This window comes from Neopelma chrysocephalum, unplaced genomic scaffold (assembly GCF_003984885.1).
Source record: "Neopelma chrysocephalum unplaced genomic scaffold, ASM398488v2 Primary Assembly neopelma1_62, whole genome shotgun sequence".
Classification (NCBI taxonomy): Eukaryota; Metazoa; Chordata; class Aves; order Passeriformes; family Pipridae; genus Neopelma; species Neopelma chrysocephalum.
Window position 1 is genome coordinate 3168630 of NW_020897719.1, and position 144179 is coordinate 3312808.

The window sequence follows — 144179 nt, forward strand, 5'->3', positions numbered from 1 at the left end:
TTCCCCCACAACTCCCTCCACTGCTGTGTGGAGCTTTACTATTCTATATGTGGCAAAGCACCTCCTTTCCATTTTTTTTTCCAATGGAGCTGGCAAAGGTGCAGGTCCACTGATAATTTTAATTCTCAGAAGAGGACTTTGGGGGTAACTTTTCTAGTCATTCAGTTGAGAGCTGCATGTGTTGTCCTTACAAAACAAACTCCTTTCCCTGCCTCTCATCCTCTCTCCTGTAAACACAAACCCCACCAACTAAAGACATTATTCTAAATGAAGCTGGGTCAGGAAAATGTCTTGTTTTTTGCTTACAGTGACCAACAATGGTGATCAAGAATAAAAAAGGAAAGAAAAACAAGGCAAAGCTATTGATTCTTTCTTGGGTGATGTTTGGCTTTAGCTAGGCTTTGGAAAACCTACAGAAGTTTCCTCAAGTTTATTATATTTTGTGTCTATCTAACTTGTTTCTCAGATTTGCATTTAAGCAGAAGTCTTGGCTGGCAGACACATATTTGCAGTTTGTGGAAGGACTGAACCAATGGGGAATTTTGTCATATACAGCCTCTGAATTTTCACTTTAAAGAGTCATACACTGTTTAACCTTTTTTTTCTATGTAGTATAGTAGAGTAAAGTTGGGGCTATTCAGCCTAGAGGGGAGAAGGTTGCATGGAGACCTCATAGTAACCTTCCAGTATATGAAGGGGATCTACAAGGAAGCTGGAGAGGGACTCTTCATCAGGAACTGTAGTGCTAGGACAAGGGAGAAAGGCTTCAAACTGAAAGAGAGTAGGTTTAGATTAGGTTAGGAAGAAATTCTTTACTGTAAGGATGGTGAGGCAGTGCAACAAGTTTCCCAGAGAAGCTGTGGATGCCCCATCTCTGGAAGTGTTCAAGACCAGGTTGGATGGGGCTTTGAACAGTCTGGTCTAGAGGGAGATGTCCCTGCCCATGGCAGTGGGGTTGGAACTAGGTAATCATTGAAGTCCTTCCAACTCAAACCAATCTATGATTCTAAATCAACACTCCAACACTCATGTTTTCTCTTCCACAAATAAAGCCTTTTGTTTTCTAGCACCTACTTTGCTGCAGCACACTGCACAGATGGATAGTTCCTTTTCTAACTATTTTCGCACCACAATAAAAGGAGCAACCTGAAGGTACTTAATGAAGTTGATGGGCTTCCTTTGGCAGTAGTGTCAATACTTTGAAGATCCTTCACTTTCTTTTGATTCAACCATTTAGTACATTGTTTTAGTTTTCTCTAATACCATTTTGTGCTAGACCTTTTCTTCTTATCTGTCCAGACTTCTCTGCTAATGGCCACAATCCTTAATTGTGTAAAGTTAAGAAGAGAAAAACATGATGCAATACTTTTGCCAGAGCAGATAGCATGCAGGAGATAACAACATTTACCTATGACTTACTCCAGCATAATCTCTTACAGGCAAAACTGAAAATACGAAGACAGGCAATCTGCTCAAGGTTTCTGTGAGTGTTCTGGACAATATTTCTGACTAGATGCTCAGCTAATTTAAGTTGGCATCAGTGTGTAGACCACACTTTTGAATGATTTCGGTTATGTGCACTGAACATGCTTATCTCAAATTAAAACAAAGTTTAAAAGTGGCCAAAAATCACAATCTCTATTAACCAAGAACCCATTTATTCCTGCTTGAGTGACAGAAATTTTAAAGCTAAAAGTTAAAACTACCATGCAGCCAGGCGCTTTTCACTGGGCAAACCGAAAAACCTGGTTCAGAAATGCTTCCAGTATATATTCAGTCTCTTTAATACTCTGTACAAAGAATTAATATGGTACGGAAAAGTTCCAGAAGTTTTCAGGAAAAAAATTCCCTATTTCTTCCAGGGAACTCATGTGATGAAAAAAAAGGAGAATTTGATTTAAAATAAATTTTCATATGAACCATTAAATTACAAATTTACTGGTGAAAGAAACTGACAAATATTTTAAATGTGCTTTCTGTAGGCAATGTTTCATATTATAATACCTTATTTCAAAATTTATTGGTGTGGAGTTACACTTCCTATGTACTGTTACTCTTTAATATTATTCTATTTTAACTACATGATGATGAATACTAATAGGAATACCATGGGTATTTTGAAAAATGTTCTCCATAAAGGTCTGTATTCCATGTTTGTATTATAACATCAGGTTAAATTCAGTGAAATCATATTTCAGAACTCTGCAGGCAATCTTATTTTAATTTATGTTTAAAAATTATTGATGGTTTCTGTTTTCAAATTTTTTCAAGAGATAAATCAAATTAATATACCTCAGTTCATAGTACATCTTCATCTCTAATATTAAATTTATAATTCATTAAATAGAAGTTAATAATGTACACATTTCTTTTACATACTATCTGATTGCATTTACTTTATGCTATCCAAATTACACATGCTAATTTTTTTCCTTTGAGATATACATAAAATTTAGTTTTAACTTTGGTTGGTTTTATTCAGCAAGTAACTATTACAGATTTTATTTCTTCACACCTCTGTTTTTTGGTGAGAGTATTTTCTTCTCAAAACTATACTCACTCACTTTTCCACGTGTAGCTGTAGATGGACCCGTACTGCTGGAGAGATCAGAAAAGTTGTGTTCTCCTTTGTTGATGACCTTGGTAGGCATACTTTATTTTTATAGGATTTGTAGAAAATGTGGATATAATTTTATAGGAAACAATCACTTTAGGATTTAGACTTTCAGTTAGACCTTGAAAATAGTTTGAGGAAACTACAGTACTTAATCAAGCTGCTTGAAAATTCTATTTTCTAAAGCATGAGGAAAAAAGAAATCAATATTTTATTAAACAAACTGTTAACCACAAAGGTTTAGATCATCCAGCATGAGTTTCTGAACATGGGAGAGGTAAAAAAATAAAAATGCAGAGACTTTGTGCTCTGTGTTCCCACGGAGGGGATGGGCAAATTCCTGGGATGTGCTGAACGTTTCAGTGTCAGCAGTGGCATGGTGGGATCCAGGGAGAAATAGAGCCACCACAGCCAATGCCACTACCGTTGTTGTCCCTGCCCAGCCTTTGCTCTCTCTACTTCTCTGGGAACAAGTACTACAAGGGTCCATAAAGAAAATTGAGCTTGTACCTCTTTCCATCAAGGATTATGTCTGCATTTCTGCAGTCTCTGCGAAGGTTGTGGTTTAAATATTATGTTTAATCCCACATTAGTACAGGTCTGTTGAATATTGAGTCAGCTCTATTATTTTCTTTCAAGTGGGACAGAATATAATGTTTTTCTAAGTGGTTGCAACATCTGGAAATACATCTACTTTCTTTCTTGCATGAAGCTGTTGCATACCCATTCTGAAGGGCTTGGAAGATGATTTCGATTTGGTTTTAATTTTTTCTGATATTTTTCATACTCTTACTGTGTTTGGAAAGTCTCCAACATGGAAATTGTTAATTCACAGTTTTTTTGTTGCATGTTGTTGGATTTGCAGTTTTGGCAGTTCTGAAGAATCTATCTTCAATCAACAGCTTAGACATTTTCCCAAATGCCTATATTCAGACTGTTAAAATATTCTATATTTATATATAAATATGTATTTATAAAACACAATCCAGTTTTGCAGGGTTTTTCTGGCGTCATTTGCTGTGGAAAGATCACAGTTCTGATCAGTCTGTTAGATCTACAGGTCTTTCAGTGTTTCCTACCCTTTGTCACAGTTTTCCAACTCAGTGTGCATTACTAGGAGCCTTTTAAGCTTTTCCCCTTAAATGATGCCCCAGGTGATGCCACACAGTGCCCTCAACTGGCCTTGTGTTAAAGGTATCTCTGGACACTCTACCTCCATCAAGGGAACATGCTTCCCTGGGATTCACACTAGGCAGCTGGGCAAGTATGCTGTCTTTCTACTTTGACACTGCTATTAGAGGATTAAGAAACCATGTTTATTTGATTTATCTTCCATTACACACAGATATTCTCTAAGGTCTATGTCTCCCTCAGCTCTCTGTCTAAATCCTTCGCTCTGCACAGCCTCTCTCAGCTGTCCCCTGCCTCTCCAGTTGCATGTTGTATGGTGAGTGACAACTCTTCTCCCTCTGTTTGCTCTCTCACCTCTAGTTTTCCCTGAAGGTGTTCCTTCTGATGTTCACACCCACACCCCACCCCTCCTGCTGGGAGCTGGCTGCAGTGCAGTAGTGTTTCATGGCTTTCACTGCTTTAGGTACCGACTGATGCTGTTGTCCACATGCCTGTGATGACAAGCCAGTTCTAGCATAGAATTGCAACAGAGTGAGTAAGCAAGCAACTTCTCCTGACCACTCCTGATTTTATTGACCTTAAATGTCTTTTCCCACATAATGAGTCCTGCTGATTTAATATTTCCCCATTTGGAAGGTGTTCCCACCTTTGGACCATCCCCATTGTCTTTGTCCTACACCTGTACCATTTCTTCAAGGATTTTTTAAATAACGGGAACTGTCACCAGTGAGGCAGGGTAATTTCACACCATCTACACAACACCATCATTACATTTCTGGTTTGATTTTTATTCCTTTCCTACATACTGGCACAATCTATAGACTGGGTCTCTGCAATCACTTGGCAGCACACAGGGGAGCAGAGAAAGCAATGCTGTCCAAATGTTTTTTCCCTATGATCAGTTAATAAAGCTCCCACCTGACCTGTCCTAAATTGTACTTGTGTTGTTAAGCACTCGATGTCCCCAGATATCTGACACTTGACAAAGCTGTGTGTCCTTCTGACCACTGTCAACAGTGAATTGAGAGCTTCCCACAGACCTACCAGCAGCAACTCCTAGTTCCCTTTTCTGTAAGGTAATAGCCAATTTAAAATCCATTAAGTTATATATGTCTAGTTAAAGTTGTTTCCCTCAATATTCATTACTTTACATTTTTTGACATTGAATTTTGTCTGTTATTTTACTGCCTGCATACTCAGAGATTGTTCATCAGACTAAATGTAGATAAACATCATCTGAGCCAGTCACCATGTGATCCCATTACAGGCAGCAGAGAGAAAGAGACATCTCCAGGGCTATGATTCCTCCAAACAGACCAGGTGAATCAAGCCTTAAAAGTGCCTATTTCTCTCACTGAGTATGAAATGAGCCTCAGGTCGTTCTTGGTTTCTCTAACAGCTATGCTTTGGTTAGGTAAGATAAATCCCATGTGTGTTGGATGGCGAGCTGTCTCTGTCACATTGCAGACACCCTTTGTTTATATTGCCCTAAACTATTTTGTATCATCCACAAACTCTGTCATGCTGCTATTCATTTTTTTCAGATGATTTATGAGTAAATGGAGCATACAGATTCATAGATGCTGGTGGGACTGCCCTGGAAATCACTTTTCTGAAAAAAAAAAAAATTAAAAAATGACCTTTTGTTCCTACTCTTCCTTTTTTACTACAAGAGCTTTATTTATCTAGGAATCTTTTGGGAGGGGCCTTGTCAAAACCTCTTTGGAAACACAAGCATGCTGCATTGACAGCACCACCACAATTTGTGGTCTCACTGGGTCTTTCCAAGGAGCTCAGTGGATATATGAGCTAAGATTTTCTCCCTACAGAAGTCATAGTACTTTTTCCAATTGTATCATGTTTGCCCTGTGTCTCTTAGTTCTAGGCTTTATCAAAAAGTTCCCCGTATCAGTGTTCCCAAGTCAGGTGGTCTATAGAACTCTGGACCTTTACTAATTTTCTTTTCCAAAACTGAGTTCACATCTACCTTTTTATCCCCTTAGCACCTTTTAAGGGGTAGGTTGTGCCCTGCAGTTAGCAGTTCTTTTGCAATTGTGGAGAAATACCATACAGTCCTGCTGATTCATTACTACCTATTTTATTGTTTTGTCCTAAATATTCCCCTACTACATTTGAGCTGCTCCTATTTGTTCTCGCGAGGAAAGCCCATGCAGGGGGAATGTCCCTGAGATCCTGTTTGTGGCTACCAAGCCCACCTAGCTTTCCTCTTTCTGTGGGCCTTGTTGAATCCCTGGCAAGCTGACAGCTCACAGTGTGTTTGAGAGAGGTTTGACTACGTCTTTTGGTTCTTTTAGCAAATAGTCTTTTAAAATGTTTAGCTGACCTGAATCCTTATGATTTGATGTTCTGCTAACAAGAACCTTATCTTTACCTGCCTTCTAGAGATTTGTTGTTGTTTGTATTGATTTGATGTTGTTGACACTGGTAAATTTTTTTTTTTGTAAAAGAACAGTATTCTGATCATAGAGGATTAGATTCAGTGAAGTGATGAGCTACATTAGGCACATATTCTTTTCCAATTATTATGGTGAATGTGTAGTTTGCCTATTTCTGCTCACAGTCTGTAGTTTCGGTAACAAGAAAGAGAATAATTTCCATTGGTCTGCAATGGCTGAATACAGGCAGCAGAGGTATTTGTGCTCTGGTACCCTTTCTTTTCACACCATTTTTAGGACGCTTTCTGCTTCATTAAAAATAGAGTAAACACCTTCCATTTTTAAATTAATTGAGTTACTACTGTTTTCACAAGAGAAAAGATTCCTCAGAGGAAGGTCAATAACATAATTAGCAAAGCATAATTAAGACAGTCATGCTGAAGAACCAAGTTGCTGTTCAGATGCTTCCCTCAATACAGCTGGTGGGCTGGGTCTGTCCTTTGGCTAGGCTTGTGAATATCTGGCACTTGAAATTCAGCACATACTATGATTTGGTTTTCTACAATTTTTTGCAACTTTACATCATGAGAATACACAAAAGGCATCATTTGTGTTCTTTGCTTCAAAAGTTAATTTTACATCACATATTAATTTGTAATATTAAATGCTTTCAATTTTCCCTTTGATATTTATTTGCAGATAAGAGCCTGACTAAAGCCTGAAACAACATATAGCCTACTAAGGCAGTCTATACTCTCAATTTTTTTATCTTAATGAATATTCTAATCTCTGGGATATTTTTATGGAGGAAATAAAATCTAATTTTGAATAATAGCCATATTTGAAAGTTTGAACTTTTGTCAGTGACAGTTCATAAAGATAAAAATCAACAGTTATCCAGCAGATTACTGGTAATGAATTATTGTCCTTGCTCTATTAGTAATCATAGGAACAGAAGAATTGCCATATTTTAACAGGCCTCTAGTCTGATGAAGCTGTTACCATTTCTTGCACAGTTAGCAACTCCCTAGGCTCCAAAGAAATATTATATAGTGGCCCACCCACAGGAACAGTTCTTAATCTCTGGAAACTAGTGCCTGATTTATGGCCTAAACATGTAATAAAGTGTTTTAACACATCTTTTTTCAAAATGACCCCTGTGAGTACCTGAAAGACCAACATCTGGGCTCCACCTGCACATTGTGGTTTTGGTTCTGTTTTTATTTTTTAAAGGAGAGTAAATGGCATTTCAGGTATTTACTTGGTTCTTTAGAAAAGGACATATGTATTTCTCTCTGTGACAGATATCGGAAAGGCAGTGGCAGAAGGAATTTTGCCACACTGTTCTATTGGGGAAGTTTAACAGAGGGAAGGAAATCTATCTTACCTCCTCACTTTGGCTTTTCAAACTTCAGCCCTTGTTCCATAAGAATACAAGAGTGTTTATTAATACAGCTCCTTCTCACTGCTGCTAACTGGATTAAGAGCAACAACTAATATTACATACAAGAATGTCATTTTCCAATTGCTAAGCACTGTTATCTTTCAGTCACTACTATGATCTTTCAGTCACTACTATTCAGAATTGTTTTTATTGAGAAGTGAAAATCTCTGAGTATTTTTTAATTGCTTGTGACCCTTTTTCTTCATATGATCCAATTCTCCTTTGGTATACAATACCAGAAAGACTGTAAACTCTAATGATTTGATCATATGGCGTGCATCTTTAGGTGTTTGAATGCTCTAAGCATGGTTTGTCTGAAGTTCATTGACTAACGCAGATTTTATTTGGTGGCCTATGACTGTTTCTATAAATACATGTTAGGGTATGGCTTTAATTCATTTGGAAACCCTATTGAGGCATGGCTGACTGATGGACCATGACAAGTCAATGACTATGGAGAAGGTTAATCAAATCTTCTCATTAACCTGAATCTGATCTCCTCCTTATTACTGAAAGCCAGATAATTTACATTTTCACAGTGAAGTTAAAGAATGAGTTATTATAAAATATGTTTATATGTTATGTGTGCAGCTTATGTGAGAGCTTTATAAAATAAAGAATATATTGCACAAAAGCATTTTGTAAAAGCTCTGTAATCAGAAAAAAACCCTAGTATGTGGGAAGGAATAGAAGACAGTTCTTTTCCAGTGCATTAAGATGCTTTTCAGAGACATCTTTGCCAGCTGGTGCCCTTGATGGCTCTTCTTCTTTTCTATATTTTTTCTGTTTTCTGTATTCCTGTATTGTCTTTTGTTTTCATCCAACCCACTTTTTCATTGTTTTATGTTGATATTTTATTTTCTTCAGGCTGCTTACTTGCTTAAATACATGATTTTCCACTCCCTTCAGTGTGATCCTCATATAATTTTGTCTAGTCTCTTCCCAGTCTTGAACATAACCCCAGTAATCTCATAGGTGGCACAATGTTGTCTTCCAATAGTATGTTTACATTTTTAAAACAGATCTGCCCATTGTGAGATTTATTTCTCAGACTAATAGGTAAACCCGTATTTATTTATCTTATTTGGCCAACATGCTATGCCAATATGCCATGGTGAGTGGTAGGTAGATAGCAGGCCAGCTCATTCCTCATGTCATTCAAAAATTACATACTTATTTATATAATTTTGAATTAAGAATGGCAGTATGCTACATGTGTGCCTCCATCTATATGTGGGACAGGGAACAAGACTAAATGAGTCCAGTGTATCCCCTTTCTTTGCAGTCGTTGGACTTCCCCCTGGGATTTGTGTCATAGAGAAAGCTGGAAGCAATAGTATCTCTAGCATATCCTACATACTTACAAGGGTATCAAATCATAATTAAATACTTAACATTTCTGTTGCTAGCTGACCCTTGCAGGATCATAAGTTTCTAGGCATCTACGTTTCTTCCGGAGAAGTCCTTAATTTTTTGAATGATAGGTTGGGAACATGACCAACACGATCTCCTTGCTGAGAGTAGGTAGGTATTTTCAGATATCCACTAAACAAGATCATTTCTTCTGTCAGATCAATGTTTTGATTTCTTCTCCAATCAATGTTTCATATCAAATAATCTTGAGAGCAGAATCTGTAATGAAGTCCTCTTCCATACCTACTCCAAGTGACTAGATTAGACAGGCACTTTCTGGTTTGCTAGCCCAACAGACATGCAATTTCATAAAAACTGGAAAAATTAACCTGGAGAAACTGGAGAGCAACATCTAATTGTATGCTGGTAGCTACAAAAAGATTTAGGTTAAAATTGCCTTGGGAAGAGAGTGGTGGCCAAGGTTCCCTCAGACGTGGATGGGTATCCTCACTGCTCCTAGAAAGCAAGGAAACTGAGAAGGTTGCATCAGCAGCTTCCTGGGACTGAGGGTGAAAAGGTTTTCACCCCCAGCTCTTTAGTGCCAGCTAGGTGAGATGGTTCCCCTTCCCTTCTGGTGGTTTTCCTAGATCCCATTCAGAGGCACGTGGATGTCTCCACATATTCAGTGGGGATCCTAGTATATAACCCATGGCTGGTTATTTCTCTGGGGGCCAAGATCTTGGATTTATCTCATGTAACATCCTGAATTATTGCCTGGAGTTCTCCATTAACTTCAGAGGAGCTCTGCAAGATTTTTGTTCCTGGCTAAGGTTCCCAAAGTTAGTAGCATCAAGCGGTTGAAAGTGTCAAAAGTTCAGAATTGCAACACTTGATATTGCAACTTCTAAAATCTTTTGTGGACTGATCTGATGGAGAAATTTTGGTTAGGAAAACGCAGTGCTGTTTTACAATTGACTTTAATAGCCCTGGAAGTAATTTAAAGAATTCTGTAAAAAACTTAATATTGCTGCTCTAAAAGTAGGTATTAACTGCCTTTGCTCCAATAATATTGAGGGATCAAAGCCATTCCTCCCAGGTCTTGCTGTAATGAAAGATGGGGTTTTAACCATTCTTTAAAAGCAGTGAATCTTTTCAATTCTTTTTCTCCTGAAAGCTCTTTCTATCAGATGTATTTTGATAGAGCTAGAATCATGTCCCTGTTTTCTTACTAAATGTTCCTATTTATATGTTAAAAAAGCTGGCAGGTTTGCAAGTACTGAAAAAAATCTCAAGGGGACAGCATTTTTTAAATGGAATGGGATTCAAAGTGAGAATTAATGAATATCCCTTTGGCTGGCTATGCCTGCAAATCTTACAGAGATCTGTGATACTCTTATTCAGCAGAGTCCGGCTGGGAACTGGCATGTTCTGTCTGTGTAGCCCTTTGCTCTCTGCATCAGTAGAGAAGGAAGTCATCCTTGGCCCCATGGAGGGGAAGGACACGGGTGCTCTGGTGCAGTTAGGGGAGAAGCTGTGATTACAGCTGGAGAGTAGGCTCTTAGTAGGGGTTCATAAAACGTGGACCACTTGCATGAAATTGGGCTACTGCCAGTGTTTTCATTGGTTCCTGATGAGGAAATTCAGGATTTGGGAAACCTTTCTGAGCTCAGCACTAATATAGACATCACAGAAATCTGTTTCGGCTTTTGCTGGTTTCTTCTTTTTTAACACTGACTTACAGAATACAAATCACCGTATTGCACTGTGCATCCTTAATACAGAAAGCAATTATAGGCACTGCCAAATCAAAAACATCTGCCTGAGGGAAGATCTTGCAGGTCCAGGCTGGGAAGGTATTGATGTGAGGTGGAGCAGTGATGGGTTATTCCAGTACTGTTCTGTTATGTGGCTCAGCTCAGTTCACTTCTTCTGATCATGCCTCCATCTTACATTTTTTCTACATTCCCCTAAATTCTTGGATGAAAAAGGCCTCAGAAGCTGAGAAGGTCTGGAAGAACTACTGTCAGCTGTCACAGATTAGATAAAGCACTGCAAGGGCTATAGGGTGTAGGAAGAATAGCACCACTCAAGATACTGATCCAAATTTTTTTACCTGACTGGAAGTCACTAAAACCTGAGAACATACACAAAGATAACTCATTATTATACTTAATGGGCAGTTGGTTTTGTATTGCTTCAGGTTTCCTTTATGTTACAGTGTAGTTGGACAAAGCAGAGTCTTGCCATACCAACAGGCATCATCTAAAAGCCTGGAAATATTTCTGTATAAAGGGAGATGGAGGGACCACAGCTGCTTGATTCAGAAAGCAAATAAAAAAAGTAAATGTATGAATAGAGTCAACAGGGAGTGGAAGATGCACAATATAATAAACATTTTAGAAAATCAAGGTCTCCTATTTATTCTTGAGCACAATGCCAAAACAAGGCAATTTGAAATGGAAGTGAAAAGCAGCATATCCTGAGTGGTATATTATTAATTTATGGTATTGATTGATGCCTCAAAATGAAGGATTTAGTAAAAATAAAAACAAGGAAAAGTCTGTGTATGGAGAACAAGAAGATCTAAAACCTGAAAGACAGCACAGGATGACATGGGAAGAGAAGGCAGGGCCCTAATTAATTGGCAGTGGGTTTCTTGTCCCTTCCTTTTGGTAGCAATCTGAACAGGAGTCTGAGATGGCCAGTTCATTTCTCTGGTCATGTGTTGCAATACTGTACAGACAGGCTTAGGCATGATTTTGCTAAAATGCTTAGTATGGCTTGTGTGTATCCACATTTCCAGCTAAAATATGTGTGATGTGACTTCAGTTGCATGCACTATGGACAAGTTGTTGTCAACAATAGGTGCTTTTCACAGCCTAAGCCGTACTAGGGAACATGAATTTGGCAAGAAACAACTGAAGAGGAGTATACTCATTCCTGAGGTAACTCCACTGACCTCGCTAGAGCTGATACAGAGTTCAGTCTAGCCTTGACCTGTTTTTCTGTAGTTCGCGAGTCATGTGGCTGGAGAACCGTTTCTGCTGTTCCAACCATCTTTGTTCAAGGTAATAACAAAACAAGTAAAAATAGCTCAGGGAAGGGTGACAAACATGATTGGAGCAGAGAAAAACTCTCACATCAAGCGAAATTAATAAGGTTGGAGTTGTTTCCCTTAGAGATAAGTAAAAAGGAGACATAAAAAAAGGAGAAAAAATAATAAGTAGTCTAGAAGGACTCATCCACATACCCCTTGTGATCCACTAAAGGGCCTTCAGAGGTCCACAACCGCATAATCAAAGTAAGTTGCTGCTACCTGCAGCTCCCTGCACAGCTGGGCTCCCTGCCCTGTGCCTTTTGGGGTATAAAGGCTGAAAATCATTAGTATAGGGAAGGCCAGGCAGGTGCAGCTGTTGTCCGTATTTCCCACCCATGAAAATAGGGGTAGTCACAGAAATTCTGAGAATATTCCAAGTCAGAGGAAAGGGAGATACTTTTCCACATAATTCACAAACATCCTTGGAACCAGGCAATAAATAACATTTGAGGAGATTGTGGTTTGCAACAACATTTTCCTGGGTTATAATAGTTGCTGGTAAAGCTGGGTGTAGCTGTGCAGGCTAGGGGAGGCTGCACCCTGGTTTCTCCATCCTGTGAGCCAGGCTGGGTACTCCAGGGGTGGTGATAATTAGAGGGCTACTACCCTCAGCCTGATGCTGTGAATCTGACCCTGGTTATGCTAACAGGCATGCTAGCATGTTTTCAACAGCTTACAGTAGTTAAGGCTTAGGAGTCCTAATGTGGCACATTCATTATGCCACCTCTGCTTAATGCAGGGATCTCATGTCTAATGCTGGCCATCTGTCTGCTGTTGGGGTGGGATGGACTATGGCTGCAGCTCCTGTGCTCCTGGGTCTGCATCTGCAAACACCAGGGCCCTATGACCACCCTGAATCAACAACAATTAATTTTTTTCCCCAACAGGGAAATAGCTCCTACCTTGACTCCAAAACCAACTATGTGTTATTCTGAAGAGAAGTTTTTGTGAATAATTTCATTTTAGAAAGGAATCAATGCTCTTAAAAGGGATCCTCCCATGCTGTTTTAAACTCCATTCTTTCTTAGTTACATCTCATTCCTGTGGCTGAGAAGACCACCTAGTAGCCTTTCATATCAATCAGGAACGAATGTAACACCAAAGTCATAGAAGTCTGAAAGCTAGAAATGGAAATAGACTAAAATTATATGACATGTATCGAACTTTTCTAGCAGTATTTTATTAAATGAGGGAGTGCTCCTCAACCTGACATTCTCACCTCCTGTCTGCCTGCCTACCCTACTATTTGCCTTGGGCTTGGCATAATTTAGAATCTTTTCTATATCTGTGTTTTACAACCACTTTGATAAGCAGGTAGGTGATATGGCATTGTGCGATGCAGCTTTCCCAACTAATCCAGTCTCCCTGTTTAAAATAAGCATCAGTCTCACAGGAACACATACAGCCTAGAGCAGGCTGACTGTAGCTGCTGGCTGGGGCACTTGGGCTCGTGGAGATCTAGGCTATTGTTTCTGTGTCAGTGTTTCAATATTATACAGTAAGTTGCTTTTATTCAGATGAGCAATTTGATAATTGATGAACTGAATAAGAATCTCCTGCTTTGTTGTTGCTGCTTGCTTTACAAGATTGAAGTTTGTAGTCACTCACTCTTTTACAGCTCTGAGTACCTTGTTTGACACTTACAGAGTTATAACACAAAGCTGGGAAGTGGGAGACCTGCCCTCCACTGCCTTCACTGCTGAAGGACAAGTTCATTTCCCTTAATCGGCTTTCACTGACGAAAAGCCTGAGCCAGCAGGTGGGAAGACGCCTGGCTGCTTCTGCAGGATGCACAGTTTCCTGGATGGGAAACTGGATACACAAAGACTGGCAGCAAGCATGCTTCCCAGGAAAAGGCAAGGCTAAGGTGACTGAGGCTTCAGCCATGCTGGGGAGTTAGCTGCCTGAGTCAAGCTGTTATCCTGCCATGAGAGTCAACCCAGCTTGTGTATGTAGCCTGTGGTCGGCGTGGAAAGCAGTATTCACAGAGGGGTGAAACTGGGTCAGAGTGAACACGGTTTCACATGGATTTGCAGTAGACAGGCAGCAGAAACAAGTAATAAGTTACCATGGTTCAGTTGGTGTTTAGTAACTCTGAGGGTGACAATGAGATATCATGAGACAAAGTCCTAAACACGTCACCTCATGCCTCTGTGTTTCACAGGCAACAACCATCGTAACAACCTCTGAGAACTCACCCAAACAAGTTCCCTAAGCAGTTGATAATAGTGGTGTACTTTCTCAGTTAATTAAATTTCATGTCAGTGTACCTCATTCAATGACTATTTCTTTTTTTGCTGCACAGCTTCAGCAGCGGGGATGGAGATGGCCACATCCTGACTTTTTGCTCAGTGGTTCGCTCACAGCACACAGCACACCTGTCCCTTACTGCCCAGCAAACACCCACAGACATGTCTGTCATTTGGGAAATGGGAAGGACCAAGGCAGTTGCTGAGGCATCTCAGGGGCCAAGCCCTGGCGATGGCAGTGGATCCCTGCTGCCAAGCCTGGTGGGAGATCTGAGTCTCTGGGCCTTTTTTTTTTTAACTTCTCTTTCTTCCTTATAGAGTATTTGAATTCCAGGAGTTTATTGTTCTCTTAATAAAAGGGGATCTACACAGACAATTCTTGTTAACAGCTGTTAATGGGAATTTTATTCTTAAATCTCCTGTGTTTGGAAGCACCATTTAGTTTTCAGAGCAAACTCAAATGTGTAAGCATTCATGGGGAGAAAAAGAAACAAGACCAGCCTCTGCACTTCCTAGCTGATATTATACAGCCTTCTCTGATTAGCTTTTAAGAACTATTTTTAGCTTAAGTATGTAGCATAGAGCCCTAGACACAAAACTTGATGTTGCTTATCACTTCAAATGCAGTATCAACAACCTTCTCCCCAAAAGAACAGACTGTGGGTATATATGGGACTCCCTTTTTTCCTCCTGCAGAGAGTCTTTACTTTTTATATCAAAGGGTTTGGCTGCAGCAAATCCCCCAGCTGCTTCAGCCTGACTCCAGAGATGGCTGAGGCTGCAGGTGAGTTCCCTGCAAAAACTGGGGCACCCCCCAAGTTCAAAGTGAAGCAGCTGGAGCTGGATGGAGTGTGCACAGCAAACACTTTTCCTTTCATTATTTTTTTGAAATTCCTTTTACTGTATTATATTACTATATTCCTGTTCTGTTTTACTTCTATTTTTTTCTGACCCAATTAATATCTTTTCACTTAAAATGGTTTGTACCGTTGTTAGAGAGGATTTAGGGAGAGAGATAGCAGCTGTAATGCTAAAAACGCTGGGACGCTTTATCTTGTAGCCTTCTGTGACTGCCGCTCTTTGTGTTCTCAGAGGCCTTTGTACATGCTAACCTTACTTAGGGGAGTTTATCTAAGGAATTTAGGCTGTCATACAGGTCTCAGTTATTAGGGGGGTTGGGTGGATTTGGGATAATTATGTGAAATTGAGTATATATGTGGGCAAAAATACTAGTAGAATAAAAGACTATGTAAAAGAATTGCTTTTCTAATGCCCAGACAAAAATAACAGGTTTGCTAAACCTAAAGCACGTAGGATGAACTTTCTGATGACTAAGGGTAGGAATGCTTACTTAGGCCCCAAATATCAGATTGCTTTTTCTTTTTTTTTTATTTTTAATGTATGTGAACATCATTTGCAAAGTCAAGTGTTAAAAATAATAGTATTGTGCAACAGTTGCAATATTTTTTCAGGTGAACTTTGAAATTTAGTGTTTGTGTATACAGTTAAGAACATATAAGTTTTTCCACCCCAGCCTCTGTCTCACATCTTTTGATCTCATGTCTTGCATAATCACTATTTCTAAATTAAAAGTTGCTTTTAGACTGAGAAAAATTTTCTCAAGGTGTCTTCAGTAGGAAAATGATAGAAAAGATGGCATAATCATTTTTGTATCTTGTGAGATTTTCCCAATTTGAAAAATTCTTAAGCCACACTTCAGAATATGGATGCAAAGGATAAATTATAGAGATATCTGGCAAATTATTTTTATAATAGCTTTAGAAAACTGCCCTGTGTTGCTGCAATTGAGGAGGAATGGCTATTTACCATTCCTGCCATACCAGCCAATCTCTAGAAAGGAGTCTGGCTATTCTGTCTTCCTTCTTCTGACAGAATAAGGAAGACAAGTGTAACAATCTGTATTTGTATTTTATTAACATTCAGAGTGGGTTGGCTTTTCGTATTAATAGCCTTTTAATTATATTCCATGGGAGAATGTCCTGTTTAAAGAAAGAGGGAACAGCTGATAAGTTCTAATATAGGAAAAATAATTTAATGTAACTCATGTAGCATGGCAGCATATTGAAATTTATAATGTAACTTGTGCTGCCTCAGTTGTGAAGTGCCCTCATCTTTATTCCATTCCATACAGTTTAGTACTCAGCTGAAAGACCGTTATTAATGACTATTTATCTTTAAAACCTTCACTAACAGTATTATTATGCAACCCGTTTTCAACATTGGCTGCATTTTAAAAATAGACTCTATATTAGATCCCATCATATTGGCCTCTATCCCAGAGGGCAGATATAAGCTGCTTAAATAACTTCATTATTGCCTGTGTGAATGCTTGTGCAGGCCACTTTGAGACCTATCAGATGATGGGACTGGATTGCTGGAGCATGGGCAGGTGGTTGTGTCTGTTCACTGCGAGCAGCCACAATGGAAACTCTGGTGGAGAGGGTTTCCTCATGACCCCCCCCATAGTCCCTAGCAAGGTGTGCCCCACTGCCCTTAGCTCTGCTTCACTTGGGAACATGTTTATGGATGACAGCACATTTACCCCTGATGTATAGGCAATTTACTAAAGCTGCCTGTCACTTGAGCGAAGGGGAGGAAGGATTGAGAGCTGCAGGGCCACTAAATTCACTAAAAAGGAAGCACCTAAAAGAATCACGATACATAAATGAGTACAGAAAAAATAATTCAGTTGCTGCCTTGCTCCTGTTCACCCTGTCTTTCAAAAGAACAATGAAACGTCACACTGCATCTTCACATGAAGAGCAAAGCTCTCTGTAACTTATGGGATTTACCTTACACGAGGAGAAATCTCTCCTAATCCATCAGACAGATGCATTTAGCCAATAAAAGGCGGATATTGGAGGAAATAGCCCATTAAATTACCATTACCGAGTCCTAGAGAGATGTTTCTGAAGAAACAAATCACAAAGGTGTGAGAGAGCAACCAAGTCTCTCATCAGCTCCTGGTTTTGAATTCGGAAAACAGACAAAAGCAGTTCCTGTCTCTGGGTGACTCACTCAGCTTAGAGTAAGAACTTTTAAAATCTTCTTATCCATTATTGCACAGACGAGAGACACGTGTGCTACACCTGTTGTGTGTTACGTGCAAGTGGTATATTGGATGCTGCAGGGGACTTTTCCACAACTGAACCCCCCAAATGCCTCCTGATAAGTGGGGTCCGACCCAAAGGCAGAGGAGAGGAGGCCTCTGCCCCAGGACAGCCTGAAGCATGTGCATCTGCCCTCAGCTGCCCCTTCTTCACACCTGGAAGTAAAGTGAGGTTATCCACTCTACTGCTTTAGAGTTTGTGGTGTTTCAAATCCCAGCACAGGCTGGGTGAGGTGGTGGGGCTGTTGTGTGGCTCATTGAAGGCTTTGGGTGAGGTGCTGTGGAAGGGCAGGAGCTGGGCTGGCAGCATGGGGCTGCCTTCCTACCCCAGAAGTTTTTTCATCCTGGAAGAGCCTGGCTCTCAGACCTGCTCAGCCTCACCTGGGCTCTCTCAGGAACCCCTTAACTCATTAACGTAGCAGAAGACTAATCAAGCAATTGCAATGCCTTCATATCCATCTGTAGGGAAAAAAAGCCCCAACAACGTAATTTGGATTCTGGTTTGGTGACTGGCTTTACAATGAAGAAAATAGGTTTTAAAATAAATCCAGTCTTTACAAAGAAACGAAAATCAGTACTTCATTTCACATAGTATTGTACATCTCATTTTATTTCGAAGCTAAACCATCACTAACAAATGTAAGCTATAGATCAGAAAATATTGCATACCTTTGTAACTGATGTAAATATCCAAGGTGTTGGGGTTTTGTTCTTTTTTAATTGCAAGATTTTTTGTGAATTGTGCCTTTTCCTAATTTAAAGTCACGAACACAACTAAATTTGAATTTGGTACATTCCTAGGATCCAGATCCAAAAGCACTCAGGTGTCTTAACTGAAAATTCCTCTAACACTGAAGTTTACAACTGTGAATCTTAAAAACCACCTAGCATCTATGTAGCTTTTTTACTAATCAATATAAAAGGGATGGAACTTTTCCGCTTCTACAAGTTATAATACACATACAGAGCTCTGATCAGGTTTTCATCAAACATCCCATCAAGGACAAAACAAAACACACTTTTGACAGATACAAAGCAGTGAAAACCAGCCTAAAAGCAAAATGAAAACAATCATAAAATCAACTCTGACAACTAAAATTTTCAGTCCTAGCCAATATCAGCTTTTGGATTGCAAATGGTCTCAATACATAAACTGATGTCACTAAGTGGAAAGGGTCACATAAAAACTGGATTTTTTTTTATTTCCATCAAATTGCATGACAAAGCTAGGAAAACCTAGGCATCGGGTGTTAGATGCATTTTAGCAGCTATACTTCGGTCTTAGGGCTTTGAAAAATTATGTTAATTTTCACAGAGTAGGATCTATAGATTGATATGAATTTTTTTTTTTGCTCATTCACACACTTTCTATGGATTGAATATCTTTCAATATTTTTCTTTTTTTTTTTGTCATCAATTAAACTGATTATTCTAAATTGAACCTGTTAAGGAAAAATATTCTTTTTTCTCTGAACACCTACAAATCCTTACAGAAAGGTTCTTGGCTAGAGTGTGGTGTTTCTGGTCCAAGCTAGGAGGAAGAAGGAGGAGGAGTGGGGAACATCTCTTCCTCCCACCATGGGGGAGTGTCTTGGGCCCATCCTGGGATGCTGAAAGCTTTGACTCAAGTCAGGCCTCCCTGGTTTCAGACTTGGCAGTAGTGCACCCAGATACTGGATGGTAGCTGGGATAAGACTTAGCTGGGAAGGACTCACTGAATTTCTTCTAATGAAATAATTTCATGCTGTCATTTTATGTAATTACACACTGGCATAGGGACCTCCATCTGCTTTCCCCAAACCCCTGGTGAAAAGGCTTTACTCCAGCCTTTTCTAGGCTTTTAAATATGTTAATGGAAAACTTCCCAAGGTTTTGAGGTTGCCTTTGGTTGCAAAATAGAAAAGTTTGGACTCTTAGAAACTACCTGGGGAGGAAAAACATTTCCCATTCGGCTCTTGTAACAAAACAAACCAATCAAAAAAACAAAAAAGTTTTCCTTTTTTAGTTAATTTTAAATGTTGTTAAGAGATAGATACTTCATTCCTTAAAATTGCTTTTTCATGGAACAATTGTTAGTAGACTAAGCAAGCTGGTCCTGCTGTATTGTAAGGTGCTGCAGAGGCCCATAAATAGATTGAAAAGAAAAAAATGCTGGGAAATGATTGTTATGAAATTAATTAGGTATTTAAATAGGAGGAGCTGATTTCTGTAAAATCAGGAGGATTTCTGTAAAACCAAGAGTGCTTTTTAATCTTTCAGAGATTCAGTCCTAGAGTGGAACAAGTTCAGCTCTCATGTGTTGATAAGCAAAAGACATGGAATAAGTGAATAAGGCAGCAATATCTGTTTTATAAATACATAGAGACAGCTTCATCTCTATTATGTATTCATCATGCAGCAGTAAAAGCAGTTTGGCCCCATGTCTTGAGGAACACTAAAGTTTTACTATTACTGCAGTGCATTGGCTGTCCTGCTTAGTGTTACTGTACACCCAATATATATTTTGGGCTTGTAATTGGGGTGTGTTGTATTTATTATATTTAAATAATTATAGGCCAGATTTTCAATACGTCTCGAGTGTCAATACGTCTGGCTGAAATGGAATCAATGGGGCCAAACTCATTTGTGTGAGCTAAGGATCTGGTCCTCTGTGCTTAAAAATAGCCTAATGAGAGAAGGACTCATCTACCTACTGAGAGGTTTTGTTACCTACTTCTGCAGCTCTTCTGCTCATTTGGGGAAGCTCTGCTGGGCTTCTGGTTCTTCATCTCCTTGGTCTCCCCCATTGCTCACAAAAGCAAATTTCACCAGAGAGAGAGCAAGCAGCTTCTGCATATATTAATAATACTCAGCTTAAATTGAGCACTGCATATATCAGACAGGATCATGCAGCTGATTGTGGCACACCAGAGAGACCTTGCCCACCACATGGGTGGTCAAAATCAGAATGATCGTTTTTTAAAATTGCTTCAAGATGTGTCTGTCTGTGGGAATGCTGTCAGCCACAGCCTGTGAGGGCTCCATCCTTTGACGTGCTGGGAATCTAGAGCTGGTCCAAAGAGGTGTTTAAACTTGGGATCATATTTAATTTAATAACATGTGCAGACAGTCTGGTGGATCCTAATGCCTAGTGCAGAGCAAAGTCCTACTGCTCCTCTGGTGATGGATGTGTTCACATTGTCTTTCTCCGGCTGTTCACTCCATGGAAAGTCACTGCACTCTCTGCTGTGCCTCTTCGAGTTCTCCCTGAAAAGGGTATAATTAATTTTTAAAAAGCTTTGCAAATATGTGATTGTATTTAAAAACAAACAAACAAAAAATCCCCCAAACTAAGAAGCTGGAGGGTTGCTGAGTAGCTGTGAGCTTAGTGAAAGAACTTGCCCATGGAAGAGAGAAAACAGAAGCAGAAATATTACCTTGCCTGGCTACCTACAAACAACTCAACCAGTTCTTGTTTATTTCCAGGTGATTCACCACATCCCAGTGTCAATCAAAATGGATCAGAAGGATCACAACTGAATAGTGCCAGTTTTTCTCAAAAGGATCTTGGGGTGCCTTGTTTGGGTATAGATGTCTATGCTCCAGAGCCCTAAAACCTGGGGAGGTGAGGTGTAGCTTTTAAATGCCCATATTCCCCATCTCTGTAGCATTCTGTTAGGCTGCCAGTACACAGAAGAGTGAAAGGCCACAGTCATCCCCACCATCCTGATAATCAAATAATATTCAGTGTTAAAATGGTGTTGTTGAGAAGTGACTCTGCTCATGTGGAGCTTGTAGGAGTGTAAAATCCCCACAGAAACCTTGTCTCTCATGATGGCTGCAAATGAGAGGTGGAAAATCTGGTTGAGTTATCGCAGATGGATGGATAAACACCAAAGTATTTAGATTCACAAGTGAGACCTCCCTCCTTTTCAGAGGAGAATATGGGGCTCCAGGAAGGAGTTTGGTGCCTTTGTGCTGGTTTCGGAGTTAAACCAACCTTTCAAGGGAAACAATGCTAATAGACTCATTGCTTTGGCACATGAGCCCTGCTGGAAAGAAAGTCTGTTAATCCCCTCTATAGTCTCTCTATTTATACCCTTAGGCTGCACATAAACTAGCCAAGTACAAGAACAAAAGCTGACTAGAAATATCTCCCCTGGTTGTTCTCATGAGTTATTATCCCTTTTATTAAGGAGCATGCTAAGAACAACCTCTGTTAAGGACAATGCTCTGCAAAGAAATGTGATTATCATGCTGATTTAGGTGAAACTTGGTCCTGTGGCTTGCCTCTCCCTATGCCTTGACTGCCCATTTTCCTTACTGTGCTTTTAAGTGGTGATGTCATCAGCCAGGCTGAAGGAATGCCCTATCCCTTGGTCCTCAGCAAGATCAGCATCAGCCTACAAGTGAAGTTTGTCTTCTCATCCATTACATTAAGGCACTTGGTACTTTAAGACATCTGGTAATATAATTTTTACAATAAAAAGGAAAAATTTCTTGGACTATGTATTTGTATGTCATCTTAGAGAAGGGATCTTCTAGAGAAGGGCAAGGTGTGGGACTGCTCACCAGATTACTAATGTCCTTTCTGGTGTTTCTTTACTTATGATAATTTTAGAAATTAATATATATGATATTTCTTTTGTTTCTTTAATATATCTGAAGCTCATTAATAATTGGGATTATCTTCTCTTCGGTTTTTATTTAATGAAAATAAAAATCCACACCAATGTCCTCTTTCACTGTGACTGAATGGAGATGTACCTTCTTGATCTGGAAGGCAATACAGCCAAGGTTCTTCTGTGTCAGTCAAATTAAAAGAGGAAAACAGACCAAAGATGACTTTTCTGATCTTTCTGCAAAGTACATTTCCAGATGCTCTTGGAGAACCTCATCCTTCACTGAAATGCAACATGCACTTGACTGAGAAGATGCTTTGAAAATGTAGAGTGCAAACAACTCCTCCAGTGATTTTGTTGGGGAAAAAGGAGCAGGGGGAATCCATCATACTTGGTTATACTGAGCATGAAATGTTCTCTTTGGAAAGCTGTTTGTCTGCATCAAGAATAACTGTGTTGTACCTTATGTTCCTGCATTTAGAATTGTTAAAAAGATCAGGCCAGACTTATCTGTAAGAGTTTTACAAATGCTGACCAAAGGTAACATTTCCATTCACATATTGCCAGTATGATTGAGAATAATTCATTAGATAACGTGGACTTAAGGGGTCTATTAGCAGAATCGTGGAGATTCTTGAAGTAAAGTAGTAAATTACTTTTTCAGACCATGTGTTTACAATTTTCCTACCTTTCCAGTGTTGGGCAATCAAAAATTTTATCTACAGTATACCCTGACCTTTCAAGTCACAATCCCATTTAAGGCCAGACAACAGCAATTAATGAAATCAATGCAAAGAGCCATACATTAATTTGTGGGATTTTTTTTCGTACTCCTAAAGCTATTTGTGAAAGGAGAGTAAGTTACTCTAATAATGGCTTAATTATAGGTAGGCCAGATGAGGCCATTGGTGTTTAAAGACACAGAATGTTTCTATTTGAAGAGATGAAACTCCTATCACACTGGAAAGATGAAAAAAAGGATGATGAGATGAAGAGTGGCAAGTGTTTAAGCTCATGTCTGAAGCTGACTGGGGCCAGATGTTAGACTTAGATGTGATGGTTGCTGGATTCTTATGAGCTTGCAGCTCCTGAGAGATCACACCATTGTGGGGCAGAGAACTGCTCTCATGCCATTTTGACCATAAGCTCCAAAGTACAAGAATAGGCAGTCCTCCTTCTTTGGAAGACCAAGTGAAAAACAGAAGTAGTGGGAGAAAGCAGAGATTTGGGAATTTTTGCACAAATGTGACTTATTATGAGATTTCAAAGTGGGTGTATTGGGTATTTCTAATTTTTGTAAAAGCAAGACAAACTAGAGTATGTTTATTAGGTGAGGTACACAAATTGGGCAATTCTGAAGCTGGAGGGGGGAAAGCTATCCACCTCAAAATCAAGGTTTGGGCATGCTTATATCTTATTCCTGGGTGAAGAAGAGGGAAGTTGGAGACCCTCTTGGCCACCACACTGAATATAGTCTCTTTGGGCTTGGCTGTCTGAACTCACAGATTATCTCCTGTGCATTAAATTAAATTGCACAGAGCCACTAACGCCCATGTACCTATGGTAGCAAATATGAGAGAAGAACCACTGGGAATGTCCTGACTAGTTATTGTAAGAATTTCTTTCTCTATTAAAATGTCTGTTTAAAAATTTAATAAATTTTTATTTTCCTGAGAATTTAGCTTTAATTGAAAAGGGATATCTGGAAAATGGAAACGGTATATTCCTCAGCCAGCTGTTTGCCAGCACTATTAGAAGCTTTTTGAGAAGCCACTTGTGAGAACAAGCTTTGCTCTGTCACAGGTCCTCCAAATTCCTCCTGGCCAAGCCTTGGTGAATGTTCAGCTTCCTCAAGGAGTTATAATTTGGCCCCTTTCCACTTTCCTCCTGGCTCTGCCTCTGCATTTAGAAGATGCATACTCACAAGTTAAGACATCATATATTGCTCACTCCTGCTCTAGCACAGGCAGGACTTAGTATTAATCTTTCTTTACTCAACAGTAGAAGTTGTATTTAATATAAGATCTGTTAAATTTAATACTGATAAATTGAGCACTTCCTTAATGTATGTTCACATTCTGTCTTAGCCTATTATATATGTGCTGTACAGATGTGATGCATTGGGTTTGTAAATACACAAATAAAGACAAGAATAAAAAAAGCATTTGCAAACCAAGTTACTGTTCTGTGAAGCAATGGAACTTAGAGAGCTGCAGTTCATTCCACGCGAGGCTGAGGATGGCTCAGTTGATCTAATACACCATTACCCCTGAGAAAACAGGTTTGATCCCCCAGCTTCTGGGACTGTGTGTTCCCTCACCCCTTGCTCTGGTTGTGGTGCTGTTTGGATCTGTAATGAGCCAGGTTGACTCAATGATCCAGAATAAAACAGAATAGATAAAAATGGGGTAATTTTCTGATGGGTTGGTGAGTTGAATTGTCTTCACAAAGGGACTGAGGAATGCTGTGCGTAGCGCAGATTGATGGAGAGGGAGAATGATGACCTTTTGTCAGCAGAGATCTGTTAGACCCACTCAACTGCCTCTTCCGCCCTCCCAGCCAGGATGCCAGGACACAGGTCCATGAGAGTTTGAAGCATTCCAAATGGGTCCTGCATTCTTACCCTGCTATGCCGTGACATGGTGCCCTGCTCTTTCTGTGCACCAACAACTTTGTTCACTGTCCCTGTGATGACCTGGTAGAAGACTATTCAGTATTTGTATGATTTTAGTTAGGTCTCTCCCAGTTTTGCATCTTGAGCTGGTTTTTCAGGATGTCAAGTGAACACAAGTGATAGTGGAAAAATGTGCAGGAAAGCTTGCTTGGGGACACAGGAGGTGATTGAGCTATGGCAGGGGTGGCTTAGCTAACTTCAAGCTGTAGGCTTCAGCGCTACAACACACCTCTTTTCTGCATTTTTGTTTCCCTTTTGTTTGGGTGAATTTGAGAGGCACAGTTACATTTTCTATCTGACAGATTTTTAATCTGTACAAAGCCATATGTGTACTATGGACCTAACTCTGATACCTAGGTTGCAAAAGTCTCTTCTTACCCACAAGATATTGAGAGAGGATGCTACAAGAAGAGGAATCTATCTAAAGAACAAAGGTACATCAATAATTTTAATAAGTTTATACATAGACACGACAACAAAACCCCAAATCACTAACTCATCTTTGTTCATCAAAAATGTCCACAGCTGGTCCAATTAATTTGATAAGGTGCAAAAATTAGCAAATAACTTGTCATACATTCTGATATGGCTAAACCAGCCTGTAAGAAATGGATGGACCTATATTTCAAGGTCCATCCATGTATCAAGTACAGTGTTCAGGAAAAATTCCAGTACTGTTCCCATATGTACCATAGATCATACTTTAACTGCTTGCTACTTTGGGCATACTTATTGTAGTAAGGTCCCCCTACTTGACTGAGTTTGTAGTGCGGGTGATACCTTGGTGAGCTATGCACAACTTCTGTGTGCCTGGGACTGCTAAAGGCTATTGGAGAACTAAAGCAGACATTATCTTTGATTCAGCATCAAAACCTGTTTTCATTACTTGGTCTCAACTGCTGAGGACAGCCCAAATCCTCCAGCACTGGAGCTTTCAATAAGACATTGTTTGTTCTGCTGCGCTGTCAATAAGATGTCATTACTTTAGCTGCAAGATAAGAAAGGATTTGTTAATGGCTCCTCTTGGGGGATGGTGACATTTTTTTTCCCCTTATAGATCAGGAAAAAGTATGGGAGCATGCTGACGAGGAAAGAAAATCAGTGTGGTTTATTTTTTTGTATTTGCACCTCTCAGTTAAAGCTTTAAGTTATGAAGAGCACAAATGCAGCCTTTTTATTTTATTTGTAGTCATGTGCAAAAACAGTGATATAATGATTGGCGTGCATAATGTATATACCTTTTTAAGACATAAAGAGATACTTTAGGATCTTTTAAAAAGAAAACTGCTGTGAGCTGTAACAGGTCTGTAACCTATTGTTAATCCAGAATTACAGTACTCAAGGAGAGGCAGATCAGTTTTTGCCTTTTCCAGATCTAACTAATTAGTTACTAATTAACAGCAGATATGGAAAAAATATTTCAACTCTTGCTTTGGCATAGCTGTCAGTGCTGTAACCTAGAGGCTACATGGGTGGGAATGGGGCTGCTGCTGCCATCATGCTGCGACCTCTGCCTCTGGCCAAAACCTCCTGCAAATACCCCTGTCTGGTGTCACCTCTGTCCCCAACTGCATGGCAGGCTCCTGCAGGCTGCTGTCATGAAAATCCCTGGTTATCCTGGGGGTTTTATTGGCAATCTCTGAAATAACAATGTGGTATTTGTTGCAAAACCACATTTAGGACAATGGTTAAGGGCCCGATTCTGCAAATTTTTAGCCATCCATGTAATCTTCTATATAGTTAAAGACATGAACACCCAGAGAGCATGTCTGAACTTGGAAAATTCACTTGGCTTCAGGTGAAGCATGAGCTCAAGGTACAATAGCTACCCCTGAATAGGGATATTCAGAGACCCAGACCAGGTGCCAAGACCAGCCCAACTTGTTTGCAGTTGTGCAGGGCATTGTTAAAGGCACAACCCTGCCACTTCAGCTGTGTAACCAGCTCCAGTAGGCAGGCAAGTCCTTTTTTAAACTCACTAAAATAGCTGTGGGATGAGGAGCACATTTGGTACATTTTGGTAGACTTTTTGGGGCAGAGGCTTCCCCATTGCTGGGCTGCCTCTCCCACTGCCTCATCCCTACTTCCCACCCTGCACGACCCTCTGTTGGGCTAGCTGTGTGGCCACAGCCATCCATGCCAGCACGGGCATGTGTGTGGCTGCACTGCCCCACCCAGCAGACAGCTGCACAAAGGGGTTGGCAAGAGGCAGTCCCAGGGTGGCAGGGAGAAGGCAGGGAGAAGGCTTATGCTGGCATGGCTGCCAAAATATTTTCACAGAACAAGTAACCTTAACCCCTGGCTCACCTCTTGGTAGCCAGGGTGCTCCGAGCTCTGTAAAACCCCAGAACATGACAAACCCCAAGCACCATCGATCCTCAGAGGAGGGGATGAACGTTCAGGGCTGAATGCTGGGCTGGGGGGTATTGGTCACAATTTCCATTTACTTGCCAGGCTCCAGCAAGTGAGGATCCTGCAGTGCCCTCACCACAGAGACTTACAAGATACTGCTCACTCTGAGCAGCCAGACCGGTTTAGAAAATGACTGCATGAATGAGCACAATATGGCTGTAACAGGAGACCAAACAGAATCCCAGAGAATGGGGAGGTAAGGTGATAGCCACAGGTGGCTGTGGCTCCAGCATAGCTTATTTAGCCACTTATTGTGAGAGGTCCATCCAAAAGCTGAGAAATTATGTGAGACGCTTACATGGATACTATGTGAATATCTAAAAACAACCACAAACCAAAAAACTGTTATGCTATCATGGTTGGCTGTAATTTCTCCTGTGTTGCACAATTTAGTATATGAGTTTCTTCCCCCCACCCTCCCTGGTGTTCCCCCCTCACTACAAATATGTTCTTCATATGCTAGAGGTGGCTTTTTGGTGTCCTGGCCTGCACCATGGAATGCAGTGGGATTTTCCCTGTGGTCTGTGATGTGTACTTTTTTTTATTTTTCTTCAGCATTTAGGATATTACCATATCCTACATATTTGTAGAGAATAGTGTATCTTGACATGATTGATGCAATTACTGATCAATAAACTGTAACTTTAATCCTAGCAATTACCATTGCTTTATCAGGATAGTTGTATGAGAGAATGCAATAGAAATTGTAGAAAGCAACTTTGAAAGGCTCTTGTTTTGATGCACTTCCCGCTTGCAAATAAAAACCACTTTCTTCAACTTTCCTAAAAAGAATTTTTTACTATTATCAGGCTACTAAGACACATTATTTTCTTATGAGGAAAGTATAGTCAAAGCCATGTGGAGGTTATTTATGACTAATTACATCCATATCTTTTCAGTATTTTTTGTACCTGCTACTGATCCATGGTTGAGGTCCATATAAATGCAAGTAAAAACAAAGCTTGTAGCCAACAGCGCTTGCTCCCCCGTATTGGAAAAGCAGCCTTATTTAGTAGACAGGAAATGATAGAGGGGTATACCAGAGAAAAATCTTGACTTGGCGTGAGTTGCTGATACCTTTGCTGACATCTCTGGTGATCTGCAGGCAGAGCACACTAATAAGGTAGAGTGAACTGGGTGGGGCAGAGCACAGCACACCTTCATCTGGCATATATTGACTATCCAAAATAAGTGCAATTCATCTTCTCTGTGACAGAAAGAATTAAATTCTAGTACCACTAGAAGTAATAGGCAACTTTGACTATTTTTGTATTAAATAGCAAAACAACTAAAGTCTATTCTTTGAATTATTTTAAATGTATCAGTCAACCTAAAACCACACCATCCTCATATAGATTCAGGCTGTGATGATACTGTATCCTTCTGCTTATAGAACAATAGTCCTTACTACGCTTCATTATGAAGTTTGTTTTGTTCTTTCTCTGACATAGCAAAAATCAGTGCAAGAGTGGTAGGACAGTGGGGGTACTGCCATGTGTAAGATATGCAGCCCTTAGTGAGGAAGAAACCAGGTTGGAAGTGGTAGTACTTCTGCTTCCAGAACTATCATGAAAGCAGATCCTGGGAATCCCTAAGCAAAATAAAACCAACTCAACTCACTGCAGAAGGTCTCTGCAGTGGTCTCTTAAAATTACACTCTAACTTTCCTGTTCGCTAAGTCTTATAAAAGGATTTCCTTGAAGCAGAGAGGAAGAGTTAGAGCAGAATCACAGTTGCCGAGTTGGAAAGGACCCACAACAATCATCGAGTCCAACTCCCAGCCCGGCACAGGACTATCCCAAGAGTCACACCTTGTACCTGAGAGTATTGTCCAAACGCTTCTTGAACTCTGTCAGGGTTTGTGCTGTGACCAGGAGCCTGTTCCAGTGCCCAACCACCTTCTAGGGGAGGGACCTCTTTCTAATGTCCAACCTAAACCTCCTCTGACACAACTTCAGGCCATTCCCTTGGGTTCTGTCACTGGTCACCACAGAGAAGAGATCAGTGTCTGCCCCTTCTCTTCCCCTCATGAGGAAGTTGTAGACTGTAATGAGGTCTCCCCTCAGCCTCCTCTTCTCCAGGCTGAACAGACCAAGTGACCTCAGCTGCTCCTCATACGGCTTCTCCTCAAGGCCTTTCACCATCTTTGTTGCCCTCCTTTGGACACTCTCTAGTGGCTTAATATCTTTCTTATACTGTGGTACCCAAAACTGCACCCAATGTTCAGGGTGAGGCCGCCCCAGTCCAAAGCAGAGCAGGACAATCACCTCCCTCAACTAGCTGGTGATGCTTTGCCTGATGCCCCCGAGGACACGATTGGCCCTCCTGGCTGCCAGGGCACTGCTGACTCATATTCAACTTGCCATCGACCAGGACCCCCAGGTCCCTTTCCACAGCACTGCTTTCCAGCATCTCATTCCCCAGTCTGTACGTATATCCAGGGTTGCCCCATCCCAGGTGCAGAATTTGGCACTTCCCCTTGTTGAACTTCATATGGTTGGTGATTCCCCAGTCCTATAGTTTGTTGAGGTCTCTCTGCAGGGCCTCCCTGCCTTCGAGAGAGTCAACAGCTCCTCTGAGTTTTGTGTTATCTGCAAACTTGCTTAGTATTCCTTCCTGTCCTGTATTCCAAGTCATTTATGAAGATGGTGAAGAGCACAGGGCCGAAAATGGAGCCCTGTGGAACCCCACTAGTGATAGGTCACCAGTTTGATGCTACCTCATTCACTATTACCTTCTGTGCTCAACCTGTGAGCCAGTTGCTCACCCACCACATGATGTGTTTATCCATCTGTGTGTTGGACATTTTGTCCAGAAGGATCCTGTGAGAGACAGTATGGAAAGCTTTACTGAAATCCAAAAGGATGACACCAAATGGCTTCCCTTGATCAACTAGGTGGGTTACTTTGTCATAAAAGTAAATCAGGTTTGATAAGCAGGACCTTCCTCTCATGAAGCCATGCTGGCTGTGACCAACCACTGCGTTGTCTTTCAGTTGTTTTTCAATACCTCCCAGAATAATCTTCTCCATAACTTCACCAGTCACTGAAGTGAGACTGACAGGCCTGTAGTTTCCAGGGTCCTGCTTTTTAGCCTTTTTGAAAATTGGGACAACATTTGCCAGCTTCCAGTCAGCTGGGACCTCTCTGGATTCCCAACACCACTCAAAAATCATTGAGTATAGGCTTTGCAATGACATCAGCCAGCAATTTGAGGATTCTTGGATGAATCCCATCAGGTCCCATAGATTTGTTGGGATCTAGCTGGAGTAGATCCTGCACAATTTCAGGGTCGACTGGGAGTTGATCAATCTTGCAGTCATGGTCCTCCAGCTCAGGGCACTGTGACCCCCTCGGTCCATCATCCATGTTGAAGACAGAGGCAAAGAAAGTGTTAAACATCTCTGCCTTGTCTCTGTCCCTTGTTTGTGAGATGACCATCCTCATCCTGTAACAGGCCAATGATATTTCTATACTGCCTATTGCCATTGATATATTAGAAAAAACTCTTTGTATTGTCCCCCACATTTCTGGCAGCTTCAACTCCACTTGAGCTTTGATCACACAAATTTTCTCCCTACAATGGCAAGCAGCATTTCTGTATTCTTCTCATGCCACTTGACCTTGATTCCACTGGTGATACACCTTCCCTTTTTGCCTTATTTCCAACAGAAAATCCCTGCTCAGCCAAGCTGACCTTCTGCCTCACCTGCTTGACTTCTGACATTTGGAATTGCCTGCTCCTGTGCCCTTCCTTAGGAGGTGATGTTTAAAAAGTGACCTCAGATGGATCCCAGCACCTGCAAAAACAGCAGAAGCAGAAGAGAACTGACAGCTGGCTGTATGGATGGCAAGGAGAGACAGAGTGGACTGCCTGGAGGTGGGAGCACCACAGACTCAATTAAGATGAAGAAATAAATGATGACTCTGAAACATAAGACAGGGTTTATCATGACATGAGTGAAAGGGTACAAAGACCTAAACTGTTTATTTGTATGAGAACATAATGGTCCTTGTCATCAACTTGGTGTTGGAAGGAATGACTTCCACCTAGGAAATGCATTAAAAAACAGGAGATAAATTTCAGCACTAGTAACAGTTTAATGGAAAAAGACTGAAAAAGAGGATGAATATGGAAATTAGACAGGGATGATATAGTTATAATTTAAATGTGGCATTTGGCAGCAGAAGTATCGTTCACAGAAAAACAAACAATGCTAACCAACATCAGATGTACTGTTATTTTAAAATAGACTTTAATGACAATAAATATAAAGAAATCTTAATATTCAGAAACTAATAGCAAACATTCTTAGAAAAATTACAAAACATACATTCTTACATTCTGAATTTTATCATCATATACACAGCCTAAAACAGTGACTTATGGTTCTTGTTAAGGCAGTGAAACTGTCACTGGTCCAAATTCACCCTGACTTCAACAGATCTGTACAAAGTAAGAGTCTGGCCTACATATCAAGTGTAAAAAAAAAAAAGGTAACACCAATTTAAAACAAATGTTAGTTTTCCCTTCAAGCAGATCTTTAATTAAAGTGACCCAGCCTAAAAAAAAAGTTACAAATACTCATTTTTTGGCAACTGCCTCCCCCAGCACTTTGTTCTGATGCCTCTGCAGAGCTTCCTGTGTACAAGCAAAGCACATTTCAGCAGTTGGAGGTAGAGGCTACAGAAATTGCACAGCTTAAATCAAGCTATTAAAATGCAATTATTACACACTCTGTTGGTTTTCTCTTCTCGCTTAGAAATCTGCTGTGGATAACACTGTGCACATGGCAAACTGAACAGAATTCCTGATGTAATGTCCTCTGAAATGAAATGTTACAGCTACATTAGCAAGGAGCATGGCATTTCAGAAGCAAATCACTAGAGCAAAAAGTTAATGTTGACTAGGTGATGCCCACGCAGCACTCACTGCTCTCTTCAGCCTAGCTCTGGTTTCAGCTCTGCAGACTGAGTGACAATTAAGTGCATATCTAAACCCTGCTTTCTGGTTCAGTTTAAACCAAGAGGAAGTCAGTCCATGTGCACTGAGACCAGTCTGTGACGGGGAGCACTGCCCAGAAAATGGGGACAACTGGAAGACCACTTTCAAAAGCACACTTGTCATTTGAACAAAAATGGTTATGTAGAAACACATTCAAAGCTGATTAGGATTTTATTATGGGAGGAGCCCAAGTCACAGATACACATGCTTTGCTGATGCAGCGTGGTTTTTTAAATTGCTATTTTAAAGGCAGGAATATAAACTCCCAATGACACTGAGGGCCAACTCCCCCTTAAGGAAATGGTGCCAACCGATGTAAAAAGGAACAACTTGGAGAGTCCACAGGAATCAAACAAGAAGCAAAAGACCAGGCACTTCTGAAAATCAGTCTTAAGCTCTGCCATTGCTCACAGTATGACCCCAGGCAAGACACTCAATTCCTTTTTTCCTAGTCTCTTTACCTCTCAAAGAAGGCTACAAATGCTATCAGAAGACCAAATAATTACCTGAAATGGTCCACTTTGCCCTGCATTTTTCCCTCCCTACCACAGGATGCCTTCTTCCCTGCCCCAGCCCTCTAACATAGCATCTGGAAAGGTATTTAAGGCACACTAGTGCTGTGATCACTGACGCAAGAACAAAAATGGCCTCTCTCATCTGAACACCACTGCAATGGGAAAGGGCCAGTTGAAAGCTAAAATCAAAAGCTCCAAGTACGAAAGGAGCTGACTGTCCTTTCTAACCCAACTCATTTTGCACAAGGAAGTCCTGAGTATTTCAATAAAATTGTTCCTTGAAACAGTTGAAACAGGTTTTTGGAAAGAAACACTGTTTTAATCAAAAATTTGGTAAGCCATGTGCAGTGACAGGACCAGAAGCAGTGGTCACAAACTGAAACACTTTTTCTCTGTGAGGATGACTGAACACTGGCACAGGTTGCCCAGGGAGGTTGTGGAGTCTCCATCCTTGGAAATACTAAAAAGAAGAAAAGAAGACTGACCTGGCTGAACAGAGAGCTTTGGCTGGTATCATGCAAGAAAGGAGAGTTTAAAACCTTTGGAAGAAGGGGCAGGCAGCTCAGGAGGACTACCAAAGATGTTGTGAGGTTATACAGGGAGAAAATTAGAAGGGCCAAAGCACAGCTAGAACTTCACCTGGGTACTGCTGTAAAAGACAATGAAAAATGTTTCTATAAATATATTAGTAACAAAAGGAGGACTAAGGAGACTCTTCATCTTTTATTGGATATGGGGGAGAAACAATGAAGGAGGAAAAGGCTGAGGTACTTAAAGCTACCTTTGGCTCAGTCTTTAGTAGTCAAACCAGTCGCTCCTTGAGTACCCAGCCCTCTGAGCTGGGAGACAGGGACAGGGAGCAGAATGAAGCCCCCATAATCCAAGGGGAAATGGTCAGTAACCTGCTGCACCACTTAGACACACACAAGCCTCTGGGGTCGGACAGGATCCATCCGAGGGTACTGAGCTGACACTCATGGTTTGGACAGACATACTGTTCACTGGGTAAAAAACTGGCTGGATGGCTGGGCCCAGAAAGTGATACTTAAAAGACATATAAATGTGGCACTCCAGGACATGGTTAAGTTATGGATTTGGCAGTCTTGGGTTGATGGTTGGATGATCTTCCAGGTCTTTTCCAACCTAAATGATCCCGTGGTTCTGTATGTTTCTCTTCAAAAGACAGGCTTGAGCTACACAGCACACAGTATTTGGAAGTTTTGCTACAAAATTCAAAGGTTTGATTCCTTCTGATTATTAATGGAATAATATTTATTTTATAAATGCTACATAGTTTCTGCAAATGAACTTCTTAATAAGTAAAAAGCTATATGTGCCTAATGTGCCTAAAAATTCTCCCTATCTATTGCATTTAAGAACAGTACAAAATTACAAACACAAAGTAATCACCTGGTTTATAGATTACAACCATACTTTTGCTTTCTTAACAAGATTTGGGTTTTTGTGATTTATAGACATTTATAGAAATTGGTCCATTAAAACTGCTAAAAGAGAAAGCAAGTTAATAATCTGGAATATCACTGCTGCAGACATATAGCAGCACTCTACTTCCCTATTTCCCAGTTTGCAGCTGGTCCGAAAATAGCCAAGCAGATCTGCAGCCTAATTTGAAGATGACTGACAGATGTAGCACATGCCTCCACACCTCTAATATCCTTCTGTGTTATTTAAAGCTTCATAGCATGGTTAAGGCCTACTGAATGGTTTATTCCAATCTCCAGTTTCAATAGATTCACAGTCTTGTCAGAATTCACTTTATCACACTATGTTGTATCATAACAGGTCCAGCTTCACATTTGTCCCATGTCAAAATCTCAGGGAAGAGCACAGTGCTCCTGGTGAGAGAGAAATGCAAAAGACAGCCCTCCACAAATATTGATTTAGTACGTGAAAAGACTTTTAACACTTATTGCTTTTACAGGTAGGAGACCTTCAAGGCTTTGGGCATTTAGTGTAGAATGGGCAAGTCAACTAATGAAAATATATTGACTGGGGAAAGATAAAATGCCTGAGTTTTTTACTCACTTGGAGTGCTGTAAAGTTAGTTTGTATGCATTGATTTCAAAGGCAATTCTCCTGTTTACACTGAGATTGATGAACAGGATGGGCTTACAGTCCTGTTGCTTCTTGTGATCCAAGTCCATGATTAATTGAAATATCTTGTTATCCATTTAAGTCTCAGTATGCATAGGTAATTCAGGGTAGCAAACAACTGCTCTTAGCATGTCAATTCCAATGGCTTAACAACATGATTTTGAGTTGTATTTTCTTTCTCTTTCCTTCATATTTTGGCTTTTCCTCTTCATTTTATAGTTGAAGTTTGCATTAGCAAGCAATCAAAACTCCTTCATTAGATGTGATGATATTCTTACATTCAAATCATTCCATTCAAACTAGTTATCTAGTAGCTGATGCCTAAAAAAAGTACAAAGCACTCTATGTATTTGGGAGTTAATCTGCATTGCCTTTAGATGATAAGTAATTTTTATCTTCACATGTTAAAAAAAAGTCCCACTAAAGCTGTTTAAAAAATTAGTAACTCTAATCTGAGTTGCAGTGGTTGCATTTGTCTAAGGGAAACTGGCAAATGAGTAGTTACAAGAAATAGTGTTTAGTAAAGGGAATTAATCCAAAGTGTTTTATTAGCTATAGGTAATATCTGGACAGGTAGTAGCTGGCTAAATACTGTTATTCTATATGAAAATTACTTATTCAGCTTTAGGTCGGAAAGTGCTGTCTGCTCCTTTGGTAACTTTGTCAGCTATTTTACCCATGTTTTTTTTCACAACTTTGAGATCATTCTCGTGCAAGAGTTTTTGTGTGAGGTACTTCTCTCGTTTGACCTTGCTCTTGGTCTTTTGTGATACATCCGGAATTGCATATGAAATAATAAACTTCACAAAATATATGACATGCTGGGAAAGATGAAAATGAAAAAATGTCAGTCAGGCTGAACAGGACATTATTATGATTATAAATGAAATGTCACATTATCTCTTAAGACTCTAAGCTGATTCAGTACCAGTATCTATCACAGCAGAACAGTATTTTAAGAAGAGATGACTAATCAATAGAATAATTATCTGATAAACAAGAATTTCTGATTTTCTAATTCTGATTTAAGCAAGGACTTCTCTGCCTGTTTTGGGGGAACCCTGGTACCCAGTGCTTCTGCCCTGCTTGAAAAAATTAGTTACAGTTTCTTATAAGATTTTTTAGGTTTGTTCAAATGACTCTGGGGCAACTACTTTGCTATGGGAACTCTGATCTAACCAGCTGCATGTTTCTGACGACTTCACTAGTCCTTGGATCAGACCCTAAGCACATTTTATAATTAAATAATACCTAATATTTCTCTCCCTTCATCTTGGACTGACTCTCATCTTTCATAAGCCAAGTAGAGGAAAGAGCAATTGTTTTTTGACGATCATCTAGAGACTCACCTCTTGCAGTGACTGTTTCTATAGACTTCAGTCTGCTAGTGCACATGTATTATGTATATACACCCATGAGGCTGTGTGCAAATTTCCTCTCAGTACATGTGAAAATATTTTTGGTGCAACTATCCCTTCTATTTCTGCTACTGAAAATAATTTCACAGTTCTTGAGAAAAGAAGCTGCAAACACGTGGAGCAATCCTCAGCTGATATCATGACTTCAGGGACTTTTTTTTCTAATGGTCCTACACTTAATTTACATCTCCCAAGCTCTTGCCCTTGATAGCACACATCACCAGCTCTGATAGCTGTGCTTGGACAGAATATCTCTGAAGGATTTTCTGCCAGGAGGGAAGAGACTAAATAAGTAATGCTCAAAACCCTGTACACTGACCTCCATAACAATGATGAAAGCCAGCTTGGCTGCAATGACATGCCAGTAATATATGTTGTGCTCATACTGGTGCTGGTGACCAGGAGGGTAGCGGAGATCCCGGTATCTGAAAGCAATGTAGGAAAGTCAGGAACTTGTCTCTGGCATCTCTGCAGTACAGCACTGTGGCCAGAGGATGGAGCAAGACGTTGCTGCTTAATGCATCCAGGAACAGTTAGCTCAGGAAACTACCGTAGTGGGTAAAATCATATCTACAGATGAGCTACATTTGGCTGAAATATCCTATTTTTGCCACTTTATTAAGAATTACTTATAAAAAATTAAAGGTGCTTTTTTGGAAGACTATCAACTATGAGAAAGCCAAATTAAAGTAAGAATTTTCTGAGTAGCACAAACTTATGGGTGAATACTTCAACTCAGTTCTGCCATTCAAAACACAATGGCTTTTCCTGTGTTTTAACATTTATTACTGGATATTGTTAATTGAATTACATGATTTGGATATAAAAAAAATTATTTTTGTCATTGGAAAATGACAAATACTTATTTGATACTTGCCTGCATGTCGTTTGGTTCCCAAACCAAGGGGAAAATGGCTTGCTTGCATTCTTGAAGTCTGATATATTGAAGACAGAAAGTGTGCTGTTTATATACCCTTTCATAGTGTGACTGCTGTGACTCCCATAAGGAGGGACCGAAAAGGACCAGTAATAAACCAGACGAGGAATCATGTCAGATGTAAAAGCAATGATCATAGCCTGCGTTTCAGAAAGACAAGACAAAAAAGCAGAACAGCATTAAAGAAATAAGCCTTAACATACATTCCTTTGCCATATATTTAGTATCTCAAAAGTTAGAGTATAAGCTAAAAATAGAAAATATGTGCTTTTCCAGTCAGTCATTGTTCATTCTGTTAATGAGCACATAGTCTCTTACAGGCACAAAACAATCTCTTTCTGGCATGTGCACTTAGTAGAGTTTTTAAATTACACTAGCTCTTCTGGATGCCTTAAAAAAGTTATACTATAATACACTTTTTTTCTCATGAGCATGCGAAGGACATTAGCAGCCAAACTCACCTTAAAGTACACTAGGGTAACCTTAAAAAGATGTGCTTGTTATCAAAAGTATTGATGAGATGCTTAAAGAAATCCTGCCTGATGAAACTCACGGAAACAACAGAGGAGTTCTTCAGTAATAGAACATTAAATTTCACCAGGATCCCTGATGTTTGAGTAAAGAAATTAAATAAATTATACATATACCTGATCCATCTCTCACCCTACAAACACCTCACTCTATCTGAGGGACTATCAAGCCCAAATTAATCTTGGTAGTTGTTGCCTCCTAAGTTTCAGTGTCATACATGTGGAAACTGCTCTTGATGCCAAGATAATTTTTTTAGCAGCAGCTGTATAGTGTTGTTTTATGTATGACGTGACCATTTGTTGCTCCCAAGAGAGTCCCTGTCCTACTCAGTCTGCTAGTCACAAACTGGGTAGGAAATTTGATCTGTGTGTTTGTTGTGGGAAGTGTTTTCTGAACTCATGAACTTCCCAAAACATCCTATTCTGGAGGACAGGTTAACTATGTTTAATCCAGTCTCCTCCCCTGCAACTGCAAGTTCAAAGGGTTTCCCTGTGAGGAAGACTTTCCACTGGCAAGATCTGCAGCTGAGTGCCTAGCAAGAGGCTGCCCAGCCAGCTCATGACAACAGGCATCTCTGATGCCCAGCACCTTGGAAGAAGTGACCAGCTGGACTCCAGGACTGAAAGAGAAGTGTTTTGCCCCATGCCAGGGTAAAAAAAATATTAGACAACATGGTTGAAAAGAACCAGGGCAGAGACAGGGAGGAGAAACGTGTGAAGTAGGGATCTAATGAGATCAGGGGAAGGGAGCTTTCGGCAGAGATGCGTAAAAGGTGTAGAAAAAACTACAGGAAAATCATGGGACGGAGGTAGGGGCAAAGCTAAGCAGTAATGGGTAACAGAGGAGCATAAAAGCTCCTGTGTATTTTATTCCTGGGTATTTTATTCCTTTTCATGCCAGTCCACAATTCATGAAGTCTATATTTCCTTATTTTCATGACATGGGGCAAAAATTGTCAACCTTTGTGCAGCACTCCCAGCCAGACAGCCGCAGCCTGAGGAGGTATTCGTAACAGTTGTCAAAAAAGGGAAGGGGAGAGAAGAGAAAGGGTGAAAAAAACCAATGCAGATACCTCTTCTACAGTTCCTTGAGCAATGCTTTGATGGCAGTGCTAGATAAAACAACCTCCTGCCTCTGCCTCTAGCAGTTCACTTGTGCCCTGTGCAGGCTTGGGCATTCCTGGCCCTGTGCAGCAGATCAGAATCATGGTGCTGATCTACAAACTACAAATTGGGAATCTCTGCTGGATCCTTTCCCTGATCTGGTTCATTCTGTGTTGATCAAAATGCTGGTGCCAGCACAACACAAGAGACAGCAACAAGGGGAAAAGACAGAAAAGGGAAGGGAAAGGGCAGGGAGTTGAAAAGGGTACAAGATCCACCCTACCTCAAGTAGCATCACTGCCAAATGACAAACACTATCCTACTGTCTTACCTTTTGAGTTGGCTCTGAAAAGCCTGAGAAGCTAAACTGTAGTTAAGATAAAAGTTGCAGAAACAATCTTTTTGAGACTGTGGTCCAAGATCAGTATTTGGTTCTCCAGAATATTGTTACAAGTGAGTTCAGCTGAGAGAAAGTTAATTTGGCTGATGGGAAAGAAAACGGAGGCATCCTAAGACTAAAATAAACTCACTGAAAATTTTCAAGGATAGGGTGTTTTTGTTGTACTGCATTTTGGCTTAAAGCAAATGTGGTTGGCATGTACTTTTAAATATTGTTTTTAAGCATTCCATGCCAGTATGAAATGAAGTGAAAATTACGTGTTGTTTATATTTACATGCTGAGTAGGTGTTTTTGACTGACAAGAAACATATTACTGTATCTTGCAGTTGCAGGGAGACGACCCCACAGCTAAATTATTGTTTTTATCTCTGAAGTAGAGTTAAAAGTAGGGTACAAGTAGAGTACTTGTACTCTGAGCTACAAGCATAGAAATTTTTTGTTAAATATATTTTCTTTCTGTTCATTAGTTCATCTAGTCAGACCATAAATGAACTATTAGCAACTTAACATTAAGGTAAAAAAATCCCTTCTCCCTTTCAGCAAAATGAGTTTGATGGTGCTTTTTGTATCCTTTAGAAAGATGCTGGAATATGGTATTTACACAGCTTAATACTTGATCTTACTGATTTTTTTTTTCTGCAAGGCCCCAGGTTTCTCATCATCCTACATCTGAACCCTGTCTCACTCTCCTCCCTCTCTTGAAATGATCTCCAGATGTGCTCTGGAGATCTTCAAGGACAGAAATACGAAAGCTAATCCTGCAGCATGCTCTCAAAGGAAAATTTTTTTCCTCTTGAATTATGGGCTGCATTTCAGAGTATTGCACTGGAGAACTACAAACAAGCAGCACATTCTCTGCTTCTCAAGCTTTACTGCACACAGTTTTCCATTTACACCATAACTAATTAAAAGCAGTCTTCAAATCAACAACAGATGCTTTGGTATCATGCAATAGCAAGTCCAGTGCCTGAGTGGCAACTCTCAAAACTGACAGCTTTGTGCAAAAGTTGCTTGCAAGTTACGAGCAGGTGTTACAAAGGTTATGCATGAAGAAGATGATATATTACCGAAGTCTAATCAGCCGTAGCAAGTCATGTAGAAGAGAAGAAACAGTTTCTGTGTACTAAGGAAAAATCAAGTCAAGGATGGTAAAGGAACAACCTATACTAGATCCTGGATGTCAACCAACTAAACAAACATACTTAAAGGAAGAAAACTGCTTCTAGCATTTGGTCTAGCACATGACTTCATAGCCCACACTTCATTAGCAAGAAATACTAATCTCTTTGAGGTCCACACTACCTGTAGCAGGGCTGTTTGAACATGACAGTCTTCGGTGCTGAGCCCTTTGCACACCAACAGCCCCACTGAGGTCATCAGCAGATGCCTTTTGTTCTCACTGACATTAACTGCAGAAAGCTGGGCGTGAACACATTCCTAACAGGAGCCTACACATGTCTGAGTTACCGTAAGGTCACCAAAGCCACTTTTAAGTCTGACCTGAATAGTGTAAGAACTATGACTGAGGTAAAAAATTTAAAGTAATCTCGAGATGTATATTCCACTTCTAATTTCATCTTGGTATTACAAGATCCACCTGGATTGACTAGGAAAAACAGTTAATTTATCCAATAGCATAACATATTTGTTTTTCTTCTAGGGCACAAAAATTTTTTCTTCCTTTTATTTTACAAGTTTTCTAGCAGTATATTTCAAAAGAGAATATTATTGATCCAATAAGTTGCCTCTACTTGTAACAATGCTAGATCAAGCTATGCTTCATCTGTGAATTTGCATTTTCTGCTGGGATTTGCATAATTTGCTGGGATAGTTATAATTAACTATTTTTTGCAGAAGACCCCCAAAGTATCTCTGGTGCCACCTGATTTTTCTAACAATCTGAACACATTACCAAAGTTGCATTTATTTTTTAATCTTAACATCAGATTTACTAGTAGGCCTTGGATGTTCACCTGTCTATGAAACAACTGGATTTATGTTTGGTTTGCCTCAGCAGAGCAGTGCAAAACAGACTGAGCATATGCTCAAGCTTGCTGTCTGTATCCTAGATTCTCTTGTAAATTTTCCATCCTTAAGTTCCCTTTTTCCCTTTGACATTTCTCTGTGCTTAATTCTCTGTCTTTATGTCCTTCTGAGACTCCTCTCTACATCCTAACTGTGTTTACCATACCTGTTCAATTGCTACAGTGCCAAATAAAGTTCTGAACAAGAACAATTGCTATTTTGGGAGATCTTCAAATATCTGAAAATACATCTGGTAGCTGAGGCTGACATACAAAATTTTCCTGACCACTGAAATACACGGTAGACTCTTATTTCTATATGGAACTTCCCTAAGCCCCTGATATAATGAAAACAAGCCACTGAGACCATGATAACCCAAAAAGAAGTCAGGTCGTCGAAGCTCATATATCCATTTTTTAAAATTAGACTTACACTTTCAGGGGCAAAGCAAAGACTTTTTAAAGTGGAGGGGAAAAAATATGCAGGGATACTCATGTGGGTGCAGGAAAAGGCAGCACACATATCTATCCCTATATTATTTCAGAAAAGCAGAACCTCTGGGGTTGAGACCTCAGATGAGCCCAAGCATTACAGAAGATGTCTGAGATACAGGAATATAAGTTTATTTCTTATTTAAATTTGAATTGCTCTTTTACTTGAAGTAAGTCCCCTAACTATCATATTAATATCTATAGCAGACTGCTCAGTTTCATCTCTCTCCTCTTTCCCGAAGTCCACTATTCTCCAAACAGGCAGAACCTCCTGTGAAAGCCTGGGCTAAGATGAACTCTTGTCTTCAGACTCAACTGCTTTCTCCAGAAACTCCTACTGAGCCAGTAAGGTTCTGTTACTGCAAGGACCAGGTCCTGGAGGAAGTGACACACCTTTAAGTGAGTCGGAAGGAATCCCTGATCTCACTGATAAACAGCAGAAAACACTGACCTTGTTGAAAAAGGTTATTCACCATGGATAGTCTGTGGTGCAGAGGAAACCAATGGTCACTGCTCCTCTAATAGGCCAGCAGTGAGAATTTTTTTATAAGTTAATACATACTAGTTACTGTTTAAGAATAAGCAATCAAATAATCCACAGTGGTAAAGTCCAATGGCTTATCTGGCTTCCCACAATGCAGCCTATGAATAAGACCTTGGCAAATTAATGATACAGGAAATTTGAAAGGTCTGAATTTCATTGTTAGTAGTATATTCATCAGAATTTTTTTCCTAAATATTTTGAAGAAACTTGTCTAAAATTTAACTTCTTTCCTGTGTACTTAAAAATTTTAAGGACAACTGAAGAACACATTAGTTTGCAAATTCTCAGAAAATTCATTGTGATCTGAAATTTTGAGCGCACCATTTTTAAATACACAAGAAAGGAGCTGAATTTCTGTTTTAAGAAATAACAATCAATTATAACATAGTTAAACTTCAACTTTCTTTTTTTTTTTTTTGGTCAAAATTCATGCATTTAGCTGTAGACTGTCAAAAAAACCCTCTGCACTATATGCTATAATTTTAGGAAAGATGTGCTATATTCTTCACAAGTAACAGATTTTTCTGAAGATGCTAGCAACTCTAAACACACCTTTTTCTTTAGATATAATATTTTAGGCAGCAGACATATTCTAAAACTCCTGAAAAGTAACTGAGAGACTATTTACATGGGCTGAAGCCTTAAGCAACTGATGTTTGCAATTCATTTACGATTATTTAAATTACATTGCCACATGCAGCATTCCCACATTTGGACATAGGACTTGCAGTGAAGGTATTTTATCTTTTGCAATTGTTGGCATTGTACTTACATTGGTGACCACAGCCAGAATGGCTATGCCCTGCAGGATGGGTTGCCAGGCACCAATGTCTTGTGCCTTCTGCGGAACCATGCGCCTGAATTGGGTTGTCAGCTTCCATGCATCCAACCGGATTTCCAACATGTTGTTAATAAGAGCTAGAAGAGGAGCCAGGGGGAATGATGCCACAAACAGAGTCACAAAGCCAAATTGTATAACTGAAAGGGAGAGGTTACATACATCGGTGAGGCTTTCACTTACTGGAGATAAGCATGTATGAGCACATATAGTTTATATACTCCCACTGCAGGAGAGAGAAACAAGAAAGAGTAGCTGGGTTCCAAGTGAATCTTCCGTATGAGAAGATAGGAGCACAAGAGTACTGAAAAAACCTGCTAGGCGAAGGGGACAGGAAAATGTTACAAGTCACAACACACCAAGAGGAACTATTCTGGATATTTAAACATCCATTTCTTTCTGATGTCTTCATCATGAAGACCTGAAAATCTAGTGACTATCTGTCTTGGTGTTGTGCTGGGAAGCCTGAACCAACAATCATCTTACTGGTGTCTGGGTGCTGCCACAAGTACGCTGGAAATGCTGTGACAGAATGGACAGTTGGCAACAAACTGGAGCTCTGCCAACTCCCAAGTGACCAGCAACAAATCCTGGTGACTGAAGACCTCTAGGAGAGCAGTCTGACACAGGGCTCTTCTGTACAACACCAGTACATGGCGGTGGTCTGCCTTCTGGGTGCATTCCGCAGAGAATGGGGCAAGGAAGCAACAGTACTCCTTGTACAATCATGTGCTCTTTCCTAGTTATAACCTGGGTTGAGGCTTAGCTGCTTAATAAAAGCTTGTAAAACCACCTGTAATGGCTCATCAAAACTTGCCTTTGAAAACATTCATGTCTCCTCTGTCTACCTTATTAAGCATTGCTTGTATGAAGATTTTTTTAGAACGTTTGTATCCAGCAGTGGTAGTGAATCCAAACTAAACCGCTACTTACCCATTTCAAGATACTCATAAAACAATCCAAGTTTTCCAATGGGCTGCAGGTGGTAGTCTTCTTCCCAGCGTGGAACAACTTTTTCTGATCTAGCAGCTGCAGAGTATCTTCCAATTAGGTTCTTGACCAAGCTATCAGCCAGGGAGAAAAAGAACACTAACACTGGTAAAATAACCTAAAAAGTTCAGTAAATGAAAAAAATTGACATTTCTGCTGTTACAGCTTTAAACAAATGATTTAGTTATTTCTGAACTACTGAAAACTTCCTTCAAACATGAGTATAATCTTTGAGAAGGAACAGAGTCCCTGATAATATCTTAACCTAAATTAAATAGAGGGCATTCATGGTTAGCACTCTGCTTATTGCTTGCACTAAAACATGACCTTCTAGAGATCTACTCCAGTGAAAGAGAATGTATAGGCATTAGGAATGTCAAATATGACTGTAAAACTAAATGAGTTAAATTAGTAACTTATACATGACTTTTAAAAGCCCAATGTAAAACAACAAATCATTCCAATCAATATTATGCAAGTCTTCAGTTTAATATTTTCAGAGCTTCTATGGCCTCAGTTTTAAATATTCAACCTGAAACACATTGAGTTTGACTTGCAGAGAAAGGAAGAATTTCTGATTAGAACTAAAATCAGTCAAAACAACAGAGACTAGAGACCAAAATATCCAAATTGTCTAAAAAGGCCCCAAAGTATGTCTTATTCTTTTTGACTACAATATGCACTTACCAAACTTAGTTACCAAGTCCCTGAAGGCATCAAGAAAACAGTATCTTTCAAATATGAAAGAGCAGACTACTTAGTAGTTTGAACTTACGGAAGAAGCACTTCTTGAATATTGTTCCAGATAGCTTTACCTCCTACTATGATGGCAAGCTGGGTTGTGAGCTCAAGAAGACATCCACCTGGATCACACTGAAAGTTGGGAGAGACATGAAAAACTTTTGAAGTTGGGTAACTTTTCAGGCATGAATGAAACATTTAAAATAATGCATTCCTGGTTTATTATATTAACATTTCTTAAAGTAATCCAAGAAGACTGTCTAGGCAAACCTTTCCAGTAAGGTATGCAAAAACCAATTCCAGGCCACATATAGTCACATTTGGTAGGTTTACAGGACACTACTGAAAGAGTGAAATACCAGGTGAAGTCATGCAGCTCTGTACTTTCACCAGGTGAGGGTCAACCAGCAGAATAGGAATGCTTCTACTGATGTTCTCCCCTTCCTGTGTGCCAATTCACAGATTGTAGGACCATGGTAAAATATGTTTTTCTGGGTATATGTAATACATTTCTAAGCCCAACTGGTCTTGTGTCATATTCTATGCTAAGGGCTACTGAGGAGGCAATTGGCTTGGAAGGCAGTCACCTTTTAAACCTTGATGTTAAATATGCATAATTATATTTCATGTTATACACTCTGCAGAAGAGTACCTGGACTAATTATACATTCTTACCTCTTCATTGCGATACTTTCCCAGCCAATAAACTGGATTTCCAGGGTGACCTACAAATTTACCCTTAAAGAAGGCTATGTAGAAGCATGAAGAATAGTAGTTGACAAACTGGAACAAGAACATCTTTGTGGTCAGACTGTTTTCATAATCTGTCTGTGTCCTTGGAAGTTCTGCAATGAAAGAAAAGTAAATAAATAAAATAATAATAACCCCCCCCCAACCTACAAGTAACCTACAAGCTGCTGTAGAGTCTCAGCTGCAAAGTATCTGTATGCCTCGTATTCCTTAATATGACTGAGAGCACTATAAATTAGATTGTGCGTAATCCTCATGTATACTAATATACTATACCATTATGCTAATTCTAAAACTATATGGGTTGTAAAAAGGAAAGAACTAGTTCCCCAACGATAAAGAAAAAGAAGAAGCAAAAATTCTGGTAACTCAGGGGAAAAAAATGCACCCAAATCCAGCATACTCAAGAAAGATGCAAATGTAACACTTTGAACTGATGAAAAAGTATTAAATGAAATTATATTAAAACAACGCACTATTTCACACATCTAAAGTAAAATAGCTGCTTTAATGTTGATGGACTGGATAGAAAGAATAATATTATTTGTGACTGTTTATCTGTTTAATAACATCAGAATGGTATGTAGCTTTGGAACTGTGACCTTATTTCACTTATTACAAGATAGATATTTTCCCCATAAACAAAAGTTAATGTAATTGAATGTGTTATACCTTCTGATCTGTTTTCATAAAGCTTGGTTGTTATAGTAATTTTCTTTGCTTTGTCTGTTTCACAAGCATAAAACTGTAAACAATTGATCTTTCATGCTGCCTATACAAGGACTTTTCAGGCAAAGAGCTGAATATCATATTCCTTTGATATTAAGAAAATCTGTATTGGAAAATTTCTGGGTGGTACTGTGTGATTTGGTGGGAAAATTCTGAAATATGTAGTCCAGGTTTTCGTTTATCAAAATACTTATTATATATATAAATGCTAATTTTTTCTAGCTATTTTACCCCAAGTTTCTATCTGAGGTACACCAGCTGCATACCGAAGTCGGTAATCAGGATTGCCACTTTTTCATAGATGATGTTGAGAATCATAATGACTACAAAGCTGATGAGGGAAGCGGTTACTGAAGTGGCTGTCTGTGGAGTCAGGTACTTGCGGATCGGCTCCGTTCCGCTAAGGTGCTGTGACAATGTTGCAGAGAACACCAGGAAAACCGAGAGCCTGTAGACAATGATTCCAATAACTGAAGCAATAATCAAAAGGATCTGCCAAGGGGATGCAAGAAATATGTTAATGTTCAACCATTGGCTTTAGGAAAATGTGAGGTTGAAACATTTTTTACAATAGGCAAAAGGAAAGCAATTGTGTGCCTGTCGTTCCATTGCAAGAGGATAAGATAAGATAGAAGGCAATAAATAGAGAATCCATAAAAGAAGCCTTTTTTTCACGCATCATAGTCAATCTGCAAGAAAGACGGTCTGATTCATGGCTAATAACAAGGTTTGTACTGATGTGAGCATAATGATATCTGTAATCAAATCTTACACCTTAAGGCATGTGATGGGAGAAAACTCCCTCTTTTGACATTGAGCAATTGGCAGGACAGCAATATGTACTAGCAAGTCTGCACTGGTTATGGAGGGGGCTGCACATTCTCTTCCATGTGATACTATTACAGACTACAGACCTCTCAAAGGAATAGACAAAGTTTAAGCTAAGTCATGTAGTCTGCAGGGGTTGTAATAATGATCCATGCACCCCATCTTGCTTGTCATCTCTTTCTGCTTCTCCTCCTGCTTTTATTTCTTCATAGTTCTCTAGCTATTATTCAGTTTGAGGTCCACAGAGCTGTGTACCTTTTTTTCACTATCTCAGCAAACTATCATGAACTACCTCCCCTGACCCTGCACACACTAAGAGTGCAGTAACACAAATGATAAACACAGACCAAATATCCCCTCCAACCTGAAGTCTTGCCCATTTAAATCCAATTGCAAGTTAGTATTCTTTCCTTTGTGTTTCAACTGTGTCAACACTGAGGCTCTCCTGGGCTGCTAGACGCCACTCTATCTCCTCTCACCTAGGATTAGGTCTTTTTCAGCTGCTGTTTGTGCTACAGAGGAGGAGGACATGCAGAATGCTAAGACACAAAGCTTTTCAAGGTGATCTCTCTGGGCCAGCTCACTGTGTTACGTATTGTTTCATGGGTAACTGTACTGCTTTCAAGGTTTGGTTGTAGATAAAGCAGCATTTCTAGAAGATTAGAAAGCACCTAGCTTTGCTCAGTTAAGTGAAAAAAAACAAAACTGAAAGAGGCCATGGACAATGAAACACAATATGGAAGCACACAGATGGAACAAGAAGGATATAAACTAGCAGGGAGGAAAGCATATAAACCAAAGTCTTTCCCTTACTCCCCCCCGCCACAAAAAAGTAAAGCCATTTGCCTTAAAATAATGAAGGAAAAACCAATGGACCACATTGACAAGCATAACTCACAAGCTACAGCTGCAGGATATTTTGATACTGTATGGTAATGAGTACTGGGTGACTACAGCTACCTTCTCCTTGTGGGTCCATACCTTATGGGCTTGATTTATGCATCAGATGGAAATTCAACTGAGCCTGTTCCATTGTCATTTTTTGTTCAGTTCAGGAGGATCACTTTTTAGACACTTACTAGAAAAGCGAATTCATGAAGGGAAAGAATAAGAGAAGAACTTTACCCAGAAGAAGATGGCACTTGTACAGAAAGTCATCCGCATGCACTTCCCACAGGCAGTGTATGGCACATGTTCTTCTTGCTGTAAAAGAAAGAAACAGATGAAGGATGCACCCAGTCTTTCCTTCATACTTTTTTCTGTGCTCCAATTAAACTCTTTATGATATTGAGGACAGAAAAAACCAAAAAAGGAAAAAGGGATCTTGCTTTGTTTCCTTTTCTGCTCTGTTATCCTAGAAATTCAACATTTATTCATGATTTCAGAAGTCTTGCCTGATTACAAATGTCTTTTTTTTGCTACCCACTCTAAGATAAAAATTACTTCCATACAGGCTGAGTGTCCTCAGCTCTTACTGGCTTCAGCCATGACAGGATGTATAGTCCTTTTGAATGGATCCATCCTTCTTGGCTGTTCATGGCATCCAAGGTCATAATCTTTCAAACTTCAATGACTAATTTAGCAGGTACTAAAATTTTGGTCCTTGATCTCTGTATTTCTCAATTTATTCCATAGGAACAACTGGATGGCTTCTCCAAGGAAAATGCCTACCTCAATGTGGTGCTGTGAAAATTCAGAATCTTTATAGTATCTCTGAGGATCAAAATAAAATACTTTAGCATATTCTTCATTCTTTGAACTCTCTGAAAGGAACTTTCTAGCTGTGACTTCATACATTCAAGGTGGCATAGGTTTATAAGCTTTTAAACAGAACGAGTTTTTTGATAGTACAAGATATAAAAAGAACATCTACATAGGATAGTTTCAACTGAGGCAGTTAATTTTGAAACTTTTCAAGTGCCCTCTAATAAACAATAGTATAACGCAGATGGAATGTGAAAGCAATGCAAATGATCAGATAAACAACAGAGTAATATCTTGAAAGAGAACACTAAAAAGTGAAGCTGAGCTTGAGTGAGCTGCTGAAGCTAAAGCTACTCAAAATGTACAGTAAATAGAGATCTAAACTAAGATCCTCATAAATACAAATCCTATTTCATTGAAATTACAATTATCCTTGTCTCTGCGAGTTATTAATCTCTGTTATTAATCGTAATTGCATCCACATGCAGTCAGCAACAACAGCTATTTATACATGTTTCAAACAGAAACATCTTAGGTTAAAAAAAGTCTTGGTATGATATATAACAATGGAACATGTTTCCCTCTATTTCACCTTTTTTTCCTGATGCATTCATAGGCAAAGATAGCAAACGTTCTGTGATCTTGGGCTCTGCAAGCAACACTGAATCGTTTCTTGGGGTATTTAATGAAGTAGACTTAGTTTCCTAAGCTGGGGAAGATGCCTACTTCTGTTTATTTATGACAGGAACCTCAGCAGTGCAAGTTCCTCAAGCAGGCAACTACTTTAAGGTGCTTACAATTCAGTACAAATTCCCTCCCCATGCATTTGTACTTTGTAAGTTCACTATTTTCAACCCAGTTTATCAACTTGAAGCACTGCTGATTTACAGAGTTCTAGTCCAGATTCACCATTTTCATAGTGTTCGCTCACAAATGTATCTATTGCAGTAACTATCACCAGTTATCAAAGTATTCCTTACCTGTGTGATTTCATTCATTACTACATGAGTGCACCGAGCTTCATATTCTGGGCGAATTTGTTCTTCTTGCTCCAAGTACTCAACTGTGTCCCATTCATACTCCAGTTCAGCCTGCCGTCGCTTCCAAAACTCCAAAAACAAAGTAACTGTCCAAAAGACAGACAAAATGAGCAATACCATGTGAGTATGGACACTGTTTGACCCCCTGGGCTAAAACATGTGGCTCAGTTTTCCACACAGCCTTCCACAGACATGGAATAAAACCCTTATGGGCTAATGCAATGGTGAAAACAACTGGATCTACTCCTTTATGCAACTATGGCTTTGGATATATGTGTACTTTAATAAGAGAAACCTGAGGTGTAATAACCACATGCTAAAGAATGTATACACTTTTTTAATATATTTGTTTTCTGCCTAAGGCTAGAATACGAACACTTGGGATTTCCTATTACAGATTGCTTTAAAAAAAGTTTATCATGGGTTGCTTAAGAAAGCAATTTGGTTGAGCAGGTGAAGACAAAATGCTGGAGAGTGCAGGACTTCTACAAAAATAAAACTTACTATGCCAAAAATTATTACAGGGAAGAGCTCATATTCATTCAAGCTGCGATTTTTGTGTGGACAAATTATCACTTTGCAGACTACAAGAACCAAGGATGGTTCAGATAAAGCAGCTTAGACACAGCTGCCCTTCCTCCTCTGATAGCATGAATCTGAAGGGACTGTAGCTCTTTTGCATGGCATGGAGCTTAGAAACTCTCTGGGCTGGACCAGCAGTTTCCCTGGACTGTGCTCCTACAACTGGAAGCACTGAGGGACCAGGTACACAGATGCCTCAGTGGTACTGGCTAGACATGAATCCAGTCAAACTCATTACTTTGTCTCAAAACATTAGGCAGATCTGGCAGTAGAGGTAATAATAAACCCAGCTGGTAAGGCTGGGAGGAGCTCAGGATGATGGGTGTCAGTACCACACTCCCCAGTACACCTGGATGCTTCATTACTGAAGACAGCTCATCCTCAGATTAAATTAGTGGTGTGGTTCTGAAGCACTGGTTCCAGGAGGAGTTATATACCAACACTGCACTCATTACTCTCATTGTCTGGGACTAATTAACCTTAAAATAGGTTTTTTTTAAATTAGGTTGGCCCCTCATCCTGAATGATGAAACCTTAATGTCATGCAGTTACAAGTCCAAACATTAAAGGTTATGTCCAAAATCAGGTGTGGTTGATAATCCCCAAACTGAAATATTTAAAACCTAGGAAAATCTATGGGCTGGGCTGTAAGATGATCTTGGCATTGCACACTGGCAAAATCCCAGGAAACCCTGCTCCCCTGGCTATTCAGGGGCCTCTTTCATAAGGACTTTTCATCTACTTTATGATTAATAGAACCGGCAAGGACATTTCAAGCAGTGGACGAGCTCTGCTCCTGCAGAGCAAGGATATTAGTCTTCCATAAACCTCTAACTGTTGCCCAGCCCAAAGCACGGGAAACTACAGGCTATAGTAATTTGCTCCAGCTGCAAATTCAGCTGCTACTGGAGAGCCCAGAAGTGCAGGGACTTCTTCTGTTATGACAGCCTCATGTGCTAACAGTGAAAGAAGGGCACATAACACAGGAACAGCTCTCCCAGCCCTGATACAAAGACAATTTCTACTTGCCAAGTTGTGTCTTTCAGAGCAGGAAAGGAGCTGCTGCTGGATTTGACATTTTCCTTTCATTTTGAAGCAACATTGCTTTAACGGTGGAAACAAATGATGTTTCAGAATTAGGAGATCAGAGCATTAATTCCACCTCATGCTGGTAATTTGTGGTGCCCTCTTTTGTGTATCCCTCAACACTGCCACTCAGTATGGCCCAGGTATTCTGCCTCTGAAGCTGTGTCACCAAGGTCTGAAAAGAAATGCCTCCATTAGAGAATATTGGTTTAACTGATTTTGCTCAGGGATGGGATCCAAGGAGGGCAGCAAGTGAAGTGGAAGCTGCCTCTTGTTCATGACCTTTGCCAGTCATACCATCACAGAAGAAATGGCAGAGCATTAATGTACAGAGGGTTAATTCCTCAGGCCAAATTCTCTGGTGTTTTATAGTGCTTTAAAATTTTTGAAGGGAAGCCACACACACACACACAAAACTGCAATTATTAGAAGTGTGTTGATGATAATGATGCAATAATATATCTAAAAGTCTAATATTATTTTAATTTTTTTGGACCAGAAGGTCTACAAAAGTATTAGAGCAAGACGAAAATTACAGCTGGAATTGCACCAGGACCATGGGTCATTTGGATCCAGTACAATTTTGGCTGGATTTCTGTGATATAATTCACCTCTTTATATAGTGAGCTTACAACAAGAAAACTAATAGACCTGGCAGCCATCACTACAGCCATGAAGCTTAACTTTGTAATTATTGCTCTTGGAACCATTCTTCAAAATAGGCAACACAATTTTAATTAAAAACAAAATTGCAAATAAATTAACTATTGACATGACAGGGGTAGATTACATTGGTATCAAACTTCTAATAACTTTTTATTTAGTGAATTTCTGCTAGTATTTTGATTTTAGCATATGTTTTGAAAGAAAACTTATTTTTGAAATTATACATTTCATCTTGCATTTCTTTAAAGCAGGAGTTATTTTGAAGCACTTTAGGTCATCCTAGGGAAATAAAAATACAGTGCGTTTTACAAAGAAAGCAAATTGTATATTCTTGTCAGCCTGTATATAACTTCAAAATATTACATGAATTATTTTCTCTATACTACCCTGTATACAGTGCTAATGTTCAACTTAGTTTTGTAGTTACTGGATAAGACTGTGCAATAAAAGCTAGTTAACAAAGCTGCTATATGTTTCCCAGAAAATAAACCTTGCCTAATACCTTGAATACAGTACCAAATGGTTTCAGCTGCGGGAAGCATCCTGGTTTCAGATACATTTTAGCTGCTAAAAGATAAGTGTAGTGCTTGTAACTACCACACTTTTTATGATCAGCTTCTTAAATAAAGACGGGAACAAAAAATTCCTGGGAAATACAATAAATTACTATTTTTCAATTGCCTTGTGTAGTCACACAGCTCTTAATAGCACAGGCAGCTCCAAAACTCTTTGGAAAAACACCCAGCTTCTCTGACAAATATACTTAAGCATGTGGCTGGCTCCTGCTGGATGAACATGAGGCAGCCATAACCACTTCTCTCAGACTTTTCTCCAAATGAAACAAAACCAAACAGATGCTGAAGACCAACTTTTAAGTCAACAATTTTTCTGTTTTCCTATGATGCTAAAAAACAGTTCCTGTGAATATTTTCTACGGAACTACTTACCAGTGAATTCCTAAGTGCTAGAAAATGAAGTCATTGCAAATTTATGCATGTTTTCTCGGCTGATGCTGGAGGCATGGCCAAAATTAGATAACAAACCACAGTTGTTGAAATTGACTTACCCCATATCCCCATAAATACTGCAAATACCAGTGTTCCAAAGCTATCAAATATACAGAGTTTCTGGAAAACATGGAAAAGGCGAAAAAAAAGGCTTAAAATATAATTGACCATTTTTATTTTTCTACACTGACCCAGAAGAGAAGCTGCTTACTGAACATGTTGATTTTTAGCTTTTATGTAGTTTCATAAACAATCTGTATTGATAGTGTTTCCTCAATTTCTGTCCATGTACATCATCCTTCAGTAAATTAAGGAAATTAAATGCAAAGCTTAGAATTTAAAATATAAACCAAATATGCAGTAAGAAGGATAGTAAAATGGTGTGCTATCAAACTCCTTCCATCTGTTGCATAGGAAGAGTAAAAACAGTGCTTCTGGTCTGGGAACCCAGTATAAAGTTATGTATTTTTAATTCAGCCACAAAAAGGCAGTGCACACATCTGGTTCTCATAAGCAGGACATCAAATAAGTTATTAAAAACACATTCTGATGAGATACCTCTTTAGTCACAATTTGCCTTTTTTATTTTTCCATCATAGCCTTTTCCCTGCATTCTTATTTCTTTTACCCTTTCAGTGTGCCCATTAAAGCTGGGCAAAATATTTTTGATGCATAGCTGAAAAATCACAGTTTTGGGGCAGAGTCTATGGAGAGGAATGACAAAAGGCTAACATTAGTGAGACAAGGTAATGGAGAAAGAAAGTCAGGTTTATCTAGGCAGGAACAAAGAGCAAGACTTTGGCTGTGTCACAACCAACAGGACATGGCTGTGTCACAGCCTCTGTCATGGCCAACACCAGCCTTGTACCCATCTCCTCCTTAACAACACAGATCACATTCAAGGCACACATCTAGGTAACTTCTTTGTGGAGGGAGGGGGCAGAATTTAGAAATGCCAAAACAATTTTTAAACATTTCCTTAGCAAAACTGATTCAGAGGTACTGAATCACAGCTTTAGTAACTGAATCTTTCTCTCCCCCAAAAGGAAGAAGTACCTCCAAACGAAACCAATTTTCAATTAAAATAACACTTTAGTCCCATATCAAATAACCAGCACCTATGTGACATTAAAAAAATTAAATTTTATTTTAGATCAAATTGGAGCAACTAATGTTGTTGGGTTTACTTTTCAAAGTTGTCACTGCATCAAAAGGAACAACTATTTGCACATTTCCAGCAATTCTGTAGGACATTAGTGGAGGAACAACATTGTTTTATATGTAGTACTAGACAAAGTGCAAGTAAAGTTCAATATCATGTCTATAAGCTGTAAATGTAGTTACCTTGGACGATTCACAAGTGATGGTGAGGTTCCAGTAGGTACATACTTTATCACACTGAGGGCACATTATGATATTACCTCCTATGTTGGGATCACATACTTCTTGGCTAAAAACAAAACTAGTCAGTCACTCACCAACACTAAATTCTTTAGTCCTTTTTCTCACATGAGGTCAGTGCAATAATCTCAGGGAATTAAGAAGTAATTTACTAGTGATCTGCTCTCAAGAATTCCACCCCCACCCCTCGCCCTGGCAACACATTTCTATTCTTAGTCTTCATCTCAAAAACGGATGATATAGGAGGAAAATAATTTCCATCCCTTGTACATGGTGGTAATTCTCAAAACTGGCCACATTAAAAATAAAACAGCTCTTCAAAGATCTCACACTCTTCACTAGGGAACCCACAGTTGCATGCTCAATCCTATTGTAGCAAACCTGAGGGGAGAAGGAAGAGGAACACTGCCTACCAGAACAAGGAATAGCTGCAGAGCCGAAGGGCTACCCTGTGGTCTTCAAAGAGGATCAGACTGGAAATTGTGCAGAGGGGAGCTGCCAGGATGATTCAAGGAACGGCAAATCTGTCTCCTAAGAGATGGCAAAAGAGTTGCCATCTAACTAATACATACTACCCTAATGTGGTGGTGGCTGAAAGGTAACATAAAGGCTTTCTATACATACACTGGGGGGTAAACACCAGGGAGGAGAGACGAGCTGTTTAACTAAATTATAATACTGGCTAGAGGCTGAATGTGTATAAATTTGCCACAGGAGTGGAGCTCTGGAACAGCCCTTCAACACGGGTTATGAACATCCTCCCAGGAGGTGGTATACAGTGTGATGGCCTGTAGACCATTTGACACGACACCTGTTCATTTTTTTTCCTCAGTCATTTTGCCATGATTTAATTTTGTTGTGTTCTGATGAGGGAATCTGTGTCATGGCTATACCTTGCCTCCCAGTGTATCCTGGGCAGCTGAAGGCCCCTGTGCAGTTACTCTTCTCTATTCTCCCAAAATAAAGGAAAGAAATTATCAAGATCTTTGGATATCTCCTTTAAGGATTACCACAGCGAAAATTATGTGTTATGGCAATTTGTATTGACTTTCAATTGTCACTCTTTTCTTCATGTTTCTACACTAGGTGTGGTGAACCTAGCAGAAAACATAAAAAATGATGAAATAACAAACTCCCAGATGTCTATCACTGCAATGGTCCCTGGTCATCTGTTACTCTTCTTATCTCATAATTTATATCTTTACCTTCAAATCCACAATGACAGTTGATCTCAGGTCCTTTAATTTAGTCTCTTTTACTGTGCAGTGTCTTGCAAACCCTGTACAGGACTGATCAAAATTGCATGTGATACTAAAACAGGCCTGATGTACCTCCATGTGCAGTTGTCCTTTGTCAGGCATCCATAAAGAAAACAGCCAACTCCTACAACCGCGGCCACAGTCAGCATATTGGTGTAAAAGCCCAGCCACGCAAAGTAGATGCCAATTTTCTCTCCATAGTATTTCCTGTGGACGGGAAAGTGGTTTTTTTCTGAAATGCAATTAAATTCACATTTCTGTTTCAAATGGTTCTTCATTTCATACATTTTGTGCCAACCCATATTGTCATATTCCTCTGGTTTGAACTTCGGGATTGCAGCAGTATTGCTGCTGGGTATTTTTATCATCACTTTTATGCTTTTGTAAGAGGATAGAAATGACAAAAAAAAAGAAATAAGAGAGAAAGATCATACCCCGCAAAGAAAAAATTTAAGTGGTTGCCTTTTCATGAATTCGCTTATCATGAAAGCAAGCTCAAAGTATGCTCCTATGCATGAGCTGATCTGGGTGTATGTATCATCCCTCAAAACTGACCTATGTCTCTTTGACATCCCCAAAACCAGACTTGTGATGTAAATTTCTGCATTAGTCCAGGCCCAGTCATACAAACCTGATGAAATCCAGGGGTTGCAGTTTGAAGATGTTTTTAGGATGAGCCCATTCTCTGTAAAGAAGATATCGTTCACTTGGGCAGTTGGGATCGGTTGAGAGGTGCTTAAAATTAGACTGCAAAACAAAAAGAGCATGAGAAAAAGATAGCACTAATCCAACCAGCACAGCTCAGCTCTCATCTCTATGAGACAGACTATCACTATGCAACGAAGCCAGAATAGCCTTTTAGATCAGTCTCACTGCAAGGCAGGAAAAGGAGCAGGAAGGTAGCTCTGAGAACACACCAGGATTTAGGACAGAACGTTGTCAGAAAGATACTGAATACTAAAATTAACACTGTACATATGTGAGTTGTAAATAACAGAGACTTGTCATGAACTTAAATCTAAGCACATGTCAGCATCTTGGCACTTAGGAATAGAAAACAAAAAAGAATCCAATCTAATTAGAGAACAGAGTTGAATTAAAATGTATTTTAAGTAGCTTTAACATGCTACCTTGCTTTGCTTCAAAATAATACTGTACTAGAGTGCAGGCGGGAAAGTCTGTGGGACAAATCCAGGGTCTCTAGTCTCTGTTTTAAATTTAAAAGAGAGTTTACATAGAGATAATCCTTGTTGTTTTTACTAGGCTATTTAAAAAGCTATTTCAATAAAACCTACTTTATTTGAGAGAATTTTCCATTCTATCTCTGTGATGCAATGTTTGTAGAAATCTACAGGCTACTTCTGATTTTCAGTGCAGCTGAGATATATAATTTTAATTGTACAAAAAGACAGTCATTAATTATTAGTCATACTTAGTCTGAATTCCCCATGCTATGAGAGGAATAGCCTGCAAGACAGGTTTTAAATCTTTAAAAAGAAACCTTAAAAATGGATAGTCACAGATTATATTAATTCTATCCTGTAAAGCCTTATTTACTTACAAGAAACATGATTTGTCTTGATTCTGCCTAAATATTTCTTTGAAATCCTTGGAGGCCTCCTGAATATTTTAAGACAAGTCCAAGCAGCTGCAGCAGTTAATGACCTCTCATGTTCTCAATGTCTCCTCGACACAACACACCTTGGACACAGAATGGTGGCTCTGATGCAGAGGAGGTGTGGGGGTGTGGGTATGTAATAGAATGCAGAAAATCAGCTTGCAGTCTTTGCACACTGTATTGCATTTACAGCTTCACATGGAGCTTTTCCTTAGTCAAATACTCTGAAATCTGATTATTTTTCTCCTTCTTCCTTTCTCCTATTGTTGTGCTATTGCTAGCCTTGATATACAAAAAAATTTTCAGTATAACTTTCTTCTTTAAATTATGTAACTTAAAAAGTTTCAGATGTGTAGCTACAAAAGCTGGATTTGTTATTATTGCAAGGTGAAATTCAAACCAGTGAAGCTTCTCTCTGCAGGACTCTGACATCACCTATGAGGCACTGGACTGGCTGGGCAGAGTCTTCCTGCAGAAACCTGAGTCTCCCTGCACTGTTTGGGAACCGTGGGAATGTTTCTCACTCTGCAAGACTTTCACACATTCTAAGATGAGATTTGTAGTCTACATCTTTATCAACAATGTTGATATTTGATTGGAATTTTAATACCGAAAAACTGGATGCTAATGAAAGGGAAAGTGTTAAAATTGATTTAGAACTGATGGATACAGTGTGTCATGGGAACCATCACTCAGGTCAGGTGCTTTACTGAACACCTCCCAGAGAATACAAATTTAACAACTCTCAAGTGAAATATATTGTTTTTCAGTTATAGAACTACATTTTTAACTAACAGTGCCTTGGAAGAAAATCTCTTCAGCCAAACCATGTCTTATTCTTCTATGTGAATATAATAGCCAGTCAAGGAATAAGACAATGAATAGTGCTTGTATCTTTTGATATAAACCCCTCAGATACAGTTCAGACCTCTGTTTCAAAGTGCATTTTAGTTAAAAGCACTGGACTTACGTCATGAAGGGGAAATGCTGCTTTGTAGATTCCAGTGTCCAGTAATTTGTTAATGCCAAACTTTTTCACATTATTTTTGCTTGCATATTCCACACGGGACAGGATAAAATGAACCTGAAATTTATAAAATATTTTTTGTGGCTCTTGGAATCTGAAAGTAATCATACACAGCTATAACTGTCTCAACATACAGTCAAGTTAGCAAAGGGTAAGCAGTGCAGACAAAATTAATTACATAGGTATACATATCATTCAAATCCCTCCTTTAAATTCAGGTGGAACAGAAAAGGAACAAATGTAAGGAACGTTTTCCTTCTGGATTGTCCACGCTATTTCATAAATAACACAGGACTAATGCATCCCAAACATTTTCAATTTTTCAGGATGTTTTAATGAAGGTAATTACATTGATTTGATTAAAGGAATAGTTTCTTTTTTAGACTAAATGCTAGAAATACTACATGGACTTACAATTCGGCTTCTGGTTGCAGGATTGAAAAATGTGTCTTTGTCATGGATATAAAAGTTTGTCAAATGTTCCTTCTGAAAAGGGGCAGTGAAAAACTCTTGCTCAGGTTTGACGATATTTTCGTCCACTCTGAAGAGTCTACTAAACCAGTTGAAAGCTGAGTCTCGAGTTTTCAGGTCATTGTGTTGCAGAGGCAATTTGATGTGCATAACCTCGGCATATGTGCACAGCACTTCCCAAGGTGCATGCACTTTCACAAAAATAAGTTTCTCATCCAAAACCTGAAAGAATATTGAAAATATGTGTATAAGAAAATGAAAGCAAGGAACTTTACATAACAATTCTTGAACTACCTAGAATTTTCTTTCTGCAGCTCACCAATGACCTACTCCAAGTTGCATTCATTGTCCATCTTAGCAAATATATCATTAGGCTCTGTAAAAGTGCTGGCATGAGGTGGAAACATGCATATAAAGGTATATCAAAAAACAGTGAAATGTCCCCTTAATGCTTACATCTCTGCAAAGTATTTTACAAAGCAATTAAAGTTTAACAACATTTCCCCCATACGAGGTCATTGGGAGTATTTGTATTTGTAGCTGAACAGGGCAGCTGTGGCTCTGGAGCTGTCAGTGACTTCCCAGGAGCTCAAGTACAACCCCAGAGTGATGTAACTTGATGGGAGCAGGGTAGGCACCCATGGAATGCTCCTGGGCAACAAGAATTCCAAGCTTCATACGGAGAATGGAAAGGGAAATCAGATGAGTCTGCTGAAAAAGACAGCATGGGGCACATTTGCTCCCAGTGGCCTGCCCAAACCAGCACTAGTATGCAGTGGGAAACCTGACAGCCACTCCTGCCTCTTGTAGTCATGGCCTGTAGACTTTCTATTTCTGCCCCGCATGAATGAGTCTCAGCCACTTGAAATTACATTATGTATCTCATTGGCTCGGGAACACTGGTCAGACATCTGATCTAGACTGCAGAAAATTCCAGTTTCAAATGTTTTTTAGTCATGATCACGGCAGAACTATTGAAAACTGCAGTATGTAAGTATAGCACAAGGTCTGCAGCAGCCTTCCAGCAAGCATTTACTTTCCTGTGAATGTGAAGACCCAGACTGCATCCTTGGCCATGCAGCAGGAGTCCCCACTGCATAAATCAAATACTGTGATGCCATGGATTCTGAGTCTAATTTGAGAGGAAGGGGCAAACTGACCTTTTCTAGAGCTCACTGCAGAACTACCAAACAACAAATTTAAACAGGAAGTGATTGTCCTGGACAGGAAGACACAGAGGGAATGCTGCAGCCCTTCAGGGTAGGAAGGAAGAGAAGGGATTTGGAGGGGCTCTAACCCTTCCTGCAAGAGACAGCAGCTCCAGCAGCTGGTGTGCTTTACCAAAGTGCTCTTGAACTGCCTGAAGGTGACATCGCAGCCCAAAATATACAAAGCATGATAGTTAGAACCACTTGCACAGTGCCAGCCTCTGTGAGGAACAGTGTCATGTGCAGGACCTCTGCACCACTCTTTTGGCAGGGGCATTCTGCTCTGGACACACACTGCCTTCCCACATGTACTACACAGCCAGAGTAGGGGAAGAACCTCTCTGCAGGGCACAGACAGTAATTTTTATCTTCCAAGCTCTGAGCAATATGACCTGTGTAATCTCCCAGCTTCACAATGTAATCTCCCAGCTTCCCATCATTTATTTTGCAGAGGAAGGCAGATACATAAAGTTTAAAAAGATTTGACATCCAATCACAAAGACACTACTAACAGAAAAAAGGTGGGCCTTTTTCTCCTGAGAGGAGAGACACACTACATGTCAATTTATATATTCAGTTTCCTTATTCCCATAGGGGCAGCACTTCTCTCAGACACAGCCATTCACACAGGGAAGAGCACTCACCGACCTCGTTGCTTCTAGTTGCAAGCCGTTGTTTATCAGATTTGATTCATATACTTGTCTCTTCCTCTGTTAAAAAGTATTGGACACTATAAAACATCTGTTCCAAATTTCGCAAATATGTATGCATAGAAGAATGGAATTGCCTCCCAAAACACAGAATCATTGGGTTGTTAACTCCACAGCCCACTTAACAGCTACTGTGGTGGTAGGTTCAGTCCTACCTACTAATTAATCCTGATCAGTTTTTTTTGAATTTTTGGAGAATTCATCCTCTTAGTTTCTAGAGGTAAAAACATGCTCCAGATTTTGAAGAACTTGAAAATTTTGAAAGCTATCCCTCAAACTTGTGATCTCCTTCACCTTTAATCACTAACTGAATTACTGACAACAGCCTCCCTCCCCCTATTAATCTGCCCTTTAGAAAGTCTTCTGTGAGCAGTTTGCTGGAAGGAGACAACTTCAATGGATTGTGGTCTGATAGCTTTATTGCTGTGCCAGGTTAGGCTAGGCATGCAGTTCTTGGAGTAACTTGGTGATACTACTTTCTTACTCCCAGATTGCTTTCATGCCACTGGCCATTTTCTTTGTTGTTTATATGTGCTGAAAGGATTCTGCATCTACCACCACAGGAACTTAAAAGAAGAACGGCCCAGTGTTTTTTGTCACGTGGTTCTCTATAGCCAGATTAACTGCTTAAAGATCTGTGTTTAAGATCCAGGCCTGTTGCTACTGTGAAGGAGCAGAGTCAGTGAATAAGCCTGTAGATAAACTCTTAGGAACTTTGATAGGCACATGGAAACTGGTCTTCAGGACTAAACCCAAGGTCCATCCACTCTAGGGGCAAAACCCAGATGCTTCAGCAAAAAAGGCAAAAATCTTCAGAAGTTTCCATAGGAACAGGTCAGTTGTATATTCGTGTAAGTTTCACCCAGTTCTTTAAAGAACATTTAAAGATGGTTGTAAGTCCCCAAGCAAGAAAAAGCTATTTTTCTCAAACTCTAGCAAGTCTTGGAATTAATAATTATAAAACTTAATAACAATATGAACAGCCTATCCCACTTATAGTTTGTTAGTTCTCAGCTGCAGCAGCTGCATGTGGCAATGGTCACGATGGCCTAATTTCATATTTTGTTAAAAGGTATTTTTCTTATCTGTTTTGGCTTTTCTGACTTTTTTTCCAGTGAATATCACCTTCTACTCAAGTTAGGGAAAAGAAGAGCCAAATATTTCCATCTGTTTTCTTCTCTCATCAATATTTATCACCTTTCTCCTTCCTTGCTTTTCTCAGGATAAAATTTGGATAGCACTCTTCATGGAAGTATCTCCCCATGTCTTGTTAATTCACTTGGTTATTGGTGACAATATAAAGCTCTTTATATTTTTTCACTGTATATATAATATTGTGTATATATATATATGTAATACATAAGTTTATAATTGTAGTGGATTTCTGTGGCTGGGTTTTGGTAGTGGGGGGGCTACAGGGATGGCTTCTGTTAGAAGCTGCTAGAAGCTTCCCCTGTCCTGTGGAGCCAATGCCAGCCGGCTCCAGGACAGACTTCCTGCCGCTGGCCAAGGCTGAGCCAACTAGAAGTAATAGTAACGCCTCTGTGATAACATATTTAAGAACAGAAGATTGTTGCTCAGAAGAAAATTGCAGCCAGGGAAGAGTGGAGTGAGAACATGGGAATAACAACGTAGACACCAAGGTCAGTGCAGAAGGAGGGGGAGGAGGTGCTCCAGGCACCGGAGCTGAGGCCCCTGCAGCCCGTGGTGCAGACCATGGTGGAGCAGCTGTGCCCCTGCAGCCCATGGAGGACCATCGGGATGCAGAGACCCACCTGCAGCCCATGGAGGAGCCCATGCTGGAGGAGGTGGATTCATGAAGGAGGCTGTGACCCCGTGAGAGGCCCAGGATGGAACAGGGTCCTGCCGGAAACCTGCAGCCCATGGAGAGGGAAGCCCACACTGGAGCAGGTTTTTCCCTGGTAGGACTTGTGGCCCCTGTGGGGGACCCACGCCGGTACAGCTCATGCACCCCATGGGGGAGTGACCCACGGGACAGCAGTTTGGGAAGAACTGCTGCCCAAGGGATGGACTCACACTGGAGAGGTCCATCAAGGACTGTCTCCCATGGGAGGGACCCCACAGGAGCAGGGGAAGGACTCCTCTCCCTGAGCAGCGGCAGAAACAACAACTGACTGTAACCCCCATTCCTCGTCCCCCTGCACCGCTGGGGGGGAGGAGGGAAAACATGGAAGGAAGGAGGGGTGGGGGAAGGTGTTTTTAAGACTGTTTTATTTCTCACTTTTGGCTCTTATCCTGTTAGTAATAAATTTAAGTACTATCCCCACTTTGAGTTTGTTTTGCCCATGAAGGTAATCAGTAAGTGACCTCTCCCAGTTCTTATCTCTACTCATGAATTCTTAGCTGGTTTTTTTCTCTCTCCTCTGTCCAGTTGCAGAGTCCAGTGAGAGAGCAGCTTTTGTGGGTACCTGGTATCTGGCCAGGGTCAACCCACCACAATAATGTATACATCCAATTATCTTCCTTGTACTAACAGCTCTAACTTAGAATCCCAAATGTGAAAGAGTGTTTTCCTTGCAGTAACATATTTCCTTGCATTTTTCAATATTTCATAGGTAATGGTGCTCTCCAATCTCCTTCAAAGGTAAAGGTTCAGTCTTGGCTTCTAAGTAAATTAATATATATAGTACACAACAAAGGATTTGTTTGTTACTCCAGTTGTAACTCTTTTGCCTCTTTATCTCACCTCTTTGCTTCTTCCATATTCACATGTTTCATTCTAAAGTGAATAATACTGAATCATGAAAACATTTCAACTTGTTTTCTGCTTTGTTTCAGCAAATAAAAAAAGGCAGGGGGCTAAATACCTGTTTCATTTCCTTCCTAAATAGCAAAAAGATAGATTCAATTCTCATTTGTAGAAGTCTAATACTATTTTTTAAAAATCTTTTAATCAGATTCCTTTAATAATTTATTATGGCAAGGAGTTCCCAAAATTAATTTTGCCCTCAGAATCTTAGAGGAATGTTGACAATATTAAGGTTTCTAATAATGCATTAATGCAAGTAGTGAGAAACAAAGCCCCTGGGAGGCTTTGCTAATTAGGGGCTTTGCTATTTTATATAAATGATTGAATTATGCATACAATGATCTATGGAGGAGCTAGACTTTTACCCAGAGGAGTCTATCGTGGTTTTGCATTGACTAGGGAATACAGTGTATAGATATGATAGCTTATTAGGCTGGAAGGTGGAGATCATCCAAAGTTTATTTTAGTATTCAGCATTTTGCTCAGCCACCTGCAAGGCTAAGTTACAATAATAAAGTAATCATGGTAATGCTGCTGATCTAAACCTGACACAGGTTTTGATGGTTGAATGGCTAGTTGACAAAGACACAATAGGATGCATAATCATATGCAGTCTCAAGAAAGTGAAAGCAGAGTGCAAGTAAGTGACAAGTATTATAGGCACATAGAAGGGTCAGTTCTTGGGAGCTGCTTCTTTCACCCTAGTGCTTTCAATGTCTGGTGATTGTCTTGCCAAGCTGAGGAGATTGAAAAGATTGTGGGTCTGGAAATTGGAAGCAGACCAGTTTTCCCCCTGTGTTTTGTAAATGGTAGGGAGGTTTTGCTTTGACTACGACAGAAGAATGCCAACTCAAATCTTCGTTAAGTTTCTTTTGTGCAAAGAGAAAAGTTTCCTAGAACAATTTCTAGGTGGTTTCAGGGGAAGAATCTTAACAAGAAAAGAGTGCTTGAGTAGCCACCTCTGTCTTACCTGACAGGCAACAGATGAATCAGAGTCACTAAGAGAAAGAGCATGGGGCTCAAAGCCTCCCCCATGGAAATCAGCTGAATGGAGTGGAGAGGATCACTGTATCAATGCTAGCTGCCAACCCTCACAGTTTCTTTGATGATATTTGGAACTTTCCTCAAAGTCTCAGTTGTCAGCATCAGAAAATTAATTGATTGAGAAGCTCTGCTCTGTAAGCTTCTTTCCCTTATGCTTGAAGATAATCATAAAAATGTGAAGCAGAACACGCTACAAAAGATGATACAAAAAAAACCCCAAACCCAAAGAACTCCAAACACATATTTTCTGAGATATCCTCTGATTTTAAGCCAGCCTCATGGTTTTCTGAAACCTGATCCATGACCACACAGAACTGGCAACACTGCAATTGAGCCTTGTCCTCAACAGTGGCTTCTAGTCACCTTGTTTGGAAAGACCCATTTCTGGTCCTATGAATGCATGTAGTAACTTCAGTGTAATTCCCTCCTTCTATCTGTGTTTGTATCCTTCTGTCACCCTTCCTTCCATTAAGGAAGTAATATTTGGATTTTTGGTTGCCTCAAATCGCTACATAAAATCGCACTGAGGTACCCTTTTTTCTGTAAACCCAAGTATTGTTTTTTTACCACAGGTATGACACATGTTAAGCAGTGGGATAAGTACAACTTGTCCTTGAGAAGTTACTTAAGCGTATTTTAATTTTGTTTAGTCATTGTTTTTTTGGTGTGTTTGTTTTTTGGTTTTGGTTTTGTTTGGTTGGTTTTGGTTTTATGTTGGTTATCTGAACTAAACAACTCTAGAGGCAGGAACTGTTCGTTTGCTTATGAAGACAAACTTCTGAAACCCTGCTGAAGTTCCCAGTATGACTATACTTTAAAAAACCCCCAACAAGATGTGTGTAATATTCTCCAAGAATTATAGTTTTCATTAAATTTGGAAAAAAAAAAAGTCTATTTCTGTGAAGCACAGATTCCTTCATGACTGAAAATGAAGATTTTGCCCACATTCCTACTTAAATGACTGACAGTCTTTCTGTTTATTTCTGTTAGGGGGAAATAGATGGACGAGAATGACACTCTGCATTGATTTATTTTGGATTTACCTTTCTGCCCTTGAACCTTTGACTTTCAACAATGAGCTCCTTGAGGACCCCAATAGATAGAAGTGGCATTTGGGAGCATTTTTGAAAAGACTGGTGATATTTAAATTCTAATCTGATGGTAACCTATCCTTACAAATAGGGAACATAAATTGTAGGTTTAAAAACCGTGCTTTGGGCAGGAATTTCAATTGCTTGCAAGGTACCATTTCTGGAATCTGCTCCTGGCAGTTTGATTTTTGCTAGAGCTTGCAAAATTAATTGTATACCATCTTAAAAAGGTTTGGAGTTTGAATTGAATTGCATATATGAAACTTATCTGCTAACTTTTGGATCTATAAATTATGTTGGAAACTTCCATAAGGTTGCCATTTCATTAGTTTGACTTTGCCTCCAGATTTCAGAAACAAATGGAAATGAGAGAAGCACAGTGCCACTGTGCATCTCTGAGAGCTCCAGAATTCCACATATTTATTCCTACTGTCCAAATCACACCCATGCTTTTAGTTATTTCCTTCTGTCCTCTGAGATCTTTTCCCAAGAATAGTGTTAATGAACATAAACTAATGTTACACTCATGCAATTCTTTTGAAAAAGGACAGAAAGTCATTAAAATCCAATATAATGATAATCCCAGGATCTCGTTCTTCTCTTGCTGCAGAAGAACAGGTGGATCTGTGCCTTTTTTCTCTTAATCCATTAAGATTCTGACTTTCTGTCTCCTTCAAAAGGATGGAAGTCATTTGCCCCGGAAAAAATTATAAGCAAATAAAAACCAGTGTCAGTAAAGACAAACCATCAAGTAGATTTTATGCCAACAGTGATGAAAACTGAGTCTATCTTGGGCAGCATCATCCCCACACTATTCTGGGAACTGTGGTAAGTTAAAATATTAATTATCTCCCTGGAATTCTAAGGTTTCAAAACTGCACCATAAATTGTCATCTTCCTTTCAATCCCAGACATAAGGTACACACGTACAGTCTCCCTATGGCTTCAGCTTCTCCCTGTCCATGGAAATACTGGCTTTGAAAACTGCTATCACTGCTGTTTTCAGCTTCCTTCTGAGACATCCACGTCACCCCAGTTATGTGTCTCACTCTCCTGGCAGTACTTCTGCCCATATAGGTTTTGTTGGCCATTTTGCTGTCAGGCTGCACAGCTGGCTCCTGTTCAGCTTGCTCTCCACAATGACCATCAGGGCTTCTTCCACAGAACTGCTCTCCAGCCGCTCAGTCTTCGCCTTATCATTCGGCTAATATGCTCTTGTTCTCGCATTCGTTCCATGTACGTAGACTGCTTTTTCTTCCTCAGCATGCCACAGGTTCAGTGTGGATCTTTGTGGGACTAAGACCTTCAAAAGTAAAGTTTTTTGCAAGCACCTAGCTCATTACCCACAATCTTCTTATCTAATTATTCATAGTTTTGTTCTGGCTAATGTCTACCATTAATGCTACACTAAAAATACTACTCCATTGCTCACATTTCGTTTCCATCACTGTTTGGAAAAGATGCTCATTATATTTTTAAACACATTTGGGCAATGGCCAAACATTACAAACAGAAATGTAAAATGCTAATTGATAAAAACGATTCTTTCCAAAGGGGCAGCTTTTTGTTTCTAATTACCTCTTTCAATTAATTTTTATTGCTGATCCTGTGATCATGTGTAATGCAACATCCACCCACGGCAGGACTCCCTCAAACCCTACTAACGACATTCCTTATGGCTGTCCCGTTAATGCCAATGACAACATTGTGTAATCAGTATCAACCAACTTAGCTACAGGCTTTTTTACTCCTACTCTTCTCTTTCCTAACTGCAAATCATTATTTGTATATGAGTTGCTTTCAGTGATATCTTTGTCCTGGTCTGTCTCTACCAGAGCCTGCTGCTGGAACGTGGATCGTTGCTAAATCAGAGAAGGATGTAGGTGGGTGAGTGGAGGTGCCAAGGGGCCTACAATCTCATGGATGTATATTTCTCTGACAGGTCATGATTAAAATAGCTTGGGTTTGTGACCCTGGGTGCCATAATTGGTGGAACTGATGAAATGATTAAAAAATAATAAATAAAAATAATCTATTATTGTGGTTCATAGCTGCTAAGGAGCATCAAGAAGTCACTGGCTATAGTCAGAAATTTTTTGCAAGGTCCCTAGGGAGGGCCAAGCTGTTGAAGTGTCAAGGGAAGGAGTGGTACAGGGAGAAATCCTGGTGGCAACATAATGTACAATTATTTCCCATAAAGAACTTAGCTACTTTATTGGGCAGAATGTCAGCAGCTGTGTTTATAACTGTGATCTGGAGCCCCTGGTGAGCTGCCTCCTTTGGGTTCCTCTGAATACTCTGATTTTAATACCAAAGTCCACCAGGGGTCTAACTGAATTACTGTGGGTACAGAAATTGCCCCAGTTTGAAGAACTTGGTGTCTAGTTCTAACCAGGAACCTGATACCAGCATTTTTCTGCTTAAATCTCCTAAAGGGTTCCCTCCCAGGTCACCAAGAACACACTGACAGAGATGATATGCAGAGCTCTGCCTATTTACACAGCAATCTACTGGTTTGAGCCCTGTTCCCTGCTCAGTTTGATGGGCTTCACTTTCCCAGCTCTGAAAAGTAGGGCAATGCAATTGCTGTTCTGGGTGAGGGCACTCACACACTTTCTGCCCATGCTCTAACACCCAATATATGAAAAATAACTCACCTTATGCTTTTTACGATCACTCCTCTTATGAATAATTTTTTTACTTTCATCTTCATATACCAAAACAAAGTCAATTCTTCGCTGCCCATCATTGAAGAACAAGGAGTCAGGCTTATCATCAAAATCCACCTGGAAGGCAGGTAGCATAGGTTAATATGAGGATCTTTACTCACTAGTTTCTTACTTGCTTCCTGTTACACAGTATTTCAGTGAACATAGAAATTCAAGGTTTATCAACCTTGTGTAACAAGAAGCCCAAAGTGACAAAGTTGAAGGAAAAAAAATATCCAGAGGAATTTGTCAAGTCTCTACATGACATCAACAGAATTTCGACCTGATTTTCTTCTTTAAAAATGGTACATTATCTTTTCACAATGGGAGAAGCAGCGCGATGCAGCACCAGTACCACATAATGTGTGTGTCCAGTAATTTGCATGCCATCATGGACACACTGTTAAACAGTTTGTCTGCAAAATATGTTGCTGCCTGATGGGAGTCTCAGAATTAGTGCATTCCCATCTGTCCCCTTACCTGCCCGAAGTTTAAGCATCTCTGCGATTCTTAGGGAAAAAAAAAGCAGCATTTTCATGCACACTTATACCTGAACTCACCACTGCCCAGAGAACAAAGAATATGGCCAGGCTGGAGATGAACTCTCAAAACAGACACATACTTTGTGGATTTATTTCTCATTTTATTCACAACACGCAAAAAACCATTGTTGTATGCCACTCATCCATCATGTTATAATAAATGCCAAAATCAGAAGTTTTAATAAATCCATAAGCCATTATCTAGTCCCCGGAGGAAAGCTGAATAGATTGTCATATCCACTAACAACATCTTAATGTGTTATTTCATGTGTGAAACAATACAGACACATTGATGACAGGCAAACCTGAATGCTTGAGTAATGATTTATAGTTTCTTACTGAGGGCACTATCACACATAAACAACTCCTTCCTTTCAGGTAATATATAGCCATAATGTTATCAGAATCCTTCTATGTAATGAGCACCAACCTCTCAGGCACTTGACCAAATCCACCCATGGTGTTAACGGGGGCAGTGCCACTGAAATTGATTGATATCAAAAGTCTGAAATGGGTCTTAGCATGGCATTAGAGAAGGTAAGATCTCCAAATCTGGCAAGAAATGCAGAGTAGTCTTGGCCTCCAGCTGACTGGGCATGCAGGGTAGCCCAAGGCAGAGTCAGGTCAGGCAAAATGACACACAATAATCTCTTGCGTATACTGTGTACATGGAAAAGATCCCCAGATGTCCTATCCCTGGAATTTCCCTATCAGTGCAGACCAAACTTCATGAGGCATGCTAGGTTAGGTTTTGGGAGCTCTGGGATGTCTGTTCCACACAAAGGCCATGGAAATGTGGTTATGGTGTCAGAAAACCCTGAAATGCAGCCTGAAATGATTGTTATTCAACTGTGAAGAATTGAAAAGAATGTAGTCTTCAGCCAGGAGCACCTGAGTTCCAGGGAACACACAGTGTTTTAGGAACCACGTGTCAATGTTTCAAATACAAAATTTCCTATGGGTTTTTTTCTAAACCTCTCCCTGTAGATTATTTTGTTACTATTTACCGGTTGAGCCAAAACAGTTGACCAAGATGTGTCTCCCCATAATTACGACAAAATTTCCGTATTTTAAATAAACTCAGGGGAGTTTAAACTCACTATTTTTTACACCGTATGTGCAAAGGCTAGGACCTGCTGTAAAGAGGTCCTGTTAACTTAGTTGCTTCAAAAGTCTGAGCAGATTCTTGAATAGAACAGTTTTCTTTGAATCCCACCTGTGTGTCGGGATTTGTGACAAACCTGACAGCAAGCAGCTGCTGACATACATGCACGCACGCATACACACACACACATATATACATACACACACTGACATATGGCCAATACACACGTTGGCTGTACGTTAGTTTCAAAGTCTGGGCTAGGATTCAGAGACTACCTGGGCAGTCACCAAATCAACATACAACCACATACTGTGAACAAAGTTTTAGGGGAGAAAACTTTCAGATGGCATCACCAGACCACAATGACACTAAGTATCTCTATCACCTGAAGCAAGTCACAGGTGTGAATTTCTAAATTGTTGAGAGGTGAAGTCAGCATAGTCCCATCAAGAAATCAGAACTGGCCCTGACAAGTTTTCCTTCTGCTGAGGACTAGTCATGGGTGTGAAATACAGCCCTTCTGCTACCATTTCCAGTCTCATTTAAAACATAACCATGATGATTTAATGTTGACTAGATTCCTATTGGGAGGAAAGCATTAACAACAGCCAACACCTCCTGCTGGGAGACAGCTTGGGAGGTGCTGGAGTAGCGGCAGAAGGGAGGTGTGAAGAACAGAGCCCAGCAGGCACAGAACCCAGCCCAGCAGCTTCTGCTCTCCCCTGGAACCTCAGCAGGCTCCAGCACAGGCTAAAATGGCTTCATGTTGCAATGATGGAAACAGAGCCCAAATCTTGAGGTAATGAATAACAGGGGGAAGGGTTGCCACTGCATAAAGCACAAGATTTTTTAATTGGGATTTTTCCTCTTTGGAATCGTAGGAGTATCATTATAATAACGTCTGTTTAAAGAGACAGAGTTTAGTTGTGAAATGCAAGCATTTGAAATCATAAAAGTAGCAATAGCTTTGAGGGATTTTTTGCTACACCTTTTAGCACTTCTTCCACAGAGTAGAGAAGAAAGAAATGGAAAACAGCAAACATAAAATCAAGTTTTGATACAACAAGATTTGATCATAATTTGTGTTGGCATAACTTCACTACATTTTCCTTACAATGTAGTCTTCTTTAAGCTTATAAAAGCGGCAATAACTGGCTTAACTGGATTAGCAATAATAATATAGTAAAAACTATATATAAAATAGTTATAAAAACTATATATAAAATAGATATAAAAGCTACCTGTTAATCAGTATTCTGACTCATGAAGTTACTCACATATGTTTTCATTCACATGTGTGTATAAATATTATCAATCATACACATACACCTTTATATCTCTCTCTCTTTCTCAAACTATGCATATATAAATGGAATATAGCTAAAAGATTAGTAAATATTGGACTGCACAAATCCAAATACACAGAAGTTCATACTTATGAAGCTAACTTCTTAAATGTAATCACTATTGCTTTTAATCACAAGGATATTGTTCAGTTGACCTATCCATAGACACTTTATATATCAATAATAAAGAATTGTCTCATTGAGCCTGAATACTTGAGATCACAATTAAGATCCACATAAATCAATTGTAATGTAACATTAAATGTTGCTAAATTAAAAGTAAGAAGTGAAATGCAAAAGGGAAAGTAATAGCCCAGTTTCTGACAGCCACATTAAATCACGTGTGGTATATCTTGTAATCCCTACTGGATAGTTCGTAATGGAAAAGCACGTATTATTCAACATAATTATCGGGGGAAAAACAGGACTGGAAACCAAAAAGATGTGGTGTGCTTTAAAGTTAGTAATTCCTTTGAGACAATGTTTGGTTTTGTTGTTTGTTTGTTTTTAATATGTAATATTATTTGACAGTATTACAAACATTATCATCATAAAAATGCACACAAGCTTGCATGCATAGATATATAAGTTAATGGTGCTGAAATTCCAATACGTAATTTTTGTTAAGTATCAGTAGCAAATTATAACCCAAAATAATGAACAGGCCCACTGACACCTCTTTGTTTTGTAAGAAACAAACACGGGGTCCATTTACTGCACTATCTAATTTTCTTAGCCGCAGCATAATCACATTTTAAGTACTGATGGAGGCAATTGGTTGTGCACTCTACTGTTTTAATAATATCCTAGTGGACAGCAAGTTAATATTGATTAACATCATTAATAAATAAAAAAAATGTAACATAAATAGTTGTGAAATACTAATTATACTTAGCACACAGTCCACAATGCTTCAGAACTCTCCAAATGCTGTACAACCAACTGCTTGCCTACCAACAGGAGAGAGGGAACCACTAGTTGCTTTATTAACAGATGAAGTGTGAAGGAGAGGAGGGCCTGGCTGTGACTAATGCTTTTTGGAACACTGAGGTTACACCTACATGGGTTAGCCTAGAAGCAGCCTGACCACATCCATGTAGGTGTATCTCTGCAATTGAATTTGGAACAGGTCAGATCAGGTGAGCATCAGAGGCTCTTCACTCCAAGGAATAAGACTGGAGGAGCTTGCGGTAACAAAAAGCCCAGAAACGTATAAATGCAGACACCACCTCCTCAGCGCCAAATGCTTGTTGCACATCCCCAGTGCTTGGGCCCTTGCTGCCAGCAGAGGTACACACAGATTGTGGAATCCTGCTGGAGCTGGGAAGTGCTGCAATGATGTAGTCACACTGGAGGTGCTGGCCATAAGAGGTTCTCTGCCATGCACACCCCTTCCCTTCCCTTCCCTTCCCTTCCCTTCCCTTCCCTTCCCTTCCCTTCCCTTCCCTTCCCTTCCCTTCCCTTCCCTTCCCCACCTTCTCTTCATCCTCCCTGATCCCGTCCCCCAGCAGCCACCTCAGCAGAGGAATAAGGAGCTTCCTGCACTCTTTGGTAATCCAGCACAAGCAGTCACCAGCCGACAGCATCTGCTCTCCCAGCCACAGTGGCACTCAGAGAAGGGCAAGTGGAACATGAAGACAAGCTTGCCCCTCCACACAGGGCTGTAAAAGGCTGAAGTAACTGGTTTGGCTTCAAATGCCCACCTTATGGAACACTCAAACACCCTCTTGACTCAGAGCTCCTCAGGAGGGAGATTTCCATGTGCCCCTCCACAAGTATAACCAGGCTTGCTGGTATCTAAGGGGAGTTGCTGTGTCTCACTCTTGAGACCGTTCCTGTAGTCATGGCTACATGTGATGCCTGCAGTAGAAGATGAAAGGAGATCATGCAAGTGGAAAGCTCCCTTCAGAAACAGCAATGCTTCATGTCAGAGGAGGAAAAACAGTTGCACTACTGAGAAACCTGATCACTTTTCCAGGGTTCTCTAGGCATTATATAGGTAAACATTCAGTGGGGATAATGTCTTGCAGCACCAAGACAAGCATGAAGAAAAATATGTGCACAGGAATTGCAGTTATTTATTGTTTACTACACCCTGAACAAGCACAGTATTGTAAGCTGATTTTTTTTAATAACAAGAGATTTTGCAGGAATGATTTATCTAACTGAAAGGATAAAAGAAGTGCTTTATTTTGCCTGTATGGGTCTTTGGTGTGACTGTCAATAGCACCAAATGTAATCATTACCGGAGGGATAAACTACTTGTCTGCAACCTCACATAATTTTCAGATATGCTTCAGAACAGCTTCCTGTGGCATGCCAGGGAATAAATCAGTACTGGGAAAGAAGAGAGCAGAGCAAAGCCTGTGCAACATTGCCTCTGCTGACAAGGCACCTGCAAAAAATCCTTCTGCAGGGGCACAGTGACAGTCCCACGGGGACAGCAGGTTGCACTTCAGTTGTGGGTTTTACAAAGGTGAAAAATTCAGTGTGTTTGTTCACGAGCACAGTTATTTCTCTCTATCCACCTCAGGAAACTTCAAATCAAGTAAATGAAAAGAAAAAAATTATATTACCAGGACATCATGAAACATCATTATTTGTAAAGGATTTTGAGATCATTTGAAGAAAATGTTACAGAAATAGGAAGTTCTTCTTACTATCACAGACATATAACAAGATTTTTTATTACTTTATCTTCTGAGCAACCAATAGACACAACTTTCTGACATTAGGACCAACACAAGCATTTATTTCTGGATGCCATTGATATATATAATATATAAGATCGTACTGGAAGATGTATGTTATTTGCATATTGCATAATAATGCTGGTCTGTGTCTGTAGGGCCATAAAACTGTTGTGCCTTTAATATTTTCCCTTGTTATTCGTATTTGTTAATAACAACAGAGGACTGTTTTAGTTCTCTTTTTAGCAACAATGAGAATATTAGCAAGCACTTAATCAGAAGAAGGTTTTTCTTTCACTTCCTCAACATGCAAAGGAATTTTTGCTATGTAAAAAACTGAAATAAACTTAGACTAAAGACAATTAAAAAAAATATGGGGTGTCATTACAGTCACACATTTCTGCCAGCAGAAAGCAGCTGGTAACTGGCCAGACATTGGGATGCCTTGTCCCCTGAGCTAAGTTTGGAGCAGACACCCACTTGACTTCCTGTCTAAGCGTCAGGTCGCTGCTGGCTGCAGGACGAATTCCAGTCGCTCCTGACTAGAGAGAGACCAAATGGCCTTACTTTTAAATAAAATGAAGAAAGTGCACTGCTGAAGACCTGCTTTTCAGCAACTCCCATCCTTCTGGAGATGCAAGAGTTGGGAAATTCACTCTTTTGAACTTCCCAGAAGCCTTCTTGCAGAAGAAATTGTATGTGAGGGGCAGCAGTAATAGACAGTTTGAAGAAGTTAACCTCCTCTATGAAGATGTTGACTCTCAAAAAAAAATCTTATTGCTACACACAATTTCAAACTATGTACCTATAAAGCAGACAAGCTATAAAATAAAACATGAGCTAGAAAAGGCTTGAATTAATGATGTCTATGCAATTTTGTCTTCCTTGTACATATTGTTTATGATATATGATTTAATTGTACAATCACATGACATACTTTTATGGCTCCCTGTAGTTATGGAATCTGCTCCTATTTATGGAATACTCCTTATTATCTTCTTTTTTAATGTCTTTTTTTTTGTTGTTACACCACATCTAAATAGCCCAGATGCTTAAAATAGAGATTTTTTTCTGACTATGCCTGTGGTATTCTTCTCATTGAATCCCAATGTTCTGCAAATGTTGAAAAATTTAATTTTAAAAGAACCACCAGGAGAGAAAGTAACAGTATAACACTCATTTTAACAGTGATCACATAAGGCATCTAGACATCAATGCCAAAACCTGTTCACTCTCCTAAATTTGGAGTTGCAGCTTGAGACACCAGGACAGTGACTTTTTCCAGAGAGCTCAGCAATTCTCTCTCTTCAAAGTGAGAGTCACTAATTTGAACTAACGCAAACAGGGGCCACAGATGGTCTCCTTTGACACTCAGGAAACAAACAAAAGCTGGCTGTGACTTCACAAGTCCAGTTATCTAGAACTGAACTCAGTTTCACTGGTCATAAGAGCCTTTAATTCCTTCACTGTAATTTCGTGCCACATTTACACCTTGCTGAAGTAGTACAAACAACATTTGCACAGAATTTGGGCTTTTTGAAGATGATTGTCCTATTCATGTGTCAAATGTGGCAGGGATCTTGTGGCAAACTTAGCATGTGACCCTGTAATTAGAGACAGTACCATAAGAAGAACAGGACTGCTTCTATTAGCCAATAATTTACTTAGTTTTGGCTACTCCAGAATGACTTGCAAAATGAAATAAAATTTCCAGAATACTTCCAGGTGCAAAGCATGATCTAGGTTTAGACAAAAGGCATAGTACTTCCCTTCTATTCAATCATTTAAGGTTAGGCTTCCTCTTTGGTTTCCATTTCTACCTGCAATTTGCCCTCATTCATTTAGCAATCAGGTTCAGCATATCTCAATTTTATCTTTCTGGCTCCTCCAACTCACTGAAACTACTCAGTGAATGACAAGGGGGGCCTGACACGGAAGTAGCAATGCAGAGAAGATGCTGCTGAAACTGAGCAGAAATTACAACTGCTAGTAAACATGAGTTTACTAGCAAAATAAAAATAACCTATATATATATAAAATACTCAAAAATAAAAATTGATTTTGACCTTCAATTTACAGGAGAAATAAAAATAAATTCTATGAAGATTGCTAGAAGAGACTGTTCTAACCACAAGGTATATGACAGTCCAGCTGTTTTGATGCTATTCTACTTCCTATAAATGCATAAAAAAATTCAATGAATCACATGGAGAGTCTAAGAAGGAGGGCACTCAGTTGGGAAATGAAAGCTCTTGGTTGCACCTCATGCTTCCAAAAATGTTTAAACATTTTTCCAGAGACTGAAGCACCTTCAAACAAAGCTGAAAAAACACAGGGGCGGTGGAGGCAAGGGTATCCACCTCCCAGAAGGAAACTCATTTCCTGTTACCTTAGGTATTGGTTTTTGATGAGATTTGAGGCAGGGGATCTTGAGCTGGAGCCATCAGCCTGTTAACTGCAGAGAACATTAGGCAAGCTGGCAAATTTGAACTCTGGTAAAGGGAACAGACACCTCTTGGTCTTTTTCCTTCTTGACACTTCAGTCTCTGGAGTAAGGAATTTCCTGGTGTCTCCAAGCTTTCTGTAAAAATGAATCCTGAACTCACATGTCAGCCAACTAATAACCTGGGTGTGTACGAACTTACAGGGTACGTGTGTTTATATGTGGGGTGTGTTCAGAACTATTTATCCTTGTATACACACACAAACCCTAAACATTTGTGAACAAAATTACATAGATAGAGGAGGTCTATGTGTATGTACTGGTTTACAGTGAATATATATGGGTCACTCTTAAATGAGTCCAGTGCCTGTGACAGCCTGTACTTTCATATCTGAGTCAATGACTTTAGGTAACTTTAGGGAAATGGGGATAACAGTGTCCTGGTTAGAACGGCTGGGACCAATTCATCCCTGGATGGGTGTAACCCAAAACTGTGTATTCTATAGCCTCCATGCCATTTCCCAAAAACTGCTGTCAGTAGAGGCCTGCAAGGTGGGAAGATGTTCCTGTACCCTTTTATGGAATTCCCTGCTCTGATATCCTTATATGGAATTCCCCGCTCTGATAAGAGGGACTGAGCATCCGCATGCCCTTTTATGGAATTCCCTACTCTGAGGGAGGGACTGAGCACTCCCGCCTGAACTGGAGAGTATATAACTGGGAGTTTCAGAGCCTTGGAGCTCTCTCTCGTGGGACCCAGAGGAAGACAGCAGACCACCGCTGCTCCCAACCAGGCTGAGACCACCACCCTCAACTGGACTGCAATCACCACTTCTGACCAGACTGCAGCAGCTCTCCCACCAGCAGGTTTTATCCCCTCTCCCTTTGCTTTGGACTCGGGGGGTGGGCCAAGGTACACCACTTTTGTTCATACCCCAGGGTGCTGGGTTTGTACATTTGGGTTTTGTGGGTTAAAACCAATTGTCTGTCTGTATACTTGTACTTATTGCATTATTTTAATAAATTGTTATTCTGACTTATAAATCTCTCTTTTGAATTGAGTTCATTTTGCCTTGCTGGTTAACTTTTAAACCAGCACAAACAGCAACTCAGATTCAATGACACAGATGAACTGCATGTGCTGCATGCAGTTTTCTGGAACAGCTACTGTCTGCTGCATATCTATGTGAGCATATATTACAGGCAATCAAGTTAAAGTAAAGAAGTACCCACCCATTCAGCAGTATGAAGGATTTGCTGATCTGGCACAGTTCCGTAAGTAGGAATAATCACCTGGTTCAGTTCCAAGACTAAAATTAAACATAAGAAATTAAAAGATTTTAGCATTTTGTGTGGTAGGTTTTTTGGTTTTGTTTGTTTGTTTTGTTGGGTTTTTGTTGTTTGTTTTTGTTTTTTTATTTTATTTTTATTTCTAATTAATGGTTTGTGGAGAAGTCACTTCATTGCACTTATTTAGTGTTTCAGAAATGGAATGACTGTGTCTCACACTTCAGTTACAATCAGAAGGTGGCAAGAGAACAAAACACCAGGTTGACCAGGTAATGCTAGGAGAGCATCCTGACCATTCCACAGTAATGCAAAGCATCCCTTTACTATTATGTGCTATTTAGTGTTTCAGAAACTCTGTGCACGCTCTAGCGGAAGTTAAGTTTATCTTTCAGTGAATAAGGGTTCCAGAACTGGCTCCACCTGCACAAATAACCCTAGCTCATGCTGTCTGTACTTCTCAGGCAATAACAAATAACAGTACCAGAGAACTCTTCACAAGTCCTGGAATGGGTGTAGTAGACCACAGTGATACTGTACACTTTTACGGTGATACTGTAACATTAATTCTATAACATATAACCTAAAAACACACCTATACTTCAATCAATGTGTGTTGATGCCTCAGCTACTCCTCCATTTCCCAACACCGGTTTAAAACTATCAACCTGCAAACCAAATCGGTTTCCTGAAAACGCAACATAAAATAAAAATGATCTTGTGAAGTATGCTGCTGTATGAAACCATTTTCAAGCACACTGGGAAAACTGGCTACCAGTTCAAGCACCAGATAACACACAAATTTGTCCTATTAAGGCTAATGAAAATAAGTTACAGAAGCTCTACAACTGCTGCAAGATTTAGTTTCTTCACAACTATTTTTGTGTCTTAAGAAGTCAAATAACATCCTGAGGCTGAAGATAACATCAAGTAGCTAAAGGGAGAAGGCTGCTTCCTGCCTATGCATGGCAGGCAGAGGGATTCCATCTGTTATTTTCATATCCTTAAAACAGAGATATGTCTTAGCTAAGTCTGTCCTGCACTGAGGAATGGTCATGGATAACAACAGTACCTAAAAGTCAGTGTTGTCTGGAAAGGATAGCCTCAATGTAACGAAAAGTCTATAATACTTTAAGCAAATCCCCTAGCTCTAAAATAATCTAATCTATAGCACTTTTAGGATAGCTAAACACCCATTAGATACCACGCCAGGACAAACATAACTGATATGCCTGGTTTTGTTTTGATTTGTGTTTTTTTGTTTGGTTGAGTTGGTTTGGTTTTGTTTTGGTGGGGGTTTTTTGTTGTTTTTTGGGTTTGTTTTGTTGTTGTTGTTGTTGTTGTTGTTGTTTTGCTTGAAAACTTCATTGATATATGGCCAAATTCTCAAGCAAATTCAAGAGGCTTTTTTTTTTCACTGATGGTGCTTATTTATACCAGCTGAAGATCTGTCAAAATACTTAGAGCACAACAAGCTTACTCTTTACAAATCAACAGAATTCTCTCATAGCCTTTAAGCAGCTGAATTCTCCAATTTAATAGAGTTTGGTAGGGACTTTGTTCCAGGTGTTGAGTTGTCAGTTTCCACATCTCTTCTGTGGTGACAGTATATGCTCCCGGGAGAAGACAAAAGTAAGTCCGCATATTTTTTCTGAAGCATTTGAGCCACAACCCAAGATCTGCCCAGTGGAATAATCAACATCTGTGAGCTATCAAAAACATTAAGATCTTCAGAAATGTTTCCTAGCATTTAAAAAAAGTGCAGGAAAATGCAGAGCAGTGCAGCACACAAACATCACATGGTGAGATCATAACACGAGGATTCAGAAGACACAAGCATCTCTCAGCAGCTACTGCAAAATTGCTGAATATGCGGATGATCATTATGTTTTAATGGATTCACCCTAGACTAGGGTGAGAAGGGCAAATACATATTTTTGACGTCAGTGTAATGGGTATCCCCCCATATTTGTTAGGGCATTCTTTATTCTCTATCTGGACACAAAGATATCCAAAGCGCTTCTGAAAACCCACAGAAGAGGGAACATTTCTGCCCACATATAATGGGCAGAGGGAAGGAGAAATAGAAGCATCTTGCTCTGAAATATAAACATTTGCTCTGAAACTCTGTGTGCCATTACACAAACCCCAAATATGTGGATAGAGATACAAAGACTTCTGTCAGCCACTGAATTGCAGAATCAGGAGCTAAAATTGCCTTTTTATTAAGTAAGCACACCCCCATCGTTGCTGCTGTCCAGAAAACCCTTCAGACAGAAGTGAAGATTGAAATACGGAATTCACAGCAGGCAGATTAACTCCACTTATCCCAAATCCCGATGGGTCTGAGGCTGGTCAGAAATATCCTTGAGAAATTTATATGTGAGTACAATTTGCTTCTGCCTCAGTGTCTCTGGCCAGCGTATCTTCCACCTGATATGGTATCACAGAAACTTTATAATTTTATCAATATTTAGCATCTTAACACATTTGTACTTGAAATACTGCTCAGTACAGTCCCTGGGTCATTGTCCCAACGAAAAACTTATACAAAGGGGACCTGTGACTCATGTTTTATGGGACAACAGCCCAGAACTTCTCTCAAGTTAACTACAGATTAATGTATGTGTGAAGCCAAAAATACAAAGCCTTGACACTACCTGAATACGTACTTAGATAAGATTTATACTGGCTATGCCAATTTGTGCACTTTTTAGCTGGAAGAGACCATTTTAGTCTCTCAAAAATACAAAAGCGGCACCTGTAAAAACTCAGCTGTGCCAGAAAAGCTGCACCCACACGAAGTGTTTCTTATACCCACAAAATCACTTCATTTATTTCTACCACCTCCCCGTGAGCATTATGGTAAAGTCGGTTTTAAGTATGGAGGAGAAGACAAAAATTGCAGCACAAAAGTTTGTGGCTAGACATTAGGAAAAGCTTTCTAATAGCAAGAACAGTAGAAGGAAGTGCCGGAGAAGGCAGGTGAGGTCGTGTGAGATCTTCAACATCAGAGATTATTCCGTACAGATGTATTAAGTATCCTGGAACAATCTAGGCTGAGTTGAATCTGGCATGAACCTTGAGAGGATGGCCTAGATGAGCTTTTGAGGTCTTTCCCAGACCCAGTTTCTTCTGAGCGTAAGCTTGGTCAAAGTGTTCTTGTAGTTACAAAGGCCACTGTGCTGAGATTTTATATTAAAATAATAATTCTGCTATATCTTCTTCAGAAACATTATCATTCCTGTTAATGTTTGGGTCAGAGTACCTCAAGTGTAGATGTTTGTGTTCTACCACTCAACCAAGTAAAGCAAAGAAGGTGCAAGGGCACAAAGAAATCTACTGGATTGGTGGCAGCATACTCAGATTATAATTGACCGATGCATCAAGTTCTATCTTCAAGTAATCTTGGCAAGATATGCTTTTGTCAGAACTTGTAACCTAACTTCTTTGAATTGTAATCGTAATTTTGAGTACCCCCTCAGTGATACCAGTTGTTCTTTGATCTAGTCCTCTCAAAAGATGCTGTTGTAAAAATTTTAAGTACTGAATATGTGCAAGCTACTTTACAAGAACATCTCTGTGGTATTTGAGCTGCCAATATATCACTGGTATTTCCAGCTGCCTGAACTGAGCTGTCAGCACATCACACTTACCTCAAATATACCTATACAGAAGCACTATGTTAATCCTGCATTACTTCTTTATAACCTATGTATATCCCATGGTTTTGGCCAGGCCATGGGAGATGAATCCTGCTGTTGATTCTACCAGAGATGTATTTTATGACTTTTCTCTACAGCTTTGCTTTCTCAGAGGTGAGCAACCATTTTTGACTGGATAGAATAAAGAGCCTAAAAATCCCTTGATAGCCAACACAAAATGTCTTGTCTTTTAATTAGTTGATATTAACAGTGAATGGTTTTGCAAGTTCAGTGACTTCTCATTAAATAATTCAATTTTAAAGGCTTTAATGAACATTACTACTAGCAAACTCTACCTATTGCTATAGGTGAGAGGCTATGGTGCACTGATAGGTATGGAAGACGCTCTCCCTGTGAGAAATACAGTTTCCTTGAGGTCTGAATAGTGAAATAATGAAAGCTGTTCAAAGCACAGGCAGTACGGATGAAACAGGTTTTTTGAGTTTGTAAATTAAAAAGAAAGAGAATGGGGAAAAAAAAAAAAGCAGTATCCAGAAGTGAAAAAAAAAGATGCTGTCCAAAAGAACATTAATGACAAGAAAATAACAAAGATATTGGATAAGCTGATGTTTGAAATGATGATCTTGGCTGTGTAACAAGGACATTGTCAAACATGCCTAAAGATGTCAAACTTTTTGTGACAAGGAAATTCTTGGCTATCATTGATTTCCTCTCAAATGAAAATAATTAGAGGTGAAAAAGGGCAGCAGCACTCTTTAAGCTTGTAAATCACTTACATTAAGCCAAATAATTAGGAACCAAATTATTTTGAGAAGTCAAAAAGATTTTACAACACTAAACTCATAGTACCTGGTAATTCAACAAGCCTGCAAGGCATTGCTAAGAACAAGATCTCAGCCCTGGCACTGAACATGGCATCTCATGAGCAATCATGAATGCAAAGCGGGAAATGATGCCTGAAATCCACAGGCTTTGCTGCTTTGCTATAGACATCATATCACCTCTTGTTTTGTAAAGTATTTTGTAAGAGTGCTGACTGTCTGTCACAGAAGTTTAAAAAAGTCTAAGTCTCAAATCCTGTTCTTAGAGGGTGAAAAATAATGGAACTCTCTGCTCTCCTAAGTACAAAACTGATGAGCTCAAGAATATCCACTCAGCCCCTTGGTGAATTTGCCTGCAGCATGGAGTGCCTCCTCCACAAACAGGGAAGTTTAGGGTACGGTTACAGAAAATGAGATGTTGCAGTGCTGGGGCACATAATCTTATCTGCATTACCTGGCTCCATGCACAGTGCTGTCCCACCACAGTGCAGGTGGAAAGCATGGGAGGAAAGGGTAGCAGGCATTACCAAAGCAGAACACTCCAGCTTCGCTCACAGCCCTGCCCTCATGTAGCCCTGCTGTAGCATCAACATTCACTGCACACAGAAATGGACAAACGTTAAGTACACAATTAGACTCACTTAGGTGTTTTAGGCCTCAAATAGATTGTGAAGAAAATTAGTATAATAACAAAATATCTCACTGGAAAATACCAGGAAATATTTACATGCAATTTGTATCTGAATTGATACATTTCCTGATATGTTTGACAGTACTGTCACCACATTAGAAAAGAGAGTAATTAGTAAAGACTATGTGTTCTAATGAAAATCAAATTAAAAGATCATATCAGGTTTGCCACTGTGAGGCTCAGAGAACTGGATGGAGTCAGATTGTTCCCATCTGCTGGGATAAACAAGAAGATCCAAAAGCTGTAGGCTTTGCCCAAATACTGCTTTCTAAGTAGAGCTGATTCTGCATCACACACCTCCTCAGAAAACACACAAAGATTGTGGTAATACCTCCCCATCTCAGCAGGCTGCAGTCGTGGTAGCAAAAGATCAATTTCATGATATCGTCAGCATGGCACACAAGAGGCAATCAAGCAAAGAGCCTCACCTCATAAGTACTGTCTCAGAAGCAAGGAAAAGGCATGACACAACATACTAGACACGAACTGAGTCCTGGAATGAATGAAAACTACTCTGAAGCCCATCATCTAACCAAGTTTGTACTGGTTTTGGCTGGAACACAGCAAAGCACAAACTACTAAGAAGAAAACTAACTCTATACCACACAAAAGCAGGAGGAAGTCAAATTACTTTCAACTTATTTCACACACACAAAAAAAGAACAAACTACTGCTGTCTAAAATAAAACTAATGCTTCAGAAATATACCTCTTCTCAAACCATATCCAAGATAGGGTACCACATAAAGAGAGGGCAATCACTGTATCAAAACTGTGGAAATAAAAATGAGGGGAGAGCATCACCAGCAGGTCAATTAGTCTAAAGATCCAGTCATTCCTAAACACCTGCTGGGGTCTTAAGAACATACAGCCTTCTGTCTCTTGCTCCAAAAATAATAAAATTACAGTGGCTTTCCTGGTTTCTGGGGAAAGAAGGGGAAGAGGAGGGGTACAAATTTATGCCATGTTGTTTTAAATACTCTAGAAGATTAAAAAGTGAAAAACTGATAACACAAAGGAGTTTCCCCACTAAGTAAATATTTTGCTTTTCCAAATCTCTACAATTACCCAGAAAGCAAAGATACTGTTATAAACGTGTCTACAAGCTCTGAGGCAATGAAACAAGAAAATTATATATAACTTTATATAGTATGTATTATAAGATAAATTATTACATACCAATAGTTAATGTATAGTATATAAATTAATATATTAAAACATTAATAATTAAGATATCATATATAAAAGTACAAATTAATCTCATACCTATTCCTAAAAAAAAGCCTATCAGAACAGATCACAAACTATTTTAAGGGGCTGATAATAGAACAAATATTTTTTTCATTTAAATGTAAACTATTCAAGCCATATATGTAATACTTGCTGAAATCAAGTGAAATGAAGTAAAACCTTTGCAAAAACCAAGTCAAATTTTTCTGGAAACAGAAACTGTTGGACTGATATACTGGTTTTTTGAAAGCTACAGTCTTTTGCTGGTGCAAAATATTTCTTTATTGTAGTTTTTCTCATATGTTCAGTTCCTCGTAGAGAAGTACTCTCAGAGCTAACAAACTATTTAGGAATTGAAAAAGCAAGAATATGGATTTTCCTTTTAAAATATTTGAATAAAAAAAGAAAGAGACAATGAGATCAATGGCTACGAAATAAAATTAGTCAAGGTCATTAAGTTCCTTGAGCTACTTCCTTTGTTGAAAAAAATAATTTTAAAATAGAAGATATCCGCCTTATTATCAGGAACTTTTTGATGATTAAAGGCCTGTCTGCGTTGAAGTGACTTTTCCAGACTACTGCTTCTCTGGGATACAGTCTTTTCTCCATGCACATATGAGAGCAGACATTATAAACACAAATTATCAATGGTTTCACCTCATTCCACCAAAGTACTATAGGCTTGCATTTAGTAGCATTCATTCTGTTAAGTTCAGTTCTGTGATTAGAATGTGTTTAAATTGTTTTATTTCATATTTGTAGATCTCATTTGAAGAATACATGCTACTGAACTCCACATTCTTCACTTTCAGAGAAGTTATGTATTTTAAATGGAAATTATTTTTATGTCAAACTATGGCTTATTTACAGCTAATAAGATATGTATACAGCTGCCTGTCTTGTTCTCTTATAGTCACCTGCAGTCTTACAGTGCATGAGAAAACTGGAGACAATTAGTAATGATAAAGTGTAGTAATGCTAAAATGGCTTTCCAGTTGTCAATAAATTACATTCTTTGTGCACTCACACAGTGCCGATCTTCAGGTATCATCAACCTAAAACCTAATCTATACCACATAATAAGAAGACATTGATTTTAATTTCAGATGCCCAAGCAAACCTAATATGAAGCTATAGCTAATACGAAGCCATGAAGATGCTGGATCACAAAAGAAGTGAAATGGCTGTCTTGGAAGATGATTCTTTCTTGCTGGAAAGACTGTTCTTTCCATGAAGTTATCTTCCCTTACAGCTGTGCAAACAAAGGATGGGAACATGTGGTATGGCTTTCAAAATTAAATGCTTTCATGACTAACTCTAAACAGGAAAACATTCAGTTGGGAATATAATAGAGGGTATTGCAAGTCTAAACCTCCCATGTCCTGAAACAGCCAGCTCAGAGTCAGGGTAGCTCACCAAAAATAATAAAGTAAATAGCAGGCAGTTATAAAACAAGAAATTTGACTTTGTGGAAATTATTTTGCTCACAGCAGGGCCTAAATATTTAAGAGGCACTGAATTGGAATGTTTAAGGGGCTCAGTAACCAAATGGTCAAACAGTTCTTGTATGTTCAGCTCAAAGTGGGACAATTGCCTAAAACCTGTGGCAAAAATCCTAAAACATTTCAGCGAGACCTGGACCAGCCCCAACTTCAGTTTCTAAAACAAACACTGAGCTAATGACATTTTAGTTACAATTCTGTGATTCCAGAGTAATCAGCTGAAAAGCAAATGTTGGCTCCTGGTTTTCACTGCTGCAATGCATGTCAGAACCAACCTGGCTGCATCCAGTATGCATGTCTGACACCAGCTGACTGTAAATTACGGCAAAACTCAGTTGCTAATTGGAATATTTAAAACACGTTTTCTGAAGCTAAACAATTTACCCACCTTCAGCTGAAACGGCTGTCAGAAAGAATTATTTTGGCTCTCATCTGTCAATATGCAATATATAGATAAACAACCTTTGGTTTTAGAATGTATTAACACATCTACCTGCTATAATTTTAAACAGTATTTGGTATGCTTTTTCATTGTAAACTGATTGTATACATGGCAAACACCTAACTCACTTTGTCAGAGTACAAAATAATGGAATAAAGTGACTAAGTCAGAAGGCTTCAGATTGATAAGCTTCTCAGACATTAATCTCAGGTTGGAATATGGGCAAGAGATGAGTCTTCTAAAATTTTTCAATTAAAGCCTGCTTTGGTTTAATTATATATGGAATCAGGTAGCAAACTACTGTAATGTTGACTGCCAAATGAGCCTGTTTCATGATTGATTCAACCTATGCCACATTCTTACAAACTAAGGTGTACATACATTTTTTTTTTCATTTTTAAAAATAGTGCAAACATTGTCATTCCTGCTGTCAAAAAATCAAGTTCTTAGTTTCTAGGGTTAAGAAAAATAATGACCTCAGTCACATTAAGAACATAAGTGATCAGCTGGATTACTGAATCCAGCACCAGCTTACACAAAACTTTGATTTTCAGTTTTGTTAGTAGGTTCTGAGAGAAAATCTTCTTTACTCGGAATAATCTATTTTAGTCTGAAAAAGGGATCAAGAAAGCCACATTGCCGTTTTTCTGCTGCGGCAAATAAAATCCAGGTGGCAGAGGATGAGATACTGTAATTTTAAAAACCCAAAGGGCATTAGGACAGATCTGCAGAAGGTATTAGGCATATAAAGTTCCAGATAAATTCCTGCTGATGTATTTAAAAGTGTCCAAGCAGATTGAGAGTTTTTATGCCAAATTATATCAAACACAGCATATGGCCCTCAGAAGGAATCAATCAATTTCATTAATTGATACATCAATTCCATTACTACAGTTAATACTTCCCTTGTCTAATAAATTAAGTGCAAAATATTTCATAAATGCACTTTTTTCTTATGTATACAGCATATTTGAGACAAGTTATAAACATGTTTACATGCTGTTTTTCTCTACAGTTAATTAACTACTTACCGATAAAATGCATCTCTATATAAGTTCAGAGTAAATAGGAACTATCTAGTAGATAAGAAAGAAATTATTCCGCAACAAATGAAAAATCAGAGTAAGTCTACATTGAGCTATATACTTGCTAAAATCAATGTGTGTCTATGGAATCAAAGATGTAGGTCCCTAAAACAGGATTAGGGAGTAACCAAATCATTCAGTTCCAGAAGTGCAAAGCAAAATCACAACTTTGCAGCTGCTGGCTAACAGGAACTTCCTGCCTTGCTGTCATGCACTGTGGGCATTTCCCTAGGGGTCATCAGGGTCTCTTTGAAAGCCTTTAAAATAAAAATTCAGGTAACTACATATTACAAAATGTAAATTATATCAGTAACTGCAATCATTCCACTTTGGTTAACACTGCTCTACATGGTCGAAACTGGTTTTCAGGGTTCTTCCAAAAAAGAGAGATTTATAGACAGAAGGGGCAAGTAAACAGATCAATAAGACTTCAAACTCAAACTCACAAACACTGAAATAGTCCTGGTTCAAGACTGTTTGGGGGCTGCAATGATGATGACTCCAGGTTTCACTAAATAAAACTTGTCTGTCTAGACCTTTAACTTACTTTTGCAAAAGACAGATAATATATCAAGCTGTGGGAAGATGGAAAGGAAGAAAGATTATCTGATCATCAAAGAATTTGCATGTGGCCTTGGAGAAGTGGCCTGTGCTCCAGCTTCAGGATCTTATACATGTGATGCTGAGCAAGCTGCTCAAAAAAAGTTTTGCCCAGCTTTTCATGGCAGTTTTCAAGCTAACTGCTTGTCACTAGGAGAGACTATTTATAAGAGCAGGTTTAGATTAGATATCAGAAAAAAATTCTTTATTGTGAAGGTAGTGAGGCACTGGAACAAGTTGCCCAGAGAAGCTGTGGATGCCCCATTCCTGGAGGTTCTTAAGGCCAGGTTCGATGGAGCTCTGAGCAACGTGGTCCAATGAAAAAGGTCCCTGCCCATGGCAGAGGGGTTGGAACTAGATGATCTTTAAGGTCCCTTCCAACCAAAACCATTCTATGATTCTGTGATGAAGTATGGTATGGTATTTGGAACAGCAAGATTGGGAAATGCTCTTATTTCTGAAAAAAAGCATCCCAAAGCTTTTGTCATTCATAAGCATTTTTCAGACAACTTTGTACAAAAAGTAGAGTTTATCAACCATAAACCCAGAATGGTATTAAGACCTGACTGTACAAAAGTGATTGAAAATGAATTATTTTCTTGCAGCCCTGCAGAAGGTGCATTCTAGGTATGCTTTCCAGTGGGATCTGGATCTCCTTGTTCAGTGTTTTGTCTTTGCAAAACCCATTCAGAAGTGTTTTACATTCCCCACATCTTATCACTTCCGTAGCCCGCATTCCTATCACAAGGGTCTGGATTCCTGAAACTCCAGGTCTCCCTAAAAACAGAGTTATGCAACCTGACACTCACATCCTTGTTGGTTATAGTGCTCAGTTGTGGTAAAAGCACCACAGAAACACAGAGGAGGAAAGGAATGAAAATATTCTGTGCAAGGCTTTGATAATTTGAGTTAAACAATGCTAGAAGTCATGATCTTAATGAGGAAGATAAAAAGAAATCTGTAATTACTACCAGTTCAGTGAATGAGGCAGTGGACTTAAGAGGAAAAAAAACACTGATTGTTTAATCAAAAACTGTAACATGCATGCAAACAAATGGCAAGAAAATGGAAGTTGCCTGGGCAATGTTAATGCTGACATTGCCCAACTTCTAAATGCTTGACTTCATAGCCTTAAAGTTAACGTTTTTTAGACATAATATATTATTAGCTGCAACCAATTAGGGATGCTATGGCTCCTATTGGTAACCAGTAATATTTACATTTAAATATGGAGAAAGATTACTGCTGGCTATACTGTATTATTTAATTATACAGTCAGTTTAGAAACGAAATTATATCTGAAGCATTTGAGAGATTCCCTTGAGCAGAAATGATGTAACAATTATTACTGCAATTTAGCATGACTAAACTTTGCTGAAAGTCTAGAATTTCACCTAATCAGGCAATTTGATTTGTGGTCCATATGTAGGACCACTCTGTGCTGCTGCAGAGTAATTTCAAAATGCACTGCAAGAAAAGTAGACACTTTTTCTCACGGATCAAACTTATTCAGTTTTAAAAGTCAGTTCAGAATAACGTAATTAGTGTAAATTCAGTACCATGATGGAAAAAACCACAACCAACCAGCGTGTTTTAGCTTATTACAATCACTATGAATAAAAGTTCTGGTTTCTGCTGAAAATTCAATTCATGATGCCCATCAACTACAGCTGAGTAAGGTCTGACAGCTTCATGCCAGGCAGCTCTGGCTTTGAAGCCACAGAGGTTTCTAAATTACTTTCTGGGAAAACAGGCATTAACAAGAAGGATGCATGTGTGCACACAGCTTTCTAATAACAGTAATGTGGCCAGATGATGGAAAATAAAAATATGCTCCCTCCTCCTGGCATTGAAAAGTCCATTCTTCAACTAAAGTTAAAAAATAATAAATGCATGTGAAAATACCAGCTTAACAGATCTGTACACAAATACACTTGGAAAACATGAAGGCAATAAAACAAACTCCAGAGTGATCCCTAGACATTTTTCCCTAGACTTTGAGAACCTGGAAGTAGAAGGAGGTAAGATTTCAACAGCCATTACAGTCCCCTAACAAGACAAGGCTGGAAAAAATGGAGAGGGAGAAAAAATGGAGAGAGAATGTCATACTGGAGGCCCTGGTCATTTCAGTCCCTGGTAAAGAGCCCCCACCTTTAGGTGATGTGAGTGCATAAATCAGGTACTGCATATCTACCAGACCAAGCCTTGAGATTAGGCAGGGTTGACAATGCTATAAACTTTCCAAGGTAATGCCACCATCAAGCTGCACCTTTGGCTGCAATCAGCCTCTTGTTGGGCTGGGTGATCTGTAATCTGACTTGTAAGCCCAACTGGTGGCTTATCCTTTCTGTTAGATGAGGAAGGAAACAGTCTACTGCCTTGTGGTCATTCAGCTGCAGGGCTTAGCACTAGTTCCTGGCTTTTGTCCTTGGACAGACTGCCCGCTCCCAGTCCTTGACTTTAAGTTACAGTGGAGTCACTGGCCTACAGCTTGCCTTCTGTCCATGTTCTTGCCTTGCCTTTTCACCACTAAGGGAATACTAAAGCTGTTCACCACAAGGTCAGTGGTCTATGTGCCCCAGCCTCCTGGCACTAAGACAATCCAGTGCTCCTTTGGGTCAAAACCACCATTCAATATTCTGAAGTGTGAGATGAGGGCACGGAGGCAGGGAAGGTCCCACAGTATATGATCAGACAAAAGTAGTATATTTTTAGTTTAGATCATCTTAAATGCTTTTGAAACTGCAACTGCTTCTTACACTTCTTGACACTGGGAAGAGTGTCAAGAAGGAAGAGCAGCAAGTTTTTAATCACCTCCATTCCATGAGGTGGTACATTAGAAATCTTCTCAAATATATTACAAAGTACTACATGCCCTGAGACAGATGTCACAGATACCTGAGAAAATGTGTGAACAGTGCTGCCCATGGGACAGTGAGAGCTTTTTCACTGCTTGGCGTGCAATGATGTTAATAATGTATCGGGTATCTACCTTAAGATTTGTGCTTATAAGCAATACATACAGGAGGATTATTCCCTGGGGAGTGTCATACTTCAGATTTCAGTATGCTCATCCACCACCACTGTGAACAAGTCTTTCAGAGCAAGAACAGCTTTAGACCCAGCAAAGTAAGCACATGATAGTCAGTCCTGAAGGGCCATTTCTAGTTTTCTCTAACAATTTCTGCACCTTCATAGAAAATCAGCCATCCCAGAATGAGTAAATTCACTCTAAGAACCTGTCAGGAAAGAATATGGGTGAACTTAAAAGTACAAGCCTCCTTTCGATTGGCAGAGAGAATAAAAATATGAAAAATAGGTATTTTGATAGCTTATCTCAGGAGGAAGCAAAAGAACTCAGGACTATAATGACTGATGAAAAATTACTAGCTTTGATTCTAGATACCATTCAAAACCATGCAGCAAGAATAATGAGGAAAAAGCCAAACAGAAATTATCTTTTTTTCCTCCTATCTCACCTACACCACAGTGTAATTCCATGAAATCTTTAAAAAAGCCCACAGAAGAGGAAATGAAAGCTCTGCTTTGGAAATCATGGAAAGACATTTTACTCTGGTATCTATAAAGAATCCTGCTAAACTGTTTTAAGATGTTATGACCATACCAGATGGCAGTAATACAGGAACAATCACAGGGTTTGCTCATTTTGTACAACATTATAGATCTTCATGAGAGTACAACCAGTGCTGAGCAACCTAGCAATATCACTCTTCACAACCCCATTGCCACTGAGATTCTAATCCATTTCATCAAAACTGTGCAATTGAGGAGATGCAAAAAATCAGTTTTCCAATGAAAAAACCCAAAACCAACAAGCAGCCTCTACAGGGCTGTTTTTCATTTAAGCTGAGGTAAGACTGCTTACACATCTCATTATAAAATAGGGAAAATGTAAGTATGATGGGCTGTTAGGAGGCTAGGACCCTTGATATTGGCTGTGCTGAGTTTTGTTCTGTTTTTTAAGAGGACACAACAGTGAATTTACTGCAGATTCCGGTTTTTGTGTCAAAGGTAAGAAGAATGACCTTTTGAAATGTGTGAATACAGCTCTTAGACTGTAAGACAAGAAGATACCAGTGAAGTCATCCAGTCTGATCCCTGTAACATAAACCAGAAGATTTCATCTCCAGATTTTCATTTAGTTTAGTATCTGCAACCTGGAGCAATACAGAAACATGAAATCACTGAATGACTTCTCTGTTCCCACTTGCTGCAGGCTGGCACTTCACCTTTGCAGTCTGGAGCTGAGGAGCATCTTATGCCACTTCTCAGTGACATTTCTCTTCTGCATGAGCCAGATCTGTTCATATGAACTCAAACTTGACATTCCAGAGGTCAAGAGAATGACTGGCCCTAAAAATGACACAGTAAAACTGCAAAGAAAATAGTGAAGGATATGAAAAGAACTGAAAGATTAATCATGAAAACAAATAGGACTTCTCTGGTGTTTATTTTTGCATGCAAGGTGTTCATAAGGAACATCCTGATGAGAAGAATGGTTAATGGGTTTGTTCAGTGAACTGTACATAGAGAGAGATACAGAAGCTCTTCTGATGGACACATTTGTTCTTAGAGCTCAGGATAAACATCTATCCCCAAAGAATTTAATTAAACTCTCCTCCATTCAAAGAAAAGGAACGAAAACAAAGACAAGGATACACCAAGCACAACTGATAAATAGAGTATTATTGTTTAGACAGATATTTGTGCTTTCATTATGAATAGCTTTGGAAAATAAACAACTAAAAAAAAAACACCCCCCACTGAAAAAAATCCACTCGGAACAGCAACTGCCAGTCTCTGGGGACAGAGATTGCAACATTTACACACTTAACTTCATGGATGCTGCTGGTTCCACTCATCTGAAAAGGATTGTTCTCATATTTGTGTCACATTTGGCTTGTACTATGTGCCTACACAGATCGGTGCATAGAAAGGAGATGCAGCCTGCTACCTCAGAAATTTATGGTGTGAGGACTACAGGAGCAACCTGCAGGTAATCCTGTAAAAATCAAGATTCCTACCATGGGCTGAGACAAGTATGTGAGACTGTGGCAACGTAACAGCTATCAGAAGGACTACTTGGGCACAAACTTCATAAAACCTCCTTGGTTGTATGATTTTTTTTTCTGAGAAATTTCAGACAAGTTGGTGAGATCACCTAAATCAGCTGTGTTAAATCACAGTATTGCTGATATTTTAAGAAGTACAAAGGGTAAAATCAAGAAGCAGCACAACCTATTTATTATTCTTGTGTGAACACCCTCCCTCCCCTGCCTTGGTCTCATGCATGACCAGAACCTGGTCTGATAAACATGCATATCTCTGAAGACTGACTTTCTGCAAGACTGTGATGTAACACTTTGGAGGGAACTGTAGAGTTAGACCTCTGGTCAAAAGTCTGATAAGCTATTTTATACCTGTTCCAGTGTTGAAGGACCCTGAGTGCCTTCTTGAATTGGAAGGTATTTTCTTAATTGCTTAAAATAAGGTGATTTTTGTCTGTTTTTTATCCCAGATCAACTAACACAAATCAGCTGTCCTTAGGTAGGAAACATAAAGAAGACAAGCCACTTCTACTTTTGTTATGAGACAGACTTGCCAAGCTCAACCTTGAGCATACTGTCAAAATTACTGTTCTATTACAGGGGGAATGAGCATACCATGCCTTACCTGTGTTTTACAGGAGGGCAGCCCACACACAGCAGTTGCCCCAGGCTCCAAATACAGCTTTTTTAGCAGGCAAGCTGATCCCTTGGTGTTCCTCACAAATGCCAAGCCTCCAGGCAGTTATGGAGCCTTTTCTTTGGGAACTGAAATGATCAACCCAATTGTAATTGCAGATGGCTGTTTGGTTAGACTTCAATGCCTATGGATCAATGAGCTATCTAATTAGAAATCTTAAGTTTGAAATATATTTTTAAAATTATACCCATTGCTATTAAATTTACATGTCTCAAAGGAGATATATTTGAATTTCTGTAATGAGTTTCTCAGCATGTTTGCTTTAAAGTACTTCCTACACTCAGCTGTTATATAGTGTGTTCACAGGAGGGTCCTAAAAAGATATTTTTAATTACTTTGACAATGAAAATATTAAGTTTGAAGTCAAAACCTACAGACATTTTTTAAACTATTTTGTGTGTGTAGGTGTAAAAACTCCTGCCTGTAAGCATTCCGGGTGTTGGACCCAGAGTTTAGAAACAAACTGTACTTTTGTTTCCTAATCAGGAAAACAAAGCAGTTTTGGCAGTTGAAGGAGTCTTCAGGTTTTACTTCTAACGGTTGCAGCTTAACAATCAACTTCTATCTAAAACCACCTTCTTCTGTCTACAAAAGTTCTAAAACAGAGCTTTGCTCTTCTTGCAAACTCCAATAAACTTACAAAACATCTGGAGTTCTATTTGGCTGGACTGCATTGCCCAGGAAGCTTTTTCTGTACTCACTTGGTTATCAGCAAGGAACAGTTTAAAAAAAATAGTCCAGCACCAACTTTTTTATTTTTCGGGTCATATTAATTTCTTTCTTCTTTTTTTTTAAAAATAATATATTACATGTTTAAGTCTTACAAAATATTGGAGGAGTTTTTCCTGGGCTATTTGTCTTAAGTACTGCCACGAGTTTATAGATTAAACTGTGCTTTAGTGCAAATTCTTTCTCGTCTTTTATAGACAGCAGAATAATTAATGAATTTAATTATTTTTCCTAGAATAAATCAGTATATGCAGAGATGATGAAAGATTTAATAGAGATATTTCTTCCATTAGGGACTAATTCTGCATTTTCTACTATGAATAGGACTTACAAAAATAATGCTATTCCCACTCTAGTCAAAGGGACTGCTCACAAGGGTAAAGAGTACATTACTTGACCTCATCCTTGTTCATTAACACCTATAAAAACTCCATTAGACTACTTAAGGAAAAAAACACATAGAAAAAGAACACTAATAAATTTACTAATATTGCACACAAACTAATAAAATTCTCTGGGAATGCTAGAGACCTCTGGATTATCAACTCAGACTTGTTATTATGTCTAACTGCAGAGCCAAACCTAGAGCAGTGGAATTTTTTTGCAAATAATTAATGCAATAAAGATGGAATTTTCTTCCTGCTAGATAAATTACCTATGAACACAATGTAATTTTTACTATATATTAAAAATACGCATGAAAATGCCACAGATGAATTTTTCAATTCAGTTACAGCTATATTACCTTAGTCCCTTGCTATAGCTTATTTTCCTGATAAACTCAATTGGAAGAAACTTTATGCCACTGCTTAATGAGTTCCTGACCAGATAAACAGGTGAACAGAACCACAGAATCATAGAATTGTAGAATGGCCTGGGTTGGAAGGGATTTTAAACATCATCTAGTTCCAACCCCCGGCTGTGAGCACGGACACCTTTCACTGGACCAGGTTGCTCAGAGCTCCATCCAACTTGGCCTTAAACAGCTCCACGAATGGGGCATCCACAACTACTCTGGGCAACCTGTTCCAGTGCCTCACCACCCTCACAACAAGGAATTTCTTCCTAACAGCTGCACTGGCCAGCTCTCCCCATATGAGTACTGTCAAGAGTTCCTCCTCTTTCACTTTTAATTACTTACTTTTTTAGTCTGTACACAGATATCAACAAGTGTTTTGCATTCACTTCCATTTCCTTTCTCTTTCCATCTCTTCAACACTTATTTTACCAGACATTCCAGTCAAGACCCTGCTTTGTGCTATGTGAATCTCTTCACTGGTCTAAGTTCAAGTCTTTGGTACTTATCTCAGGCTTCCTCCACTGACAGCAACAGACCCCAGCTTCTCACAGGCAGGATGTGGCTCTTCAACTCCTCCACTGTGTCAGCACGCCCTTGCATTACTAATATCAGTTCCCAGCATTTTTAGCAGCGTTGCTACATTGCCAATATTTTATAATCACTTCTCATACTTTCCAACCTGGTCTGCAATCCAGATGACATTTTTTAGTTACTACTCCTCCCACAAAGGAAGAAAAGAATCCACAACATTTCACCCACTGAGAAGTCACTAATCTCATCCCCTTCTCCTGACACAAGTCCTACAGCATCATCACAGCATAGGAGGTGCAGGGCATCTCAACACAAGTGCTGCTTGCTCCTGCTCTTCCCTACAGAGTGAAGATTCCCTATCTGACTGTAATTTCTTGAAGTAGTAATAGTTGAGGGATAGGTCACAGGTCTCTGCTGCAGCCATGGAACAAGAACTAAGATTTTTCAGCCTGAAGAGAAGGCTCTGGGGAAACCTTACAGTGTCATTTCAGATTTTTAGTAGGGCCTGTAGAGACAGGACAAAGCATGATGATTTTAGACTAAAAGACAGTAGATTCAGTCTAGATATAAGGATCAAGATTTTAACAATGAGGGTAGTGACACACTGGAACAGGTTTCTCAGAGAGGTGGTGGATGCTCTACTGCCAGAAACATCCCTGTCTGACCGGAGAGGGTCCTGAGCAACTGGATCTAGTTGAAGACGCAGGAGGGTTGGACTAGATGAGCTCTAAAGGTCCCTTCCAACCCAAACCACTTATGATTCTGTGATCTTCCTGTAGATATTGTGAAAGTCTTGTGATGCCTTAGCAAAAGATCTACCCAAGCTAGAAGCCCACAAGATAGACACACATCATAGACACTCAAGTTCACCAGGCATTTAGCCTGCTGCACCAGCTGGTCTCAAACAGCACTGAACAGAAAAGAGGTGGTGGCTATTTCCTGCAGAAGAACATTGGTGCAGCAGCTCGTTCTGATGACTGTACTGCAAGCAGTCTCCTATGCAAATATTTAATGTCCCATGATAAATCACGCCTAAAAAATGCTGGAGAACCTGACTAACCAGTTTAATGGGGCCAGGGGAAATCCATCATCAAAAAAATGAAAGCAAGGGAAACTATAAAAGCAAAGCAAAATCTGCTACTGATGGCAGTTCTTACAAACTTCCATTTTCAATTGTGTCTAAAGAATATTGATGAATAGTGGTTTAGTTGGAAATTATTTAATCTAAACACTTAATTGAAGGGCTAAATCTCATTCAGCCTTTATACAATATTTTGAAACTAAGCTGCTGTTTCTACCATGAGGCAGAAAATCAAGTAAAGAATGTTTATGCTCCAGCAGACTTGTAACTACACTTCTTAAAGTTCAGTTTCTGTTTTAATATATTTTATTAATTTTCCAATCTCATTTTGGTATTCATTAAAGATGTTTAAATGTGGTCTCTTTCCAAAACCACTTGATCTTCCTTGTTCTTCCTGCTAAGGAGATTTGTGTTGGTATGAATCTCACCTTTTTAAAACATAACACACATATTTTATTAATAATGTCTATTTTCATTAGCAAAGCTATCTGGGCCCTGCCTATTTTGCATTCAGTAATATTATGCCTTTCAATAGGTCATTTGCTGCACAGGAGATGGACCATCTATATTGGTAAGGTTTGGAACTAAAAGGCTAGTGAAGAAGGAAGCTGCTCTGACAAGGATGCAGGATAGGAACGGGAACAAAGGATTATAGTCCCAATTGATGATATCCTGCAATGGAAGATATGTGCAGGGCTGCCTTACAGTAACGAAAGTCTTCTCCTTTCCCTACCATATGCCACTGAGCAGCCCAACCCTAATAAACCAACAACTGTGCTGGGTGAGTTATCCTCTCACACACAGAGTATGAAACCATGTATACACAAACGTGGGGCCTAGGCAAACCTCTTACGGTCTTAAGCTGTGCCAGGGGAGGTCTAAGTTGGATATTAGGAAGAAATTTTTTTACAGAGAGAGTAATGAGACATTGGAATGGGCTGCCCAGGGAAGTGGTGGATTCACTGTCTCTGGAGGTTTTTAAGATGAGACTGGATGTGGCACTTAGTGCCATGGTCTAGTAACTGTGGTGGTGTTGGATCAAGGGTTGGACTTGATGATCTTGGAGGTCCTTTCTAACCCAGTCGATTCTATGATTGTATGATTCTTGATGTCCTTGGGGAGGGCATACATAATGATTTCGGGGCGTAATTGTGCATCTTGCAGAGGAGACAGAACTGCTCAAATATTAAATCAGGCCACCTTGAGGTTGAGGACTTTTGTTTTCAATTAACCCTAGTGTTGCTTCAAGAGCTCACTTCTCAAGTCCATACAGCGAACCGTGTCTACATGTCTACTGCTGTTATCAAATGCTTGAGTATGGGGCAGGTGAAAAAAAAGTAATTCCACTGAATCAAGCAAAATTATATTTCAGATGTCTGTATATTTTCTTGAAAAGTAAGGACAAGACACTCCACTCACAAAGCCTTCAGAGAGATGTGGGATGCCCGAGTAAAGTGTGAGGGGTGGATAAGACAAAAGATTCTGTGCTCAGATGTTTGCATTCTTAGACTTACTATCAAAGACAATCTACTGTTTGATGATAATTCACAAGACTGCCAGTTTTCATTTCCCACAGATGCCAGCAATAAGAACATAAAGTGTACAGTGTCCTTCTTTACAGCTTTGCATTCCTACCATGCTGACGCTGATAAAAAGAAAAATAAGGCCAAAATGCCACAAAGACATAGGCTGCTTCTGTGGGATGGTTGTGGGGGGAGTACTTCTTTTGATAGCCAAGCCAATTTGTGCTGCTTGACATGTTTGTAACACAACAGACTACAGTTTTCATTTCAACTTCCAGATCCATCAGACTTGAATCATAACCCCAAATGGTAGCAATGTCCTAGCAGTCTCTCCTCATGGTCAGTGTAGCAGATGAACATACCCTCTTCAGAGGTAAAATTGTTCCACCTATATTCACGCTAAGCCCCGATTTGACTTTTTTTGGAGGGTACAAGACTGTTTGACTTATGCCATATAATTGCTCTTATACAAAATCAGCCTTGTGTTTGTTTCTGGGTTTTTTTACCACAGCAGAAAACACCCATTTTAGTATCAGATCGCCTTCAGGGTTTGCAACATGCCTAGTGGCAAACTAGACCTTAATTTCACAGCATGCAACCCATCAATTCCTAGGAAATGGCAGGTACCAAGAAATGCTAGAATGAGGTGATTTAAATGATAATTTTAATGAATGACATACATGATAACAACTTTATCAACAACACAAAGCTGGAGGAGTGGCCTATACCCCAAAGTGCTGTGCAGCCCTTCAGAAGGAAGGAACATCTTCTCTGTTTGGAGATGGGCAGAGAAGAACTGTCTGAAATTCAACAACAACAAATGCAAGGTTCTGCACCTGGGGAGGAACAACTCTTGGCATCAAGATAGGCTGGGGACTGACCTGCTGGAAAGCAGCTCTGCAGAGAAGAACCTGGGGGTCATGGTGGACAACAAGCTATCCATGAGCCAGCAGTGTGCCCTGGTGACCAAGAAGGCCAATGGTATCCTCAGGTGTCTTAGAAAGAGCATTACCAGCAGGTCAAGGGAGGTGATTCTGCCCCTCTCCTCAGCCCTAGTGAGGCCACATCTGAAGTGCTGTGTCCAGTTCTGGGCTCCCCAGTACAAGAGAGACATGGAGCTCCTGGAGCAGGTCCAGCAGAGGGCAACAAAGATGATTAAGAGACTGGAGTCTCTATCTTAACGTTGAAAGACAGAGTTGGGCCTGTTCAACTGCAAGAAGATACAACTGAGAGGGGACCTCATCAATGTCCATAAGTATCTGAAGGGAAGGTGTCAAAAGGATGATGCCAAGCAATAGGACAAGAGGCAACAGGAGGAAGAATTTCTTTACTATGTGGGTGACCATGTACTGAAACAGATTGCCCAGAGAGGTTGTGGCATCTCCCTCCCTGGAGATATTCAAGACCTGTCTGGACACAATTCTGTGCAATGTGCTCTAGGATGACCCTGCTTGAGCAGGGAGGTTGGACCAGATGACCCTCTGTGGTTCCTTCCAATCTCACCCATTCTGTGTTTCTGTGAATTTCTCATGCATATTGTATCAGGTATTATTAATAATCCTTCTTTAATTACTTTTGAAAGGTCCATTTGTGTAGAAACATGTCTGTTACGGTATGTATACATCTCCCCTTCCATGTCTCTGGTCTCCTGAAATTCAAGCTCTTTACCTGCAGTTTGACATCCTGCATAAAATGCAAATCAAGTGGTATTAGGGCATTTTTGTGAGTTTTTGATTGCATTACTTTCAGTAACTGTAACACTATGGAATTGCTGGAGTCCTGTACCACATAGCAAAAGTCTGGCTGTTTCCTACATATTGATTTTAATAAGTTTTCTTTTTTACAAATGAACATGGTTGAAAAGTCATTTAAAAAAAAAATCTAATTTTTTGAGCATAAATGTGTATAGAGTATTTTTCCTTTTAAAAGAACTTGTGGGTTGCGTAAATAGTGGAAAAATTTCAAGGAATTACTTGTGATAAATATCCAACATAAAATTTATTATTCGATAGCCAGAAAAGAAACAAAACCATTACTATTAAAGATGTGCAAATGGCACAAGTTGATACAGTGGCAGATAACAAGTCCTCTTACACCTTATACACTCATCTGTAAACTGGACTCATACGCTCAGTACAGTTAAATTCAAAATACAGAAACAAAGAATACTTTCAAAGTACAGGAAGTTTCTTAAGGACAACTGCGAACTCAGTCATGGTAAAAAACCCTCTAAATAGGCAAAAATCAGGTACAATTGTTGTAAGTACATAGGCTTTAAGTTTCCTAAATTCCTGCCTGATTCTTTGATCTCCCTCATAATTTATGGATTATAAATAGCTGCAAATTTGTAATTATATTGTAGTTAAATATTTTTATACTCACTATTTGTTTTTTAGTAGTTTTGCAGGAAAATCATTAAATCATAATTAAAAAGTGAATGGTACCAGCAGTGTACTTTCAAATGCAACCATACTTGGTGACAAGATTGATGTCACTGTGTGGGTTGGATTTTGTACTCCTCTGTGGCTTGAATTCTGTGAAAATGAAGTGGGTAGAAATTCAGGAGATAAAATTACTGAAATATGAAGAGAGAAAGAAATGTAGGTAAACTAGGGTAGCAGATATACATAGGGTAACAGATATAAGAGAAAGGACATGAAGGCATGAAAAGCAGTTTAAATGCTGACTGCTATTAAAGGCCAGTATTTTCTAAACCTGTACCAGTTCCAGTTCCCCACGAAGAGTCTCTCACTGCCATAATAGTAAATCACAATAAAGAAGACCATGTGTCTACACTCCTGCTCATTCCTGTTCCTCATCTCCTAGATACACATGCACAAGAATGCTGTCACAAACAGAACAAAGGGAGCAGAAATTCTTGATTCTCAGATCATCAGACATTCCCATCCCACAGCTATCTTCAGCACAACAGAAGACTGCAACGTGCCCCAGTCATTTTAAGGCTGATTACAAGACTGAGAAGCAAAAGAAAAGAAAACCGAGTGTGAAAAGAGTGGACTGGGGCAGTTTTACTCATTATTGCAGATAGACTGAAAAGGAATATAGTGTCCTTTCAGAAACAGAACCACATTTTTTTAAAGAATCTGCTTATAAAGCCTTGCACGTTATAAAATTATGATCTCTGCACCTACTGCCAAGCAGACCCTTTCAAATTTCCCACAGGGTGGGGATTACACTTAATAATTTGGAGGACAAAGTCACATTTCTCAAATAAAGCATCTAACTGTTAAGACTTTCCATTGCATTTAGAAGACTTCCATAGAGAATTGACCATTTCACAGCATCATGAAGGCAAACTGGAGTAATTTGTAGAATACTGTTGGTGTGCTGTACATTCATACTGGAGTACAGTATATAATATCAATAACATTTGTAGGGTCATACAAGAAGCAGCAAGTTAATGAAGCTATTGAATAGGAAAAAAAAAGAGCTCTAGGCAGGCAGCATGACTAAATTCAGCATATGCCATGAGGAATCAAGCATAGAACAGAGCAGTGAACAAAAGTAATGAGGTGAAGAACAGCTATGCCTGCTCTACATCATTTGCATTACTACATCATCCCTTAGGGCAGGGTTCCAGTTGTACAGTGGGCTGCACAAAACTGGTTATTTTAGGTTGCAACTCCACAATAAATGTTACCTGAATAAGCCAGTACTGTTGTACATGTTTTGTACTGTAGTTGATAAAAACATATTCTGAACAATAGCATGAAAGCCCTTTCAGAAAGAGGAACTGGAATCTTCATCAGCACAGTATCTACATTGTGTGACCATAAAAAGGTTGACATATGAACATCCTTTTCACAGTCATCTATAAAGCGTGGCCTGATCATTATTGCAGCAGTATCAAGAGATGAGAAGATGTTGTACACTCAGGGCTCAAGGAACAACTAGGACATATACTTGTGATAAGTAAATTGAATAATTTGTTCATCAAATGAGTTCTGAATTAATAAAGTTCTGAGTTAATAAAGTTTACAAATAAATTAGTTGTTAAGCTTAAGTTAAGCTTGTTGTTTAAGCTGATATTCCTGTGGAATCATTAAGTGCTGAATAGCAGAGAGTGTTGAGTCACTGTAGTTACAAGGCTTGTCATGTACGGCCAGTCTTCGCGAACGAAGATTTTGGGAAAGGTCTTTTGTGGGGGGAAGCCCCACAATTAAAGTTTGAGGTAGTGCAAAAGTGAGGCCATGTTCCATGGGAGCAGTGGAGCTGGTTAGATGGTTTCCATGGACACGGCCTTGGGTTGCAGGGAGTACAAGGTTAAGACGGTTTGATAATGTGCAGGTGCTGGATTCCTGGATGTTGTTGTGGGAATATGTTTGTGTTGTGTGTGAAGTTGGCAAACTCAATAAAGGCTGCCTGCTGCACTGAGCAGGCAGACATCTCGTCTCACTATCCTTGTGTGTCTTGTGTGTCTTGTGCGTCTTTCTTCCCCCACCGGACCAGGCCTCAAGACAAGATACCCTGCGACAGTCTTTTACCTTTCCAGCCTGCGCAATGGATTTTTTTTTAGGTGAGACACAGCATGTGCTGAACTGAGCCCACCCTTTAATTCTAAGGTTCAGCTGCCGGGGCCAAGCAAGCTTGGACAATGGCAGTGAGGTCCTCAGGACGTAGGTTTGTTTAGAGTGACCTTCTCATAGATGGATGGCCTCACAGGGCTAACGAGCTCCATCTGCCTGGGGGACCAGGAATCGAACCTGGGTCGCAGCGGTGAGAGTGCTGCATCTTAACCACTAGGCCACCAGGGGTCCTGCTGTTTTATAATGTCTGTTCTGAGTATGTTTTCAGGGAACAAAGCTGTGAAGTATTAGCCCCAGAGTTATGATAGACACTTCTGGAAAAAGCCCCAACATGGCTGGTCGTGAGGACAGGAGCAGCTGTTGTCTTCCCTCAGCAACAGGACTAAAAGCCCGCGAATCAAGAATCCAATAGTGGAGAAGCCCGCGAACTGAGAACCAGTGTGAATGAAGCCCGCGAAGCAAGAACCAAACACAATGAAACCCGCGAAATAGGGACCAATAATGGACTGACATGACTGAGGGGGAGTTGGTTGCAGAGGGTATAAAGGAGGGACTTTTGACCGTTGTGGGTGCGGTCCGTGGCAAGGCAGGGGTCGTCCTGGACGCCCAGTGTGCTGATTTACTTATTTGCCATTTTCAATAAATCGTTTATTGGTTTCTAAATTTTATCTGAGTCATTTGACTATATCATACTTGAGTAAAACCAAGACAACAGTGAACAAGTTACTAACATATCCCAGTGAAGACAAAAGTATTTCTTGCAGGCTGGTTAGTCATGGTGGATGCCTCTGGATATTGTCTGCAGAAGTTAATTTTTCTGGAAAGTGCACTCAGATATTCTGTAAATCCCCAAACACAAGCAAGCCAATGGTATGACACTTGGCACCAGGGAGAGAAAATTTTACAATTTATGGAACTGCCTGACAGTTTCTAGGCAGAAAATAAGGAGTTTGGAGAATTTTAAATGCTGCGGCAACCACAGGTCAGTGTCCTTCCCACCATTTCTGCCTGGTAATAAGATACCTCAGGCACAAATTGATGCCACTGATGTAACTATCGCCTTGAAAACAGTCTGACTCCAAAAGAAAAAGTTGCCTGTCTTGTTTAAGCACTGGATAAAAAGGTTTCAATTTGTCAAAAATCCTAACCTTAGGACAAGACTTTCTTCCCTAAGCACAACTCTGACCCAAACAAGCCTAAGCCTGCTTCTGATGAGAGCAGTTTGCAAGTCGTCAGTGTGGATAACCAAAACCAATGGTGTGCCAATATGAGACAAATCACTCCCTTTATGTGACATGGCTACAAAGTTTGATATTGCATAACAATGCTTTTCTGATGAGCCTTTAACACTTGGAATGGATCTTGAATAGAACTGAAAAGAGTTCAGAAATTCTGCTTACTTGGTGAAGCAGGTATGGTGTCCCTGGGAAAAATGCAGATGCAAGTGGTACAATAAAACTGGAGAGAGGCAGATGATTTACAAGTTTGTCAGACTAATAAAATAGCTCTCCTGTAATTATACTTAACATAAAAACCTTGAAATGGTTACACATGCATCTCTGCAAGGCAGAGAGGCAAATGTGACAGAGCCAGGTGCTGTGTAACAGGCTTTGCATAACAACTCACGAAATCATCACTGCACGATTTTTAGTCAGTTTTGCCACATAGCATGAGTTGTTCCAAACTGTTGTATCCTGCAAGCAGAATATGCAGCTCATGATCTGCTGGCTCTGGGAGCTGCACTAACCCCAAGTTCGATAGAGAGTCATGACTAGAAAACAATTTAGTTATTCTCTGGGGTGAAGAATGGAGGGAAAAGTCATCTGTCGATTGCAGTGCTGATCCACCCTTTAATTTGGGGAGTGGAGTCAAACAATACCTCTGCCTCACTTCATACGGAAAATTGAATTTGTCTTTGGACTATTACTGTAAATCAAAAGATACTCCCAATCTGAAACAAAGGCTAGTAATGTTGGAGGAAAGACATTCCCTAATTTCCACAGACATTGGGTGAGGCTCAAACTTTATACACTTTTGGAGTGAGCTAACTGAGAAATGAGGCAGGCTGTATTTGCCATTATTAAGGATTAGTATTTAGAGGCAATAAGAGTATCAGAGAGAGTCAATGTCACTAGAATTTTTTACAAATGCAGAAATTCTGTCCCAGTATTAAAAAATTATCAAAATTATGTACTTCTCAGTGAAAACCTTTTGAACAATAATAAGCAGGCACCCCTTTTACTTGATGAAATTTATATATACAGATCTAGCTTCTACTTGCTTGTCTAATTGACGTTTGCCTGCATTCCTTATGAGTTAGATCCATTTTAACAAGTTAAGCAGAAATAAAAGATGTTAGAATATCTTGGCTACTGCAGCTGAAAACAGCTTCAGAACTGAAGTAAATCTGTGTCTCTTCAGTGAAATTAATAGATCCCTTCTGTCTGAACTAGCTGAGAACCAACCCCTTTTGGGCTGTTTTCTGGAAATACTTCAATAAAATTCATTCCCACAGTTAATAAAATATCATTGTCCTGGGCTGCTGATGCTAGAACAAGGCTAACACACACTTTGAATTTAAAACTCTCTGTCCATTTTACTGTCTGCTTTTCTGGCAGACAGAATATGCTTTTTTTCCCCCCAGCAAAATCATGGTCTTTCTCTGCTTTGCCAATTTTCCCCTTACATTTTTTTTCACTTTTTTCTTTTTTGTGTTCATATGTATGGGGGTGGGAGTGGGGGTGGGTGTGATGTCCCTGAAGGAGAATAGGTTTAGATATTAGGAAGAAATTCTTTACTGTGCGGGTGGTGAGGCACTGGAACAGGTTGCCCAGAGAAGTTGTGGATGCCTCATTCGTGGAAGTGTTCAAGGCCAGGCTGGATGGGGCTCTGAGCAACTTGATCTAGTGGAAGGTGTTCCTGCCCTTGGCAGGGGGTTGGAACTAGATGATTTTCAAGGTCACTCCAACCAAAACCATTCTATGATTATCCTCCTCTTCTGCTCGGCTATCAAGCTAAGGTACAGCAGTGAGGCAGCAGGGGGAGAAACGGGACTCACCGGGGCATGCAGAGGCGACCGAATACTTCGCATTTTCCCAAGGACCAAGGCACAGGGGCACGGGTTGTGCCTGTGATGGGAGATTCCTGCGACACCGAAGACCTCCAGCATCGCACCTACTGCAAAGTGCTGCTTCTGTCCCCTCTCGCGCGTTTCCCTCCCGGGAGAGGGAAAGGAACAAGTAAAGTTTTCGGTGCTTCTCTGCCTACTGAGCCTTGCCGATGCTATGGAAGCAGGACCATCGCCACGCCGCTCCAATGAGGCAGCCACACCTGGCACACGCCGCCAGCACGGACAAAGACATCCCGTATTTTACACGGGAAAACCATCAGTAGTTGCAGCAGAGGGAGGTGAGCGGCGGTGCGGGCGCCCTGCCTGCCAGTCCCTCCGGCCCCCGGCGGCCACAGCCCCGGCAGCACCAGGGACCTCCCCGACTGTAGCCTACGCCGAGCTACAGGGTGAACCCGCTGCCCCGCGGGGACCCACCCCGCCCCAGCTCCCTACTCACCGATCTCCCCATCATCATCATCTTCCTCCTCCTCTCCCTCCAAATCCAGCAGTACATCTTGGTTCTTCACATTCATCTTCCCGAAGTTACGGCCCCTTCAACCCGTTCCCCCGCCACCGGGGAACCGAGCCCGCCCCGAGCCCTGCCTGCCCCGGGGGCGGAGCGGCAGCGGGGCCAGGGTGAGAGCGGGGGGCGGGCGAGGGGCGGCCACCGACACCTTCCCGGCAGGAGGGTCCGCCCCCGCCTCGCCAGGCACCGCCAGGCATACCCCGGCGAGGGGCTCAGCCCTGCACAGTGCCCGACCCAGCCACTGCACCGCGGGCAAGATGAACGCCGGGCCTTTTTGAAGGGCCGGGTCTTTTTGAAGCACTGGGTCTTTTAAAAACGTTATGCACCCAAGCATTGAAGGACTCACCATTGCTAAATATTGCTGAAAATGTGAAGCCCACATACGCAAAAAAATCCCCAAAGCAATAAGTATTGGCAGAGTAATTTGGAAAAAGAAACGGAAATTGGATGGGAATGCTCAAGGACTGAGTAAAAAGCCCGTCTCTAGAGCTCTACTGATGTATTCAACTTCTTGTTGACTGTTTCACAAGTAAGAGGTTGTCTTCATCTCCATCTTTGCCTCCAGACACAACCTAGGAGAATTTTGCAACACGGGGAATGCAGAATTGTCACTATGCAGGAATGCTGTGGAGGCAGAAGTACTCAGAAAAAGGGATTTGAGTGCTCAGCAATATAGTCATTTACTCACATGTATTGGTTCCAGGGGGGAACTAGAGGGCTTCTAAAACTGCAAGATATCTAGAAGAGTGCCCAGAGAGGAACTGAACTGAGTCTGTATAGTGGGAAGAAGTGCAAATGGAAATAAGACTGGAAAAATGGATCAAAGAAATGGGGGAGCCACGTTTGGGGGATTTTTGTCTGCGTAAAGCAGTAAAAACCCTAAAAGCAATCTATTCTCACTATTTAGTCTATTGCTGATACTGAAATGACCCACAGGACCCAGGATGTTTAAAGTGTACAAACAAGACAGTGGACAAAAAGCCATTTGTCAGATAATTTTGCCACTTGTTAATATGGTTATCTGTTGTCAGTCAGCTGTGGGTTAGAGTCACAGCAAGGCCTGGCACTACAGTAAGTCTAAGCACAAGTACTTTCAGCAAAAAAATGAGTTGAGAAATTTAATTGGGAAGTTTTGGAACAGCTCTGCCTGGCAAAGAGCATTTCTCATTGATTGCTTAAAGACAGAAGTGGTCTGCAAGGGCGTGAGTAAAACCATCAGAACAGAAGCTACTGCTCTTGCCCTTATTGATGCCAGGACTGGTACTACTGTTATTTGCACCATCTGACACTGTGCATTTTTCTCACTCAGATAAAGAAAATCTCACAGAGCTGAACAAGAGAAGGAGGGCCATATGATAGGGAGATACCCATTAGGGGGTAATGATGCATAGCAAAATGTGTTTTCTTGTGTCCTAAGTTAGAAACCTTGGGGGCTGCCCTGTGATGCAGCCAATCTGCCTCTGATCATCTAAGCATGTGCCTTACTCGCTGTCATGACCCCTTGTCAGGTTTCACACTCAGTGAGGTCACGGGGAGAGAGTGAATTGTGCAGCTCCTAGCCAGGAGTGTTTACTCCAAGATGACTCCATTTGTAGACACTTCATGGTTTCGATGTGCCAAGCACACAGTTGCACCAGGATCTTTAGATACCTGTATTGTGTAATATTCAATTGCCCTCCTTTCTTGCAGGTCCTCCTCAAAATGTGGTCCTGGATGGTGAGATCTTATTTCATAAATGATGGGAGGAGGGCAGGGATTGTTACAGACAGGGTACAGCTTGACTTAGAGTGAGATTTGTGCACTGAGATACTCACCAGGGACATAATTGTTACCTTGGTTACATACTTCGCATTTTCACATTTAATGAATGAAAATGTAATCAAATAATGGTAAAGTGCAAAAAAAAGAAGCACATCAAAACCAGGCCATAAACAATTTTTTTTTTTAGCTTGATCCTATGAGAAATACAGGTAGAGGATCTACCTGTTCAGTCCTGCTCTTACTGTAAGATTTCTCCCAGCATTTAGGGAACATAAAGATTTTCTAGGCTTTATTCAGCCTTCAATACCTGAATGTTCAATTTCATAGATTACTTCAGAGTGGGGTTGCACAGTGACCTTAAAAACAAATGGGAATACTGTGTCTAAAATTCCCATAAAACTGTTTGAAAATGCATAGCCATCTGTTTTTTAACTTTGTACCAGGTGCAAATATTTCCGTGTGTACTGTTGGTAAAGCACCAAAGCTTCAGGAGCTCGGTTTTGTTACGCCTGAAAAACAGATTAAGGAAAAAAAAGAAGTAAATGAAGAGGAAAATGCAACAGCACCACCCTGCTGCCATCTCTTTGTCAGATGGATAATAGCAAAAGATCCACTCAAAGAATTGCAGTTGTGTAACCCCTAGCTGAGTTTTTCAAAAGCCAATTGAAATGAAAAAGTTAGGGTAACTAACTAATCCCTGCCCCTGCTCAAGCATGGCTGTATGCAATTTTATTGAAGAAATGAAATTGTTTTAACATTCCTGGTAGTGAGAAACAGAGCCAGTCCATGGAGCCACTGGAAAAAATTGCTTCCATGGGTAAGGGTTTCATAGCAACCATAACAATATAGATCAGGAAGAGAGTAAAAGAGATTTTTTAGCCCAGTGGTGACAAAATTCTGGCGCAGGCACCAAGTCTTTAACTGATGTGGATCTGGGCTGGCACCAGGGGCTCTGAGTCACAAGGTCTTGGACAAAAAATCTGGCACTGAGCATCAGTCACTAGTCTGGTCCAGCCCCCAGCAGTAATGCAGGTTTGAACATATCCAAACGTTGGTGACAAATATTTGCCCATCATGTACCTAACATTCTCTGGTGGGGAACCCATGAGATTCCCAGGTAAGCTCTTGCCAGAGTTTCAATCCTGTCAGTACAGAGCCGAAATAATTTTGCAGCATTTGAAGCTGTTTTCTTCTTGTCCTTCTCCCAGCATCCATGAGAACAGCTGGAGGTTGTTCTCTTAATAGCGACATATTACATGTGGAAAACCATCACCTTAATGCCTCTGAAGCTTTTCTCATCCAGACTACACAAATGTAGGTCTTTCATCCTTCCAGCATGTATCACTGTCTGTGCTTTTCTCTCTCTTAGCAAGTTAGTGTAAAAAATGCAGTGTGAGGCTCTATGGAAGGAAAAGGTGATATTGTTTTACAAAATCTAAGTACATTGGCTTTTTCTACTTACAGTCCTTTTCTCAATGACTGCATTGACTTAGACTCTCATATCCACATACTTACAAAACCAACATGTAAATGTTCAGGTGGTCTGGTTAGGGTCACTTGTGTACAACACAGGTGACAAGGGGGCCATGGAATCTTCATCCTTGGACATACTCAAAAGTTCACCTGGACACAGTACTGGTGGTCATGTTTCAGCAGGGGAAATGGACAAGATGACCACCAGAGGTCCCTTCCAATCTCAACCATTCTGTGATTCTGTGAAGGAATGACAGGTATCAGGTCCTCATCGTATCTGTTGAGGAATGACACACTAATTTTTGGACAACTGTTTTATATCCAAGAACCAGAAATCACTATGACATGATTCTTTTGCATCAGACTTCTGCTTATTTTGAACCTCTGTAAATTTTACACAAGTCTGGTCTGAGTTCCTTCAGGCCATAGTCTGTGTTACCGGTGGGCTAAAAAGAAAAAAAGATGGTATATGTGATGTGCTGTCACCTTCTCCCCATCTTCCTCTTGTTAGAAGGTAAAGTCTTCTGCTGAAAGGCAATCTGTGGTCAGATTTGACTGGAGTGCAGGCCTCCTGTGCTTAACACAGGAAACAGTTCTGTGCACAAAAACAAGTACTGTATTCCAGGTAAGAACTCATCCACAGTGAATAGTATTGCTGTACCATTTTGGATGTGATTTTCCTTCTAACATGTCCCAGAGCAACAATTTTTTTTTTTGGCCACAGTTGTGAACTCATATTTCTATTGCACTATGCAATAAGTCTTAGATTAATTTCTGCAATTGAGTTCTTTGTCAGGAAGTTTTCAATTTTTTATTTCTGTACTTGAATTTCTGCTCCTAGGGGGACAATTTTTGCCCTTATTTTTATTATGTTTCCTCATTTGATCAGTTCTTTCTCATTTGTCAAGATAATTTTGAATACAGTTGTTGTCTTTCTTGGTGCGTGCAAACTTCAGGAGGACAAAATTCATACAGCTTAAACCATAGGCTTGGGAGAATAAAGACCATAGGCATCTAGAAAGCAGACATGGAGGACTGGTAGGTCAAGTGTACTTAAAAAAAGTCTTGGAGGGAGAGAGTTTTGTGGGAAAGCTATCAATTATTGAAAGATACTGTATTAAGGCTACTACAGCAAATTATATCAGCAAAATTTGGGAAGAATAGCAGGAGACGAGTATCACTGTGTGATACTTTTAATAACTGCTGGATATCGTGCCTTCATGTCTGAAAGCAGGTGAATTTTACACCATTACTGAAAATGTTTGAAACTCAGTAACAGAAAAGAGACCATTTGAAATGCAAAGCCCCTGCTCTAATAGAGGCATAAAATCAGAGGGAAGATAAAAACAAATAAAATGGTCATTCCCCACAAGAAATTCCCTTAAGTGCACCAAATTATTCAGAAACTTGCTGCATTAAAAGTCAATAAAAGAAAATGTATGAGAATCTAATTCCAGTCCACCACACCATATATTTTTCCTGGTATTGTTAAGTTAGTGCTTACAATCTGTTCAAGTCTAGAGAAAGATGACTGCGAAGAGTTTTGAGATCATTTTGTTTCAACAAGCTCTTGTGTTTATTTCAGTATGATTCACAGACAGGGAGAGCAGGGAAGCACTAAGGGAAATTTAAATTACCCAAATTCTGTACAGCTCTAGTATTTTTCTTTTATCTTGGTTATGTTTCCAATTGCATGTAATCCTCATAGATTTCTTAATTCTCACTCTTGCATTCAACCTCTAGTCTGAGATGACAGCTCCAGTCTCTTTTGCCCTCTATTGAAGTGAATTGGTAATAACAGTTACCAAGAAAATGTGAGCTACAATTTGTAAAAGAGGATAAAATAATTGATCTCAGACCAGTGGCATGTGTAATTACTTGATGCAGAAGGCTCATAAGGGCTGCCAAGTCTGCTGGCTCCTACCTAAGTGTTCATTTTACCCTCTTTCTCCAGCTATCCTTAGTATGGGTAGTAGGCATGGTAATTAGATGGCAAACTTTTTGTCTGATAGTTCTAACCTGTTTAATACAAAGCTTTTAATTCTTAGGAAAGGTATATATATGGCCAATGTGTATCTTAGAATAATAGACTCAGGGTTCAAATACTTCTATTTTTCTAACACAAATATCTGAACTCAAATAGTTCCGAATATTTTAACTTCAGGGAGATAATGAGATTATTCAAAAAGGTGAATTATGAACAATTACATACAATCATCTTCTTTGCAGTGTGGTATAACAGTTTTATGATATTTTAACTGTACTTGCAAAAAAACCATTCCCATATCTGTCTGGATATCCCTGAGTCACAGGAAATGACTGTAGCAAATCCTACTCATTCTTCAAGAGAGAGCATGTTCTCAGTCACCCTCCCTCACCCTGCAAGTGCGCAGCAGACTACAGCATTATTGCAGATAGATGGTGGGGAAGGCAAAGTCACCCATATGGTTAGTTAGCTCAGGTACGGTACATGACTAATGTGACTAGTACCTCTGCATGTTGCTGCCCTTTGCATGGGGATACGCTAAGCAGCTCTGAATTAGCTGTGGTATCTGGGCATCTTGTTTAACTGCTGGGGAAGGTATGTCCCACACTTGTAGGACAGCAAACAGGTTTTGTCTTACTGCCCTGAAAAGATGCAAAGAGCTACATTTAGTACTGACCTAAACCCCACTGAAATTTTTAAACTAATTTGAAAAATGTTGTGCAGCATTCTCATGTCCAAGTGTGGGTACAGACTGGTTGGGAAAGTAAAGGAGAGGAATAAACACAACGATGTCTTATAACTGAGTGTTCAGACTACAAAAAATGCCTCTTTAAATGAAATCTGTAACAGTTGTCTCATTTCAAATAGGAGCTGTATGTCCTGGAAAGATAAAATTGTTGGTGAATTTTGGAACACAAGGTCATATACCTTGCTGGAAAAGTTGAATAATAATGGCCAGTCTTCACGAACGAAGATTTGGGGAAAGGTCTTTTACCTTTCCAGCCTGCGCAATGGATTTTTTAGGTGAGACACAGCATGCGCTGAACTGAGCCCACCCTTTAATCCTAAGGTTCATCTGCCGGGGCCAAGCAAGCTTGGACAATGGCAGCGAGGTCCTCAGGACGTAGGTTTGTTTAGAGTTTCAATTATAAGGTCAGAAAGGGTTGTCTTGGCACTAACTTCTGTGGGTTACATCCTCTCCCCTCGTTGTCACCATCTCCCCTTACTGTGGTGGCCGATGCATCCCACACTTCAGCCAGTGTTCATTTTATCCATAATTCCAGTGGGATAAGCAAGTGCTTCCTCTATGTTCTTTCAGTGAAGCTCTATGTTTGTGGTAAGCAAAGTGCTCTCAGTGACTGCTGTTGTCCATCTACCCCACCACTTGCAAGCACAGATTCTCCATTAAAAGTTGGAGAGGAAGAAAGAGGAATTCTGTAATAAATACCATAATTAGGTAAGTGACAATGTCAAAATAGTTCAATAATTTGGTTCTATCCTGTGGCCATGAAACAATCTTAAAATAACTTGTCAATAACTGTATCCTGCAGGGATAGAGCAGGACCTTCTGGCATTAATGAAAACCTGGCAATCAAGCTTCATAAGGCTTTACTTTTAGCTGAAAGCATGAACAGAAATGCACAAGAAAACACTTAACAACAGTTTGACTCATGTTTGTGATTTGGATACTCAGTAGTTCCTCCCTATAGGTAGAGAGAAAATTCAAACTCCTTTGGCTCCTTCTCTTCCAGCAGAAAGGAAACGGCTTTCTTCTATTTCCAGATCAGACTTCTATCAGGATGGGTAGCTCTTCTGCTACAGATAATCTTGATTTTCATCTAATATTCAGTTACATTCCTGTTGCTCAGTTGTGCCACTGTTAGATGCTATGTCTGTACTGGCTTGTGGTCATATAACTGATGTACATGCATAGACTTCACAACTGATGATGTGAGAGCATTCTGTGACAGGCTCCAATGCTTGCACAGGAGTTGGAGGAGGATATGCCTGCCTGTATCAATTCCTCTTCCTCCAAGCTGCAAAAGGAAATGATCTTGTCATCAGTCGTTCCTCCTGCTCCACTCTGTTATGCCATGTTGCACTTCACTGTATTTCAAATTTGCTCCAAGAAGGAATTGCACTGACAGGCAGATAAGGAGAGTTTTGGTCCTCCTGAAAGATGTGAAGGAGGGGCTCTGCTGTAGCCAGTTTGGAGCCCCAGGGGGAATACCAATGTGCTCCGCAAAGTCTTTTTATTGCACTTCAAAGAGAAATAGAGCTTTCTTTACATATCTTCCATGTCTTGCAAAATGCAAGATAGAAAACCAGTCTTATTTACTACTATGAAGCATTAAATACACACACAGAGTGTGAAAATTTCCTAACCTCAAGGTATGAGTCAGTTTTATGCAGCTTCTTTTTTTTTCTCCTTGTATCATTTTGGTTTTTTATTTGCTCTTGAAAGTGAGCTCATCTGAGCCTTAAGATGGGCCTTAAGACTCTTAGTTGGGTAAGACCAATCTCATTTACCAGATAGAAGCAGGAAAGGAAACGGATAGATGTTTGAGGAAGCTGGGACCACACAGACCAAGTTACCCATCCTTTGCCAGGTGTTTGACACCTACAGTGAGTTTAAAATGAGGAGTTTGCTATTTGTCTCTGTAGCTTTGGCTTCCTCAGTGCAGGCTGCTATATCACCAGGAATGTGTATGCTTTCTGCTGCCCGGGATCCTGTTTTGTTACTGCTTCCTCCTTCAACCACTTGCCAGAAAATCACCTTGGAAACCCAGTCACCAGTTTCCATGGTCACTTGGAGGAGCATATGTTTCCTTCCATTGCATGGGGTATTAAGAGGAGGAAGTCCATAAGCTTTTTTTGCCAGAGTAAATTCGGTGGGATCGGACTCAAAGAGCTGCATCCTGACTTTATTTCCTCTATCAAATTCCCAGCGAAACCACCGGAGCTGCAGAGTATAAAGAAGGGCAGAATGTGGCTTTACATGAGCATGCTCACAAGTGAGCTGTGAAATGACATCTTACAAACAACTCGCCTCTGACTTATTACCCAGAGAAACTCAAGAGTGAGATAAAGAGGAATAAAACAGAATCCTGTTCTCCCCCAAATGCAGCCACATAAAATCACACAAATGAGAAATAAAAGCCTTTGAAAGCACTCACCTAGTGAAAACCAGCAGTAGCTCGTCAACCTAAAGGTCTGACTGTGCCAGTATCTTGTACTCAGAAATCGCCCATGGCTGGCTGTGGAAAAAAGTGAAAGAAATAGCATGAAGATTTTTCCAGACTCCCATGTTCCTGAAACCAGCTAGTTGGGTCAAGCACTGTAGGATCAAAGACTGAAAATTCAGAGCAGGACTTGTAGACTTCCTCTCAGGAAAAGCAGAAATGTTTCTCATGCTGGTGTGCTAAGACTCCTCTCCATTGTGGCCACCATAGGCTGCAGCAGAAACATCCTCAAATCAGGAATTGTATTCAAGCCAGGGGAAACATAGCAAATACTGAATGCTCTCCCATGGCTTAAACTTTTCTAGGTAAAGGTTGTCACAATTCCCTTTCCATCTCAAAGCTAGTTTCCTTCTGAAAGGCGCTATACCCATGTAGTTTCTTAGAGAAACAAGATGCCTAATCACAGGGTCCAGAATGATGATGAACTGGTAGATCACAAAGTGATCAAGTCCATACTGTGTTCCTGCAAAGTACCAGAAGACTTTGCAGCAGTTTTCCAGATCTGCAATTTGAAGCCATGGTGATTGTTTTGTGAGCAGCAACTCTGCTTGTTGCTGCTAGAAATTAATGTTTCAAAGCAAGAAATCTTTCTTCCCATTTACAGATGAGACGATTCTCAAACTTGTGTCTGAGACACCAAGTCACTACAGCTCCTGTTTCTTCATGCTTACTTTCCTAACCCTCCATTTGGAAGGAAAATTATTAGAGGAACAGGAAATTAGGAAAATCCAAAGTCAAATACCATGAGAATATTTTCTGTTAAATTTGATGTTTCGGTGTGGGGATATGACAGATCACTGCCAATGCACAGAAGGGTTTGAACAGATTTGAGCTTATTTTGCTGCTATGAGCTGATTGCCAGCCAGTCCAGGAGCTACATAAATGTGGTAGATTCCTGATTCGTTGCTCTCTCTCTCTCTAAGCCAACATGCCCTGCATATTATTTTCCACATTATACTGAAGTATGCAGAAACTAAATTATATGATTGCTGTGGCCCTTTCAAAACCAGTTCAAAGAGAATCAGTTCAGTAAATTCAGGTTGTTTGGGACATTCTTTGTCCATGCTGGTTCCCCTCAGAACATCCGGGATGCTTTTGTCATATTTGTATTGCCAACTTTGATACCCCTGAAAGCAGTTGACAGTTTTCAGTAACCACCACTCAAGTGAAGAGGTCACTTCTGCATTGATTCATTTTGTGCATACCCTGCAGAGTCATGGATAGAGTTACAGCCCTTTACTGCTAACAAGTGAGAAGAAAATCAACTCTGCTTAAATGAACTTGAAATTCTCTTTAGCAACATGTATCTGCACCTTTGTCATAGGTTATAACTCTGAGAGGTGAGTTTTCCTTTCCCTGCTTCACTGTAAGGAAAAAAAAACGGAGTTGGAATGGGAGGGGGGAAGGGGAGGTCATTAGCTTCACAAAAGATTTAGCCAGCCGAGCCACATTCCTAGCTAATGGCCCATTCGAAGGCTGGCTCTGCTCAGACGGGAGAGTTTCAGTTTGCTGGGTTCTCTTTGGAGGATGGAGACAGGGTCTGTGTGCGGAGCATTTTGGAGAGAAGGCCTGGAAGTCTGTTTGTCTGACTGCCCGTCCTGGTCAGCCCGGACTGCTGACTTCAGCTTGGCCTGGGAGCTATCTCTTGTCCCCAGCCCGGATCTGCTGTGTTTCATCGGAGAGTCTCTGTGCTCGCTGGGAGAGAAGGAGGAGCTTTTGGGGCACCATCAACTGAGAACCGCAGTGAGTCCTGTTGGGGGTGAACTGCCTTCCTTACCCCTTCCTTCCATTGAGGGTAGGGTCCCCCATGTTCTTTTTGGCTCCTCCCGCGATCCGAGACCACCCCCCCAGACCCCTCTCCCCGCGTGGTGACCGCCAGAGCCCAACAGCGCCCCCTGCCGACCGCCGCAGAGAACTGCAGGCCCTGCACCTTCAGCGATCCAACAGCACCCCCTGCAGGCCACGATTAGGACTGTGCTAAAGGACAGAGAAGTATTCACCCAGACCTTTTTTTTCTAGGACTACTGTCTAGTTTTTTTGTGTTCTGTTACTGTTTTTGCTAACATACATATATCTTTTAATAAAGGGTTGTTATTTCTTCTGTTTTCCCACATTTCCTCGATTAAAGCCCCTTAATTTTGAATTTACAATTGCTGAGAGAGTGAAGTTTGGTCTATCTCATAACTCATCCTCTTTAGCAAGCATTCCAGTCTATTCAAACTGAGACAACCTTCAATACCTACTTATTTGTGATTTTGCCACCACGTTTTTGTATTGTTCAGTTTCTAAACAGATACAGTAAATACTACAGCACAATTTTCATCTGACCATGGGCAGAGTGCAATGAGAACTGGACCCTTCACTACACCTCAAGGCCTGCCAAGAGGTTGTGTTAACTTCTAGTGTTTTCTTTTGTTGTTGTCCATACACACCAATTGCCCTGTACATGAACTATTTAAGCAAAGTCTAATATTAGGCCTAGCTCACTAATTTTTATTTAGTTTTTGCTAGGAGATTAATTACCTTCCCTCTAATTATCCATGCCTAAACTACAAACATCAGTTTCTCTTAACCTCTCTCCCTTAATTGGATGTGACTAAATTAATTCTGTTGATTTCTGCTAAAATTGTTTTCAATAATCCATTATTTTCTGGTGTAGATATTTAAGCAGAAACTTAGCTTGGCTGTAGGAATGTGGCATGTCAAACTTCTCTATTTGTCACTCTTTCTGAAATGATATTAAAATTAATTAAACAACATGAAATAGCTGTGATACTAATTGAGAAAAATTTAGGAAATGCCAAGTACTGTCTCTCTGCACGTTCTTAGTGGGTTTACACAGTCTATGTACTTTAGTTTACATTTCATAAAACAGCATAATGTTACTTTTTTTCCTGTAAGTCTTATGGAAAAAACCAACAACAACAGTAACAACAACAATAACATAATTGCATGTTATTATTATGTGGACAAAAAGGTCTACCTAACACCTAGTGTTCTCATCAACGAAGCCTTAGCTAGCTAAAATAAAGTAATATTAGAACCCTGCCAAGGGAAGCCTTATGAATAAGCGCTCGTGACAGAGTCTTTTCAGAGGAGGAGTCTCAGATCAAAGCCCTAGGAAGACTAGTTGAACACAGCCCTGCACATGGACCACAGTAGATTCAGGATAGTGTGGCTAAAACAAAACACTGAATGGTTTCTTCTCCGAGTGGCTTCCACATTCTACCTGATGGGTGATGCAAGAATCCTGTGGCAAAAATAGTATTTTGTAATGTAACTGCAGTTAGTGTCAAAATGTAAGTTCCAAAAGCCTTTTCTAACTTGGAGATCCCTGGCCTTATGACTTCTGAGGTTTTTCTCAACAGCAGCCTTTGTGCATGTGTAATACAAACAAGTTCATACTATCCATGCAGTATTTACATGATTTACAACAGAGAATGAAACTTCTACAAAATAATTTCCCTGATCGTTTCTGTGAGTGATGGATCTCTGCCACTGAAATGCCACAGAGTATATCATATGCAGTTTTACTCTCAGACACTGAATATAAATGTCTTGCTCAATACTGGACTTGGTTGCCTCTGCCCAGTGATTTTTCTCCTTCCAAATGTGACCTGCAGGTCTTGAGAACAACGTGCTGCAGCTACCTGTGGATGCACCACTCTTAACTTCTCTCAGGTTTGATGACACGTTTCTGTTTCAACGGCTACTAAGACCTTTTAACACAAGGTTATGCATTAGAGAAGAAGGACAAGGAGGACACGGTATTTTAGCCAGGCACATGGACCAGCAGTGGGCTGCCTTGGCAGTGACCTACCCTTTGCACTTGCAGCAAGCTCCTCCTGACAGCAGCAGCAGCAGCAGCACCACCACCACCTCATACCCCCACCCCCCAGTCTCTAGTCCCTCTCACTTTTTGGGCTTGGTTTGTGACACAGGATGTTGTACAAATCAGAAAGAAAACACCACATTAGTCCACAAAGAGAGCTCCAATATTTCAGGGCAGAGGTGAGGATTTTAAACCTTCCCACCCCATTCCTCAGAAACATGTGAATCTATCCATTTCTCTGTTAGTAGGGGCAGAGGAGGAGGCAGCTCTTGGTGGGGCTCACCTCTATGCTGGTGTGAGGGAAATCTGATCCCTTTCATTCCTTCTATTCATGTTTCTGTACCTAGGGCCCTGGAAATTGTCCTTCACATGTTTGTGGTGCTTCTGCCCTTAGAGACACAACTCTCCTGGTCCCATAGATGGTCCTAAACGTACTTTTCCCCAGGTATTGCTGAGGATCATCCTCCTGGTATAGCCCTTCAGGGATAAGGAACAGTGATGCTCTTTGACATGCAAGAGACATCGAAGTGTACAGATGAGTTGCAAGGGACATCAAACAGCATTGCTCTTTAAAATTTCAGCCAGACATATCTGGCAGTGAACTGAGTCTAACGTGCTGATGGGCTGGTTGACAGAGAAAGGAGTCCAGTGTAAGACAAGAGTCTTCTGTGGTCATGAGGGAAACAAACTGAGATGCTGAACTACCTGCAGCTATATGTCTGCAATTCCCACACTGACTGCAATGCCTGCCTTGCAGTAACATGATACAGTATTTTGGTCTGGTTTCATAGTTCTTTTAATTGAAGACCAACATTTCTGACTCTGTAGTCTAACTTTAACCTTTGATATATCCAATTAATGCAAAAAGCTTTTTCTAGGCACCTCAGACCTTTGTTAAGGTCAAATCTCACAGTCAGAATTTCATTCTGAAAGATGGTTTCAGTGAGGGTTAGGGTGCATTACGCTAAGACTTGGACAAAATCTCCTTGCAGCTGTTGGTCATAACAGCTGTCTTTAATTCAGAATAAAATATAAGAAACAGTAAAGCTCTCTCGTGGAATTAGACCACTGAAACAAAAAGAGGCATTGCCAAGATCAGAGCAATATACACCATTGTAAAGATCCCCAATAAAAAAAGTTTTCTTTGGGCTGAATACAAATGCAGAGGTGTGGACACTGTTTGATGAAGGTAGATGTGAAGAGAAGCAGCAAAACTGTCACAGACTCATGCAGAAACATCAGAAAAGCAAGGAAATAACCATAGCAAGTACTAGGCATGTGGCCTCCTAAAAAGTCAATAGCCAGAGATGTCTTCCCATGACAGCTCTGCTGAAAGGATTTTAAAATTGAGAATAAGGTGTTTGCCCTTTTTTGATAACTTTGGTTTTAGTCTTTGTACATAAAAGGGACAAAAGTCAGAAGAAGATCCAACTTTACCATCAGTTTTTCTTCCTGAAGGAAACTTCCATTAAGACTTCAAACACTGAATAGCAGTTCATATCCAAAAAGGAAAGTATCTTTCCCCAGAATCTTGCCATAATTTCATGTGAAACAAAATGTACTATGCTAGGAATAACAGTAACAAGAGCAACAGATAAATATCATTATAGACTGTGCTTGTTTCATACCTCAACTAAAACGGCTCCACTTCTCCTTCCTGCTTTTACATGGAGTTAGAAGAGACCAAATGGGTAGTGGTAGCACCTCTCCATGGACAAGGGCTTTGCCCAGCCAGCAGGAGCAGTGTGTCTCGCTGAGGAGCTCCTACATCAGTCAGCCTGGAGGAACCTCCCTCTAACCCTTACTGGGAAGACTAATGCTGTTTGCAGACTAAATGGCTTTGAGTAGCACTTGAAGCCTTGAACACCTGAAATAGAGTTTCTTTCTGGTCCCATAAGTACCTATAGGGGGTCATGGAAGCATCATGGAAGGCCAGCCACTAAGTCTGAGTTTGAGCATTAGGTTCTCCTTCTTTGGTGGGTTTCTTGGCTGTACCGTAGCTTGGGCTTCCTTGAGGAATGCTTGTTTGTACATAATCTGCAAAGCTTCCTCATAGCTTTGTCAGATGAGAAAAATCTTCTTTTCTGGTGTAGTCAAAGGGCCAGCACTCATGGAGCATCCTTTTGACTCGAATGGTCAAAGAGAGACTCCCTACACCACGATGCATAAGAAAGTAAAGGGTGGTTGTAGCAGAAAGCCTTCAGAGGTTTGTGCAGACAGAGTCACCAAGGGAAACTGTGTATTAAAGTAGGTAGAAAGCTCAAGCCTGGAAGCACAGACTAGCAGCTCCTGTGATGTTTGTTTGTACATTCATTCACCTGAGCCTTGTGGGACTAGTTAGTTCTTCAGTGAATTTCCATTTCCTAGAGCTTTTTGAAAGTTTCTGTAGTTGCACACAGCTCTGAAAATCCAGGATAGGCTTAGTATTTAAAATGTGTTCATAATTTTTGAAGTGCAGAACACTGGAAGAGGGTGCTGACACCAACAGGGTACAGACAGAAAATAAAGCAAACTTATAATTTTAAAGCATATGCTTTCATTAAGAATGAATTACCAGATGGTTCTGGCTGCTTTAGTTATGGCCAGTGGTACAATGCTCTCACAAATTCAAAGGAGAGTTGCTACTTCTTGTGAATAGAATAGCTTAGTAAAGGAAATAATCTCAGAATATATACCACCAATACAGAAGAAAACAAGGCTGCCTATTAGGAGCTAATAAAACTTGAAAATAGGTGATTGTTTTAAAGAAAACAGAGTGTCCCTTGAAGTTTAGTTGTTTCTATTTACATTTTGATATAGATACAAATGTTAAGGACTTTGAATATCTAGGCATCAAGAAGTTGCCTCTTACTGATTCAGGAGAGGTGCCCATCAAGTAAGCCAAACTGCTGGACTCTGTCTGACTTTTGGGGAGGGCACAGGAAACCAGGGCTATGTGCACAGGCAAACCATGTCTTCTGGATGCTTTTGGGTGCTTGAGACCCTTCGGCTTTGCCTGCCAGTACATAGGAACATTATTCAGCAGTCCAAGTTTCCTGCTGCCACATTGGAGTCTCAGCATTCAGTGAAGCAGTCAACTGTCTAACCCAGTACTATGGATATTTGAGTGTTCTAAGATTAACTATATTCCTAATCAGAACTACAGATGAGCCCTTTCCCCAGTCAATACCTGGGCTTGCTTGTCATGGAAACAGGTGATTTATAAATAGCATTCATTAGTATCTATAAAATGGTATTTGTAGGGATGGTACTGAGATGGCATGTATGGAGGAGGCATTTGTAAGCTGTTTCACCCCTATAATGTCACTCACCACTAATGGAGAGAAGCTGTTACTAGAAAGCCTCAGCATATAATAATGCATTAGCCAGCAAGAAGAGATGCCATTAGGCATTTCACCTGGAGGGGAAGGCCATTATGCTTCAGAACTCCTTACCAGTCCCACAGAGGTTAATAATTCATTACAACTATTTAGTTGATCTTGATCTAAGCATCACAAGACACAGCTAGACTAAGAAACTCTCAAGATCACTGGACAAATCATTGATAAACCAGGGAACAGTGGTGGAAGGAATCCAGACTCACAGATTGGTAATGACAAGTATGTTTTATTTAAAGACTGCTTGTGTCTGTCTATAAAAATTTATCTTTATGGAAAAGATTAGCTGAATAGTCCTGGATTGGATCGTTAGTTTCTCTAGAAGAAACCAAAACTTCTAAGTATCTTTGGATAAAATTTTTTTTTGTGTTTAAATTTTCCTATAAATAACATTAAATAAATTGTCAGAGACTGTGAGGGCAGCATGTAGCTGTAGCACAAGCATTTTCTACAGAGGAATTCTTAGAGAAAGCTCTTCAAATGATACATAGTGACGTAGCTCCAGTGACTCAAATTGCATTAGGAGACTTACATATACCCGATATGTATGTCTGTAATTTAGAAATATACTTAAATTACTACTGAAAGTAACTGAAAAAAAAATTCCAAATACAATGTTTTACTGGTAAGATTAATGTTATCAAATTGTCATGATCTTATATGAAAGAGTACATAGTTATTTCATCTGGGCACTTTGTTTTCCTGATTGTGTTGAAAGAGTCACCGCTAGAATGGAGTGATTTCCAGTGCTGTATTTCGCAGCATGTGGCAGTCATGTTAGTGCAATTAAACACACATTCACTCATGCATACCCAGGGCAGGCACTAACAGCCACTTAACTAAAGTCACTTTTAGCCATAACTTATATGGAGCCCTGGGGTAGCTCATTAGTTCTCTCTCATTGCTATTTATATACCCACGAGCTTCGTCAAAGAGCTGGGGATTGTTTACAGTTACCTTTGAAGCAGAAGGCGACTCCGCTGGAGTGAAACCCGGAGGAAGCCAGTCAGCCTCCTGGTGGCAGCATGATCTCACGGACCGCCCGTCCACGGCCACCCTCGAGTCCGCCCGTCCTCACTGCAACCAGCAAAGAAGGGCCAGCAGTTATCGAGGGTGGGAAAAAGAATAGAAAAAAAAAAAGAAAAAAAAAAGAAGGAGAAAAAAGAAAAGAGATAAGAGAGAGAAAAGGGAAGGGAGAAAAGGGGAAAAAGTAAAGAAGAAATAAGGAAAAAGGTAAAAGGAAAAAAGAAAAAAGGAAAAGAGAAAAAAGGAACAAGAAAAAATAAAAATTAAAAAAAGGAAAGAAAAAAGAAAAGAAAAAAGAAAGAAGAAAAAAGGAAAAATAAAAAGAAAAAAGAGAAGAGAAAAAGATAAAAAAAGGCTTTTTAATCAGCACAGGTTAGGTGACATGTCTCTAGGAAACAAAAATGCATTTAATTATTGCTTTAAACCTCTGGAGGCCTTTAATCAATTAAAAATATTAGAAATTTTTTGGCATTTTGATGTAAATTTGACCACACACATTGTAAAGAGGAAACAATTTTGTTTGGTTTAGGTACTCTGTATTTGAATATACTAATTTATTTCCCCCGTATGTAAATTCCTTTAGTAAACAGGATTTAACTCATAAACTCTAGGTTTGCCCAGCCAACATAGGCTGGGGGGAACATGGAATAGCAGTCCTGTGCACCGCACAAGAATCTGAGAAACAAACTTCCGGAAAACTAATCCCCAAAATAGGTGGTGTTGGTCCTTTCTTGACAATTGTGTACTAGAAGAAAAATTGCAACAAGGAGAAGCTTACCTGGTGCAGTGTAGTCATGGAGCTTCCATCCATTTTTCTTGCAGATCCTCACACCAAGAATTAAAAAATAGGCAGAATTTAACAAAGAGAAAATAAAGAGTGAAATCCTGAACATGTCAGTCAACTTTAAACTTTTTCTTTAGATTTACCTTTTTTCCTTTCCAAACCTTACCCTCTGAATCCATCACACCAAAGAAAAAGGTCCCATCTTGTCCTGTTGAAGCAATGTCTGTCTGGACCTCTCATAGGTGGAAAACCAAAGTTGTGAAGTCCCAGTTGGCGAGGTCCAGCTGCTCTCAGTGCCTGGTAAGTTTCTTCCTTGACCCCTTCTCCCCTTTTTCAGGAAGGAAACTCCAGGAGCAGACAAACAAGAAGCAGCTTTCACCAGCTGGATCTCAATGCAGGTTGATTTTACAGAGAGGGAAGGACCTCCATCTTGGAGACCCAACAAGTTAAAGTAATGGCAAATGAAATCCTATAGGAGCTTTCCTTTAGCAGTAGGTAAGGAAGCAGGATTATGCAATAATATTTAGGGGTTTTGCTCGCTCTTTTCCTTTCAAATGCAAAATCTGAGTTCTGACCATGCTGTCTAACATGCCAAACACTTAAGTAGAAGCAGTCACTTTAATTAACAAGAGAAATGAGGTCCCTGTAGGACCCCATTTTGCCATGGAAGTAATCTCCTCATGCTCTGCAATGCTGAAGTAAAGGAACTATATTTGAAGTGTTTGTATTTTACAACTTTTTTTCTCTACTCTCCGGCACTTGAAGTGCATTATCTCTGTTTTCATTGTGACAGACTGGTACTTAATCTGCCTCACTAAACTGCAAAGCCATTTATAAATAAAAGGAATTCAGACTGGATGCAACCATTATGCAGGAGTGATTCAGATATTTGATTTTGCCTATAAGAGAAATGATGGCTCATGGGCTATGAAAAAAAAGGAGGAAAGTTATAGGTGCTCACATGTGTCCTATGCTGTCTCTCAGAGTCCTGGCAAGACTTCCTTCTAACACAACACATACCAGAGATGATATTGATGTGATTCTGCTTCAAGTGTAGAAGTAAGAGACCTTTTTGTACTTCACTGGATGGGAAAATATTTATTGTTACACATTTTTCACCTTGATGCTAGGAAGAGAAGATCCATTATTTTAACCATTTCAGGGTAAAGTTTTGAGGATATGCCTAGGTTTGAAACTGGAGTATTTATCCTTCACTTTGTCATTGGTTTTTATTCTATTTAAGCAAACAACTGTTAGTTTAAAAACACTGGAGAGACAATCTAAGCCCAGGACACTGACTATTGAACAGGCAGGCTTTCTTTACAGGTTATCCATGCTCTTGGAAACATTTTGTGGGCAGAGCTCTTGCTACCATTGGTATACTGAGAAATGATGAGGGTTTTTTTCATGATGAAAAAACAGACTCCAGACTTCCAGGAAACAAATGGTATTGCTGATTTCAGTTTTTACATTATAACTTCCAGCAGATGCAAGCCTTTTAGTTTGGGATCACACCTACTTCTAGTCTTAACTATTATGAGCTGAGTTCAAAGTAAGTTGGGTTAGCCTTACTATATCCATTCTCCTATTGAAAGCTGCAGTCCAGGATTTTGGTGGCAGTTTTGTGAGAAACCTGGCCACAGCCCTGAATGGTTGTTTGCCAGTCAACTTGTCTGTTGGTGTCGGTGGGAAGCCTTGCATGAAAGCTGGTCCTGGAAATGCATTTACCGAGCTCTGTCATGGCCAAGGAATGTAACAGAATAACAGCTTATTGCTGTATTTTCCTTTTGTCATCTTTATTGTACTCTGTTTGCTGCCAAACTATTACAAACTGATATATATTACTAATCCAAATATATTAATATGAGAACATGTATTAGACACTACATCATTCCAAAGGAAAGCTTCCTACAATGCTAGAATGTTGTGTGCTTTTGGCTTTTGCATACTGTTTCTGTTCTCTCCATCACCAGAAGTGAAATACATCATCCCTGATAAGATCTCTTTGGGCTCTGTGAGCAGTTATTGTGCTTTGACTGCTGACAGTGAGAAATACTTCAGCCAAAATCTGAATATATTATTGGAATTAATACTTAAAATGTAAATTAAAGAGACTTCAAGATCCAAGATACGCAGCAATGCATAATCTGGACTGTTGTGCAGAGTTTTCTATCTCTCTCTTATTTATTTGTAACAGTGTAAACCTAGGAAAACAATATATTGGGTTTGGTTCTTTTTATTTACAGGAAAGCAAGATAGAGCAGTAGCTGGCTAAGTGACTATTTTATTAATAAGAATAGTAATATAAATATTAGAATATAATTCAGGAGTTACACAGTCCTTGCTTATAAATGCGGTGTTCTGCTTCCATTCTATAAGAAACTCTTCAGGGCTCTACATAATATATAGTAGATTTTCAAAATAACTGGTTCCTTTTCAAAACTTGCACAGACACATAGGTCAAGCCCTCATATCTAGATGGAGAGATATAGACTGGAATGAAACTTATAAGTATAAACTTACAATTCCTGTATTTTGCAAGGTTTATTATTTTTTCTAAATATGTTGTGTATACAATATGTTGTATATTTTATACACACATACACAAACACACACACATGTAGATTACTCTTATTCCTTAGGAGAGATTTTTATTACTCACAGAAAAGCTGGGAGACAGACAAGACGATATCTGCGCTCACTTCTTCTGGAGTCTAATTTTTATATTTTGAGTGCCAGTCTGCTCCATGCTAAACTGATGTCCAGTTGAGTATGTGCCACTGGTTATGGACTGTATTTTCTTACTGATGTAGGAAACCTGGCACACATGGTTTTCTCTGGAAAACAGCAATGTCTTCAGGCCAAACGAGAACAGCAGGACATCACATACCATGCAAGCCTGAGGAACCTCGTGATTAAAGTAAACTGCATGGTATGAATTATCAAAGAGAATGAAATTGGCTGACTATAGCTCTAACCCTCATGCTCCAAAGACCATGCCATCTGAAGATGTTATCTTTTTCCTTAACTACTGAATCATTTACAGCAGACTTCATGAGATGTGGTGTAGGCCACATCATCAGAAATAAGATCATGGGTCCACATTAAATCATCACATCTCAAAGCCTAACTGAAATCACATCTGAAATGGGATCTAGAGGACTTAAATGATGATCAGGAAGCTGTCTAAGAGTAACCAGTGGGAAACATAAAGCAGAAAACCCTAACCCACTTTTCTTTTTAGCTGAGGCATATTTCATGTATTCATATATACTCATTTCAATACTTCACATACCACTTGTTCAAGAACTGAGAGCAGATTTCAAGTTCTCCTCTGAGCCTGTGTTACATAAATCCATGATTTAAAGCATACAGTGTTTCCTTGATGATTTCACTCACTACTCAAAATAATTTGTGACTTCATAACTTTTTATTTTTACAAGAATTATTTTGATTCTCATTAAGTTTGAATAACAACTGTATTTTTTCACTGTAGTTAGTTTTCCTAAAGTTAGAATAGTTAGGTTCAGATTTTAATTTACTTTGAATTGCCATCTTCATAATTTTTCAATAAAAAGCTTAAAATCCTGCAGAGTAGTTGTTTTCTTTCAAGGCTGCAGCATATGTTCACCAATCATGGATGGTATGAAGTAACCTCAGCTGATAAACTTGAAAGTCGCTTTGTTCTCTTTCTGATCTTATAATTCCTGGTCACTTTGCTCACATTGCAGTGGTGAAAAAGGCACCTACTGCCTTGGATAGTTGAGTATGTCCTCACTGACAGATGGAGGAAGCTGATTTTTTAAGTCCCAAGTCAAATTCAAAATGGAACAGAGTCCTGTGTTAAGGAAGATGTTACTTTAATTTCACTAAATATTGATAAAATTTAAGCTCATAATTAATGCAGACATACATATTCCTGCACTGGAGCTGCATTGCTATCAAGCAATGACTATATTTTTTGTGTTCTTGGTCCTGGGGTAACTTGCTAATGGTGGTGTACAGCTTCTCCATGTAAAGCTTTGAGCTATACCAAAGTCTGGGAAATTGTATTAGGATACATGTGGAGTTCAATGCTCTTTCCTTCCCTATTCATGAACATTGAGTTAAAAGTTTTAGAACACAGAGAATATTTTTTTCCCAAAATAAGTTATGAATAATGATTAAAATTCAAAGGATTATTATGTTTTATGGTCTTTTAATGATTAAATGAAACATTGTACCACTAACTTTCAAAAATGGATGAGTACTTAATACTTCTGTGAGAGGCAGCAAGCAGTGAAATCAGTAATTGCAATCAGTAATAACCTTAGCAATTGCCTTTGTTCCCCATCTTTCTCTAGCAGTCACAACAGAGATGTTAGTGAGGCAATTTGTCTCTTTGCCTCTCATGGCCGCCTCCTTCATTGTACGGCCTGGAAATGTGGACAAGCTCAAGAGCTGGCTTTAGAAACACAGTGTCATGGGCTGTTTTCATACTGGACAGGGAGATCTCCACCTGAGTCCCCCAGTGAGACAATCACAGTTTTGCTGCGAACTCCGGACGTTGGGCCAAGCCAGACCAGTTCAGCATCTCCTGCCATCTCCCTGGCCATCTCAGGGAAGGCTCAGCATCATACAAATTTCTACACAAAGTCTCTCTGGGAAGAAAAAGGCACTCTGGGAAGAGGACCTGTTCTCCATCAACATATCAACCTTTAATTAACCTCAGAAGGAAGAAAAACCCCCTTATTTTAGGTAACCTCTTTGCAGTTGTCCTATGACAGAAAAGCAGGCAATGCTGCTACATTGCTTTCATTTGCTCACTGAGACCAGTCCTTCTGTCCCTCTGGAGGCCCCAGGCTGGTCAAGGCCATTCTTTTTCCCCATCACCTACAATCACATACTGGTGAATGCCAGGTCTGAATCATGTCAGGCATCACATATGGGAAATATTCTTTTTTTTCAAAGTCAAAAGATTTATTTTGTGTAAAATTAAATACAGTATTAACTCTATCAGTATCTGTTTTGCTTAATTTTTCTGTTTCCTAATTCAAGCATCTGTGTGAGGCTCTATTTCAAAAGGACAATACACACTTTGCATAGAACAGCTTCTCTTTGAAGTATATTTTTGGAAAGTATTTTGCTTAGTCATTACAAGAGAAGTAAACTCTGCCCAATGAAAAAAATGGACTTTTTTTTAGAAATGTGGCTTTGCCACTATCAGAAAGTTCACCAAATTGTTATTTATAATCTACATTTCACTTCTAACAATACAGAGTGGAGACAATAACAAAAGCTCCTTATCTACAAATAAAGTTTAATATAGAGCTATTTCAAATATAGTCTTCTTATAAATGTAAGCCTATGAAAAGAAGTTAAATAATTATTAAATGAGCTGTTGAGTTGCTCATACCTGGTTTTCCTAGCAACTGTATTCATTTGCTTTAATCAGGGCTTTCATTAGCACATGCTACTTTATTGTTTCACGTTGAAATAAATGTTACAATCAAGAAGGCACAGACCCCATATTGGTTCATAATTTAGCATGAGTTTTCAACTAACTTCATTAGTCAGATGAAACATTATTTGCACAAATAAGCATTTCAGGGCTAAACTAAAAGTGAAAAATCTCATTCACTTTCCAATAAAATTGTTGATCTGCCAGTACGAGAATCTCAGCCACTGAATGAATAAACTTTTCACTTCTCATATGCAAATATTCTCTTACTGTGATCTGATAGATTAAAGAGGCTTTCTTACATGTAGTTTTTTCAAGGTCAAATAATAAGAAGTTTTGATAAATATTATTGCCTAGATATGACATTTAGCACACATTAAAGTAATTAATCTTTTAGGACACGTAGGTAAATTGTGGTGTTTATAATACAAAGATGCATTGCAAACTTATTTCATACATAGGGGATTTTCAAAGTCCTGTGTGATGACATTGATATAGTGCTACTACTCTGTTATAATCTTTGTATATTATTTAAGTGTAACAAATACTTCATTCATTGCCTGCCCTAAACTTTGCATTTGATGACATTCTTGCTGCCGTGTTAATATCGGGTCTATTAAGCTGGACCTCATGGTCCATTACCCTTTCTTTTGGCCTGACCCCATGAAGTTTAAGGGTCTTGAGCACAGTGTGAAAAAGCAAAGGGTTTCACTCTCACCCAAGGAGCTCATTAGGACTTTATAGAAACACAAAAAGTACTCACACAGTACCAACATTTGCACTTAGGGATACTCACCAGACAAACAGCCTGGTGTCAGGAGGTGTTCATTGTTCTCTTTCTGCAGGCCTGCACACCAATTTAGCAGGCTAACTAAAGGGATCACTCATTTGTAATCCCCCATTGCAGCCTTTGTAGGAGAGATTCATTTGCCAGCATCTTTTATCTTTGCTTCCTTGAAATTCCTATTTCACTTAGAACAGTGTATTTGAAATGAACTGAAATATGCTGGCTGGGATTACATTTGCCAACTGCTATAGAGGGATTTGGAGGTTGTCTTTGTTTGCTGCCTCAAGGCAAGCAAACAGTCATTCACAGTCCGTTTTTAAAAGACCTTTCTGCAAATCATTTACTGACAGAGGGCCAGGTTTTGCACTGTTTACCTGCCTTGAATAATGCTCCTTTTCTCCTGGATTGCAGTTGAGTTACTGAAGGAGTAAGGCACTACAAAAGCTGCAGAAGGTTGTCAGAGTGTGACCCTAACCAAGATAAGAACAAAGAACTGCTCTCTCTTCTGCCATTAACAAAACAAGTTTGCTCTTCTTGGGCTGTCGTCCATATGTCTACCTGTCTCTACACAGTGTCAGCATCTTTGGTGAATATCCCGTGTGCTGTTAGTGGACTACAGCACAGTTTGCTATGGCCTTTTTCAGTATAAAAGATCTACCTATATCATCCCTATATCACCATTAAGGCTTTTGCAGTATTCAGTCTTTGAGCACAACGATGTAGATGTGATCTAAACCATATTTTAAACTGGGGTGGGGGTGTTGTATTTAAGACTCTGACATGAAAACCCAAAGTACTGATTTTTAAATCATTTTGCTTTCTTGAAAGTTGATGCTCATGGCTGTGGGCAGCAGCAGGCAGCTCCCTCAGTGGCAACCTTTGGTATAATTTTCAGAATTTCCACACTTTCCGTAAAGACAGTAACAACAGATTTGCAGACCAAAGGGATGCACTTTACACCAAATCCTAAGGGCATTTTATTTTCCAGGGAAACAGGAAAATTATGCAGATAATTTTGTCTGGCAGATTCCTTTTAATATTTCATAATAAGGTATCTTTCCATTGGGACAACCTATTTAGAGCCCTGGCCACTTCCCGCATTCACTATATGTAGTTTTTTTTCTAAGAAAGGGTAACTGACATCAAAATAGCTCAGCTTTGAGTCTGGCCATGTGTGAGAACTGAAGTACGGAAATTGTTGTTTGCACACAAATGGCATCTAGGCGGATATTCCTCTTATTCCCCTGTGTTGATATACATTGCACTATAAAATCAGGGAAGAAATACATGGCAAGAGTTTGTTATTTTGTTTTAATGAAACAGGAACAAAAAATAGCACCGCATGTCACCTGTCTATCTTCACCATGAGCAAAACCGGTTTCGTTAGTCCACGTGGAACTTTTCTACTTTAAAAAGAGCTACTATGTAAGTCAATTTTGTGTCATCAGTGGATATAACCTAAAATAAATACAAACAAAACAATGTGCTAAGGAAATGTCATAGACTTTCAGGTTCACCAGAATGGATTTGGGTCACTGTTACAGTTCAGGGATGTCGTAACATTTGCTGTAAAATAAGTTCATAGTTAATTCTTGGTCAATGAGCCCTGCCTGGAAAATTAGGTGTGATTTATTCACAACCACTGCTTAATATAGAAAAGTCTGTGTGTGGTTTGTTTGAGAGTCATTACAAAGCTAACTCCTGGGATCTCCACAGCCACAGTTTGGTTACTTTTTAGTTACTAAGCCATCTCTGTATAATTGTCTCTATTCAGAAGTTTGCAACTCCTGGAGTTCCTTAGCTCCAGCCCCCAACTTCTTCATCTCAGTTTACCTTTAACTAAAATAGTGATATAAATTTGAAAGGGATTACAGGAAAAGAGGAAGACACCAATGGAAAATACTATGCCTCCTTCAAAGGCAATCAAAAGAGTGAACAGAGATGTTGAGAAAGATGAAATTAGGTGAGGCAGAAAATGGAAAGAGCCACTGGTTATTTGGGTCACATGCAGTATGAACGGTGATTTTTTGAAGACAGCAGCCACCTACACCTTCACAGTACCTTCGACAAGTAGGAGGGCCAAAGGACAAAACATGAACCCAATTAACAGCAATTTCAACATAGCCTCAAACAGCAGCATGTCCAAAATAGCTCATGTGAGGACTCATACTGTCTTCACTGCAAAGTCCCCGAGTTTATCCTAACGGCTTTTCACAGACAATTAAATTTATCTGATATGACTGATATTTGGATTCAGGAAGCTGCAGACCCAGTTACACAATCTATTTTGGCATCTCTGCTTTGGGGATGCAGAGATAGGGCACTTGAGAGGGTAGTGGCATTTAAATAAGCACTGTGATTTCTGCAGTGAACGTCTGATTGTCATCTAGGATTTTGGCCTTTGGCCTCCAAATTTATTTAATCTGAAACATGGTCAAGACACTGTAAACAGGAAGGGTCCTGAAGCTATCACATCAATAATTTGGGATTTTTACTTTGTTCTCTCAGAAGCAAAACAAATAAACAAATGTAGAAGTCGTTCTTCCAGCTGCTGTTGTTCTCAATTACAATGCAGAGGAAAAGTTAAGTCAGCAGTTAATTGAACTGAGTCCAGTAAAAGTCATTGCTCTTTGATAACAAAATTATATGGCTTGAAGGCTTGTTAGATAAAGGGTAGCATAAAAATCACCAATAGGTCATTTACAATTTCAATGTTTCCTGTATGGAACTATTTACATTCTTAAACAGGCAGATGCTGTGTGTAACATTATCTTTCAATATTTTTCAGGATAATATTTGTAAATTACATGAAATCATTTCTCGGAATAGGTGGCACCTTTACTCCAGGTTCTGTTGCGTTCACTGGAATGTCACTCCCAGGTGCCTGGGGCCAAGTCCTTGGTGAGATGGGAGAAGCTAAAAAAAATTCTATCTAAAAGTATTGCTCAACTTCAAAGTTTTCTTCAGACTTACTTCAAAGTAAGTAGAAATAAGACAGTGACGGCCAAGGCCTACCTGGAATTAAATCTGGCAAAAGATATCAAGGACAACAAGAAGGGCTTCTTCAAATTCATCAATAGCAAAAGGAAAACAAAGGGTAATATGGGCCCATTACTAAGTGGAGGAGGGCCCCTGGTAAAAGAGGATGCAGAGAAGTTGGAGTTACTGAATGCCTTCTTTGCATTGGTCTTCACTGAGAAGACCAGCCCTCAGGAATTTCTGACCCAGGACACCAAGGTAGAGGAATATTGGAAGGAAGACTTTCCTTTGGTCAAAGAGGACTGGGTTAGAGAACACCTAGATGAGCCAAGAGTCCATGAGGCCTGATGGGATGCACCCACAAGTACTGAGAGAGCTAGTGGACACCATAGCAAGGCCACTCACAACCATCTTTGAAAGGTCATGGTGATCAGGAGAGGTGCCTGAGGACTGCAAGAAAGCAAATGTCTCCCTGGTCTTCAAAAAGGGCAAGAAGGAGGACCCAGGGAACTACCAGCCAGTCAGCCTCACCTCAATCCCTGGAAAGGTAATGGAACGCCTCATTCTGAAGGCCATCTCTATTCCTGTGGATGACAAGAAGGTGATCAGGAATAGTCAGCATAGATTCACTGAAGGTGAATCATGCTTGACCAACCCAACTGCCTTCTACAATGAAACAACTACCTGGATGGATGGGGGGAGAGCAGTGGATATTGTCTACCTCGACTTCAGCAAGGCTTTGGCACTGTCTCTCATAACATCCCCCTAGGCAAAGTCAGAAAGTGCAGGTTGGATGAGTGGACAGTGAGATGGATTAGACATGGAGCTCCTGGAGCGAGTCCAGCAGAGGATAACAAAGATGATTAAGGGACTGGAGCATCTCTCTTATGAGGACAGAGTGAGGGAGCTGGGCCTGTTCGGCCGCAAGAAGATATGACTGAGGGGGGACCTCATCAATATTCATAAGTATCTGAAGGGAAGGTGTCAAAAGGATGGATCCAGGATCTTCTTGATGGTGCCAAGTAATAGCAAAAGAGGCAACAGGAGGAAGAATTTCTTTACTGTGCAGGTGACCATGTAATGGAACAGATTGCCCAGAGAGGTTGTGGAGTCTCCCTCACTGGAGATATTCAAGAACCATCTGGATGCAATCCTGTGTCATGTACTCTAGGATAACCCTGCTTGAGCAGGGAGGTTGGACCAGATGATCCAGTGTGGTCCCTTCCAACCTGGCCCATTCTGTGACTCTGTGAAATTGAGGTTTTTAAGCGCTATCAGTGAATAGTCATAATGTACCTATGGCTAAATAAAACTCACACTAATTTTTATATGTGTATTTACAGCTCTTTGTACAATTGACCATGAATAGCTGATCTCTAGACTTTCCAATTATATTAACACTAATAATGTAAAAGTAATACACTATAGTAGGCCCAATATAACAACGATAATTAGGATAACTAATAGGACACTAGAATAGGTGTAAAATAAATTGACACTTTCCAGTGGTATCTTTATAAAAAATACAAAATTCAACAGAATGTCATACAATGATATGATCCCATACAATTATTTAAGAGTAGTAGATCTTCTAATGAGGTATCAAATAGCAAAAAAATCATGAAGGTGGGTTTAAATAAGAACAGAGAAAAGTGTGATTGCATGACATCTGAAAAGAAGAGATTAATGTATGAGGTGCAAAGATTGGGCAGGGTTCTGACAAGGGCAGACAATGCTAAGATATTACAAATGCATCTTCAAGAGGAGTTATGAAACTATACTGAAGTACAGGTATGGCTTTGATATCTTGGGGAAAAAAATCAGAGAGGTAACTGGACTTCAAATCAAAACAGAGTAACATTTTTTAAGTTAGACACAATAATAAGGTAAACCCTACACTGTTAGCAGCTGATAAGGTATTGCTTGTTAAGTGCCAAAGAATACATCCTGTAGCATTGAGTGGCAATAATATATTTCAAGTAGCTTGAGAATAAAAATAGCCCTCGCATTAAGGCTGGCATGAATGAGGACAGTCAGAAAACCACAGTCATAAACTCTGAAAGTAATCTGTTTCGTGATAACTTCTGATCTTTTGAAATTGCATTCCCAACTGGAATAATAACTTGGGACATTATTATTTCCTACGAAGGGAAATTTCAGGTAAGTGTTGCTCCTGAAACATGTAGATGTTTCATGTTGATTAGTGATTGCTTGGTATTTTAGCATCAAAACCAAGTGCCAATAGTAACAAAATACAAGTTTTCAGTTTTGTTAAAGAACTTCTAGACAAAATGATTGTGGCATTTTCAAGTGAGTGTTTTCCAACCAAAACCATTTTGTCAGTAACTGTTTGACTAGCTGTAACTACTCTTAGGTGGTACCATTGAGATGTTATTTTCTTCTGCAGAGTAAAAAATTAAGACATTGAAATTACATGAGTATGTAGGGAAGAAAGAAGAGAAGAAGTAATTGTATACAAGGGAGTAGGTGCTATGCAAATACCTGGCTAGATCACAATCTACCTTAATTGAGCAACTGATAATATGCTTTTAACTTCTATTTCAGTGAGTTGAGAAGAGGGGTTAAATAGGGGTTACTGGCTGCATTAATGTGCTTATAGATAGCTAATGCAGAGTCAAAGTTTTTGTAAATAGGACAGATAGACTGAAAAACAGTGATAGGTTAAATAACACATGGTAAACATGTCAGAGTGCCACTCCCTGGCAAATACATCTCTTTGTAATATAAGAATATCTCCTAAATAATTTCTTCCTGTCGGCCCGGGCTTTCAGTCAACTGATCTCCCTAATACATGCTACCTAGGTGTGTTGTGTTATATTAAAAAAATCCCCAACAAAACACAAACATTTCCGTAATTATTTGGAAAGATAACTGGCAAACATAGGACAGATACACACGAGTCAGCATCGATATATAAAGGGAAAATTGTGTTTAACTAAAATGATTAACTTCTTCCTGGGAAAGACAGTGAAAACTGATAGGTGTGAAGTAGGAGACATCCTAAGTTGACTACAAAGAGGATTTTTGATTTAGCATCACATAAAAGATTGATATGTAACATCATTAAATGTGGTATTGATGGTGGCATTTTACACTGGGGATAAATGGTTCCTTACATGAAATAAGAGAACTGTACTAAATGGGTATAAATTTAGAAATGTCATAAAAATTGTAATTAGGTTTAGAATTTCTTCCAGTAATATATAAACACTCCATAACAGATGCGCACTTGTACAAAGCAGAAAAAAATTGGAAGCTTAAATTTTAGTCAGGAGAAAGAAAATTAATGCCTTAAATATAGATATTTTAAAGTACTCAATCTTAAATCATATTTAGTTTCAAAATATATTCTTGCATTTCTCGGAAAATAATTAGAAAAAAAGGGTTTTAGAGTAACAACAGAAATTCAAATACAACACTTGATACCAATAAAAATTTGGGAAAGGAAATCACTTCTATTTCTTTTCTTAGGGAGCAAAAGGTAAATGAACATCTACAGTTTGGTACATTAACTTGGCCTCACATCAAAAGTAGATAAGTGAAGAATGCAAAAGACACAGAAAGCAGATAGTAATAGTGTGTATCTCATATATGTGAAGCTTCTAATCTACAGAAAAAACTAATTCTTTCCATGCCAGCCTGTAAGGTATAGAAAGAAGAAAAGAGGATTTCTTATATGCAATCCTGTATTTTCACCATAGCATAGTTTATGCATATAGCCTTGTACCCCATGACACTCTGAATCTCATCACTCTTAAAATATTTAAGGCATAGTCTTAATCTTAAGTGATATCTTAACTATATTAACACATGCTTGAAATAATGTTCCATGTCAGGAATAAGGCATCAGTGCGCCAAGACAATAAACACTATTCTTTTTTGAAAAGTATTCCTAATAGATAATAATCTTTTCACTAATTTTGACTTTAGAATTTTCAAAGTCAAATACCCAAATTGGGTAAGTCCCACAACAGAGGTTAGACAGAACTTTCATTTTTATATTTGTCTTCATAAAACCTGTGTAATTCTATGGTTAGGACAAAAAATAGTAATGATGGTTCATACTGCTTATAAAACAGTTAATATCCAAAGACAGAAGTAACCTCCTACTGACTATAATCATTCTCACTATGATTAACTCTAACAGAAACCCTTGGAAATTTTAAGTAGACAGTTTCAACCAAATCCTTACCAAACATAACCTTTGAAGGATAGTTACAAGCCCCTTGTGTCTACAGTATCGGCATAAACATATTTGTCACCAGCCTCTGGACAATGAAACCTGCATTTTCAAGAGTTAGACACCTCACTGGCTCTGAGTTCTCTCATAGCCCATGGGAGTGTGTCATCCCAAGGCAAAGGTCAGCACCCCAGTGTCCGTCACATGTCCAAACCTTCACTGGAGCCCACATGTAGGTTTTATTTAATCAAAATCTCTGTAAGGGCCCATTTTGCTCATCAGAATCTGGGTATGTATAATGGATGGAGCACCATAAGATTAAATAGAGTAGGTAGGGCCTCTTTCAGCCAAAAGGCATTCAGTTACAAGATGATACTGAGTTTTTATGCTTTAGCCAGGTGTACAGCTAGTCAGCCTCAGGCCAGCTGATGCTAAGCCTAGAAGCAATCCCACAGCAGAGTGTGACTAGTCATCCCCAGGTCACAGAGTGGGGTTTTTCTTAATGCCTTCTCTCCTGCCCCATAGACCTCCTAGTACTCACTGTGCTCAGCTTAGGTGCCATGGCCTGTGATATATGAAATAAAAAAACCCAAGTATTTTGGTCTAAAAAGGGTTATCTGCAAAAATAGGAGTTAATAATATTTATCTGGAGGATATCTAAATACAGAAGGGCTTGAGGTTTTGTGGATCCTAGTGTTATCCTAGTATAAGGACCCATAAGTAAGGGTTGTAGAGCTTGTACAGAAAGATCTAGAAATACAGTTTCTTCACCACCTTCTCTCAGCTCAGGAAGCTCTCTCTCAGCGTCCAATATATATTGTAAATCCTACTATCTGAAATATTCACAATTAGAACGTGGTTAAAAATTGGTTTGATGTTGCAGCATAGTTTACACAGACTTGTCATCAGGAACTTTGGCCTTAATATTGGAATCAACTCATAGGATAATTTAGGCTGGAATCAGGACATCACTAGTCCAATCTCCAGCTCACAGTAGGGTCACTTCTGAGCTCAGACCAGCTTGCTCAGCTCTTTATACAGTGAGGTCTTGAAAACCTCCAGGGATGGTGGCTGCACAGCCTCTCTGGGCAGTTTCTTCCACTACCCGGTTGTCCTCATGGGAAATTTTTTTCCCTTCTATCCAATCTGAATCCCTCATTTCAATTTATGCCTGTTGCCTCTTGTTCTCTCTCCATGCTCTGCTGTGAAGAGCCTGACTCCATTTTCTTGCTAACCTCCCCAGAGGTACTGAGGGCCTGTTTGTTGCCCCCTGAAACTTACTTGTTTCAAGCTGAACAAGTCCAGTTCCTTCATTCTCCTCACTGGGCAAGTGCTTCAGACCCTAACCAGCTTTGGGGCCCATATTGAACCCATTCCAGTTTAACAACCTCTGTCTTGCAGTGGTGTGCTCAAAATTGAATGCAATATCTAGATGTAGTCTAACAAGTATGGAGAAATGGGGAACAATCCCTACCCACAGTCCAAAGGCTATATCGCTGTTTACACCTGAGGTAGCTTGGCTGTCATTGCTGCCAGGGCACACAGCTGCCTGCTGGGCCACCAGGGTGGGCCATTCCCACAGAGTTGCTCCCCAGCCTGGGCTGCTGCAGGGGTGTTTCACTCTTGGGGACAGCACCTCACCTTTGTCCTTACTGAATCTCACAAGGTCCCCTTAGTTCTTGTAGTATCCCAGCTTGTCCTTTTTGGGGATGGATGCAACATTTGCCTTTCTTGCCCTTATCCAGTTGTTAGGGACCTCTAAGCCGCTAGGACCTTTAAAATACAACATATAATAGAGAATCATGTTTTAAACATGAGGACATAGTTAAATACAATTTGCTCCTACTTGTTACAGAAGAAAAAAGTTTTAACAATATTAGGAAGACATCATTTTTTTCAGAGACCTCAAATGCAGTGAGTGAAATCTTGGCTCTCTGCAAGCCTCTGCAAAGCTCCTGTTGCATCCAGAGGGAAATGTAGTGGCATTTTTAGTTCAGTTAAGGCTTGGGTTTCCTTGCTCTGAAGCTCTATTTATCAAAGTAATTGAAAGCAACTTTTATTTTTTGAAATGTACCTGTGTTTGCTCCAAGCATGACTCAAAGCCCCCAGCAATAGAAAGCCTGTATTTTTTTAGGGTACATTAGACCTTGTTAATCAGGGGAAAATTAAAAAATCTGCACAGAGATTGTAGCTGCTGTAAAAAGTTAGGAGGTTAATACTGCTGTAATGTGCTCTATGTATCTGTTGTTTTGTATTATTTTAATGGCAAGAACAGAGGAAATTTTCAGAAGAGATTAAAATGATGCAATGAGTCCTTTTCTTCTAATTAATCTTAGGAAACTATGCAGATTTTATTGCTGCAGGAATGCTTGAGCTAAGCGTATTTATTTTACTTTGTCTAAATCTAGAAGTTACTTTATCTGAAATTGTCTTTCTACATGACAATCAAAGAAATTGTGTGTTCCTGTAGGGATTAAGTCAGGAAGCAGTTTTCAACAACAACAAATTGAAACGTTTACACAAGGAAGTGTTGCTTTTATAAGTGATGGGAAACTTCAAATTTGATTACAAGCAACCTTTGGCTTCCTATCTGTTCAACAATAGGCCATGTTGTTAAGGGCAATTTCCATGCACAGCATGTGGGTCCCATTTTTTCATCCTTAGACATGGTTGTTTACTGTTCAGAACTGTTTATGCATTTTAATCAGGCTTATTCAGCAGCCTTTAATAAATCACCATTAAGTGAATGTACCAAAACAAGAACTATTATACAGGATTTGTTCCCCTTATGCAGTATTCATTGCCCTCAGGTTCCACTGGATATAAAAATAAAGAGTAAATGGGTAATTGAGTCAAAAGAATAATTATGAAACATATGATTTTAATGCCTTTTGCTGAGCAGTTGCCTCCAGCAACTTCCGCTAGCTACAGAAGCCTGCCTTTAAATTCAGCTCGGGCCAGAATGACTTAACAATTGGAACCTGCCTTCAGCTCATGGCACTGGGAGTCTTTTTCATGGGATGAAGCTGACAGCCCAGTTCCTTCCTGGCAGACGTTTACATGAGACCAGGCTGAAGTCATATAGATAAGCGCTTAAACATTCAGGTATCGGGCTCTGCAAACAGCAGGGGAAAGCACTGTTATTAAGAAACTGGTGCATAGAAGTAAATACATCTTTTTGGTTATTCATATAAGAAACAACCAGAAAAGGATTCTTTTTCCATAGTCTGGTGAACAAAAAATTTCCAGAGGAATTTTAGTAAATGTTAATGGTTGCATTACTATCCCTTCCTGTGAAAAACAGAGGAATTTTACAGACCTATAGATCATGTGCAGGAAAGATATGATACACATGGCATGAGGCCCTACACATGTCTAAGAGTAATGTCTGGGAAAAACAAAGTAAAATACAACAACAAACAAGGCTTGTACCACATAGGGCAGTTTCCTAGAAACTACTGTTGAAATGCAAAATATAATTTTGGAGATTATTTAGCAGGATCCTCACCTCGACCTGTCAGTTTGCCCCACTGAAAGCACTAGGAGAAATGAGGGTAAGCAGATTTAAGCTCTATTTCTCTTTGCTTGCAGAAATCCTGTTTTCCATTGGGTCAGTGTGCTTGGTCAGGCTGTCCAGTCCCTATGCTGCTCACAGCCAAAAATCTTTGGCAGTCAGCAGCCATGCAAGATTCCCCACCTACTCTTCTGCTGCTCCATAACCGCTACTGCAGTTTTGCAGACCTTTTCTTCTCTACCCCCACCTCCTAAATTGTTTGTGTAGTACCTATGCTTGTTTCCTAAGAAGCAAGATATCTGGGGCTTTTGGTTCAACCTGTTATTGTTTACCATGATAATGAACGGTTCCTTTGCGAGCAGAAGAATTGCCACAACATAACAAAACTCTGAGAGCTGAATTTTCTTTGGGAAATTATAAGGCTCGGTTCTCCAAAAGCCTAACTAACATGAATGATCATCTTGACTTTAGAGGTGCTCAGCTACCATGATCAGCACGGAATGTAACCTTGCAGCTAGCTGGATGAGGTAGGCTCAAACCTTTCAAGAATACCACACTGAAATACTATTTTCTTCAGTAAAACCTTGGCTACACAAAAGATGGTCCCTGAATTGTGCAGGCAAAGCCCTCAGTTACTAATATCAAACTGGTAATTGCACCATTCTTCCTCTGGAAATAGATTACAGTCATTCCACCTGCAGAAAGAGAGAAGATGTTGTCCTTGGATAAATGAATGGCTATGCTCAACAACAATGCTGTTTTATTATATTGTTTGTTCTTAAACAAAATGTGGACAAATCTGTTTCTTGTGCATCATTTGCAAAGCATGTCCAGATCAGACCATGTTGTCTTCTTTGCCCTGAATTTGGATTTCTTTTTTGTTATTATAATAACAGCCTTGCTTCTCTTGGTGAAAAAAATACAATCTCCATGATGCTATGCTGGTGCACAGTAAAGAGAAACTGTCACAGGAAACCAGTCCAATATGTTCCATGCAGTGTTACCTGAGCGGGACTTATGCTTGACTAATGAACCTTATAATTGTATTGTAAATGTGAGTTGAGGCCTAGATGTCAAGATTATACTTCTTTCACAACTGCACGTTATTTGTGTTTTTCTTTGCTTTGAAATTTCATTATACTACCTGGCACTTCAGTTAGGAAGTGCCAGAGTCATCCAAGTCAGCCATTTGGGACCTAAACAAATTATGAACCTTCACCTTGGTAAGATGCTTCTGAATGCAGTAACCCACCTCACATACTCCTCTGCATTATGTTACAAAGTTTAAAAGAAATTAATTATGTCAATAAGTGGGCAAATATTCTCTTTTTAATACATACAACCACACTTGAAACTCCGCTATTTTTAGTGAAACAATTATTTCCAATGTTTAAGGAACAATGTTTAAAAAATAACTGAAGTTGCTCTTTTCAAAGGAAACAGGAAGAGAGTATGCACCCTCTGATAATATGATGGTGACTGATTTCTCTTTCAATAGCATTTTCTGCGTGTGCCTTATTGTAGGGCCCTTCTAGGTACAATAAAGAAACTAGTACAGTAATTGAAACATATGTAGGGAATAGAAAATGACTGTCCATCTCTCCCAGTTATTTTGAGACAGACTCACCTGTGCTGGAACAGTACAGAGGCTGTGTTCTTCAACGTGATGATGCTAAAGCTTTGAAACTGTGGCAGCAGCTGTAAAATAGGAAATGTGGGGTAGATGGGCCATGTGAGAGAAGGGACAGAGTAAGTCACCTGGAAAGAGAGGGGCAATAAAGAAAACTGTGTCTCTCTCACCTTCTTTCAACTACTTAAATATGTAAATTGTTAGAAGAACCTTTAAAAATTAGGTCTTTTGCTAAAAATGTAGCTTGAAACTATGATCTATGAGAGGACCACAGTGCTCTGACCATAGAAGTAGCTGATAATTTCAACCACTACATGGATTTCAGATGGTTAATCCAATATTGAAAAACTTCCCTTAAAACAATTACACAAGTCTCTAACACCATCACTGTCCCAAGAGTACAAAGCTATGCAATAGAACTTGTGTGAAATATCCAAGACACTCAGAAAACACCTTGCTCTCTTTTTTATATTACTAGATGCCTAAAGTATCAACACTGCTGTAAATCTTACCAAGGTAGAGGAGACAATGCTGGACAGGCCACTGGGTAAGTTCTGCATTTCACATCAGCAGAGTTGTAAATATGACTTATTCTTAGGGATATAAGTCATCTTCTGAGAAATCATTGTATATTTTATATACTTCTTTCTAAATCCTTTGTACCAGAGTGGGAGTAGTAGATCCTGCTACTATCTAATTAAATGTGAATTACAAGTTTCATTATATAAGCTCTTTCACATGCTTCATGCTATTCCTGATATGTCACAGAGGTGAAAAAAATCCAAACTATGAAAATAAAATTTCCAAGTAAAATCACGTGTGGTTTCTGCAGAAAGAAGCATAATTTTAAAAGTTTAGTCAGATCAATATATCTAGCTTTCAATATGTGTTAAAGTCATGCACGGAAGTCAGAGTGCATGCTGCAGTAAAATTTTGTGCACATCTGCAATGTAACTTGACAGGGAATCAGTTTCTTTTCACACTTCAACATTTCAGTTCTGTGTATTTTTTTGCAACTTGCTGAGATCTAATGCCAAGCCAGATTTGGCAGAAATTACTTCAATCATTTGAAACTGAGCTCTTGAAGCTTATTATGGAACTGGATTGAAAGAATCCTAATTCCATTTGTGTTTGTTGAGATGGTGATTCCTAAGTGCAGAAAAGTTTCCTGGTGAATGGTTAAATTCAGCTGGGAGTGCTGTGAAATGCTTTAGCTAAATCTAGACTTCTCAAAAGCCTGACTAACCTGGCAAAGTTTATATTGCTTTCAGAATGTCAGGACTGTAAAAAAAGAAACAGCAGGAGGTACGAAGAGAACTAAGTATCAAGGCAAACTCCCTCCTCAGAAATTAAAATGGCAACAACAGGCTGCCCCAAATGTCATGGGCTGGATGCCAGTTTTGGTCTTCCCTCCTAAGGCAGCTGTGGCTTGCAAGGTTTGGGAGGCTAGCAAGTGGATTATGTGGGCAGCTACAGTGGAAGGCAATATCCAACACAAACCCACCCAGGCTCTCCTTGAGGCTGCCCCTTGCAGCTATATAGACAGTGAGCCAGCAGGGTAGTTTCCTACTCTGTTTTCTGAACACTATGTCTCCCAATGCACAGAAAATATTTCCAAGGCAAATGGAGAAAATA

At 39.7% G+C, this 144179-nt stretch overlaps 1 protein-coding gene across 2 annotated transcripts; it reads right to left on the reverse strand.

The window, feature by feature from the left end:
• Positions 1–18047: 18047 nt before the first annotated feature.
• On the reverse strand, positions 18048–106594 carry ANO6 (anoctamin 6). 2 transcript variants are annotated; one of them, XM_027682221.1, is made up of 20 exons: positions 106443–106594; positions 77812–77888; positions 68402–68530; positions 60774–60839; positions 58865–59143; positions 58394–58507; positions 56437–56552; positions 55878–56012; positions 54490–54595; positions 53205–53265; positions 49745–49890; positions 48186–48263; positions 46499–46724; positions 45429–45598; positions 44788–44885; positions 43956–44086; positions 42957–43162; positions 37031–37230; positions 36473–36578; positions 18048–20660 (listed from the first exon to the last, which is right to left on the reverse strand). In XM_027682221.1, exons 1-20 carry the CDS (start codon positions 106516–106518, stop codon positions 20625–20627), a joined length of 2556 nt encoding a protein of 851 aa, XP_027538022.1. In that variant the 5' UTR covers positions 106519–106594; the 3' UTR covers positions 18048–20624. The 2 variants fall into 2 exon arrangements, with proteins under 2 accessions (XP_027538022.1, XP_027538021.1); XM_027682220.1 differs by lacking the exon at positions 18048–20660 and adding an exon at positions 31046–35556.
• Between the last annotated feature and the right edge of the window lie 37585 nt (positions 106595–144179).

What these genes read in the sequence shown, in the direction of transcription:
- ANO6 (XM_027682220.1), bottom strand. Translation starts at nt 106,518, where the DNA reads ATGAATGTGAAGAACCAAGATGTACTGCTGGATTTGGAGGGAGAGGAG. An exon ending in AACTAGAAGCAACGAGGTCG is followed by an intron (nt 59,144 to 60,773) that starts GTGAGTGCTCTT and finishes ATATTCTTTCAG; the next exon opens with GTTTTGGATGAGAAACTTAT. An exon ending in AAGGACAACTGCACATGGAG is followed by an intron (nt 54,596 to 55,877) that starts GTACATCAGGCC and finishes TTTTGTTTTTAG; the next exon opens with CCAAGAAGTATGTGATCCCA.